A 141,941-nucleotide genomic window follows, 5' to 3' on the forward strand; every position below is an offset into this window, starting at 1 on the left:
CCCCCAATGCAGGGACCTGAGAGGATGCATGGGCTGTCCACTGACACTGCCCTGTCCTCAGGAGCGTGACAGTTTGGGGTGGCGCTGTTGGGGACAGTGTGTGCAAAGGGCCTGCAAATGCAAATAGCTTGTGGTCAGAGCAGGGTACATGCGGAGGGAGGGAGATGGGGCCACCAGGAAACAGGAGCCGAGCTGCTGGGCCCTGCAGGCCATTCCCAGGAGCAGGCTTCACTCTAAGAGGCAGGAAAGCCCTGGTGCCTCTGAGCTGTGTCCAGCCAACCTGTCCACAGCCACAGCCAAGGCCAGCCCTCTGCATGTGCATTAGCTGAACCAGGTCCCTGCAGAGTCTCCACCCGCGCTCTCCCTCCTGAAGCCCTGGGGCCCTCGGATTCCTCCTCCCCCAGGCCAGACCCCCTGCAGCCCCACAGTAGTGTGTGTCTCCTCCTGGCTCTTGTCACATCCCCCACACAGGCAGCATGGGCTCAGGACTTATCTGTCTCTCGTCACCTCGGGATCCTGCCCCTGGAGGAGCCTGGCCATGGTGGTTGAACAGAACTGACCTGATGAGTGAGTGGACATGTGAGGGAGCCCACAGCACTGAAGACAGTGAGAATGCCACCCCCAGTGCCCGCTGAGCTGTGGGCACATGGGCACTGCCCTTCCCCGTCCTGCAGTGGGCACCGCCTCTGCTTCCTACAGTGAGTGACCCTCCTAGCATGACATGGTACTGGGAGGCTGACCAGGCTCAGTTTCCAGATCACGCCCACGCACTGCTCTGTGAACGTGCCTCTGGGGCCAGTGGGGGCTGCCACCAGGCCTGGCTGCTGTGAGCAGAGCTGTGACACTCGCAGCAGAGCAGGCACCCGCGACACCCAGGTCTCACATCCTGTGGATGCAAAGCTGGTGGGGAGTTGCTGGGTCACACAGAACTTCTGCTTCTGATGATTTGCGGACCCTCCTGGTGGTCAGTTGACAATATTATCCTGCACATTTGCTAGAGGGTGGCTCCCAGGGTTCTCACAGGAGAGAGGGAGGAGGGGAGGAGAAAGGAAGAGAGGGAGAGAAACATGTCACCATGCCAGGTGGCAGGTATGTGGAGCACCTGACTGTGATTGTCTTAGCCTGCATATGGACCTCCCTAGGGCACCTACATATTCAGCGCCACAGCTTAGCTGTGTCAGGAGGAAGTATAGCCCAGGAAGGAGGACCACAGGCCCGTGTGCCCACACACCCAGGATGGCCGTGGAGCTCTGCCCGCTCTCCAGGGCCATGGCCCCGGGGGGGCTCCTCCTTCTTTCTGGTTATTGATAATCAACATTTTCCACAGTAGTTGTGTCTTTTATAATAAAAGGAATAATCTTCCCAGTGCAGCTCTTGTCACTTAGGTCCTTGGGAGTGGACGGAAGGTAATGCCACTAGAGGAACCAAACCCAGGGAAGGTTCCAGAACCCACGGGAGCGACCTGGAAATTGAGAGTTGGAAATGACCATAAATAAATTGGTATCCTTGGAGTCCAACAATCGCTGGATTTTTTTTTCTCTTTTATGGTTCTGGGGATATAAAAAAAGGTAAGTGCTTGACTAGTATTTTCCTTAAGAAACCACTCTTCAAATGGTTAATAAATGCACACTTAAAGAGACAGGCTCCTGGGACACTCCTAAAATTTGACTCCCCGTCTAAAACCAAGCTGGAATGACAGTGGAGACATTTCACCCAGGAAGCAGAAGGCCTGGGGAGGGGGGTCTTCCTAGACCAGGTGGGAGATCCGAGGTTCTCCATGTGATCAGGTGATGCCCAGCTGGCTGCTTGCAGAGCTGCCTAGGATGAATGCGCAGCTCCTTGGACTCCAAAGAGATGCCAGGGCAACAGAGGAGTGGGTCCTCCAGCCTGGACCTGCCAAGTCTGCAGGACAGACATGGGGGTGGCGGTGGGGGAACCCTGTGCTTCCGCTCCAACCCTTTGTCATGCAGGGAGCTGAGTGTCTGCAGGTGAGACCAGGGTTGCTGTTGGCAGCCCCACTTCCCACCCAGCTTCTGGAGGCAGAGGGAAGTCGTCCCAAAACCCAGCATGGCGGGTTCACAGAGAGACAAGTTTGAATAGAAACTATGAACCGGTCCCCGGTGTCCTTCCAGGACATCATCGCAACCACCCAAATTCCCTGCTATGGAGGGACACTCCCCGGGCAGCCAGGAGAGGCCAGGGGATGTATTAGTGTCTCTCCAGGCTGAAGAGCACTGGAGTGCCCTCCAGGGTGCCCCATCCAACAGAGCCCAGGCTCCCCCAGGCCTCCACTTAAAATCTCGTTGCCCACAGCAATCCTCAGAGGCTGGACACGTGTCCTGGGTGGCAGGTGGGAGTCCAGCAGGCAGGTGAGTGCTCAGCCTGCTCCTCCAGGCATGCCCGGGGACCTGGCAGACATGCAGGAGCCCAGGCCCAGCCCCGCACAGGAATCAGCAACTGCCATTGCACCAGGGCCACCAGGGGACTTTTGGGCACACTGTGTGCTGAGGAACACAGGACTGAGCTCCAGATAGAGGGGACCTCCTGCAGCCACCTCCAAGCCCGGGGACCAGCGTCCCACGCCACACAGCAGCCTGCAGCCTGGGACGAGCATGGGAAGGACAGGGCCTCCTGGAAGGCCAGGCGAGAGGGAGGGCTCTGCAGGCCCCTGCCTCCCACACACATATAAGGAAATCCTGGCCAGTGTCCATCTCTAGCCCTCGCCAGACAGCGAGGGACAGACTCCACTTCATGCAGCTACGGGAACCAGTGGAGAGCGGTGACAGGCGTTGGCAGTGCAGCTGACGAGCACAGCCTGTTAACCTGAGGGAGCAGAGGCGTCTCCAGCAGCCCCAGTTACAGGAACAGCCTGCCCCATGCAGGGGGCAGCCATTAGCTCATCCCCAGACAGACGCCATCAGGCCATTGCTCTCCCTGATTAGATCTAGTACTTGTGTCCCAGGGGAGTGACAGGGCAATCACACAATTATCCATGGAGACATGAGAGCAGCAGGTGGTAGCCCTTCAGGCCCCCCCTCAGCTCCAAGCTGCAGGTCTCCAGCACACAGGGTGGGGTCCTTCCCACCACAGGTGGTGCCCACCCAAGACCCAGGGAGCCCTGCTGTGGCACAGGAGAGCTGTCAGGCCACCGCTGACCACTGGGGATGGCACCAGAGTGGAGAGCCAGGGCCCTGCCTGGGCACAGGGCTGTCCACAGCCTGGCCCTGGAGCCACCCTGGGGCCACGCTTCTCCCTTCCCTCACATATCTCACCTCTCGGTTAACTGTGACTAGAGGCTCTGTTTCCTTGTCTCCATCAACCTCACCCTTCTAGAAAGTGAGCTTTACCACAGGTACACACAGGTGGGACCAAGTGGCATCTGAGTAGGGCCCATACGGTCACGGATTCAGGCGTCCCCTGGAGGCCTTGGAAGCATGGCCTGGAGACCAGGTGACCACTGAGTACTGTGGACAAGTGCAAGGAAGGACAGGGACAGAAGGGCCGAGAGGGAGGAGCTGGGGTTGTCCCCGGGACCTCGGTGCCAGCGCCATGCTCTTCATGGAGATGGATCTGAGCAGAGTGGGTGTTGCAAACTCAACATGATCACTAAAATCAAAACCAGAGTCTGAATCCATCAATACTTGAAGACCCAGTTGTGCCCGTCTCCACTGCCAAGGGCCCGGGCTGGGGCTGGAGGCTCCTGAGCAGAGGGGAGGGTGGTAAAGACCAGGAGCCAGAATCCCAGCTCTGAAGACCCAGGATCGATAGACGCAATGCCACTAAGACACAAGTGCCGTGACAAGGGGGCCCTTCATCTCACTTCTCCCTCCCAGGGCTTCTGACCATCAACCCGAGGACAACACTGACACCCCTGCTGGACGAGCCACTTGGCCGTCCCCGTGCTCATCCAGAGCAGGAGGAAAATGATTCCACTTGTATATTTATCCTACACCAACTCAAGTCATAATGGTGATGGGAGGAACAGCAGCAGAGCAGATGGGGGGGGAGCCAAAGGGGAGGGTGATGAGACCCACCAGATCATGGCACATGCCTAAAAGCATGGTGTCACGAGTGCCACTGTCATGCACAGTCATAATGCACCAAGAACTAAACAAAAACACAAGGAGTGTCAGGACCTGTCCTGGCCCAGAGGGACGTAAGACATGACCACGTGCCATAGGGCTGCCACAAAGGGACAACTTCCACGTGCCACAGGGGCGCTACAAGGGGACAACTTCAAAGAGAAACAAGAAAACAGTGGTAACCAAAGTCCTGTCTGAATCGCCAAATGGAAAGAAAGCTGCCATCAGCCAGAGGTGGGAGATTACCCCAGGTGGCCCAGGCTACGGTGCAAATGAGGCACTTGTGGGGGGGCTCTGGTGGCTCCAGGGACCCCGTAACACACAGTGACCCAGACCTCACAGGAGAGCGCAGAAGACAAAGCCACATGCTGCAGGTCCCTCGCAAAGACCCCACGTCCCAATGAGAAGCAGAGCCTCAGGTGGCATCTGAATGTGACCTGAGGATACGTGTTTTAGAAGGGAAACTGGCACAGACTGGCATGGAGGCTACACAGAGGGTGGGTGGGAAGGAGCCAAAGGCCCATCACCAGAGGCGGGGAGCAGCCAGAGACCGGCAGACTTCCTCCCCTCCTCTGCCCACACCAGCTTCCTGGGAGCATCGTCACGCCTGGGGAGCTCAAAGACCAAGGCCTCAGCGGGCTGCTCTGGGACCCAGGATTGCAGGACAGGAGTGGGACACTGCGTGGAGGTGAATGGGAACCCGGCCCATTCTGGGGGGGTCAGCCCGGGGTCCCCTTCACCTCTGTTCCACCCACGCATGCCTAGAGGCCATGAAGGAGGGTCCCAGGCTGGGGCCTGGGGGATGTAGGACAGGAGGAGGGCGTGCCCTGGACAGGGCAAGAGCGGAAGTCCAGGCACACTGCCCTGGTCACTCAGGCCACTCTCCTCTAGCCTTGCAGGTGACAGTGGATAGCAGCAGTGTTCAAGGGACTGGCTGCAGGTCAGGGTGTCACCCACCCCAGCATACCACCCGTGTGGGACCTGAGCTCACTGCTCACTGACCTGAGGGGAAGGTGACCCAGGCAGCCTCAGCACAGAGTAAGAGAGCTCCCTGGGTAAATGGGAGCCCCCAATACCTTTAGAATCATCACCCACTCAGAGAACACAGGGACATGGGACACCATCAACCTCTGCTGTAGTCAGAGGCTTGCAGATCAGGAACCGCTCACACATGTCACACTGGTTACCAAAAATACTGGTGATGCTCTTTGCTGGTAACCAAAGAGACACTGAGAGTGTCTCCTTGACAGTGAGAACATACCCCGGAGCCACTTGGTCAACAACATGAAAGCAGCTTCAAGACTCACGGAAGGATTGATCTTTCTGATGCCAGAACTCACTTTTTATATTTTGACTTGGAAAAGAATTGATACACAAAAAAGTAAGAAAAAAAGCCACAAGCACAGAGACATTGAAAACATGGATATCTGTCCATCTATTATCTGTCAAATATTATAGAAAGGTATAAAATATATTAAAGTACATATGTAGTATATAAATATGTCTCAAAATACATGTACATATAAATAAAGTATCTGCACACGTGCCTAAGTGTGTAACACTGATGCACAAAGGAGCCCAGACCACCTGGTGCAAATGGTAAGGTGAGCTGTAAGTGCACCCCACGGCGTGGAGTGTAGACAGGTAGAAATGGCCGTGAGCACTGGGCCTAGGGGCAGTGATAGCACTATGGGTGATATAGGGCAGTGGCCGTGGCCCTGCAGCACTTGGCCTGGGTGAGTGCAACCTGGAGCCTCTGCTGCCGTGTCCCTCCCTCGTCCACTCCCAGCACTGGGATGGAGGCTGCGAGTGCACTGGGTACCCAGGAGATGCTGAGTGTGTGTGTGAGCCCCAGCCTCGCCCTTCACCCTGTGCTTCCTTAGTAGAGACCCCACTACTCACAGATCTCCAAGGCCACACTCCACTCAAGGACACTGCGGTTTTATTGCATGAAAATCACAACATATTTCAGTACTCAGAGGCCACCATCGTCTCTCCTGCGAGAACTGCTTTAAACACACAGTTCTTGCTGATTTTTTAAGAGGACCACACCGAGTACAGATGGTAAGGTGGGCGGAGGCCAAGGCGCCCAGCCCATAAGCAAAGCCCAGACTCTGCCTGGACACAAAGTCTCACAGGCCCAGGGAGCCGCCAAGAGCTGAGGAGCGAGGAGCAAGGACCCCTGTGGAAACCACAGCTCCTAGCACTGAATCTGATCCAGTGTCTGCCGAGGGACCTGGTGTCTAACTTGTGGGTGCTGGCGGCAGGCCAGGGGCTGGCCAGGCCTTACTACTGGTCTGGTTTCAGAAATCACAAGAGACCTGAGCGGTGGCCCCACACACTGGGTCTCACAGTGACCTCAGCCTGTGTCACCTGGGTTCACGCTATGGCCCGGCCAGAGGGTGTGGTCACAGTGGGCTCAGCTGGCTGGTGCACTGGGGACTAGCCTGGACATAACAGAGGCTGGTCCTATGGACACACGACTTTGCCTGATGGGGACAGGTGCCCTCCCCATGAGCAGGCCAGCTGTGGAGAGGCCAGCTGTGGAGAGGCGCCAGCAGCTGGGTTGCAGCTCAGGAGAGCACTTGGGGTACTTCCCAGGGTGCGCAGGGCCCAGGGTCAGATCCCAGCACAACAACAACAAAAAAAGTAATTTGTTGTTAAAAAAAAAAAAGGCTCTAGATGACGGTGGAAAAGTCCACAGAAGCACATCAAGTCCAGCGCTGGGCAGGGCAGGAGCGGTGAGGGCCATGACATAGGGTCACAGTGTAAAGTGGAGGCTTCCAGTATCAAAACCAGGTGGACCTGGCTGTGCACTTCACGCCATGCTCAGGCCTGGGTCACAGTGCGGCTGCTCGTGGCCCATGTCAGATGTCCATGGTGTCCCCTCTGCGATCCAGGGCCGAGCACTCAGGAGTGGTCACAGTGGTCCCCCCTCCCCAGGGACCGAGCTGAGTCCACCTACAGGTGCCAGGCAAAGGACTGCCAGGCCCTGCTGGTTCCCCCCTTAGGAGCAGGCAGCCTCCATGCAACGTGGCCACCTTGGTAGGACAGGGGTCACTGTGCTGCCAGTGTCAGCCTGCTTCCTAGACACGAAGGAGAAATTGTGGGTCCCTCCCTGGGGACAGAGACATGAGGACACAGGAAATACAGCAGGAGGCGGTCGGCTCTGTCGGGGCCAATGGGCAGGAAAGAAGGCTTCCGCCAGGAAAGGGCATCTTCAGGCTGACCTGAGTCCAGAGAGGTAGCACTCTCGGGCGTGGGCAATGTCTCTGACAGCCCAAATCCCAGGCAGCTGGGCTGTGCCTTTTCCAAGGGTGGAGGACCAGTGTGGGCACACCTGCCAGGGCGGCATGACTCCAGCCCAAGTCCCCAGAATGGGTGGAGACCCCAGAGCTGACCACTTGGCAAGGGCTGGCCTCAGTGCTGTGACCCTGAAGGAGACCGTGCACCCTAGCTGGGGCTGGCTCTGGGAGCTGTGTGGGTGGAGTTAGCAGACCAGGGACACCCCACCCTGTTCCCCACGCTCCTCGGACATTCTGGCTGATCCTCCAGGGGTGCACAGGGACCTAAACTACCCCCGCAGGACTCCTCTGGGCCCCTATCAAGGCAGAGGCAACCCCCTCCTGAGCGACAGCCTGTGCCCCACGTGCCACGGCTTTACTGGGTGCATGTGGTGAGGAGGGAGGCTCATGATGGGTGTCACAGTGGGCCACCATGCACTCCAGTGTCCTCAGGGGGCAGCCAGCCCTCGGGTGCATGGGGCAGGATCCAGTGTCCTCAGGGGCAGCCAGCCCTCGGGTGCATGGGGCAGGATCCAGTGTCCTCAGGGGCAGCCAGCCCTCGGGTGCGCCAGGCAGGAGGGCCCCGGGGTCTCTAGCCACGCAGCCCTGGGTGTCAGGCTGCAGGAGCTGGTGGGTGCTCTTCCGTAGGGTCACAGGTGGAGGCTGCGACCTCATGTCCAGGCAGCAGGGAGAGGGTCCCACGTGGGTAGGGTACTCGTTCTGCTCTGCTCTGGGAGGTAGTCATCACCAGCTCCTGCTCACACGGTGGACAGGTCCACACGGGGGGCAGAGTGGCTGCTCTTATCCCAGGGGCTGAGCTTGGTGGAGCCTGTGCCAGGCCTGGTCCCATTCATCTGCAGGCCACAAGCAAGTGAGGAGTGGGAGCTGGGCCCTAGAGGAAGCCCAGACCCCATGCGGGCATGGACGCCCAGAGGCAGGAAGCCGCAGGGGTCCACTGCGGGGGCAGAGGCACAGGGCCCCCCTGCTCCCCTGAGAAACAAGGGCCTGAACAAGAGAACCCAGACCAGAGCAGCCGCACAGTCCCCTCCCAAGTCCAGGTGTGTCCACCCTCTGCTCTTGTGTCTGTACAGCTATGCTCTCGTTTTCCCTTTCTTCACGGAGCCCCAGGGCCAGGTCCTGTATGGGCTGTGGGGTCAGAGGGGCCAACAGAGGTAGCCAGCTCCTTGCTCCCATAGCGTAGTGTTCCAAAGGGGCCAGACAACGGGCAGAATGGCCAGCAATCGCGCACAAGGGCGGAAGCATGGGGATGGGTGGGGCACCCTCACGTGAAGTCCAGGAAGGAGTCACCTCGGCAAGGACCCATAGGGTAGGTGGGAGGAGCCCAGCCCAGCATCTGCTCCAGCTGCCCAGTGGGGCAGAGCTCAGGGAAGGAGAGCCGTCTCCGGTGGGCAAGGTAACCACAGAGCAAGGGCCCATTCCAGCAGGCTCAGCAGGGAGAGGGGACCCAAAATGGGGACCACACAGCACTTACGAGGTCTGAACTAAGGGGCTTCGTGTTGGCACTGCGGGCGGAGCTGCTCACCAGGGACCAGACCTTGGTTTTGTGCTTGAAGGCGGCTCTCACCTTGGAGGAGATGGACAGGAGAGGCCAGTTAGGACACTTCAGAGGCTGGAGAAGCAAAGCCAGAGGTGCCATCAACAGTGCCCAGGTGGCTCCCGCAACACCCAAGGCAAGTAAGGACCCAGATAGGCAGGATTGGTTGTTATCAGTGTCGACACCTGCGAGCTGGTCATCAACTGGCTGGCTAAGGGTGGCATGGCCAGGCTCCAGTCGGCAGGGCAAGGCTGTCCCGCACGCTAGGCCCCTTTAGAAAGGAGAGCTCCCGCATGGTGGGGAGGTGGGGCGGTGGGAGGTGGTGGGGTGTTGGGGTGGGAGGGTGGGGGGGTGTTGGGGTGGGAGGGTGGGGCAGTACAGCAGTAGGGAGGTGGGGGGATGGGGATGTGGGGAGGTGGGGGGATGGGGAGGTGGGGAAGTGGGGAGGTGGGGAAATGGGGAGTGAGGAGGTGGGGGTGAGGAGGTTGGAGGGTGGGGGATGGGGAGGTGGGGCAGACATACCTCTGAGTTCAGCAGGCAGTGGAAGAGGAAGATGAAGAGGCCCTGGAGGAGGGAGGAGCAGAGTTAGAGTCACCTGCATTTGTCACCCACAAGGAGCTCCAAGGACTCTTCCCTCACATAGCCCTGGGGTGGCACTGACACCTCACCTGGGGACTTGCTGCCACACTGTTCCACATGGGGAGGGGCTCCTAGACCCCTCCTGTAACCCTGCCTAGAGCCCAGAAGCTGCTGTGACAGAATCCAGAGGGGGCTGTCCTGCTTGCCAAAGGTGCAGAGACAGGTGGATGCCCAGAAAGGCTTGACTCGGGGAGGGGTGACAATCCTGGGCTGGACATTGGCCTGACACCCAGAAACCACAGACTCCCACCCCAATGGAACCTCGGGTGCTCGCCTGCAGACCAGGGAGGATGATGACAGTGAAAGTAAAGGACATCACCAAGCACCCAGTCCTGCCAGCCAGCACCAGCAGACCCTCACGGAGAGGTCCCGCTTGGTGCAGGAGCACCTTAGGGCATCCTGCTGTGGCCTTGCTCCTTGGGAAGGACACTGGAGAAGACGGCAGAGGGTGAAGGAGGTCCTGGAGGGCACGTGGGCTGGAGGGGCTGCCTGCCACCCTGCCCTGTAAGCCACGTGAGGAAAACTGAATGCTCACGGCAACAAGGAGTTGGACACCAGCTGCCTCTGGCCATGGGGCACCCCCACACTATGTGCACCTGCTCAGGGGCATTGTGGGAACTGGGCCGTGCTGGTGAAGGGAACCTGCACCTGCCCTCCCTGGGGATGAGTGGGTCTGAGGGCTTAGACTCTAGGTGTCCCACGTCTGTTTCTGAGGATGGGCCCCCTGCCTCCCCTTCCCACAGATGACATAACCCCATCGCCTCCTCTCCCTGCCTGCCTCCCTCCCCAGAGCTGCTGGCAGACTGACCCTCTTCCCTTTCGGGCCAGATGTGCCGCCATAGATGCTGCCCGAGCACAGGCGCCCCACACTGAATGGGGTCCCAGCCCTGGGGCTCTGCCTTCGCAGAGCCCTGTCTGCTGTCCTCAGGCCTGGGGGAGACCCACACTGTGGGCTCAGGGTGGGTGGAGGCTACAGAGGCCATGCCCCCCACACACCGGCTTGTCAGGGCCATAGCCCACTGGCCTGCCTGGTGGTCCTTGCGGGATTTTACCTGCAGGGAGTTGAGTATGGCAAACAGGTACTGGAAGACCAGGGCCCTGTCGTTGACGGCAAGCACACCAAACACCCATGAGGTGCCCAGGATGGGCAGCAGCACGGCCACGGCTTTGGCAGTCAACCTGGAAGAGAGCGGTGAGGGAGCTGGGGGCAGGTAGGGTGGCCCTGAGGACCGGCCTTGAGACTGAAGGGACCAGAGGACCTAGTGAAGCCTGGGCCTGGGCTGAACTGTGTTCACCTGCTCAGGAGGGACGTGACCCTGACTGTACCCTGAGAGCTCAAGCATTACCTGGGGTGGCCCAGGACACAGGCAGTGACCCATCCAAGCCTTGAGGAGTGTGCGAAGGCCAGAGAGAAACCAGGCCCGACTTCTGGGGGCCCAGAGAGGTCGGCAGCAAGCGCAAGTTCCCACCTCTTGGCAATCCAAGAGCACCCGACACTGTGATGAGAAGCCACGGCACTGGCCTCTCTCCAGGCCCCATGGCTTCAGCCACTGGCACTTCTGTAGCACAGACCTCGAGCTCGCAGGGGACAGGCAGCCTGGCCACCTCCACTGCTCGCAGACATGGCTGGAGGAGGCACCAGACGAGAGCTTGCTGAACCGCACTGCTGATGCCCCATCCCCTCCCACACAGGGACTATGGCGGGCATTGCTGTCTCCTTGGCCCACAGGTCCCTTGTACAGGTGGGGCAGGGGACACTCTGACCCCAGAGGCCCCACAACCCCCAGTGACGGCCAAGACGGCACAGGTTTCATCAGTGGCAGAACCAGAGGGCATACAGATGTCCCCCCTTCCTGGCCAGTGCTGACCCCCACCCTGCCCACAACCCAGGACACCTCCGGGCAGCTTTCTACAACTCAGATTTGCCCTCCCTGAGCAGCAGAGCCCCAGAGCCTCTCCTGCAGGGCATCACCCCTCCTGGGCTTAACTCTGCCCTTTCCTCATTGGCTGAAGTCTCACCAAGACAGCCAATCGTGTTGCCCACTGTCCTCTATAGAAAGGAGCATGTGACTCAGGCCAGCCAACCAAAGCAAGTCTCTGGGTGAAGACCACAGGAATCTTGCACAGGCCGGCACCTGACCCTGTCGCAGCTGCTTCCTCTCAGCCCTTGACACTTGTCACTGTCTGTGGCCTTTCTGCAACTGGTCTCTTAGCCTCTTCTGTGAGCCACTGGCTATCTCTCAATACAGGATTTTCTGTGGCAGCCTAGAGCAGTCCTGCAAAGGAGCCCCTCCCCATGAAGTAAAGCGGGGAGAGACAGCAGAGGTCAAGGCACAGACCACCTGGGCACAGAGGGCCCTGAGGGCCAGCTCTGCTCTGGCTCACAGCACTGTGCCCTAGTAGCTGGCCTTGGATGCAAGGAGCCAGGGGCAACCTGGGCATGCTCAGGCAGACCATCCTACCCAGCCAATGTTGGGGCAGAAGTGTCAGTCCCGGCTGCCACAGTGGGAGACACACCGGCCTCGGAACGTCAGGAAGAGCAGCCTCACCAGGGCACCCTCAGAATGAGAGCCTCAGGAGACTGGGTCTCGGTCCCCACTGTGTCTACAGAGCCTGGGACAGAGGTGGCATGGAGTCAGCTCTCAGCACACTCCAGGGGCTGCGTGAGTCAGGGGACTGGCTGTCTGGCTCAGGGCCACTTCTGACATGCGCTGAGCTCATGGTACACAAATGCCATCTGTCCCGACTTCCAGGACAGCTGGGCGCTCCACAGCGGGGGCCTTCTGCCTTCACACATGGGGGAAAACCCAGAGAATAATGGGGCCCTGCTGCCCAGCGCAGCCACTGCCACATGCCTCAGTTTACCCCTCGTAGCTCAGCACAGGGACTGACTTGGTCTCCCTCTCCACTCTGTGATGTCCGAGACCAACTTTGTCTTTTCAACTCTGCAGCCTGAAAGTGCAGCACTGAGCCAGGACGCAGACCTCAGGAATCGAGCCGTAAGCCAAGAAAGGAAGAACAAATGGACGAGTGTGCAGAAGAGCACAACGGGGTGCAGCGTCCCTCCCGAGGGGCAGCAAGGCACGGCCATGACGAGCCCTGTCATTAGCCCAGGACCCCCACACCGACAGCTCCTGGCAATGGACCCCGTAAACCAAGGGATGTTCCAACACGTCCGCTCTCAGGGAGGCTGTGGCCCTGCTTTGATGATGTGGGTACAATAAAAATAAACCCCGGTTCCTGGAAACAAGCGCCCTGCACGCTCCAGCCATGTCTTCGTCCTGGGAAGCTGGGGGACAGGAGCAGCCTGAGGAGCAGGCATCAGATGGGCTGCTGCTCCAGGGACAGTGCTTTTGCTCCTGAGGCTACAACAGCAGCAGAAGGAGCTGGGGGACGTGCACCTGCTGGGAGCTCTCTGGGGTCTGCTAGCATGGCCAGGCTGCCAGCGCCACCTCGTCAGTTGGCAGGGGAGGGGCCGTGGCCAGTGGAGGCAGCTGGGTGGCGCTCTCCTCCCGATGCCTCACAGCCTGCCCAGGGCAGTGGGCCTGGCATGGGGGCTCAGGCCCTGGTGAGTCCCCCTCCCAAGGCCCCTGCCATGGTGCACCCGTGGGCCCACCCCTCACCCCACCTCCAGGGCCTGGGTCTCATCGCAAACCTGACCACGCTCTGCTGCTTTCCCGTGGGTTTGGAACTGCAGCCAGTTAACAGATCTGTGAAGAGCGGAAGCCAGCCCTGTGAAGGCCCCCAAGGAAGCCTCTCGTCCTGTTACCCACTGGACACGCAGCTGGGACAAAGACAGCCACCAGGCTGCACCTTGATAGACGTAGAAGGGGCCGAAGGAGCTTCCAAGGTGGCTGCAGTTGCTACTTCCCTCTGCCTCAGAGCCCTGGGGGAGGGGCAGCTGGTGTGCCTCGGAAGCTGACCAGGCCACAAGGAAAGTCAGGACAGCCCCAGTCAGACCTGGCCACTTAGAGAAGGGCAGCTGGTGTCAGCGGGCTGTGCTGGCTGTGCCCCAGAGACAGCCACCTGCCTGGACAGTCTCCTGGAAGGCCACGTCCCTGGCTGCCATGTGCAGCCTCAAGGGCACCAGGGCAATGCCACCCTGTGGCTCTGCAGACAATGACCAGCTGGCCCAGGCACTTCCTTAGGGGAGCAGAGACAGCTGCCAGTCCCTGGGGATCCCGTGGAGAGAGATGAGCACGGGGCAGGCTGCCTCCCAGTGGGCTCTCAGGAGGGCAAGGAGGGAGAAGCGAGTCAGGGGTCGAGGGCACAGGAGTGTCCTGGGGACAGGGAGGGCCTGGTCCTGCAGGGCAGCTCTCCCTCTGCCTCTCGGTACAGGAGGAAAGGAAGAGCTCCTGACCCCAGGAGCACTTTCCCTCCTGGCACAGGCTGGACGCTCGCAGGGGCTGGAGAGCTCCAAAGGGCTGCAGCCCCTGGAGGGTTAATTTACAGAGTTTAGATTTGTTACAGAATAATTATCTCATGGATTTGCTGCTGGCTTGTTTATGGCTTTTGCTCTCAGATCAGAAAAGATACACTAGAGCTAGTCATTTACAGTCAGTCAGTAGCCTCCAAACTCCTGTAAGAGCTGCCTTCCTACCTTCAGCCCTGGACCTGGGGGGCTGGCACAGCCCAGCATCAGGGTGGCCCAGGAGACCCAGGCCTACCAGTCTTGTGGGGGCATCCCACCCTGCCAGGATGGATTCGAGGAGGGCATGAGGCCCAGCAGGTCCTGTCCTCCCGCTCAGGCACAGGGTGCATCAGAACAGGAGGGAGGGGATCTTTCCCTGGATTGAACTGTTGCAGCCATTCTGCCACCAGGAGGCCACAGTCACTCAGGGAGGGACACCAAAGTGGAGGAGGAAAGCTGCGGGGGAGGAGCTGATCTGGAGACTGTGCGGCCACCCAGCTGTGGCAAAGGAGGGTGCTGAACTCTGCACCTTACCATCTCCTTGTGCACCAGTCCTAGGCCAGCTTGTGTGGGGCATCAGCAGTGCCCTAGAGGATACGGCCAGAAGGCCAGAGGCAGCAGGTTGCGTGGGCAGGACCATCCCAGAGAGCCCGCTCCTTCTCCAGACGGCCAGCCCAGCACAGGGGGAAGCTCTGCTATCAAGAGTCTTCTTCCACACAGTGGACCACGAGGGGGTCCTGTGGTCATCCACACTCCACAGTGAGGAAAGCCAGGCCCAGAGGCTAATGGACTTCAGAGTCAGCAAATGGTGGGCTCCCTGAGGGGGAACTCCCCTCCCCCCTCAGCCACCTCTCACCCTGGTGGGGCATTCCCAGGGGGACATTCACTCAATCCCTCTCTGTTCACGTGGGGACTGCCAACCTGGGTTAGGACCTTGCCACGGGTCCCTGGCAGAGAACAGGGACCTTTGTGAGGACAAGGGCCAGGGATGCCTGGTGAGGTCCTGAGGACCCTGAGCAAGATGAAGACTTGGGTGACAGCCATGGCAGCAGCATGGCCATCCCCTGTGACCTGTGAGCAGCCTGGGGGGCAGCTTGGCAGGACTGTAGAAGCCGTGGTCAACTTACTTGGAGGCACTGGGGTCCCCGTGTATCTTATAGCTGTCGGCACTGATCTGGGAGATGACCCTGGTCACAGCCACGAGGATGCCGATGTTGACCTGCAAGGGAGGACCACCAGGAGGGACAGTGAGCAGGCCACAGCATGCACAGGGCCTCAGCGTCCACCCCGCAACCAGCTCTCCTAGGCCAGCCGGCGTTGACACTGGGACAAACGTGTTCCAGGTCTCTGGGTGTCCCCAGCAGATGACATGCAGGCCCGCCCAGGTGAGCTCAGGGGTGCCAGGAGAAGAGCAGAGATAAGCTCTAGAGTCTAGAATGACCTCCGGTACCTGACCTGAGCTCCCGCTCACCTCCCACCTGCCCAGGCCCCCAGACCTGGTCCTCAGAGACTCACTCCCCACATGGTGAGAGAATAAGACGCTGCGATGCAAACTGACCTTCAAGGGTGAGAAGCCCCGCCTAGCAAGCCACCCAGGCCTAGCCATCACTTCCTGCCTCTCATGGTGCTTGGACACTGTGGTGGTGGGGTCCATCTGCCCAGCACCTCCAGACCTGCCGGGAAGCTCCCTCAAGACACTGGAAGAGGTCCCAGCACATCTGTCCCCTCACCTAGGCAGTTCTCGGGGTCCCGATCAGGAGGGGCCAGGCGGGGACAGCAAGGGGAAGAGGCCCTCAATTTATGTCTGAGGTAGGATGCACAGCTGGGCTGTGGGTTGCATGGTGGTTGGGCTCTACCCCTTGACTCTGAAAGTGTCTGAGATCCTAGACACAGTGAGAGGTCAGCTCCAGGCCCAGATCCTCCATGGGAACATGCTGCTGCCTGTGGCAATGACACCTGGCAGTGTCCCCCTCAGGCCCACGGGTAGGCTGCTGGCCTGTGCCTGTTTTGGTACACAGACACAGCAGGAGTCCCTGGGGGTGTGGTCAGGTCACCCGCGACCTAGCTGTACCATGCCATATATCGCCAACAGTGGCCACATTCTGGGCCTTTCTGAGCCCCTCTGCTGGGCTTATCCTGGGGCCTGGGGACACTTTCCCTCTAACTCCACGTCCACTACCTTTGCACTCCCAGGGCCCCCACTTCCTCCCAGTTCCCAGGACCCTTTGCTGAGGGCTCTCTTCACAGCAAGAGACTCTGTCTGTGCAGCGTCCCTGGGCAAAATGGGACCCTGTCCCTGACCTGCCGAGCCTCTCGCTGCCCCCACAGCAGGAAGTGAGCAAGGCTTAACCATGTCTCTCTGCCGGGCACCCCGTCTTCCCAGGCCACCTCCATGCGGTGGCTCAGCCCCCCACTATCCTCTCCTCTGTGGAAGAACAGAAGTTTCCCAAGGGTAGGGAGAGGGAAGGACTCAGCAGGCACCACCCAGCCCAGCACTGCACAGAGAGGAGAGATGTGGCAACACGGCTGCCCAGCCAAGAGCTCACCCTGCCCATGCCTCTGCCCTGAGCTCCAGCGGGAAGCACCAGGACCTGGGTGGGCCTGAGGGGGAGCCCAGGGCCTTCCCGGGACTGCAGCTGAGCCCCAGGGAGAGCAGGAGACAGCGATGCTGTGCCCTTGGGTGTGTCCTCAGGGAGCCCATCCACAGCCCTGCTCCGAACCCTTGTGTGGGCACCTACCACAATGACCAGCAGGGCAGGGGCCACGAAGGCCCAGATGGCGCCACTCCCCAGGGAGAGCCAGCAGCTGTGGAGGGAAGCAGAGTGTCACCTCAGCACCTGGCCCGTGGCCCCATCTTCTCCTCCATCCCCACTGCTCTCAGTCACAGTCCTGGGCCCCAGTCCCAGTGCTGATCCCACAATTACTTTTCAATCCCTGATTATCTCATCTCTCATTCTTGGAGAGGATCTTCCAGTCTACAGACTGGGTCAGCAACCTCTGAAGAGCCCAGCCAAAGCCCAGAGTGGGTTTCCACATAAACTCTGCCGGGACTGGCCTCCTCCAGAGCACTTCAGACTGTGGCCTGGCCATGCCCTCCCCGAGGCCTGGTAGAATGGTGGCCACCATGGGAGGCACCCTGCCCTGCCCACTTACCAGGGGCTGCCAGTCAGCTACACCTCTAGGTCACTGTTCTAATGTCCTAGGAGGCAGGGTCCAGTTTGAGGATGTGAAATTCCTCCCTGCTCCAAGACGTGACCCCAGAGCTCAGGCAAGAAGGCCAGGTCCCTTAGAATCCCATACCTTCGCAGAGCCTGTGGAACTACCCAGAGCCTCAGGCTCCCAGGAGATGTCACCCTTCTGGCCCCCAGAAGCTAGTGTTCCCAGGACACTGAGCACATTGACGGGGCCTGGCCAGGCGTGAGGCACAGTCTGGCACATGGTGTGATGTCTCGGGGCTACCTTTAGTTCACAGCAGGTCTGGCCCACTCATGATAAAGCCCAGACTGATTCAGGTCCCATTCAAGCCTACAGCATCCCTTGGCAAGGCTGTGGTCACTCCTATCCCACAGATGGGGAAACTGAGGCCCAGAAAGCCCAGGTGACCCTCAACATGCAGGGGTGCCCTGTCCCTAGCCACCCACCCCCCAGGACCTCCTAGACCATGGGACATCAAATGCCCTAAACAGCTGAGAGTTCTGTGTGAGGCCATGTGTGTCTGGACACAGCCCGGGGAGGACACATCTCGTCTGGACGCGCCAGGCGAGGAAGTGCACTGCCAGGACTCAAAACCAGCTCCCCGGGCTCCTGAGGGATGGCAGCACCATCCAGGCAGCCTGCACTTCCTGACTTTCACCCAGAATGGTGTATTTGTAGGACCTCAGGACCCTCCTGACCCTTCCTGCCCTGTAGTCCAGGGACCCCTGAACCTCGCCAGGCTACCCCCCAGCTCAGGGCAAGAGAGGCCAATGTCAGAGCTGGATGAGGAGGTGGCCAGCACCCATGAGCTATAGGGGCTCAGAGCAGGGCAAGTTCCCCGAGGTAGCTGGAGAAGGCCACTCTCTGCCATCAGGGCCTCAGCTTCTAGAGGCAGCGGGATAGAGGCACAGCACCCAGGTGCTTCCTCCTCAGTCCTCTGGCTCCGCCCCTCCTCCAGGCCTCCATGGCCCTCGCTGCCCGGAGCAGAGGCTGCCTCTCCCCACTTGCCAACACACTGCCTCCCGGCCCTGGGGTGTTCCACTGCCTTCTCTCCTCCATTCAGCTGCCTCCAGCTGCCAGGCCCCTGGCCCCTCAGTCTGGCAGGACAGGCTCAGCCTCCTGGGACCCCCAAGCAGCAGCCCTCCTCTGAGGACAAGTTGTGGAAGGTGAGCCCCTCCCGGCTGGCTCCCCCTCCCCTCCTGGCTCAGTTGGCACAGCAGTGGCCTGGCCCAGAGTCCCCCTCCTGCCCAGCAGGGCATGCTCAGGTCTCCTGGGGCACATCAGCAGGCACTGGCTGTGCATGCGTTTCTTCACTGCACTATGACTTATTGGGCACTCACTGTATACTGTGCACTTGCTAACCACCTTTTCTCAGGGCTCCTGGGGCATAAACTTGGGCTCCATGGGGGACCACAGGGTGAAAAATTCCATCAGAAACTCCCACCAGCCATCGTCCTACCTCTGAAGGATACTGTGACACTCCCCCATCCTGCCCCCTGGGGGCGCTGTGACACCCCATCCTACCCCAGGGGTGCTGTGACATCCCCACCCCTCCCCCTGGATGCTGTGTCACCCCCATCCCACCCTCCAGGGGGCTGTGTCACCTCCATCCCTCCCCTAGGGCACTGTGACACCCCATTCCCACCCCTGGGGCACTGTGACATCCCCATCCCTCCCCTGGGGGCTGTGAGACCTCCATCCCACCCCAGGATGTGCTGTGACATACCCACCCCTCCCTTGGGGTGCTGTGTTACCCCCATCCCTCTCCTAGGACACTGTGATACTCCCATCCCTCCCCTAGGGCACTGTGACACCCCTATCCCTCCCCGGGGGCACTGTATTATGTGTGCCCAGGACTGTCGCACTGCCAGGGCCTGGGGCAAGGGACCAGTGAGCCCTGCAGCTAGAACAACAGAGGGCCAAGGCCAGCAGGCCTACTGGTGCCCTTCCCCATGGAGGACCCTCCAAACACAAGACACTGCCAGGACACCTCACTCACTTGTCACTGGTCCCGTAACTATCCAAGGCAGATGCTATGGTGATGATGCAGATGAGTAGCGGAGACCCTGTGGAGAGGAGAGAGAGCTTGTCAGCCCGCCCACTTCCTCTGTTACACCAACTTCAGCCGATGCTGGCCACAGAGCCCCTGCCCTCAAGGAAGCATGGGCAATGGAGGCCAGGCGTGGGCACTCACACCCACTCACCCTCCCAGGCTCTAGCCAAGAAGCCCAGGAGTCTATCCCAGGGACAGGCCAGCTGCACTGACAGGTAAGGAAGCCCCACTCAGCTTGTGTGACCTGAGGCTCTCACCAGGTGGAGCTGGCCCAGAGGGACTGTGACAAGAGCTAAAGGCATTTCTGTTATAATGGTGAGCCCCTAGGCATCAGGTAGGAGGCCAGAGGTTCTGCTGACCCCATAGTACACTGCACCCCAAGGAGAATCATAGGGAGAGCCATCCACAGTGCACTGAAGCCCCAGAAGGATCATGGGACAGACCTCCACACAGAGCACTGTAGCCCAAGGAAGATCATAAGACACACCTCCTCATAGTGCACTGCATCCCCAGGAGGATCATAGGAAAGACCTCCTCAAGTGCACTGCACCCCAAGGAGAATCATAGGGAGAGCCTTCCACAGTGCACTGAAGCCCCAGGAGGATCATGGAACAGACCTCTTCACAGTGCACTTCATCCCCAGAGGATCATGAAACAGACATCCTCACAGCGCACTGCAGCCCCAGGAGGATCATGGGCAGACCTCCTCATAGTGCACTGCATCCCCAGGAAGATCACGGGACAAATCTCCTCAAAGTGCACTGCAGCCCCAGGAGGATCATGGGACAGACCTCCTCACAGTGCACTGCAGCCCTAGGGGGAATCATTGGCAGAGCCCCCACAGTGCAGAGGATCATGGGACAGAATCAGTGGTGTCAGTTGAGACCCCCTGAAGATCCACAGGGAGGCGGGGAGGGAGCTAGCTCAATTGGCCCTGGAGTCCTGGGCGACCAGCTGCACTGTCGCGGACACAGTGCCCAAGCAGCCAATGTTTGAGACAGTGCTGCTCAGGGAGCCACACCACCTCACCATCCATGTGACTCAGGGACCTCCTGTCCCTGGCTCTAGAGGCAGGTGACCCACAGGGGCTGCTGGGACATCCAGTGCTTGGCCACAGTGACTGGTCAGGGCATTTAGCCCTGATGGACCAATGAGACCCTGTTAAGGGACTTCTTTGACACGGCTGTGCGAGAAGCTCCCACTGGTTCCTGGGAGGGCGAGGACCAGGGGGACCCTTATCCACCCAGCTGCCTTGGCATCCAGGGCAGAGATGCAGCACCAACTTAGAGAATGTTAAGGAAAGCAAAATTTTTAAAAAATTTTTTTGTACTGGGGATCTAACCCAGGGGCACTCTACCTCTCAGCTATATTCCCAGCCCCCTTATTTTTGAGACAGGACCTCACTAAGTTGCTGAGACTGGCCTGGAACTTTGTGATCATCCCATCTCAGACTCCCCAGTCACTGGGGTGACAGGCGTGTGCCACCATGCCTGGCAAGGAGGGCAGATGGTGACTGTGGATCAAGCTGAAGTCCACCACCCTGGACCTTTTTCATTAGGTAAGCCATTAGACTCCCTGCTTGCCTAAGCCAGTTTGAGCTGGACTAAGTGTGACTAATTAAGTGCTTTCAATGATTTACAAAGCCATCAGACTGTGCGGAAGAGGTGGAGGTCAAGGGAAATCTAAGAAAAAACACCTGGACTGGCAATTCCCAGAGATTTCAGTGTCTCAGCAAAGAAGGGATTCAAGGGTTGGATTGGTTTTAGAGGCTCTGCCCTGACCCCAGGTGAGCTGGCCTCCAATCTCCCCCTGCAGCTGGGAAGGGTCAGAGGTGAATGTGCCTGTGACTGAAGGGGAGACACATCGCAGCATGGCCCAGGCTGAGCCACCACGGCACCCGCTCCGGCAGCCAGTCCTGCACACACACCTATGCTCTGAGGCAGAGCCCTCGTGAACCTGTTTCTGCAAACAACTCACCCAGGGGCTCAGAGAGCAGAGCACCCTGCAGGAAGCTAGATCTGGCGCAGTGGCCCCATGGGGTGTCCCTGCTCTCCACCCTCTGCAGAAGGACAGCCAGGGCCAGCTCCCTGTTCCACCTGGGCCTTCCCCAGAGGGTGATCAAGGCTCCTCGGGAGGAAGCCGTATTTCTCAGATTCCTGAACTAAAGATGGGGTGGGAACACGGGGTGGCTCTTGGTTCCCTCCTGGCAGGTTCTGCACTGGAGGAGAAGACGGGCAGGCTGTCCTCCCAGCACCTCCAGGCCACAGCTGCCCAGCACCCTGGGGGGAGGGTCCCGCCGCCCCCTTCTTGAATACCAGGGTTTCGGATTTTGTTTTTAAATTAAACACCTTGGAAAGAATCTTGCCCCTGAAACACTTTGCTTCAAATGTGGAATAAATGAATTACTGAATGTCCCAGTCTCATGAGAGAGACTGGATTGCAATAAAGGGAAATAAAACAGGCCACTTTCCTCCCCTGCTGAGCTTGTGATCAGATTCCTCTCTTGCAGGGAGGTACAGACTCTGCTTCTCACCCTCCCATCCTCTCCTGGGTGCCCCCACACTCCTGGGGGCGGTGCCACTCCACTCACCTCATGCCCCTCACAGTCCCTGCAGAGCACCTGGCCCCCAGCAAGCCTCAAGGACAGTGGCTGACTTGACCACCCTGTGTCCCCACCTCAGCTCTGAACAGCCTCGGGGCTTCCAGAGCATGGTACTGCCCGCAGGTTGGTGCATGGCCAGGTGAGGAACAAGCGTCCGTCTCCAGGGCTCCAAGGGCTCCGCCTGCAGTGTGGCCTCTCCTGCTCTGGGTCAGCCTCCAGCTCCTTCTTAATTAATGGCAGAGGCCGGGAGAGCCCGCTGCCTGGAGACTGTCTTTACTTAGGCCCAAAGCCAAGGAGCTGGGTTGGGATGACGGACGCAGCTCACGGGCTCCTGATGAAATTAATTAAGGGGAAGCTGACAGGGAGATAGATGGAGGGCTGAGGACCGCCTGGCTCTGTTTGTACGCAGCTTGCTTCGGGGCCACAGACTCAAACCCTGCAGGGACCGCAGGCGTCTGTATCAGAAGCCGCACAGTTGCAGCCTGTGCTGCCTAGCAGGAATACAAACTCGGTGTGCGTGGACCTCCTCGTTCTTCAAAAGAACTTGGTAATTTTATGCAAAGTCCCTCAATTTTCAAGTATTGGCAAATAACCCACTTTTCTCCAACATGGCTCCTGCAGGCTGCATTGACTCGATTATCACACACACTCCCACCCGACCTCGGCGGCTCCTCTCACTGGGCTCCTCTCTCCCCCTCAGGACGGATTCGTCAACCCTTTCAGTACATTCCTCTGTCTTTGCTGGGGCTTATTATTCACATGCTGCGTGCGCACGCCTGCGCCTCTAAATGGCGTGATTCTTCTTTCCTTGGAGAAACTGGAAAACTGCAGGTGGCCGGCAATCACCTTCTAAACCCTTGCTAATGGAGTCAGACTCACAGGAAGAAGCAGCTCTCCCCTGGGGAGTCAGGAAGGACTGCGGGAGCTGGTCACACTGGAATTGGGCTCGCTGGGAGTGGACAGGGGTAGACATTTGGACTTGGGGCCAGTGTGTGCAAACGGTGACCCTGCAGCAGGGGCAGCAAGGCGGGCCCGGGACTCTGAGCAGACCTCAGGGATTCCCTGCAGGGCCAGCTGCAGTGGGGAGGAGGGGCCCAGGTCCCCTGCTCACTGCTCCCTGCTCCCCTGGGAGGCCATGAGGGATGCATAATTTAACTCCACTTCATCCTCAAATAAATTACATTTGCCAATTCAAAGCACAAAGTAAACAAGCTTAATCTCCTCCTTGCATGATGAGGGCTGCGAAAATTAAATCTATTTGGAGAAAACTAGAAACAGGCAGCAGGTCCCCAGAGCCGGATCCACACCTCGCAGCAATGGTAAGAACGCCAGGTAACAGCCCAAGCCTTGCAGAAAGGGGGCCCTGTGCTCGCCCGGACGCCCCAGCATGGGTAAGAGTCCAACTCACCGGCTGTCCATGGGAGAGGACGCCCAGGCCCGGGCACAGACACTCTGGCTAAGTGGTTTAAACAAACTTTCAGTCTGTGCATTTTCCTAAGGTGCCCAGCAAACGAAGGCAAGTTCACTCAGGAAAATCCCCTACTCTGGCTGAGAACTCAACTCCGGCTTCCCCACCAGCCCCATGCGTGCAAGGAAGCCACAGCTCCAGCACTGTGGACACCACAGGCCTCATCAACCGCCCCACCCAGGGCAAGACCCCGCCTCCCACTCCCAGAACCCCATGTCTTGGAACCCTGAGCCAGGGGCAGCAGCTGCAGGGGCTTCCTGTCTTCTGGCTCCAGCTGGCAGTGTGCAGGGCCCCATGGTAGGTGGGCTAGGAACATGGGACCTCTCTGTCCCTTCTCAGCTGGCTTTCAGGGCAGAGGCCATGTCCCCCTGCCCCTGGCCTTGGGGAATTTTCCCAGGAGAGAAGCAGGGGGTTAGACCACAACACTCTAAAGTGTTCCGCGTGGGACCCGAGTCCGTTGGAGGAGTGTGGAGAGCTGGAGCCAAGGGCACACCCTGGAAAGGGATGGGGCCTGAGTGTGCACCAGGAAGAGGAAGGTCCCAGAGCACCCCACCGGGGAGAAGAGGCAGGGAGAGCCTGGCAAGGGACCCCACTAGGCCTGCACCTCAAAGACTGGCCTCAAAGCCCCCTGCAAAGGGCCATGGAGTGGGGTGTGCCCTAGGCCCTTGCTGGGAACAACAGCAACCCACTGGCACTTGGAGGAGCCTGTGGTGGCCCACATCTCACAGGGAGGGGTTGGGGGGACCCTTCAGGTGAGCCTCCAGCGTGCCAGGGGCCGTGCTCTTGCCAAGGCTGTGCTCCTGACCCAGAGCAGAGCCCCAACACTGGAAGCAGAACCCACAGAACTGAAGGGAGAAGTCACAACACAGCAGGTGGTGACTTCAGGACCCGCTCTCCAGGGACAAACAACTAGAGGAAAATCAAAGAGGAAACAGAGACAGGCCTGAGCGGTGCGCAGAGCACCTGTCCAAGCCACAGCGGCCATCTGCTCACTTCCCAGCACAGCAATTTACCAACTGTACAACAAACCCCACAAGCTCACGAGTCAGACTAGCCATTCCAGGGGAAGGGGCAGAAATCCTAGGAAGAGGCAGGAGAGGCACAAGTCTGTGGAGGTCAAACAGCAAGGGGTCAGAGAAGGATGTTTGAGAACCAGAAAGACTCTGAGGTGCACGGAAACACACACACATGGAGCACGGGGCAGCCAAAGTAGCGCCAAGAAGGAAATGCACGCCTGGTACCCCACAGTGGGCACTGAGCCCATACTGTCCCCACACACAGGAGGAGAGAACAGGGCCTGAGCAGGAGGCAGGAAGGGTGAGATGAAAGCAGGAATTCATGAGACAGTCAACAGAAAGGCAAGACGCCCAACATGGGTTCTCTGTAAGACCAAGCCCCGAGCCACGTCAGGACGTTGGAGTGTTCGGGAGACGTGGGAGCTTTGCCCTGGACCAGCAGGGCTCCTTCCTCCCGGCCACAGGAGGCACCATCACCCAACCTCCCTCCGCGTCTGCCCTCATACCCCGGCCCACCTACCCCAGCCCAGCCCATAGTAGTAGAGGTGCTTGCTGTCCTCCGAGCCGAAGACCTTGACCACCATGCTGTAGAGGTGCAGCCCTTCCACCAGCATCCAGGCGAAGGCACTCAGGAAGAAGTAGTGCAGGAGCATGGCCAGCACCTGGCAGGGGATCTAGGGGTCAGCGGAGATGGGGAGACTGTGGTGAGGGGTCTGCTGTCGGCCCAGCCTCCGCCTCGGGCAGCTTCTGCTCAGGTGGCCTCATTTTCTTCCTGGGGAGTCCAGGTTGCCCTTTCTGGTCCTGGGGTTTGTCTGTATCCGCTCAGGGCTGGCCAATCATCACCGAGTCCCTCCCAGGCATGGTGTCCTGTCCAGTAGAGGGCCTGGCCTTCCCTCTGCAGAGACCAGCCCTGCCGCAGGGGAGATCTGCATGCGCCCCCCAGTGAGGTCAGGGAGGCAGGATGGCCCCAGCATGAGGGCTGCCCACTCACCGTGCCCGGCTCAGCGTGGAAGCTGATGAGCAGCAGGACCTGGGCCACCAGGACAGCAAAGGACAAGTTGGCATGGATGTGGTAGCGCTGGTTCCTAATGGTGCTGACAGAGCTGAGGACACAGTGGGGCGTGAGTCCCAGTGTCAGCTCAGACTCTGCCACCCCTCCCCAGGCGGGGCACCTGTTGCCCCCACAGTGGTCCCAATGTCCATTCCCCTGAACAGGGTCTTACAAAGCTCAGCCCAGTGTTGCCCCTCCTTGCTTGGATTGTTCTGGCTCCCGATTGCTCTTTGATGGAATCCTTGCCCTTCCACAGCCCCAGTGGCCCTGCAGTCTGAGCCCCCGCCTCCAGCCCCAGGGCATTTGTACCTGCTGTTCCCAAGCAGGGCTCTGCATGGTGGCTCAGATGCCTCCTCTCAGACAGAGCTTCCTGACCTCCTGCTCTGAGCAGCTCACCTCATTCTGTCTTGTAGGCTTTCCTCCTCTCTTAACCTCTGACAATACCCACTCAAGTGTATCCCTGTCTGTCTTGGCACAGCCGGGCCCTCAGAGCTGACCACATGCCCAGTGTGGCCTGCTGAGGAACAGGCCATCAGCACGGATGCCATACCTGCCCTTGCCTGGGTCTGGGCTGGGGGTCTTTGCAGGCCTTCCTGTGTGGATGAAGCCTGGGTCCCCACTCCATAGCCCTTCCCTGCACTGCAGATTTAAGGGCACAGGCGCTGAGTAAGGGTCATCGGCCCAGGGTGAACTGGGCCCAAGCAGGGCTGGGCTGTCCCATAGGACTGCAAACGCCAGGAGGAGATGCAGGAGGGCAGGGACATCGACATGTCTTTGAAGCTGCCCACCTCCCGGAGCCGGGGACAGGGTGACTTACGACAGAGCTGCGAAGGTGACCAGCGTGGCGGCCAGGCAGAGCACGGACAGCGAGCAGCCGACGTAGCTGATGGACGACAGCGCCACCTGGTGGCCGCGTGTAAGCTGCGGGAGCAGAGAGGGGCGTGGGCACAGGCCAGAGGGCCCAGATCCAGGCCACAGCGCCCACTCCCGTGCCTGCAGTTGCCCCCATGGGCAGTCTTAAGTGGTGCCCCTGGCTGCACAGCACCTGGGGTGCTGCAGGCTGCCCTCAGATCCTTCAGGTCTCCTCCCCACACCTCCTGCCTAGGATGGGCTGCCTGCAGAGGGGAAGAGCAGGGTCCAGAGCAGACCGCCAGGGTTCAAGTCCAGCTGGTCTGTGTCCCAGTAGATGCTCTGGGACCAAGCGGGCTGCAGGCCTCTGGCCGTGAAATGAGACTTGGCCGCCTGTGTCAGGGCACCAGGGGCTGAAGGGATTCACCTACAGTGTGGCTTGGAGGGTGCCTGCTGGGTGGCATGCTGTGACCCTGTGGTGGGTTGGTGCCCACTCTGCACCCCCATCCCACCCCACCCCACCAAGAGTGACAGCCCTTGGCATGGCTGCTCTTTCTGCACTAGCACCCACAGGCCCCAGCACCTGCAGCCTACATGGACTTCACATTCGCCTCCGGGGCGTGTGACACCTTTCAGACATCAGGCAGTGTGCAAATGCAGATGCCACAGGCCACCCCACAGTGCAGCCTCAGGACAATGGCTCCAGTCTAGGCCTCAGGGTCGGACACATATCGCCCTGGGCCCCACCTGCTCCCGAGGCTCGAGGCTCGAGGCCAGGCCGGCTGCCTGTTGTCAGAGGCCTGGGTCCTGAATACCTTGTGGATGTCACGTCCAGAGGCCACAGACCACACACCAAGATCCGTCCCTAGGACAGGAGGGGACTCCAGCCCCCACCTGTGGCACTGCTGGAGGGCCTAGAAGCTGCTCCCCAGCACTGCTCATGAGGAGGGGCAAAGGGGCCCTCACAGAGGGAGTGCTGTTGGCCAGGGGAGGAAACGCTGCAGGCCCCAAGGCCCAGCCCAGAGGCAGAGGTCAGGAATGGACACGGGGCACAGGGACTGTGGGAGTCAGTAGGACTGGCCACACACCCTACAGTATGTGATTCACAATGGAGGTGACTTTTCCACGGGGCCAGGAAGCCTGGCCTCCTTCTGGGTCCAGTCCTTGAGTGCTGCAAGATGCATCTGCAGGGCACCTGCGGGCTAAGCAGGGTCCATTGAGAACTCCCAGCTGGGCAGAGCTGCCTGCCATAGGCCTCAGCCCTGAGTGTGGGGCTGTGTGCCCTGCCTTAGGGCCTCAGCCACCAGCCAGGGGTCTCAGCCACCAGCCACCAACCTCAGCCACCCAGCCAGGGGTCTCAGCCACCAGCAAGGGGCCTCAGCCACCCAGTCAGGAGCCTCAGCCACCCAGCCAGGGGCCTCAGCCGCCAGCCACCAACCTCAGCCACCCAGCCAGGGGCCCAGCTGCCAGCCAGGGGCAGGGTCCTCCTCTCCCTGCAGGTACATGGGGGTACTTTGTCCTGAGCACCCAAGTCAGGTCCCAGACCTTGAGTTCTTGGGTCCAAGCTGCCCCTGCCCAGCTCTGCCCACAGGCTGACCACTACTAGCTGGGTGCCAGGTCCCTGCCAGGTGGGACAGGCATTGTGGGGATGAGGTCAATGGCCCTTTTCTCACTGTGCCATGGGCGGCTTCGGGGGCAGTAGTCACATCTCTGTTATGGCTCCTGCTGGACTTCTGCCCTAGCCAGGGCTCTGCCCTGCATCTGAGACAGATGACTCCTCTGTGGCTGGCCCTCGTGCCTCACCACCCCATGGAGCTTCAGGTCTTCCTCCCTTTGAAGCAGCTCCTGAATTACCTCTCCACTCTGAGAGGCCAGTTCCCCAGTTGCCCCCCTCTGAATCGCATATGGCGCTGCTGAGGGGAGCCTAAGAGGTCCAGGTGGGCAGCAGGGGTGAAGTGGTCAGTCCTGGGTCCCTCGGTGACCCTGTAGAGAGGCCACTGCCTCTGAGGTGGGCAAGTGGCCTAGGAGGAGTCCCCTCTGGACACCAGCCTGCCCTGCAGCAAACAGGCTGCAGGTGGCTCATTTCCACCTGTCCTCCGATGCCAGTCCACCTCCATCAGAGGACCCAGCCTGGGAGGCTCTCTGCCTGGAGCCGGCAAATGCTCTTGCCATTAAGACCCAGGATGGTCACCAAGCCAGCACTGCCTGGGTGGGCAGGATCAGCTCACCAAGAACTGGAGGGGAGAGAAGAGGCATTAGAGGGCAGGCAAGGAACGGGGGTAGGCATGTGCCCGCTGGCCTGGACTGCTCTTTGGCCTTTGTCCACTGGTCCTTCCCTCAGCTCTATGCTTAGGGTCCCTGCACAACCAGTGGAAGATGGACCGCGAGGGGTGGGCCCAGCGTCCCTGCCAGCCCGGTGTGTCCCTCTGTGGTCCCAGCTCCTGCTGCACGGCCCCACCAACCCTGCCTCATAAGGAAGGCCCCTATGGAGGCACAGAGGCTGGGGGTCACACAGTGGATCTCATGGGCACCGCCGGACTATGCCATCAGGACACCTAGACCCGTTTCTAGGAAGCGAGCTGTCCTCACACGGCGCCACCCTCTGTCAAAGGACGAAGCAGGGCTCGGGGCTTAGGTCCTCGAGTGGAAAAGCCCGGCTTCTTCAGAGGCTGTTTGGGAGGGAGACAGGCAGGTGGTCACCCGAGGCTGTCCTCAGGCTCGGATCTGCCTGTTGCCCAACTGCCTCCCACCCCTATCCTTACAGAACACAACAGGCTCCCCTCTCCTGATGCCCTGGTTTCCCCTGCACCCCAGGGCAAGCCCCAGGCCCCTGCAGGCCCTCACTCCTGACAGGGTGGGGGCTGGCGGCCGCCCAGGGGTGGCCCCACGGCTGCTGTCTGGCTTCCAAGACGAGGTAGGTTCCTGATGCCCACAAAGCACAGGGGTCACCCGTGCCACCACAGCCCCTCCAGCCCTCAGGCCTCCAGCTCTGAGCTGCCCACCCTGTGGACACCTAGCCCTTGGCCTGCTGTGGGCCCTCCTGGCCACCAAGCCCCTTAGGGTGAGATCCTGATTCTGAGGGCAGCCCCTTCCCAAGATGGGATCCCCAAGATGAGGTCACCCCTGGAGGCTTCCTTCTGCAGAAGCTCAAGCCCCCCCACAGCTCCAGGGCAGACTCTTGTTCCTGAAGGTTCTAGAATAAACCAAGCCATGGCTGCCTTTCCCCCAATAGTAGCAGCCTAGGCCTGGCAGGAGGGCTAGTTTGGAGCCATCCAGGTTGGGAGATGGGTGCTTGGGGCTGGGCACTCAGCCTTGGTGGTGCCCACTTCTCCCACAAAGAGGGTCCTGCCACACTACAGATGGGGAGGCGTGGCTCAGCAGGACCCTGCCAGGGCCACTCAGCACATACTGGGTGGGAGGAGCCCACATCTCTGGCTACCAGTGCAGGGGACTGCTGCTGCCCCAGCCCTAGAAAGAACAGACCTAGCGCAGAGTCACTCATGGGGAGTCCTGACACAGGCCAAGGAGACCCCTGCAGGATAGGAAGCTGTTTCCTCAGAGCCATGGCATACTGCGTCCGCCCTGGAGAATCGTAGCACAACCCTGCCCAGCTCTGCCCCTGGGACATTGTGGCTCACACAGAGGCTCCCCAGCCCCAGTGCCACCTTGCAATGGGGCACACGCCCAGGTCACGGTGCCCACCCTGCCGACTGAGCTCTTGCAGTCAGCACCTACTTGGGTGCCGCTGAGCACAGCTCCGCCAACCCACCCAGGGTATGGATGGGCCCTGACTGGAGGGCTCCTGTGGAGCTGTGCCACCCAGTGCCCCAGCTGCCCTTCCGCTCCCACCCGCGGGCAGATTTAGAAATGCCAAGAAAAGCCTGGAGTTTGCTTGAGGACACAGATCCCTGAGTCAGAGACCACAAACTCAGGCTTCCAGAGAGGCTCTGGATAAAATCCCACTGCAAAAGGAAGCTTTGTCTCCTGCTCAACACCAGCCCCCTGCGTGGGCCAGCACAACCCCCAGAGGGAAGCCAGCGTGTCACTGTCTCCAACAAGTTGGGTGCAATGGGGCCGCTGCATCTAGGGGGCAGAGCCCGGTGCTGGGAGCCCACTGCGGCCTGCGGGGGCTGCGGCTAGGCAGCTCCAGCTGATCCAGTTGGGAGTGGAAGCTCAGTGCAGCCAGGCCTTCTGCCTTTTAAAACCAGGAATCCAGACCTCTAGATAGTATATCTGGGTTTAAACATTTTAAATGGGGGCTAAAGGAAACCTGTCCACTGGCCAAAGTCGGCCTGTGTACCATGGCGAGACTGTCCTGGTGAGGCACGCTTCCCGTGGTTGCCCTTGGGGGGCTTGTTGGAACGGCTTTCCCAGGTGATGCTGTGCTAGCCCAGGGCCCTTGAACATCCACCCCCGGGACACAGAGCAGCCGCCTGTGCCCACATGTTTCCTGAAGAACCTGGGGAGGAACCAAGGATGAGGTACTGGGCATTGGCTTCTGCCAGCTCAGAGGTGGGCCCATACAACCTGGGGAGCACACAGGGTTTATGCAGATGGAGCTGTGGTTCCCTGAGCTGGGTGCAGTGGCTTCAGGGGTCAGCACCAGCCCTGAGCCTCCTGGCCTCCTCTCTCTCCTGCCTACACATTCTTCCTCTAAGTCAGCTGCAGCACCCGCTCTCAACCAAAGCAGTGGGTGGTGCACCCCCAGGCCCTGGTGGGGCCAGCCCACAGCAGCAGCCACAGCATAGGGGGTCAGTCCCTAATGGCCTCTCTCAGGACAGTGCAAACCTAGCTCCACCTGCCTACCTGTGCCCAGCATCTGTGGTGTGTATGGTCAGCTCTGCAGGCCCTGCCAGCCTGTGGGAGAGTTCCAGTCCCTCCTGGTGGTGCTGACTAACACATGCCTGGCTCACACAACAGCTGACACAGGTGCTGCAAGCCAGGCTCTCAGGAAGGAACAGTGGGCTCCACCCATTCTTGAAACCACCACACCTGGAGGCTGACTCTGGGGACACCTTGCAGAGCTGGGGATTTGCTCCTTAGGGGCTTTCATGGGCTCCCCACAGACACACCAGAGCTCAGGTCCCAAGTCTGCCCCTGCACTGCCAGCCCTGTGCCCACAGCCCTTGCCCTGTGCTAACTGCCACATGCGGCCTCATTCAGCAGGATACAATGTCACACATGTGACAACACAGAAACACACCAAACACAGGGAGCTCCCTGGGACAGCAGCCTGGGCACCAGTCCTAGCCCCAGCCCACCTGTCTAAGGTACCACTCAGGTGAGCCGACTGTCTGCCAGGATTGCTCAAAGGGGCTCCACCTGCTCAACAGAAAGAAGCCTCTGACACACCAGATGAGGAAAGGGGCTGCGGGGAGATCGAGGAGGGGCCTGGGAGAGGGAGGCGGTGAGATGGGACATGAGCTCCTGGGGACAGAACCTGGGCCATGAACCCAAAGCCAGCAGGGTGAGCTGGGGCCACAGAGGAAGACGTGGGCTCAGCTCAGAGGAGGTAGGGCCGCTGATGCCGGTGTGTGGTTCTGGGGCGTGCTGCGGGCTTGGGAAGTGATCATGACATCTGCCTTCATTTCTTTAACATGCATGGGAATGTTCATTTTTAGCAGAGATAATTTTAAACCATTTTCAAATCAACCTTTCCTGGCAATGAATAGATGGATTTGCTCCCACGGAGACACCCACAGACTCAATCTGCTGTCACTGATCTTGAGAGGTGGTGGATCCACAACCCCAAGTGCGCTGGGATGCCAGGCTGCCGGCTTGAGCACCGAGCCCCCCCTCCCTCCCACAGCACCACGGGTCAGGCCCTGCTAGACATGCCCTCTCCCGCCCCTGCCACCCAGCTGACCCTCCCAGCTGCAGAGAAGGCACACTCTTCTCAGTCCTCGATGTGGAGGACCTGGAGGAAGCGGCTCTGCCCTCAGGGCTGGGGGACTTGGGAAGTCCCCAGACTCTCCCCCTGTGATGGCCAACATGATGGCTCCTCGCTAGGGGCCACAGGACCAAAGGAAGAACAGGTACTTGATGCAGTGCCCACCACAGGCTGAGCCTCCCATGGCCTGTGTGACACTGGTTTCCCAGCAGATGTTCCACCAGTGCCTCCCAGCAGCCAGTGACCCCGGCACCCTCTAGCAGGACTGACACTCAGAAAGGTTCCCGGAAGGCAACGCCTGCTGGCAGAACACCCACCCGCTGGTTGTCTGTGGCTCCTTGTGAGCTGGGGCTCATGTCCTTGTCCCTGGCACATCTCCCTGGAGGCAGCCCCTAGGCTCCTACTCCAGGCTCCTACTCTATGACCTGTCTCTCCATGTTCCTTCAGTTCCCCTGACCCAGTGGATCCTCAGCCTGAAAATGTGGTAGCAGTAGGTGCGCCGTTTCCCAGGACATGAACCTCATAGGCTGGCCCGTTCGCAGGGGGCCCCCTGCAAGACCTGGGACCCCCAGGAAGGAGGCCCTGTGTTTGCATGATGCCCGGTTCCTGAGCCAGCCCTTACCTCCAGAGGAACCACCTGCATGAGGATGGCGAAGTTGGTGAGGTGCGTGCAGCGGCAAACCGAGTAGCTGAGGTTCCCCTCCGTGCGAGCGCAGCCCTGGCTTGACCAGACACCTCCACCGGAGCTGAGGACACAGCAGCCATGGTCAGTGGAGGCAGCACTGCTCCCAGAGGGCAGCAGCTCTCCGCACACAGGCCTGTGGCCCTGTGGGCTTGCTCTGCCCCCCAGGGATGCAAAACACAAAGCCTGCGGCAGTGGCCTCTCAGGGCCAGGCCACAGGGCTGGGGCGCTGGGCTGCTGAGGCCACAGAGAGCAGGTCACAGGGAGCACGGGCCTCTCTGGGGACAGGAGGGTAGAGCTGTGTCAGCACTGTCCTTCTGCACAGTGCTCGACCACGTCCAGGGCAAAATGAAGTGTTACAGCCCACTGTCCAAACCCGGGAGATGGCTGAACTGTCGACAGAGGGCACACGCCCAGGGGCATCTGCCAGTCAGGACGACACTACCAACACGCACAGGAACTGAAGTGTGGACCTGGGGAAACGGATATCAGTGGGCACCCCTGGGGATGGACTGCCGCGGCAGTGAGAAGAAGCACCCGGCCCGTGGCTCACGGCAGGCACCGCGAGACAGGCGCATGGGCAGCGGAAGCCAACAGTGTCAGATGCTCCACAGACGTGGGTTAGACCCACAGAGAGACGACAGAGGGCACTCAGAACCCCCATGGTGGTCCAGGACGAGAGGTGAGGGCCAAGCAGGACGTTTGTGCCTTTGTGATGCTTTAGCATTGAATACTGTGCTCATATCAGACGATCATAGACAAAAACCACTTCAAGCAAACACGCTCCCTCATCAGCTGGCTCCTTCTCAGGGGACAGCATTGGTGACCTGATTTTCTCATCTGCACTTCTGTTTTCAGATTCCCAATAGGACTCTGAAGTGGTTCTCTTGGTAGATGTGAGCTTGGTAACCAGCAAAGACCAACCTGCAGCCAGAGGCAGAGGTCTTCAGCCTGGCTGTGTCCCACTTAGCTGCAACCACAGTGCCACCGTGGCTGCAGCAGGGTGCGTGGCCAGTGGGAGCCGTCCCCACCTCCCTGCCATGTCCCCACATGAGGCACACACCATTAGCATTGCTATTTCCCAAGGAAGACTGTGGGCACTGAGATTGTGACCCCATGTGGGTGGGACCTGAGAGGGTGGGAAAGGGCATTCGAGGTGGCTCAGGGGTGACACTGAGGCTGGCGAGCGAGAGGCAGGGACAGCAGCTTCTACCACAGCTTTCATGATTAATGAGCTGCCCTCCCGGGGAGGTGGGAGGCACTGAGCCCCCCACCCTGCCAGCAAGAAGAGCCAAACTCCATTGGGAACAAGGGACAGAAGAGGGCCCTGCAGCCCTCCCGTTGCTCCCTGGGCCTGATTTTCCCGGGACCCTTGTGTTCTGCACAGGGCCTCTGTCTACGGAAAATGTGAGGTGGCCCCTCAATCCGACCAGAGCAGGTGGAAAGACGTGGCTGTGAGGTGAACAAGGGCCCTCTGCTCAGGTGAAGGGAAGGAGACCACAAAGCTGCACCCCCCGAATGGAGCCACGAAGGTGTGACCCTGCCCAAGGTCCCGTCTCTGGGGAGTGAGGACCCACTCCAGGGGAGGCGGTGGGGACAGGAAGGCAGCTCCGACTGTATAGAAATAAATCTGCCAGGGAAGCCGGCCAAGCAATATCGGATCACATTAAAAACGTGCCTAGGCCTACAGCCCAGGAAGGTTGCGTCCACGCACAAAAATGCTCACTCAGGTCCATAAATAAGATGTGACACATATAAATACAATAGGAGAAATATGTGCCCATTGGGGCAGGCTGCAAAACCAAGACGAGGTGGAGCGATGTGAGAAATGTCAGGCTAAACAATACCGATGTGTCCTATGAACACAACATAAACCACACATCAGTTACCGAAGGCACACATGAAAACTTCCCCCTGTTGTAACCACTGCAGGGAGAGGAGATCAGGATCAGAGGGGAAGGTCAAAGGGGACTTTGCTTTTTTAAAATAATGCTTCACTTTTTTAAGGAATAATGCATTACTTGTAAATTTCTTAGGGTACATTAAAAAAAGTGGCTCAGAATTCTAAGCCCAGTGAAAAATATCTTTCAAAAATAAAAGAGAATTCTTTCCCAGACAATAATACCCAAATTTACTTCCAGAAGCCTTGCATTACAAGACAGGCTAAGGGAACACGCCAAGAGCCAGAATCCTGGGTCTGCACCAGGAAATACAGCAGCTGGAATAAATGAAGGCCTACGTGCCATTACCATGGTCTTATCTTTAATTGCTCTGCAAAGTTACTGATGGTCTGGGGTGAAAATAACAACAATGGCTGTGTGCATTCATGTCACTTATAAAGATCCAACTGAGGGCAAGGCACAGGGCCCTGCAGGAGGAACTGAGAAGCCATTGCAGTATCTTAGAAGACATCTGAAGGCTACAGAATGGATTGAAGGTAGACACGGGTGCATGAAACCCACAAACTGTAAGCTCAGCCTCTACCAAAGAATTAAAAGGAGGTATAAAACCAAGTACACAGAGGAAGTCAAAAGGCACCCTACAAGAGCCCCAATCCAAATAAAGTCAGAGAGAGAGGAAAGGAGAACAAAGAAGAGAGACAGCACCCAGCAAAGTGGGGATTTTACTTCAACCACATCAATAGTCATATTAAATATAAATTGTGTAAACACTCCAATTAAAACAGCAATGTTAAGATTGGATTAAAAAGCAAGACCCAGTCATATGCAATCTAAATACCCCACTTTAAGTATGAATATATAAATAGGATGAAAGTAAAAGGACAGATATGATAGATACGTGATACAGCACCTATAGAACAGACACATGATTCAGCATCTATAGAAAAGACATGATATAGCACCTATAGAACAGCTACATGGTACAGCACCTATAGAACAGCTACGTGATACAGCACCTGTAGAACAGATAGGTAATACAGCACCTGTAGAACAGACAGGTGATACAGCATCTATAGAACAGCTACGTGATACAGCACCTATAGAACAGACACATGATTCAGCACCTGTAGAACAGACAGGTGATACAGCACCTGTAGAATACTAATCAAAAAAGAGTAGCTGTGTATAGATGGGACTAAGTAGCCCCCAGAGTAGAACATGTCCTAGGAGAAAGGAGGACACTGGGGTTGGGATGGGGCTCGGGGCAGAGCACTTGCCCAGCATGGGAGAGGTCCTGGGTCCATCCCCAGAATAAGAGCATTACATAATGATAGCAGGTCAGTTTTCCATGAAGTAACAATAATAAATGTATGTGTTCCTACCAACAGCACTTCAAAAGATAATAAAGGAAAATTCATACATCAGGGAGAAATGATAGCTTGAGCAGACAGCTGGAGAGTCACACCCCTCTTTCACTCTCCTCCAGTCCCTCCTGGGACAGGAGACCAAAGCCTGGGTGCTCAAGAATCTTGGATAACGCTGTATGGGATCTGCAGGTAACCTGGGCTCATCCTCCTGAACACTTCAACAGTCTCTAGGTTACTCATCAAATCTTACATGTAAATGCTACGTGAATTATTATTACATTGTATATGAATTATTATTACATTGTATTGTTCAGACAATAATAACAAGGAAAAATCTGCACAGGTTTGATACAAATGCAATTTCTTTTTCCAAATATATTTGGTTCATGGTGAGTTGGTTGCGCAGATCCAGACCCCTTGGGCACAGAGGGCCAACTGTAACTGACAGAGCGAGTTGGCAGAAAGGCAATAAGGGTGCAGAAGAACTGGGTGCAACTGTCAATCAACTTTGGTTTAACTAACATTTACAGACTGTTCAACCCAGAAAAATATTTGGTATATTTGGTATATAAAAGTTCATGGTATATTCACCAAGATCCAACAGATTGTGGTCATATAAATCTTTTTATCAAAAAAAAGTTTTTTTTAGTTGTAGGTGGACACAAACCCTTTTTTAAAAATTTTATTTTAATGTGGTGCTGAGGATCAAACCCAGTGCCTCACGCATACTAGGCTAGTGCTCTTCCTCTGAGCCACAACCCCAGCCCCATATAACAGCTTTTAACAAATTTTAAAAGTTGAAGTTACAGAAAATAAATGATTAAAAGTAAATAATCAGTAGCAGAAAGGTAATTGGAAAACGCCCAACTATTTGGAAATCAAGCAACACATTTCAGAATAATACGTAGGTAGAAGAGTAAGTCACAGGAAAATTTCAAAATATTTTAAATTCAATAAAAATAAAAACAACATGTCAAAATCCGTGGGCTGCTGATAAATGAGTGCTTCCGGAAGAATTTACAGCATTCCATGTTTCTACCAGAAAATAATAAAGATCTCGTGTCATTTATCTAAGCCTTCGTGTTTATAAATTTTAAAATGAAAAGCAAAGTACCTAGAGGTAAATTCCTTCTCTGGAAGCAGGTTAAAGAGAATAAATCAATGCAACGGACGGACAACAGAAGCCTAATAGAGAGAAAAAAATCAATAGACTTGATAAGCCTCTGGTAAGAGTGGGTAAGACAAAAAAAGACAGGGGTTGAGAAGTAAGAATGAGGTTGCGGCCTCAGGACCACAGCCAGGCACAGGTCCACCAAGGACGCCACCACCAACGCTGGGCCCCCAATCCAACCGCTCAGATGAAATGGACGAAGCCTTCCAAAGAGCACTAACTGCCAAAACGCATTTAAAAAGAAACAGATGGCCTAAAGAGTTCTGTATCCATAAAATAAATTGAACATATAGTTAAAACCCTGTCAGCAATGAAAACGAGGCCTCCATGACGGCACTGGTGAATTCTACCAAAACATCAATGAAAGAAATGTGAATTCTACACAGTCTTCCAAAGTGTACCTCTTGCAAAGACCTGATTGCTTCTCTACCAAAGCCAAAGGCGTTTTCCAAAAGAAATTGCAGACAAATTTCCTTCACGAACATAGACAGAAAAGTCATCAATTATTCCAGCAAATTAGATTCAGCAACATACAAAAATGACAACACATCACAACCCCATGGTTCCAAGAACGCAACCTGGTGAGACATTCAGCGTCACCCCTAATCCCCCCAACGGGGAGACAACCAGGCGTTACCCAGCTGAGAGCAGACCATGAGGCGCGGGATACCCCTCCTCGGAGTCCAGGCCGAGGCAGGACACGGCCAACACTACAGCAGCTGGACGTCGGCACGCGAGCCACACTGCGTCCACATAGGGAGCCAGCCTCGGAGGCTGCCTGCACTCAGCCCCCCATGTGGCATCTTTCAGAGACACAACCACGGGGACAGAGGACAAGCCGGGGTCACGAGGACTGGAGGAGGACGTGGGGAACCTCTGAGGGGGATGGCCTTGCTCTGTGTCTTGGCTATGGTCCTGGCAGGCTGATCTCCGCGACTGTAGGAATTTACATTCCTGGATACGGTGTGTGCTCTGCCTGGCCACATCCTCCCTGGGGCTATCTTCTGTGCCACCTTTTGTGCCTTGGATAACAGCTGTGTTTGCTGGAGGGCAGCGGCTAGGGCTGGCACCTCCCTGATGGTTAGTGATGGGGAGCACTTTTCATACACCTGTTGGCCGTCTGTATCTCTTCCTTTGACAAATGTCTGTTTAAGTCTGTTGCCCCCCTTTTTTTATTTTTATTTTTTTTTTTAGTCGTAGTTGGACACAATACCTTTATTTTATTAATTTTTATGTGGTGCCGAGGATCAAACCTGGTCCCTCCCACGAGCTGGGCAAGCGCTCTGCCACTGAGCCACAGCCCAGGCCCCTGTTGCCCATTTTTTAATCAAGTTGTTTGTTTGCTTTTTGTTTCAGTTCCTACAGTAAAACCAAAACCCTGGAATTCCAACATCATCCAGTGAAGAGCTGCATCCCCATGCCCCTCTCCTGGGCTTCTCTGTTAACTCTCCCTGAGAGGGGGACAGTGAGGTGTCAGGAGGAATGCTTCCTCCGTCTGACCCCACAGCACCTGATTAACTGGTTTGCTGTGGGTTTTAAGAGACTGTCCTGGTGAATCCACACACAGGAAGACCTGTCCCAGGGGTCCCAGGGGCCACGGTGCCCTTCACCTGTCTGGGTCTTGCTTCCAGTGTGTGCCATCCTACAGCTATGTTGGCTCCCCCTGGAGTGCGGGCCTGCCTGGCACCATGCCCCGACCAGGCTCCCCCCACCCCGCCCTCTCCCTGGCGTCCTCCTCCCCCATCCTCCCCCTGGTGCTCTCTCCCCCTCCCCCTGGCACCCTCCCCTGGCGCCCTCCCCCTCACCCTCCCCCTCCCCTGTGCCCCTGAGACAGTACCTGAAGTTCAGGAAGGCACAGTACAGGAAGACACGGTTGCTGGCATTGGTGGCATCAATGTGCTGCTTATGAGTCTGAAATGAAGGAAAAGGGACATGCATATGACATGGGGGCAGAGGAGATAGCCCCACAGCCAAGCTTCAGGGTGGGGCAGAGCTCAGCCACTGACTCTCCACCTGCTGCCCTGAGGTGGTGAGAGTGGCCAGGTGCCCGTCCCGTCCCATGCCACCCTCTGCCCACACCAGCCCAAGCTGCAGTTCCCCTGGGCAGGCTGGGACCTCCCTGGCCTGCTCTTCCCCGAGTCCGCCTCGCCTCCACACCAGGCCTCAAGCAAGTATTGCCACCCATTTCCTGTGCCCACTCCTCTCATTTCCTCTTCACAGTAGTGGTCCCATGTGGCACGTTACAGTCATCCATTTGGTTGTTGTCCCCCCAGCATGCGCATGGGATGGGAACAGAGTCTGTTCTCACTCTCTGCCCATGAGCTGGAGAGCCTGGCATACAGCAGGCGCCTACTAAACATTTACTGGGTGAATGGACAAAGGAAGAAGTGGCCAGAGGGATGGGACCCCTTGTTCTGGGGTGCGTGTCCTCTCTTGGACACCCCTGGGGACAGCTCAGGGTGCTGTATAGCAGCCTGGCCCTCATAGATGTAAGTTCATTCAGCAGCCATGCCAAGAGTCCAGGAGGCCAGGAGGCCAGGAGGCCAGGAGGCCGGGGAAAGCTTGCTCTGGGAAAGCCAGGCTGCTTGTAGGTGTCTGGCTCCAGGGACACATGGCATCAGGTTGAGTCCCAATCAAGTCGCACCTCTCCTTTGGTTGTGGCAGTCACTCTGCTCTCTGACCCCAAGTGCCGCCAATGGTGAGCCTTCCTGCTTCCCGAGACCCTTCTCTCCTGCAGACTGATCAGCCACTGCATCCCAAGTGAACTGGGCAGAGGGGTATCTTCTCCCTCACAGGTGCATGGTAATCTAACCATCTGGTGGTCAGGAGTGCCCAGCAGGATGGATGGCCCCTCTAGGCAGCACCTTCAAACCTGCTGCGAAGCCAGAGGCTGGTTCACGGTCCCCTTCAGAAGTCTGCCCGGCAGCTCCGGGCAGCACCAGGTGGTGCAGACCCTGCTCCCACTGATGCTCTGGCAAAGGGGAACCCTCACTCCTCTTGCTTCCCCCCTGCATCCTGGGGTTCTTTCAATAGATGACAGAGCCTCTTAAAACTGCCCGTACCTGGGGACTCTGCAGGCCTCAGCCAGAACATTCCTCCCTAGACGGAGGCTTGGCCCACCCAAGTTCTCTTCACCTTCTCAGATGGGCACCTTCCACCCCAGCCCACCCTCCTCCCAGCTCCCTGTGACCTCCCATAGCATCAACCCTGTCCTGGGCCTGTACCTTATCTGTCTCTAGGTCTGTGGTCTGCCACCCTCCACTACAACAAGTGTCCAGGGCAGGGACAGTTTCCAAAAGACCCCACACTAGAGGGACATCCAGAAAAGCATGCCGCATGAATTGCTGTGGAAATCAAGCTCATGGGCAGGGTAACTGACCTCTGAGGGACGTCCATCTGCACCATGCTAACCGTGTGCCTCTCTGCAGAGGACCAAGGGGTCAGAGGCACACAGCTGTGCTTCCTGCTGCTCACCCTTCCCAGAGAAACCAATCCCTGAGTCCTGCGAAATGGCTCTGCTGACCCTCCCACCAAGAAACTGGGCAGCGCAAGCCTGCAGGCTTCACAGGTCAAGGGGAACCTAAAAGGTCAAGCCTTCCTTTACCCTGACCACGTGGCTTTCTGCAAGAGGCACCTGACCCCTCTGAAGGCCACCTAGGAACCACCCAGCTCCTCCTCCTGACTTGGAGGAGGTGGCTTCGGAGCACGGTTCTGACCCTGGCCACCCATTCTGTCCTGGGAACATGGAATTGCATGTGCTAGGAGCTCTGGGCTGGGCCAGCCACCGGGGCTCACGGGCCCTTAGCTGACGCCAAACATTGAAGAGCCAGGGACAGACTGTCCTCTGCCTTCCAGGGCCACACATGGTGAGCTCCACACTCAGGCAGAAGAGCCTGTGTCCAGCAGCACCCCAGCCACAGGGAGATGGGTCCCATCCCACAGAGTGGGAGACATGAGCGAAACCTGGAGAGGCCACAGCCTGGACTCGAGAGCAGCATGAGGCCCCTGCACAGCGGCCCCAGACCCGAATCTCCAAGAACACACGTAACAAGGGAGCTCTCTGTGTGACTTGGGCCATCTAGAAGGGCTTAAAGCAAGCGGGTGGCTGGAGGAAGCCAAACCTGACCTCCCTCTTCTCCTGTGGGGCTCAGCCCTCGGAGCAGCCTGTTCCCATAAACGGGGAGGCCTCTGAAGTCCTGCGCCCCACTCTGGAGTGCGGTCACCCTTCAAAGGAGGGCCACACATGCCAGCCGGCAAGCAGTGCGTGTGGTCTGAGGGGGCAGGCGGCCTTCCCTCGGGTCTGGGCCAAGACCCCAGCATGGAGCAGAATGGCCCTTGCCCTCTGGTCAGCCATTCCATCCCAGGCCCAGGAGCTGGGGAACTGACCACCTCCAATGTGTCCAGCTGAGCAGAGGCTCTCAGATAGTCTCCACAAAAGGAGGCCTGGGGCTCCCAGCAGATTGGGGCAGCACGTTTTGACATAGGGGGACTCAGCTGTGGTGCCAGGGAAGAACAGGGGTGCGCTGGTCTTTACCCACATTTCATTTCACAGAGAAAGGCCAGGGGCACCGACAGCACATCATCTCCGAACGCCTGGGCGAGGGAAAAGACCATTCCCACTGGTCATCCTAGCTGGCTGGGCCACCAGACAGGAAAACTCAGCTCCCAGAACACAGAGTCATGGGGACCCCCACCCCCAATTGCAGGCAGCCACGTGTTTCAGGAGCAGAGAGCAGCAGAAGAGAAGCCCCCTATGTGCTGGACCCACAGGAACAGAAATGCTTGCAGAGGGTAGCTCCTGCCTCAGGGCTGAGGTCAGCAAGGGGAGCAAGGCCCTGATGCCCCCAGGAGCTCCACTTTGCAGTCTGCTGCTGGGCTGCTCCTGGCCCAGTCCTACCAGGGTCAAGGCCATGTTCCCCCTTGTTCTTTTGTCATGAAATCAACCTAAGGGTTTAAATACAAAGACCCAATTGTTCTTTTGCTTATTTGGGGACAACTAATCTCTGAGCATCCCTGGGACAACTCACAGAGCAGGCAGAAGGAGCACTCACACCAGTGTCTTTAAATTTTAAGATAAAGAGTTGCTGAGTCTTCAGGGGTTGCAGACCTGGCAATATTGTGTTAAACTGGGTGCAGAGCCAGATGCCAGGGCCACCAAGTGACCCAACCCTCACTCAGAGAGTCCCAGGACCCCAGTGTCCTGGGGGCCACGCCCCTCCCATCCAAACCTCCCCACAACGCTGTGAGGCGAGAGAGGCCAAACTCCCCTCATCTAATGCATCTTCGGAAGCCCAGACCCTCCGCAGGCCCCGCTGCCCGGCCTCCCCTGGGGTGTGCGGCCTCAGCCCCAGAAAGCAGCTCTCCTGGGGCAGAGCAGACTGCAGCGCATCCCGCGTCTCTGGGCCCCACTGGCACCACCAGCCCCTCCGCCTCCCTGGCTCTGTCTCCATGGGATTCTGCCACCTGCCCGGGCATGAGAGTGGCTGATCTGGTGGCTTTGGGAATGTGGTCATGGTATTTAGGGCCTGGTGGACCTCCCCAAAACTCCCCTAGTTGGATGGTGTGCACAGGGACCTGAAGCAGGACGGAGGCCAGCTTGGGTCTCCACCAGGAGGGCAGTCACTGCTCAGAGGCTGGACTGAGGGACCCAGGGAGGCTCAGCAGGACGGGACCCGCCTCTTGGGGCTCCAGAAGCCCCCATGGTGCCTAACTGACATTTACATCCTGTTCCCACCAACAGAAGCAGCTTTTCTCTGGTGGGTGACGTGCCCAGCTGAGAGAGCCCAGACCCGAATCTTCAGCATACAGCCCTGCCCTGTGTGCTCCACACCCTGCCCTGCTGTTCCCAAGCCTTCTGACCCTGGCACAGGCAACACCATATCCTGGCCTCATGTCCCAAATGGGCTTGCCTACGGTCTTGCCATACAGCCAAAGGTCCTGGTCCTGGCTCCGGGGCCCCAAGTCCATCAGCACACCCAGTAACAGATCCTGACCAAATAGCTTTGAGTGGGGTCTCTTGCTGGGCGCTCTGTCCACCTGGCTCACCCAGCACTGCAACTCCCAGTCTGCTGGACACCCAAGTCAGGCCACTTTGTCCCTCTGCTCAGCCACTCTGGCAGTGTCCACCATACTCAGGGGAGAGCCGAAGCTTTCGGAGCTGCCCCAGGTCTGAGAGGACCTGAGGGCCTCTGTGACCTGCTTCCTGTGCCCTCCAGCCCCCAACCACACCTCATGCACACAGGTTGGTGCTTCTCCCTTCGGCCCCTGTGCTCCACCCTCATCCTCCCGGGTTCCTGCAGGGCCCCCCACGGCATCCTCCTGCTTCCCCACTGTGCCCATCCCCTGGCCTCCCAGGCCCTGTCCCTGTTAAGGGGCAGTGTGGCAGGGATGTGGCTTCTCATGCTCTGTCCTCAGTGACAGGCGTGCAGCAGGAGGTGCATGGCACCAGTCAGAGACCTCGGGAGGAAGGACCAGGAGCCAGGGGTGAGGCCCAGGTGCTGGGAGCCAGCAGGTCTGTCACCCTCACATGCAGCTGTCCTTCACAAAGCCACCCATGTGGTGCAGAGACCAGTCAACCAAAGCCCGGGTGTCACTTAAGAATGGCAAAATCACCCAGAAGATGATTCACGATATCAAGGTGGACAGACGCTAGGTTCTGTGAGAGCCACGGAAGATGTGACCACAAAGGCCTTCTGACTGACCGCACAGGGCAGGGGACAGAGACCCAGAGAGAGATGATGGATGGATGGTAGATCCTATGAGAGGTAGAGAGACAGATGATAGGTGACAGATGGGTGACAGGTGGATTGATAGATGACAAATATATAAATGGACAGCTGACAGATGACGACCCATGACAGGTGTATTGCTAGGTGATGGGGGAGAAGCTTCTGGGTGACCGGTGATGGCTGAGTGTGGATGGTGGTGGACAGCTGTAGATGGGTGACACAGGGACAGAGAGATGACACATGAGGGCTCTGATGGCATCCAGCCCTGGATGTCCTTTCTGTCACTTGTTCTATTTTTGTCATTGCTTATATACAGTTGTCAAAATGACAGAACCACGGTGACAGAGAACAGATGATGGTGGCCAGGAGCAGGGCTGCTGGAAAGAAGGGCAGCATGAGGGACCTCCTTCTGGGTGGCTTCAGGGATATCCCTCAAGTCTGTGTTAAAAGGACAGGGAACTTCACATGTGCGTGCCAGCCTCGGTGTCTGGGATGTGACCCCACACCGCTGTTCTGCCACCTGTCACCGTGGGGGGAACTGGGAGGACACACACAGCCTCTCTTATCACCATCTTTGCCGCTTCCCACAGATTCATCATTTTCCACAGAGAAGTCGTGCGAAGAGTTAAATCAGCCCCGTCCACGGCCACCAGACCAGGTCTCTAGCTGAGGGTTGAGCCCTGGAGGGGACAGAGGCCCAGAGAAAGATGACGGCAATGTGCCAGCCCCGTTTAGACTTGCTGCCTGCTGCGTGGGCATGGGGTCAGCCTTGAGATTAGGGGCGGAGGAAAGACGCACAGCGCTCACGCACAAGGGGAAAAGAACCTGAACCCCAAGCTCTCCCCGCAGGATCCCCCAGGAAACAGGAGGAAGTAAGGCCGTCCTCGAGAGCGGGTGCCAGCAGACCTGTCTGCGGCATCTACGGAACACTCCATCCACAGGAAGGAAATGAGACAAGGAACCGGAGCGCTAGATATGAAGAAAGACGAACATCGAGAGCAAAGCCATGGCCACAGGCCACGGTGAGCAAAGCCACGGCCACAGCCCACAGTGAGCAAGGCCACGGCCGCAGCTATGGTGAGCAAAGCCGCAGTCCCAGCCCATGGTGAGCAAAGCCACGGCCACAGCCATGGTGAGCAAAGCCATGGCTGCACTGCAACTCCCGGTTTGCTGGACACCCAGCTCATGGTGAGCAAAGCCCATGGTGAGCAAAGCCACGGTCCCAGCCCACAGTGAGCAAAGCCACGGCTGCAGCCCATGGTGAGTGGGCTGCCCCTCTGCGGCAGCACCAGCCTCACCTGATGAGATCACAGCCAAGGCTGAGCTGGGACTGCCCTGGGGCTGCCCTGGGCCACTCCCAGGTGCTGCACTGACCCAGAGCTGGCCCCCTCCCTGCAGCAAAAGGGTGTGGGCAGGGACTAGGACCTGAGCGCCACAGAGGGTGGCACGATGTGAGGACTGGGGCTGTGGCCTCGGGATGGCCGATCGTGAGTCCCTGAAAATGCTGTCAGGAATTGAAGAGCCACAGGGTCCTGGGACCTGGGAAGCCGCTGGCAGCTCTCAGCTCTCATTTTCACCAAGTTTGGATGTTACGTTAGCAGAGGCCCAGAGTGTCTGGGCTCAGAGTGGCTGGGCACCAAGAAGGATGAGCAGGTAGAGGACAGCAGGGAGAGGAGCAAGGTCGTCAGCAAGCCCAGCGCTGACAGCGCATCTGGCTTGGGGGGGGGCGACATGAGAGAGAGGAACGTGGGCCGCGTCCTGGTTCACACCAGCCCCACACCAGTCCCACCAGGTCCCACATCTGCCAGACTCTCAGGCTGGTAGAGACTTCACTTCTTCTTCACTTCACCTGGGAGAGTCTTTTCAGATGTGACCAAAGTAAGGCTCCAAGGACAGGGCACGGGATTCAGAGGAGCCTGACACCAACCAGAGCCCTTACGAGAGGTTGGAGGGGCACAGGCAGAGGAGTGCTGTGCAGAGGCAGGGACTGAGACTACTGCCCCCAGCTGCAGGGTGGTCAGCCTCCCTGGACAACACAGGCAGAGACGGAGCCTGCCTTCCCAACTGCAGGATGGCCAGGTCTCCTGGACACTGGTGACAGACCCAGGATGGGGCTCTCTGAGGCTCAGAGAGGACCAGTTCTGCCATACTTTGATATTAGACTCTGGCCTTCAGGCTAAGAAAACAAGTCTCTTGTGTAAAGCCACCAGTTAGTGTCATTTGTCACAGCAGCCCCAGGACATGTCGACGTCTGCAGGGACCTGGCCCTCCTTGCCTTCTGGCCCCATTTCCACCATTTCCCGGCTCTGTGGCTAGTCATCATCCAAGCTGACCCTGGCAACCCCAGTGCCCTAGACACCCGTGCTGTGGCCAGCCCAGCCTCCAGGAAGCTCTGGAGCAGCAGCAGTGCTGGTGGGCAGAGCAGACCTGTCCCCACGCGGAACAATGTGGCCACCCCGACAGCTTCCTCCCTTCCAGACCTCACCCACGACGCTGTGCGCATCTGCCCTCCTTTCCCAGGGCTGCAAACCTCAGTTCCCTGTTCATGGCCGGCATGGGGAGCCTCAGCCTCAACTAGAATCAGGAGCTGCCGGTCACTGGCGCCTCTAGGTCCCCGGGGACGAGGTTTCCTTGCACTCCCCCAGGGCTGTCTGGCCATCTCTGTCTGCATCCCGAGGCACAACCCTGAGCTTTGAAGTCAGGCATCTCCTGTGTGGTCTTGGCCAGGCCCAAGGGAAGGCGCCGTCCCTAGAGCGCCTCCTGCCCCGCCATCCACCCACACCAGGGCTGTGTGCTGAACTCCCTCCCCGACTATTATTCCTCAGATGCCTCCTGCTCACAGAATGCTGGTGCTATAAATAGCACTCCCCTAGACACCTGGCCTGAGCGTTTCAAGAGGCCCCACAAACTTCACTTCTGCATTATCTGGGCTGCTATGTGAGAGGAGAGAAAGACCACGGCCAGGCCCTGCCTCCGCCGGCCCTGTATTCTGAGCCAGGCTCTGCTGCAGCTGGTCCCAGCCAGACTAAGATGCGCTGTCCCAGACACCTTGGCCTGGCTGCTCCCGTTTCCAGAGCCACAGCCCAGGGACTGTTCCTCAAGCCAGAAGACCTTGTCCTGGGCTGAGAACCAAAGCATCACCTAACATCTGCACAGTGCGTGTCTGCTGGTACCACCAGCGCAGAAAGGGCGGCCTGCTGCCTGGGCCACTAGTCCCCAGAACAGAAAAAAAACACTGCTGACAGTCCACAAAAACAGCGCCTGGTGTGCAAGCTTCTCAGGTACCAGGAAGCTCTAGCACAGTGTGCCCAGGGGGTTGCACCAGCTCCTCCAGTGCCAGGCAGCACCACGTGGGTGTGAGGACCACACCACTCGGCTCACCTTGCAGCCTGATCCTGTTGACAGCAATCCCTGTTGTGCCCATCTCTGTGTGCCATGATAGGAATGATGCCACCTCCCCAGAGAGGGCTACCCACTTAGAAAAGGGTGGGATGGCATGCCGGTCTGCATTCTGGAACCACAGGGCAGGCTGCAGGGTCTGCGGCAGGACCCATTCCTGTTCATCCAGTTTCCCATTCCCATCTGCTGAGCCACTTCCCAGCACGGCCCGCACGGCCCCCGGCCCCTAGGCCTGACCACAGGCACACACACCACGCCCCTCCTCTAAGTCAGGGAAGAAGATGCACAGCTGGCCCGGGACTCTCCTGCTTGTTGAAGGATGGCTTTAAAAGGTGAATTGTGACCCAGACGCCTGAGATGCCACTTAACCCACGGATTAGCAGGCAACCAGCAGGTGCCACAGCCCTCCAGGGAAAGGCCCAGGAACACAGACGAGGCATGAGAGCAGGAGGGACTTTGCCTGGCAGACAGAGCTGGTCCACATCCACAGGGAGGGACGGCCACTGACTCTGCCAGGGACATTTCCATATCAGTGGGAAGATGATTGGTATTGCTGAGTCTCAGAGCTGGAGGCAGTACAAAGCCCCAAGAGCCCCCGCGAGCAGCCAACAGCCCCCGAGGCCCAGCTTCCCCTGGAAAGGCTCAGCCACCTTTCAGGGATGGCTCAACGTCCTCCACAGCTTCCCTCCTTAAATTAACTAAAAAAAAACAAAACACTAACTTCCCCCAAAAAAAGACAAGGCCAGGTTAAAAAATAAATCACACCACCGGGCACAGAAGTGGAGAAGAAACGCCAGGTGGAGCGGGCCCCGAGACGGCGTCCTAGGTGGAGGGACAGTGGGTGTCCTGCAGAACCAGCAGCACGAGGCCAGGTGTGACGAGAGCCCAGGAGCACCACCAGGCCAGGGCAGGGAGCAGGCCCAGGCCCCAGACTTCAGAGAGGGTCTGTGGTCGGTGGTGAGGGAGGAGGAGCCCAGGCGGAGCCCCACAGTGTTGGTGCCCAGAACTGGGGGAGAGGACCAGAGAGGGCCGGCCAGACAGGGAGCCCTGAAGCCCAGCAGAGGACGCCATTGGTGACCAGAGTACCAATGGGAAGGACCACCAAATGGACCTCAGGGGTGGTGCCCAGGACACACAGGCACTACAGGGCTCATAACGGGCCCAGGCGGCTGCGGGGTGAAGCCATCTTCACGGTCCCCTGCAGAGTACTGTTGTGCCAACTGTGCCTCCACAGACCTGCCTGCAGGCTTCTGTTTGCTGTGAGAGGTGCTCTGAGCCCAAGGGCGTCCTAGTGAGGAGCAAAGGGACCCAAGGGGACAGGGCCGATGGCAATGAACCTATAAGCCCGCAGGCTCCTGAGTAGCGGGGAAGGTGACTCCCCAATAAGGCACACGGTGAGCAGGTCTCCTCAGAGCTGCCCGGCAGACCTCCTGCCCAGTGACCCTGGCCCTCAGCCCCCAAACCAGACAAATAAATAATCACGAGAAGGCCTGTGACCAGACACCTCCACAGCACCTGGCTGAGCTGGCCAAGCGCTACCCTCCCTGTGCTTTGCCAGGGAAGCCCAGCCACCCTGTGGAGGGAAGCACCTGGTTCCTGTCCTCTAGGAAGCCGTGGACATCGTCCTCTAACTCCCTGATGGCTGAGCAGCATGACCTGTCCCCAGGGGACAGCGGGCCTGTCCTGCTGAGCTATTCCTCACACAAGAGCAGGCTCAGAGATGGAGCAGACAAGAAGACGAGCGTGAAATGACCACATGGTCAACGGCACCAGACCCCACCTGGAATACCAGGACAGTGGCAGTGTCACCACACTGGCCTCAGGATACGGCTGACTGATACTGAACTCAGGGGCAGGGGTCTCAGGCCCCTCAGGCTCCTGCAGCCTGACCCATACCTTGGACATTGGAGCCCACCCCATTTAAACACAGAGCCAGAAAGGAGGCTGATGGCCCAGGGGCCACACCCAGGCCCCACGTTCACAGTAGAGCCCTGCTGTGTGGTGCGGGTGACCGCTCCCCTGTCCCTCTGAGCACCTGGTTCAGAGATTCTCTTGCCGTCTCTTCCCCGCCCTCCCTCCAGCCAGAGACCTGGCTCCACGTGGCTGTGGGTCTCCCCACTGACCCCAGGAAGCAGCATGTCCAGTTCTGCTGGTGGCCTGGTCCCATCTTCCTCCCATCCAACTAAAGCCACCTGAGAGGCTGGCCTATTCCTGCAGCTTCCTGGGCCCCTGTCACAGCCAGGCCAGCAGCGCAATGTCAGGGTGCTGGGTGTGATCTGGACTGCATGGGAAGGGGCAGCCAGAGAGGCCACCAGTCGGGCTGACAAGTGCATGTGACCACTTAGGACCTACGGGATCTCTTGGTGTAGTCCATGGGTCAACACTTCATCAGTGACACGCAGGTTTCCGTCCCTACCAGAAAAGGACACAGGCAGCACTTCACCACCAGCAGTCCCACCTACGCCCGCTCCTGGCCAGAGATAGCAGGCTCGCAGGTCACACATAGGGGCAGTGGCGCGGGCATGAAGGTGCGCACTGAGGACGGGTGCTAGGCTGCATCAGCTGTGCCAGGCCCAGGGTCTGCTCCCGCAGGACAGCTGGCGACACGGCCTGTGTCCTGCTGCAGGCGCTTCACTGGCCCTCATGAAGCACCACGGCCCCTCCCAACACAGTGGGAACTGGGGCCAGAGGCCAGGGGCTGGGACTTGGGCACAGGGTGACCATGTGGAGCAGGGAAGGCAGAAGGTGCTGATGCTTGGGCCCACTCCCGCCCCTAAGGCCCGTCCCCTGGACCCCACCCTCTCTTCTTCTGAGTTCCCCTCCTCCTCTCACCTGAGCGGCAGGAGAGGCTGCAGCCTGCGTGCAGACTGACCCTAAAGCTGCTGAGCAGTGACCAACACCAGAGGAGAGGCCCATCCCTCACTGTCCAGAGAGGGGAGAGGGAAGGGTCTGCCCAGCCCTGCAGGCCCACCCTGGTTCCAGATGCAAGGCCCCTTGAGCAGAGGCTTATCCTTGGGTGCACAGGGTCCCTGCCAGCGTCTAAAAATGATCCAGCCTGCTCACAAATAAGGGCTGGTTTCTCAGAAGACAAGTCTTTTATGTGAGCTATAAAAAGCTACTGGATCCACAACCCATGATCATCTGAAAGTCAGCAGGGTGGTGCTGGCCAGGCCCCCACCCTGCACACCCAAGGACTTCCAGATCACCAGGACCCCCTTGATGGCCATGACCTGAATGTGCATGCCCAGTTCACTCCTCCTGGGGGCTGTGGGGTCAAATTCAGGGACCTGGGCAAGCCCCTCCTCACAGCTGGGAAGCACCCCAGCTGCAGCTGCTGAGGGCACTGGGAGGCCAGGAGGCCCAGCCAGGGCTTCCGGCTCCACCACCCAGCTGTGCACTCCCAGCCAGCTTCAGGGTGGGCTGGAAGGAACTGTGCTCCCCAAGGAGGAGAAACACCCAGAGGTGACCCTAGGCATGACCCCACTGCCCCGGTGTCCACCACCTCACTCACAGCTTTAGGAAGACCACTGGCCCAGCCTGGGCTTCACCCTTGGCACCTGCTCAGAGAACAGGGGGCACCAGCCCTGTGTGCGGGGTGACACTGGGCATTTGTTTCCACATTCCAGGGCAAAAGAGCCCCTGATGGCCACCTACAATGACCCCTCGCAGCTGGCCCTTGTTGTGACCAGACTGCCTGGCGGGTGGTCAGGGGCCCCGTCTCATTCAGAGGAGCTGCCTGGGCTCGCTCCTCTCTGCCATGTCCCTCCCAAGACACAGGACATGCAGGTCTGGTGGACCTGGGGCCTGGGACTGAAGGCTGAAGGGGCCGGGTCCCGGGCTCATCCTGCCGGCCCAGAGCCTTCTCCTCCGTGATCCTGCTTGAGAGAAACAGGCCTCTATTGTGCTGCTGTTCTTGGGGTGGACCTTGGCAATGACGCCCCACTAGTGGCCATCTGCAGACGCTGCCCCCAGGGGAGGCCTCACCAGGATAGGTGCAAGGGGTGTACAGAGAGTGTGGCACCAGGTGTCTGCTCCTGAGCGTTCCCGCCCACCAGCCGAGCGTGTCTCCTGGGGAACCATCCTGGCCACATGTGAGGCGGGGCCCAGGTCTCCTCGGGAGTGTCATCAAATGCATCCCCCTCTGCAGGTAACCCCAAGTTTGCTTATTCAGTTCTTCACCTCTGAACACCTGTGTCCCTGCTCCCTCTCCCTGCTGAGGTCACAAGTGTCCCTGTAGTCTCACCCTCCTTCCTGGTCAGGAGGGCAGGTGGTCTCTGTCTGGACAAGGGAGGCACTAGGTGGCTGCCATCTGTTCTCAGGAGCTCTCTGGCCAGGCAGACCCTTCCCAGACTGGGAGTGACAATTTGCTTCCGGGCGGCCCTCTGTCCCCCACAGTGTTTCTTGGGGTGGTGGCTTCCTGCTGTCCTGGCACCCTGCAGCCCTCCTCTGCCTCAGTCCTGCTACACTGGAATGTCAGCCCTGGAGGGTCTCAGAATCAGCCAGGGCCAGCTCCTCACTTGGTCTCTGGCCCTTCCCGCCTGCATCCCCAGTGCTTGGTGAGGGCTCTGCCCCTTCCGGGAGCACAGTAGGACATCTGCCCAGGTGAGGGCATCCGAGAAACAGCCACACTCCCGCCATAGCTCAGAGCTCAGATGGCCCTGGGACCCACTGGGTGAGGACAAGTCCCCAGGGCAGCCACCACTCTGCCCCTCCTCAAAGCAAGTAGGGGTCAGACAGGCACAGCCAGAAACAGGTTTCAGGGCAGAAACGAGGAATTCAGACATGAAGGTAAGAGTCCTTCTGATTTTGAAACTGTCGACTGTTTCAATACTAAAGTGCTGTCCAGGTCACCGGCAGGCCACACATGATGCTGGGGCCATCACACAGCAGGCTCTGACCAGCAGGCAAGCTCTAAGTTCACCGAGGACTTTCCCGCCAACAGCCCATGAGGCTGGAACACTACCTTCACCGAGAACTCGTGTTCCCAGGGGTTTGCCTGGGCCACTGCACAGCACTGACCCAAGAGCAGGCCACCCACCGCGGCAACCACAGGATGATCTCAGGTCCCCAGGAGCAGTTTCTGATCCACAGTGAGGCATCTATGCTAATGCACATTTGAAAGACAGGGCCAAGCACATGGTTTCAAGGATACTATTGCTTCAGACTTTGTCCTGATGTTAAAGAACACGCTGATTTAGGGGTATAACCTAAAACTCAACCACATAGCACAGCCATGATTCATGATCCTTATTCCTTTTGTGGGTGTCGGTCTGCTCCCTTCAAGTAAGGAAGAGGAGGATGAAAAGAAAAAGGAGTAGGGAAGGCAATGGAAAGGGGGAGGGGAAGGAAGAAGATGCCAGGAAGGAGGGGGAGGGGCCAGAGGGAGAGGCCGGGGGGAGGGCAGCCATAGCCTTCCCTAGGAGAAGGCTCCAGGCGCCCCTCTCCAGGCTGCTGGGGGAGCAGTGCAAACGGCACTAAGGCCCCACCCCTCTGCCCAGGGAGGGGCTCCACTCAGGCTCCTAGTGACTGAGGTGACTCAGTGGTCCCCAGCTGTGCTGGGCTCTAGAAGGAAGCAGTCATGTCCCCTGGGAGGCCAGAAACTCCTGATGGAATGTGGCAGCCTACATGTGAATGTGCCCCTCCCCAGGTCCTCGGTGTCCCAGGGAAGACAGGATCCAGACTGATGTGAAATCTCCCAACTTAAAATGCCTGAGGGTATTTCGGTCCTTAAAGTACCTGGAAAGCCCCCCAGGCCTCCCCGGCCCCCAGCTGCCTTAGGAAGTCAAGCAGCCTCCCTGCATGGCCATGAGAGGAGAGTCCGGCCAGCAGCCGCCCCACAGACACCCCTCCCTCCAAGCTGCTGGCCCGCTGGTTGGCCGAGGCTGGTGCGCTCTGGGTCAGGGACGGCAAGGCTCTTGGAGAGAGAAGCCCCAAGAAGATGCCCTCGTTAGGAACAGTCGCCCCCAGGGCCCGGATGGACCGAGCCGTCCTGTCCTGGCCTCTGCCGGGAAAAGACTGACTTGTGCTCATTGTTTTCCCCACCATCCGGGCTGCTAGCATAACCTCGAGTTGGCTTCTTACAGGCAGGGTCACAGGGCCAGAGCCAGAAGTGCCTCTTCAAAAGCACACTCCATCTACCAGGAGGGAGGGGCTGAAGGTGCAGCAGCTGCAGGAGGCCATTAGGGGGTCTGGGCAGCAGGTGAGGGGCAGGGCTGTGCTCAGCTAGGCCCAGGCCTGGGGACCAGGGTGGGCTGCAGGGGCACTTTGGAAGCGGCAGGGCCACCGTGGTGAAAGATGAACCTTCAACAGCCAGTGTCCTCTGAGCTGGGGGCAGGCTGAGCCGCCTGGGCCAGCTGCCGCCTGTGGTGTCCTGAGTGCCCTGTTAATTTTCGATCCTGTCACTGCCAGGTGTTTCAGGAGACCCCGCCCAGGCTGGCTCTGCTCCAGGCTGAGAATGTGCCATCAAGTAAGAAGGTCCTTGTCCTCTCTCCCCTGTCCCTGTCCTACCAGCCCTGATGCGCAGTGGAGGAAACATCACCCTGGGCCTCATCCCCCAGGGGAAGGATGAAGCACCACAGATGTGCATCTGTCCTGCTCATGTAGCTCCAGAGTAGAAAGTGCAGCTGCAGAAAGCCCCAGGACCAGAGGGGGTGATGGCAGAAGGAGCCTGCCCACCTGCAATGGCATCACCTGCTCTGAGCAGCACAGTGACTGAAGTCTGGAAGTGACTTTTATGGACTCCTCAATTGCCTTCTGTGAAGACAAAACACTATGCTCTGCCTCCTGCCAAAGACGTCCACACCCGATCCCCAGAACCTGTAAATGTCCCTTTACCTACAAAGCATGGTGGGGGTGGGGTGGTTCCAGTGCAGTTAAACTAAGGATCCTGAGACAGCAGGCAGGAGGGCAGGGCCAGAGGACCAGGGGTCAGCAAAGCAGAGGTTGGGGGAGGGAGAGAGAGAGAGAGGCTGATGGGTGGAGGGAGATAGGTAGAGGGATGAATGGAGATGGGGGGTTGGATGACAGGGTGGAAAGATGATTGGGTGGGCAGATGGATGGGTGGGTGGATGGATGGGAGGATGGATGGATGGGAGAATGGATGGATGGGAGGATGGATGGATGGGAGGATGGGAGGATGGATGGATGGGAGGATAGATGGACGGGAGGATGGGAGGATGGATGGATGGAAGGATGGGAGGATGAATGGATGGGAGGATGAATGGATGGGAGGATGGGAGGATGGGAGGATGGATGGATGGAAGGATGAATGGATGGGAGGATGGATGGATGGATGGGAGGATGGAGGATGGGAGGATGGATGGGAGGATGGAAGGATAGGTGGATGGGAGGATAGGTGGATGGGATGGGTGAGTAGATCGATGGGCTGTGGATTTTTGATAGACTGATTTGAAGACATGAGAGGACAGGAACACCTTCAGAAGCCAGAAGGCAAGGAAACAGATTCTCTTCTGAGCCTCCAAAGGGAACGCAGCCCTGAGTCATCTGGGTTTTAGCCCAGTAAGATTGACTCTGTGCACCTGGCCTCTAGGATGACAAACACATGCTGGTTTAGCACTTCGTGTTTGGGATCGGTTACTGCAGTCATAAGAAACCAGTGCAGTTTTTCTTGAGAGAACAGTCGATGCATTTGACAATATAAAAATTTTCAATTGCACGAAGCGAAAGTAGTCAAAATAAAAAATCAGGGGGGTGGATTGCATCCAGCACAGAGCTGACATCTGCAATGTGCGAAGAGTCCTTGGAGACAATAACCTCCATCCGGAAAATCAACAGAAGTGCGTGACATAAAAGAAAAACGCAGATGGCCGAGGACCTAGGAGAAGCTGTCCAGCCGAGGCGCCAGTGGAGGGGTGAGAAAGACACCCCAACAGGTCTGCAGGGATGGGAACTGGCGCTAACGAGCCCACCGGGGGTGCACCCACTGTCTCGTCTCCCTGGGCAGCAGTCTTGAAGGGTCCCCTGAACTTTGAGATGTGGACCCCCGAATAGCCAAGGCCTCCTGGGAGAGGGAGGCTGGAGGGTCTGCATGGCAGCTCTCAGGCCTTGGCACAAGCCCCAGCAGCTCTGTGGCACAAATGGCATCTGGGGGAAGAACAGGACCCAGAAACAGAAAGGGCACTTGGTTTACAGTGGCAGTGGTGCTCCGTGAGAGGGAGGGCATCGTGCCAACGAGGGGTGAGGCAGGCTGACATCCACACGGGAGAAGACAGATCCTGCCCCCTCATCCACGGCACGCAGGACACAACCAGACAGGGCCGTAGATCTCGGTAGGAAAGAGAACGATGAATGTTTCAGGCACCACCACGGGAGGCTGTTTGTGACCTTGGGCTAGGTGAGAGTCCCCAACCAGGACACAGAAAAGCGCTACACAGAAGGGCTTGGTAGACTGGGCTGCATTAAAATTTAAACCTGCTGCTCGTTAGTAAACACCATAAGAGCAAAAGGCCAGACCCAGTCCCAGAAGAAATCTACCCTACGTATACCTGACAAATGACTCGTCCAAAATGCCCACAGAACTCTGAAAACAAGGAAGGAACCACAGCAGACAACACGGCAGAAAAAGGGGGTAGGACAGGTTTTTTGTTTTTTTTTTTAGAAGAGTATTAGCATGTACAATAACACAAAGAGAGGTCATCGTGACATGAAAAAAGAAAATGGCCATCAGAAAGAGGTGACAGTAGCTTCCAGAATGAGCACTCTGGAAAAGACCAGCAATTCTAACCTGGCAACCAGGAAGCTCACATGCCAAGAGGGGAGTTCCCATGTTGGAAAATTTGCTTGTCGGCATCTGTTTCTGGGGAAAGTATGCACACCCAGGACCTAGCCACTCTGATCCCGGGCTGACCCCAAACAGATGCACACCCATGGTCACCAGAAAGACCTCAGAAAGTCGGCTGCTCTTGTAACAGCCAGAGAAAAAAGTGTAGGCATTTAACCAGACAGTTCTGTTCCTCAGAAATTATGCTAAATAGGGTCAAGCGTTGTGGCACATGCCTCTAATCCCGGTGACCAGAGGCTGAGGCAGGAGGATCACAAGTTCAAGGCCAGACTAGGCCATTTAGGGAGACCCTGTCTCAAAATGAAGAATAAGAAAAAAGGGCTGGGGATGATGAGCAAGAATGCAGGGGGTTCATTAGTGTGCTATGTGTAATTAGCAAGAATACGAAAAAAGCCAGTTCTCAGCCATGGAATGCTGATAGAGGTGGACTACTATGCAGAAATGAAAATGGGTACAGAGTTTCCAGCTACTGGTCTGGAAATAATAAACCAAAAAGCCAGAGCTGACTTGTGAGAAACAGAAAGTCTCAGAGGACAGGAGCCAGCTGTACATGCATGACTGGGGTATAAGGCAGGCCGCTGGAGTGGGGAGCAGGATGGAAAGTTCCCAGCAGGTGATGTGGAGTGTGGAATTCCCAACCCCTTGACAGATGGCAGGGGAGAAGGAAGGCCCACCTGGCCAGCAGAGGGAGACTGCATGGTGCCCCCAGGCACCCAACCAGGGAACTCTCCTACCATAAGAGAACAGAGGGAGATGGGAGATGGGCACCTGAAGGTGTGTTTCTTTACACAGCCCAGTGGGAGCCTGGGCACCTTCAGGAAGACTGCACACCCCACAGCACTCAGCCAGCGGGGAACGGGGAGGGGCCTTGTGCTCTGGGGATAGCATACTGGTTGTGGCTGCTCCCGGTCTGCCCGCTCCCCAGGCACCCAGTCCTGCAAGACCTCGCTAAAGCAAAACCTGGCTTTTTGCCATCCCTTGTCCATCTCTTGGGCTTAGACAGGTGAGCATGCTTCTCGCAATGGCTATGAAAGGTTGGTAAAGGTGGACTGTGACCCAGGCATGGAGATGAGCGGTCCACGGCTGTCAGTCAGGAAACGTTAAGCCAAGAGCCCAATGCAGAACAGCACGGCTGGCAAAGCCCACGTACACAGCACCGCATGCACTTCTCAGGCAAGTGCCTGAAGGAGGCTCATCCAAACAAAATCAGCATGCCGTAGGGACACAGCCACACGGATGTTTATAGCAGCACAATTCATGATGGCCACATTATGGAACCAGCCCAGGTGCCCATCAACTGATGGTTGGATAAAGAAAACATGTTCTGTACACAATGGAGTTTTACTCAGCCATTAAAAAAACAAAGAAGAATAAAATTAAGGCTTTTGCAGGTAAACGGATGGAAACGGAGAACATCACGTGGCGTGAAATAAGCCAGACTCAGAAAGTCACGGGTCAGATGTCTCCTCTCATATGCAGAAGCTGGAGCAGAATAAGGGGGGCAGGGAATCCATGGAAATAGAAGATCAGTGCAGCAGAGAAAGAGGACTGAGGGGGGAGGGACGGGAAGAGGAGGACGGGTGTGGTCAAACTGACCACAGCATGCCATGCACACGTACGAGGACACCACAGGGATCCCACCTCGTGCACACCCCTGGGCACTAATTTAAAACTGTAAATAAATTGAATGTCACCATCCATTCTTTCTGGATGGTGGGTTCCAGATGACGTTTAGTTGCATATGCCATGAGTGTGCGTGCCCAGCTGGGTGCCCTGGGCCCTGGCGCACCAAAGAAGGACCGCAGTCAGAGAAGAAAGTTTCCATCAAAGCATCTCTTCCCATCTGCCACAGATCCTAGAAGAACAGCTCTCGCCACAGGAGAACAACCCACCTGCTCCCGTCCCCCTCAGCTCTGGCTGGGAATACTGCTATTCAGGAAGCAAAGGAAAGTGCTGGCGTTAATAGTCCAGGACTTTAACAACCAAATTATAAGTCAATGGGCAGATGTGGGAGTTCAGATGGTGGGTGTGGTGTATGAGAGGCGCCATCTCGCGCTTACCATGGCAGTGATAGGCCAGGGCTCCCCTGGGAATCTCGAGGGTGTGTTGGGCTGTCACAGCTGGGGGCCAGGGATACTGCTCAGCAGCCTGCTGTGCTCTGGCCAGCCCCACAATAGAGCCCTGGGGTCCGTCAGTCTTACCAGAAAAACATGGAGCACGAGAGGGCAGAGCCATTCCAGCAAGCAGTGGACAGCAGACCTACCTCAGAGGCCGCGTCTGGATCCTGCCGCGCACCTGGGCATGACAGGTACGTTGTCTGCTCCTGGCGTACCAGGCATGGGGCTCTCGGTACCACTAGAAGCCTCTGCACCCCTCTTCCCCTAGACTTACCCTCTCCGTGTCCTGGGAGAATGCATGCAGTTTGCTCACTTCAGTGACAAAGGACGCATAGGCACCAAAATAGGCCCTACAAGGAGGCCTGTCTGCCTGTGTAAGGAAGTGTCCTGCCCTGGGGGCACAGGAGGGGGAGCAGTGACCCAGCCACAGGACAAACCACATCCAGAACACAGGCCAGCTCAAAAACTTCTTGTCCCATTTGTCCTCAGAAGCCTGAAGGTGCAGGCGGTGGACAGGGCCCAGCACACTCAGTAGAGCAATATGGTCCCACATCCAGGGCCTCAGTGGGTCTGCCAGCAAGCCTGGGTCTGCAACGTGTCCACCTTCATCCCCAGGTCAGCCAGAGGCTCCATCTGGGTTGGGCTGGAGCTCTGTCCCTCGACAGCTGGGGTTGCACCCCTCTGTGCAGGACAAGCAGGCCCCACAGCCCTGGTCTGAGACCTTGGGCTATGCGCAGAGTGGGAGAGAGTTCCGCCCCTTTGCCCCCTCCTCCCCTCAGAAGAACAGGGGAAAGGGGGACGCCCAGCCACCCCAGCACCCTCCATCCCCACAGGCCATCGACCCCAGCGGCTCAAAGATACATTTCCAGAGGCCCTCAGAAGTGTGACCACAGCCTTTGGAGGAAAACCCTAGGCCTGGAGGACACTGGGCTAAGCTTCAATCACTGTCCTCTGCTGGGATGACAGAGACCCATCTGCCTCTCTTCAAGACAATATTCCTTATTCAATACTTTCTTTGTGAAAAACATCTAGAGTAACCTAGAGTGACCGGTCATCAAGGCAGGGACTGTACTTCAGTCAACTCACCCTTTCTTCTCTGGTTTTCAAATTGGCACCTTCTCACTTCACAAGGACAAAAATGTCCAAGGCCACCAGCAATAGCCTTGAGGCCCCAGAGCCTGTCACTCCACCACAGCGGGCAGAAGACCACGGACCCCGAGGCACCTTTTGCTAGGGAGCCTGAGGACCAGGTAAAGAAGATGCCCATGCCTTGCCAGAGCCTGGCCAGGCAGCAGTGCCTCTGGACACCCCCAGCTCCTGTGTCTGGAGGGTTCCATAGCATCCCTGAGAGGAGAGCATGTGTGTTCCCAAGGTGCAGCTCTGCTCCGCAGTCTGTAGGTTCTTCTCCAGCCACATGGGAACCAGGCTCTAAGTCCCACAGAAGCCATCACTGGCTTCCCTTCCACCAGGACACAGCAGGCTAGCAGGTTGAGCAGGCCAGAGCCTCTCTGCTGGCCTCTCTGCCACAGAGAGTTCACAGAGCACCTGCAGCCTGCACCTGACCCCACACCCACACTCCTGCCCCTCTGCTTCCTAGCTGTGCTGTGCTGGGATAGGATGTACACCTGGGCTTCCTGGATGTGCTGTACTAGGGCAGGATGCACACCTAGGCTTCCTGGACGCACTGTGCTATGACAGGATGCACACCTGGGCTTCCTGGACTTGCTGTACTAAGGTAGGATGCACACCTGGACTCCTGGACGTGCTGTTCTATGACAGGATGCATACCTGGACTCCTGGACGTGCTGTTCTATGACAGGATGCATACCTGGGCTTCCTGGATGTGCTCTGCTGGGGCAGGATGCACACCTGGGCTTCCTGGACGTGCTGTGCTATTACAGGATGCGCACCTGGGCTTTCTGGATGTGCTGTGCTGTGGCAGGATGCACACTTGGGGTTCCTGGACATGCTGTGCTGGGTCAGGATACACATTTGGGGCTGCTAAATCCAGGCTTTGCTGTGCCCAGAGTCGCTGCTCGATCACTCAGAAGAGCACCCAGCAAGGCACCCTCAGGACCCAGCTTGTGTCAGTCTGCCCTGGCAGTGTACACCTTCAGAAGTGAGTTTCATGTGTGCATGGTCCCAGGAGAGGTGCAGCAGTGTGCCTGGCTGCCAGTATTAATTTTCACTACCCCACCATGTAGCTGGAGGGTCTCCACCTCTCTGCTCTTTGTCACTTGGCTATAACAAAACCAGAGTTCAAAATAAGGGGAGCAGAAAGGGGGATTGGGTCCACCTGTGAACAAACACCAACCTTCCAGAGCACTAGCATGCAGCCACCAAGAGGCCAGTGGTCATTCACTGAGACCAGCAGCTTAGCATTCCAAACACTGGGGACGATGGCAGTGCCAAAAACATGGGAGGGCCATAAACCTCATGTTCCACCCGACTAGGCTGCAGGACACCTGGGCTGGTTTGGAGTCATTCCCAGGTACAGAGTGAGTGCCAGGTGTCTTTAGTACCCCACCCTGCCCAGAAGCCGCTGAGGGAACCACCAGAGAACACAGGGTAGGAAAGGTGGGCTGTGGCCTCACGAGCTCACCACCACTTCAGGCTCCACAGCTCACCAGCCCAAAACTTCAGGAGGAGTGCGTATGAGTGTGTGCTGGATGTGTGCCTGTGGGTGTTCACGTGTGTGTTGGGTGTGTGAATTGGGATGTCCTTGACACTTGGCTATGGCATAGACCTGGCTCTGTGCCAGGCAGTCCATCTCTGATCCCTGGGGCTCCTCCACCTGCCTGTTCTCTCTCCTGCCCTCCTCCAGACTCTTCACTGGCCCTTCTGGGCAGGACTTGGACATCTACTGTCCTGCACTGGTCCCCTTCACAAGGACAGCTCCACCTGGAACCTTCAGTGTCCCTGTGTCCTTCAGGGCAGCACAGATGGACACACCTGGTGTGGCTGGTCCTCACAGCTCCATGCTGGTTGCACAGTGGCACTTCCTTGGGAGCAGTGTTAGTTCCACATTTCAAACACAGGGCCACACAGGACATCACAGGCATCTCAAGGGACAGAGGCCCTGGTACCTCCCACACCTGTGCCCTTCTCACCCAGTGACGGAGGAAGCATGGAGGGAACTGAGATTACAAGGCAGGGCAAACTCATCTTGCAAACCTGAGGCTGGAGACGCTTGTGCTGAACTCGAGGAGAACCCAGATGAGCTCTGCGACTCGATCCCATCCACTAAACACTGTACTGAGAGATACACCTGTCCCTGTTCTCCCAACAGGACACTAGTCCTGACCATTGGCACGTGTGTGATCCCCATACACATCTCTGCGCTCAGAGGCCCTCCAGCCCTCCCTGAGCCTCCTGCTGCAGTTCAGTCACAGGAGCAGGGACTCTGTGCCAGCACCACAGTGTCCTCATACAGTCACCCTGATGGCAAAGCTTCTCAGCACGAACCAGAGGGAGGACAGGATGAGGGGCAGTTGGCAACTCACCAGCCTGTGCCTGAGGTGAACCGTGATGAGAGGAGACCCTGAGAGATTCTGGGAGACCATGGGTGGTGGGGACACCTCCAGGGAAATCAGGTAGCTGGCAGCGGACAGCAAGCAGGTCCTGCAGTTGGCCGCCTCGGCAATCCTTGGAGACAAATGGGAAATGTTAGGGACGGCAACAGAAGGCGGCCCGCAGTCAGAGCTGGGCACCAGGCCTGCAGCCTCGGAGACACAGACCCTGCTGGGCAGAATGCCACTGCCACCACTCAGGGCTGCCGCACTAGGGGGGGCCTGCCACCCACCCTCTAAGCATGTGCGTGGACTCTGATCCTTCAGCACTGCTCTCTCTCTGGGGCAAGGCCAGAGCCAGGAAGGGCCTGCCTCAAAACACCCGGGGAGTGCACGAGAACAGAAAGACCCAGACCACAGGATCCCAAGGCTGCATGGCCCTGGGCAGGTCACCCACCCTGCCTGGAATCCCCCTTCCCTGACTCTGAAGCAGCATGCATGTGACCTGGCCAAGCTCTACTGCTCTGCCCCGGCACCCATGTTCCTCTTCCAGGAAAGGCTCCTCAGCTTCCCTCCCGGTGGCCCCTAACCTAAGAAGAGCCTGGAGATAGAATCTAGTGACACCAAATGGCTGCTGGATCAAGCTGCCCCTGAAGCCAAATGTCTGTGGAGCTTTCAGCTCACAAGGCTCAACAAATTCCCCTTTTGCTTAAAACATTTAATCTGGATTCACCATCACTTACAACCCAATCTACAGAAGCTTGAGTGGCACTAACGGTACTGGTCTCACGGGATACCAAGTCTGAAATGATATTCAGGGCCAGGACCAGGCGAGGACGGCCAGTGCCTGGTGTGTAAGATTAAGGAGGTGCTTACATCCAGGTGTGGGGAGTAGGCAGTGCAGTGACCCCCCGGGTGCACCTCTTTAAGCTGCATGTCTGAGCTTCCTTGCCCCAGCTCCGGCCCCACAGCAGGAGCTCCACAAGGATCTGCTGCAGGAATCTGAACTTGAGACAGCTGAACTAGAAGGGAAGATGGTCACCTGACTACCTTTGGACTCCGTGAGTGTCCTGCATCAGCTCCCCAGGCACTGGCTGAGGATTCTGCAGGTCCCAAGGGCATTCACCAACACAACTGCATGCAGAGCAGGGGACGGGGCCTGGGAGCTCTGGGCCCCCTCTTCCCTCCCTCGTCTGGCTTTCCTAGTACCTAGATGAAAGCACTGTGTTTGGTGACCCTGCTGGACATGGGGGGTGAAGCCACACATGCACCCTTGCCTGGCCCCAGGTCCTGCAAAAGTGTCCCCACGTGGGTCCCTGGGGAAGTAGCCTCCAGGAAGCACAAGGGGTGATTCCCGGAACTGTGGACATGGAGCCCACGGCCTCTGTGTCCTGAGGAGGTGGCTCCAGGGACCTTCCCGAGACAGAGTCTGTAGCCAGGAGAGGCATCAATTTCCTGTGCCAGCAAATGACGACAGGGTCCTCCGACAATTCCACATGAAGACGTCACTGACCCCAGCCAACCCTCCACATGACCGCAGAATAAAACACACAGCAAAAGGAACACAGGAAATGTTGGGCCACCAATTCCACCCCTCACCTTCCACGACAGCCCCAGGAGCCCTCACGGCTCGATGTTCCCCATCGGCGACCACAGACCAGGCCCTGCCCCATGCCTTGCACGATGCTGGACACTGTGATTCCCAGACTCATGGCCCTCAGAATGGCCTTTGCCCTTGAGGGTTTTCACCCTTGGGAATGCACAGGGTGTGGCCCCACAGAGAGGAGCATCAGCGGATGTCAGAGGTGAATCAGGGCCAGGATAGAGCCTGATGGCTCAGAGCTGAGACAGTGCCCGCCTGTCCTGCGAGGCCAGGCCCCACCTGTGGGGCCCTGGGCACCATGCAGCTCCTTCCTGAAGAACTGCACCAGCTCCTCACAAACACCCAGGGGCAGCTCCTCCGGCCAGACGGGGCTCCCACGTGAGCAGCCACAGAGACCACAAGATGAGCCCAGCCCCTGAGCTCAGGGCCTCCCACCAGCGTGGCCTCATGCTCCTCTCCCGTGGCTCGTCACTGGTTGCCACCACCCTGCGTCTGAGCCCCATCAGGGCTCCGTTCCTATCCGATTTGCTCCCCCAGCCCCTCAGCACACAGTGGGAGCTCAGCACATAGTGGGTGCTCAGCACACATCAGTGAATGAGTTAATGCAACCTCCCAAGGCAGACAAGGACATGAGCAGGTCTGCTGCCCTGTTCTGCAGACATGCGAACAGGCTCAGAGGGCCTGAGTCACTTGTCCAAGGCCACAGAGCCAGGCCCAGGTGGGGCTGACCGTTCTCCCTCCTGTGCTCCTGAGCACCTCACTGTCAGCCTGACCCACAGGACTGCCAGGCCCCAGGCAGCAGCCACCAGGCACTGGTACCCAGGGCACTCTGGCAAGATGGCGCTCCTCGTGCAACAGCACAGGTTGCTCAGATTGGCCACCCAGTAACAAGGACAGCCCTCTGCTGTGGACCCGAGACTCACTCTGTACTGGCCGGATGGATGTTGTTCAGGTAGCAGTGCATGGAGTGGTAGAGAAGGCCCACGATAGTGGTCCAGGCTGGGGACAAGGCAGAGTCAGGGACGTGTCAGCATTCCAGGGCAAGCAGACAAGCACAAAGCCCACCCACCATGCACACAGCCCCTCAGGCCCAGGGACCAGGGCAGCTCCTGGGGACAACAGAGGCAGGGTCTGCAAAGGCCATCACACTGTGGCCATGCAACTGAGTGCTGGACCATGACAGTGACTCCCTGCAGACGTGTGCTGAGCTCCCAGGGTAGCCAGGCTACCAGGGATGCTGGAGGCCCTTCATGGGCAGAGGGGTGGGTCCCTGGCCAGGCCCGGGTTGGGTGGCCCTCGCCATTGACATTTGGCTAACCAGGACTGAGCAGATTTGGGACATGAGAATCCCACGGGGATGGCCGGACTCACTGAGTGCAGATTCCCAGCTCCCCACTCCCAAAATTCCAGTTCAGTCGGTGGCTGGCGTGGAGTTAGTGTTTGAGGGACACCTTGGAGCTTGTGCTGAGGGTGCTGGAGCACACCCTTTGGGCACACCTCTTGGGTACACCCCTTGGGCACATGCTCTGAGCACACCCAGCCCCTCCCACAGGGCACTCAGGAGCTCTGGGCCAATCAGCAGCCCCCGGGGACTCTGGACCACCCTGAGGACCCTGGACCACACTGGGGGCTGCCCAGAGGGCCCAGACACTGCACTCACCTGGGCTGCAGAGGGCCTCTCGAGGAATCTGGATATAGCTCTGCCCATGGGCAGGGAAGCGGTAGTGAGGAGCACCCAGCATCCTGGGGAGGACCTTTGCCACGGAGAAGTCTGCAAGGGAGGGAAGAGGAGGCAAGAGCTGGGCACAGGCTCATGGCAGCAGGAAGGGCACTGGCCACCTGCCTTTTCCTTGGGAGTGTCACTGCCCTTAGAACGGATGGCCTAAAAAACACAGGGCCCGAGGTTGTTGCTGCCCAGACTGAGGCTCCAGCCCAAGCAGGAGGGATCTTGTCCTGGGGTGACCTCACCCCCTGCAGCCCTTCCTCTGGGGCCTCAGTGAACCAGCAAGATGCAAGGCCCTGCTGCTAGGTGGCTGCCCTCTGCCAGCCCGGGGGTCCCACGGTTGAACCTGGCTGGACCTGGCTGGCACGGCACGTGCAGTGAGCGAGGGCATGTGCGCCCTGTGAGGGCCACCCCCACCTTGACTCTAACCTTGCACCTTCCTTCAAGACACAGCAAAGGTGGGTTCACTTCAGCTCCTGGTGGGTGTGAGACTGAGCAGCAGAGCCCAAGGGAGCACCAGCCCTGGCCCCCCACCTCCACCTGCACACCCACCTCGCCCCACTGGCCCCCAGTACCTGCCATGGAGGAAGAGCCCACGAGGGAGACCTGGGGCTCACTGGGGTGCAGGTTGGAAGACACATGGCCCATGACTGTGTCGATGGTGTCGATCAGGCCCAGTGCCAGGACGCTGTCCTGCAAATAACATAGACTGAGGAAGCCCGAGAACCCCCAGGCTGCACGGGACGGGCAGGTTGAGGGCAGACACGTCCAGCCTAGTCGGCCCAGAGACCACACCTGTCACCCCCAATAATGGAGGCCGAGGGGGGAGGACGGCACATTCCAGGCAGCCTCACCACCTCAGCAAGACCCCGTCTGAGAAACACCAACCACACTGCCTCACCTCAGCCGTGCAGAGGGAGAAGCCATGTGACTACCCCTGTCAGGCTGGACGGTGGCCATGGGCCCTCCTGTGCTCACAGAGAGGGACTCAGCATAGAGCTGATCCCGTGCTGAGCATAGGCTCCTGGGTGCTGGGAGGCTGAGTGGCTCAGACCCATGGTCCTGGCTCCACTCTGCACCCTCCAGGGGACACAGAAAATCCCAGTCCTGCCCCTTCCACTCCTTCCACTCTAGGGGCAGGGGCTGACAGCCCAAGTCCTCTCTGGCATGAGGGCACCAGCAGTTATGGCCCACTGTTCATGGAGGCAGGTGGTCAGCACCCCAAATCATGTCTGGCCCCCTGAACTTGCCCTCCAAGAGCCTCGGTGCCCACTGAGTCCACAGGGCAGGGGAAACTTGTGGCTACTATCCCCAGGGAAGCGAGGCCCTCCTGGTCACACGCTTCTGCTGTCAGCTCAGGCATGTGTCCACTTGGTACGGCTGCCTATGCTCAGGCACAGGGCAAGGAGGGGGGTCTCATTGCTCTGCCCTGCCCTCCCCGCCCTACCCGGCAGCCCTCTGCCCTCCCCTCCTCTGGGCTTTCTGAGCAGCATCTGTCTGCGCTAAGCTCGGCTTCTCACAAACACACGCTCCAGGAGACCCTAATGAGCTGGAAATGGAAGGCTGAGGCCAATTTTAGACGTTTTCTCTCGGGCTCTTGGCCCGATTTCAATCAGCCGAGCACAGTTAGGCACGTGAGCATCCGTGTCCCTGGCTCACACTCTCACGGGGAGCGGCAGATTCCTGATTCCTTCGCTCTCTCTCCAGTGCACGTTACAGCCTGCCTGAGTGCAGGACATTGCTGCCTATTCATAGGCTGCAGCAGATCCGCATATCTGGCAGTGTATTTTGCATTCCAAAAGAGTTAATTTAAATTGATACAGAAACTCCGTCTGTCTGAGCCCTCCAGCTCCTTTCTGGATTCCCAGGGTGTGGTCTTATACACAAAGTCCCCTTGAAATCGCCAACCCTGCAGGGCAGATTCTTTTAAAAAGAATCTGCATCTAGGTAGGATTGCTTCAGTCTTACATTCTTGACCTTTTCCCTCCCTTTGCCAATGTTAAACACAATCTCCATCCATTGGAAATTGTTCAAATAAAAAGCCCATGAAATTCAAGTCCTGGTGCAATCTCATTAATAAGGAGAGAATGAGATGTCACTCTGCCCCTCCGGAAAACACTTCCAAACGTTTTTAATGACAAGGGTTCAGGAGAGGAGCACTTCACCCTGCTGGTGTGGCTGGGGCCTGGGCCTTCTGCCTTCTCCACCCACCGGCAGCCATGAAAGCCGTGTGTTTCACAGGCAGCAGCAGATGGGCAGAGGCAGGGTCCCAGAGCCACCCTGGACTAAATGTGCCCAAGGAGTAAATGTCAGCTGTGCTGAGCCTCTGAGAGGCAGGGCTGATTGTTACTGCAGCGTGGCTTATCCTGTCCTGACTAGCACTACACTGCAGAAGAAGGCTCAGTACCTTGGAACACGTTCTTGACAGGATTGAGGAAAAGCAGGCGAAACCAGATACACACACTGTTTGTAGACTCTGTGTGCACACGTGTGTGTAGAAACTCAGGCTGCCGGGGCATCTGCAGACCGACCACCATGTCCTCTGCAATCTCATCACCTGCATTTTCCAACTTCTCCACCACTATTTGTTGACTTATTCTTAAATAAATGAAGTCCGTAGGTCTTTTGGAAGTAAAATAAAAATGACTCCCCTCCTTTGATGGGTGCAGAGAACGAGAGCTTTTCGTTTTGACACTTTTACCCTGAGGTGTGAGCTGTCTGTGTTGGCTGCTCCCCCCAGTCCAGAGGTCTTTAAGCGCCAAACACAATTCGTATTACTATTCCAGAAGGGTGCCATGGGAAAAAGCACACCAGGTAAGTGACCAGCAAGGGTCCACCCTCGTGGGGAAATCAGCCCCTTCCTTCCTCAGAATGGAGGGCCGTGCACACGGCAGCCCTGGTGCCTCTGAGACTTGGCTCTGCCTCAGCAAGGTGTCCAGGCAAGGTGAGCCCGAGTGGCCTAGATGTGCATAGCTGCACTGTCCCCCTGACGGACGTGAACTGGCCGTACTAGGAAGATCAAATGTTCTTGGCTCTTACCTCCGACACGTCGGTCCAACTGGGTAGTAGGAGCAGCTCGCCCACGGTATTCAAGAAAGTCTACAGGGGAACAAGAGGAGCACAGCTCAGCATAGACCCGCAGCCCCAGGTCAAGACCTGGGCTCCCCCATGTCCCCAGGGCGTCTCCATCAACAACTGGCGGGGTTTGCACACAGCCAGAGCTCATGTCACTGGAGAAGCATCAGGCCCCCGGACCTGCTCAGGATCACGGCCCTGTAAAGTCAGCGGCCAGCATATGGATGTCAGATTGGACACTGCTCAGTGTGGCAAGAGCCCCTATGCCCTAGGCAGATGCCAATTAAATTAATGAATTGATTAAAAATCAGGACCTGGGTTACGCTTTTCTTAAGGTGGGAAGCACAGCAGATGTTAAGCCGCTTGTGTTGACTGGAAATGACCTCTTCATGAAGCAGGGGGTACCCGGGGCTCCCTGGACATACCGCCTTAAAGACACATTTGGTCTGGCTCACCAGCGTTCCTAATTGATGAAATTGGTTTCTAACGTTTCCAAATTGAGAGACTTAAGTGAAAATACACGGCTTTCCTACCTCCTTTGAAAAAAGCAGAAGTTTGGACCCCCTCAGCCAAGTCCCCTCTGAACCACAATCCACCAAAGCTGAGCAGAACGGCCACTTAGATGGGCATGTGCCCCCCCCCCAGGTCTCCCAGTCCCTGCCTCCCCCACCGTCTGGCACCTGTGTCACCTGCCTCCCAGGATTAAACTTGGAGTCTGATCTAAGTGTCCCTGCTTTCCTCCAAACTATCATCTCCAAAAGAGCCACACCCTCCTCCTACTTAGGGGACACAGCATCAAAACCTCCAGTCTTTTATCCTCTCTATCAGATAAATATTCATTAAGACCCTGAGGTGCAAGCCTCCAGGGCTAGTGAGACACGGTGTGGCCTGTCCTCGAAGGCTGGGCCGGGGCTCAGGCAGCCTGTCTCGGGGTCCGTGTAGGAAAGAGCTCAGGTTTCACAGGCCTCACAGCTCTGCTGGCCTTGGAGTGCAGGGACAGTGGTATAAGTGTGTGCCAATAAAACTTTACTCAGATGTGGCCTGGGAAGCGCAGTGGGCTGACCCCTGACTAGAGCCGCTCCCTCTAATAGAAATACATGAACCACATTTGTCTTTTTAAAGTTTCTAGCAGCCACATTTTTAAAAGAAGAGCACAGGAATTCCCAGTTTGCCTTACGTAGCTCCGACTACACACAACACCATTGTCTCCACACTCAGTGCCCCTAGGACTGCTCACCACATGCTGCCCGTGCTCTGTGGGAGGCCTGAGGTTGCTGTGTGGCCTGCAGTTGCTGCGCTCCTGGGCTTACAGGAACCACGGCTCAAATGCTCAACAGCACATGGCCCCGCTCCACACAGCACAGGAAGTGACCCCTTGCCATCCTGCGTAATTGACAGGCAAGAAGCCAGGACCCTGCAAGACAGTGTGGTCACCAAGCACTTTTACCTGTCACCCAATCAGAGACTAGTGGCATTTGGGGTAAATCTGTGTGCTCTGTCTCCAGGGCATTGGAGTTGGACACCTTGGCCCTGGTCCACATAGAGGTCTCCACCAGGCCCCCGGGCTGCACCCAGCTCTGAGATGGGTTTATTGGGTCTGCACATAATTTTTTTTTAATGTTTCAGTTAGCTGCACACTTGTTTAAATTGTGAGATTTCTCATTTTAAAATTCCAGGCAGGGGCTTGCTTCCCTTGCAAAACCTGAAGAGGGTTAGTGTCACACTACAGGTTGAAATCAGGTGGCTGCAGATGAGCTGGGTGAGACCAGCCGCCCGCCCACTTCAATCGTCTGGTCCTTGAAGCCACTTGAGCTTCTCTGGCTTGTGAGGTTTAGCGGGGGCGAGGAAAGAAGCAGGCAGACAGGAAGTCTCCAAGCTTGAAATGGAAGTGCTTCTTAAGAGGACCTGCGCTGAATTCCCTACTCTAAACGCACACCTGTTAAAGGCCATGGAGCCACGTGTCCATCGACGTCCTGCAGCCCCACACTGGGCTCAGCACAGAGTGCTCACCTGCCTGGCCTGGCCCTCGTCCATCGTCACTTCTGCCAGCCACCCAGCAGCTCCCCCCACCACTCTGAAGCCCTGCAGCAGCTCCCTGGCCCATGCGGCTCATAGAAGTAACAGCTTGCACCTGCCACAGTCACCCATTTGCCTGCTGCCACCGCAGTGCCTTGCAATTATCCACCAGCAGGTAGCAGGGCCAGGCCAGAAGGTTCGGGTTGGGGGGGACCCTCAAACCAGCATCCCACAGACAGTTCTTGGGACTGGCCGCGTCCTGGGCTGCAAGCCCCATGGAGGCAGGGCAAAGCCAGGCTCAGCCCTCAAGAATCCCAGGCCGGGCAGATGGAGCTGTCCACAGGTGCTTGCTAACTGGCCAGCCTGCTCGAGGGTAGGCAGTGGTGGCTCATTCAGAGTCCATTTCATGATTAGTGAACTCAACCAGCACAGCAGGCATTTAGCACATAAATGTCTAAGTGATGAATCCACTGCTGAGTTCCCCCTGCCCTAGACATCCCGAAACAAGCAGACCCCAGCTAAGTGCCTGCTGCACACCTCTGAGGACCCTTCATGGGAAACACTGCCACATGAGGGCAGGGCAGGCTCATCAAGATGTTCATTAGGCACCAGCTGCATATAAGGCACCAGCTGTCAGAGTGACCTCTTGTAGCCCAGCTCAATCCATACAGGAGAAAGATTAGTACTTATGCAGTGCTTACTGTATACCAAGGTACAAAGAGTAAGGATCTTGGTTTTCAGGCTGTAAATGTTGCATTCACTGAGACTTTGTGTAACTTTGGGAATTCCCAATGTGCAGACTGTGGCCTGTGACCTATGGCCCCCGGCTGAATCCCCAAAGACCCAGCTCCAACTTTCACCTGTTGCCAAGGAGGTGGCAGAGTTTAGACCAGGTGTTCAGACCCAAATGTCTCCGAAGGCCAGGCGGGCTCAGGACGGAGCAGGACGACCCACTGGGGAATGAAACACAGGCCCCTGGAACTGTGTACGGGCAGCCAGAGTGGCACCCCATCTGCTCGCACATGGGAAGCCGGAAGTCCAGGCCTCATGTGAAAGCTCCTGGCCTCACTTTGCAGGCTGTGGTGTGGCTGCGCTCCAGCCCTGGGCCGCCCACATGAGCATCAGAGCACTCACCTCCGTGAGGTTCAGTGCTGTGTCCTCCGAGAGGGACTTGCTGGGCAAGCTGCGGGACACGTTGTGCAGGTAACTCAGCACGACTCCAGGTCTTTGGAAGTGTTTCCTCTCCTCTGTCAGGTTGGTTATGATGGGATGGTAGGCATCAGTGGGCGTCTGAAAGAAATTGGCAACATGAGCTCCTGCCGAGAATGGAGGCCTCGTTGTTCGGGGCAAGGTCCCACATGGCACCTCCCACATGCCAGGCCCTTTCGTGAACTGTGGCACGTGTGGGCATGTCCCCCTCACAGCTTCCTCCTGAATCAGGAGCCACTCGACAGACAGAGCTAAGCCCCGAGAGGCGAAGCTCCCGAGACCTGAACCCCAGGTGGGTGCTCAGAGTCGGCATGCTGTCAGGAACATGGAAGCTCAGGGAGTCGGTTAGTGACAGGTGGTGGCTCTAGAGGGACCATCATTACTGGCTGAGCTTCCCTCAGACAGCAAAGAAAAGTCATAGAGGGAAGCTGAGCTCCACAGGGGCGGTGGCTTCCACTGCCCAGTAGGGGACCTCGGGGCCATTTGCTCTGAGAGAGACTAATTGAGAATCTCATTTAGTCACTCCTTTTAGGCACCTGCAGTGACTGGCAGCAGAAACCAGGGGTTGTCTTCCCCTCTGTCACCATGAGCACCAAGAAAGAGCCCCAAAGTTGGCTTCCCTGTGTCAATGATCTCTTCCCAGACACTACACTGCCACCAAGGAAGAGCCCACGTCATCTGATGAAACTCATCCCTCCTGGCACCTGGCCCACACAGAAACACCCCCCAAGGAGCAAAGAAAGTGCACCTACTCACCATGGTGCCTGCTGTGGGTGTCATGGAGAAGCCTGGGGCCAAGGTTGACAAGACATGCTTTCCTAGAAAAAGTAAGTGACGCTTAATAAGGACAAAGACTGCGCCCCTTTTCCCACCCTAGGGAAGGTCTGTCTATATCCCCGAGTTTAGCAGCTTGAGATGCATCTGAGAGAGGCTGGGGGTGTTTCCAGTGGGAATGTGGCTGGGAAGGCAAAGGGCCAATGAGCTGCTGATCAGGTGGGGATCTGGGTCTCCCAGCCCACGCTGCCTCTGTTGGATTCTAAATTGCTTTTGATCACCCTTCATGCCCGTCATCACAGGAAGAGATGATCTTAGGCAAGGCGTCACTGACTTCAAAGAAATAAAGAATGAAAAATAGGCTTCAACTGCGCCAGACGAGTTAGCAATAGACATGACTGAGTCTCAGGGCTGGGACAGAGTGCTTCATCCAAGGGACAAGTGAGCCAGGACCTCTGGAGGGGAAGACGGCTCCCAGGCCCTGTGCTCAAGGCCTTGCCATATGGAGGACCTTCCAGACTTGAGGGGCCAGGCTTTGTGGTCCTCCACCCCCAGCGCCTCCTGCTGGGGACAGAGCACTACACATTCAACTTCACTGCTGGAGCAGACCTCAAGGTGGCTTCGGTGACCTGAGTAAGCGGAGTCGTCACCCTTGCTGGCTGGCACGACCCCTTGTATTTGGGTGGTAAACGCAGGTGTGATGCCCGTGGGAGACCCGGGCCCCAGAACCATACTGTTCTCCAAAGTGACGCTCATTGCTCAGCTGCCAGGGAGCCACAGAGTGACCATGTCAAAGTCCCATGGATGGATGGAAAGTCTGGCGTGAGGAAGTAACTGCTCAAGCTAAAGCCGACTCATCAAGTGCCACTTTAAAGGGCAATTCAAATCAGTCTGGCAGAGCTGGGTGCAGAGGGAGGCAACACCTGCCACCCCGACTGCTCAGGTTCCAGGCAGGAGGATGGCCAGGGACACTGAGCTGCGCCCAGCCTAGCCCCAGCCCCATCCCCAGTCCTGAAAAGGGAAAACGAGAGTCTGCAGACTTGCCCACACCCACAAGAGGTAAGCACCCGAGGCAGAGGGGAAAGGGGCTCAGCCGTGTCCTCAGCCCAGCTCAGCCCCAGTGACCCGCATCCGAGAGCACCTGGCGCGCCCTGGGATCCCACTGGAGGTAGACAGGAGCCTTCAGCTCACACGGCTCTGAACACAGCCTTCCGCTTCCTCTGCCCATCTCTAGAGGAGCTGTCACCCACTCTGGTGGCCGGGGTGGGGACCTTCCAGGGTGACAACACTTTGCCTTTGTACGAATGAGAAAAGATTACCCCATCTGGACCAGTCAGTCAGAAAACAGCACCTGCCCCAGCTAATGGGCTTGGAAGAAGCCATCTCATCTGGACAGGCACTTGAAGAAAGATCCTCTCCAGGCACTTGGAGAAAGGTCCTCTCCAGGACCTGTGGCCTGGCAGAGCCGCGGGAACACCCAGATTCTCATGCACAGAGTGCTGTCCCCAGCTCCTGTGGCCTCAGTGCCCTCAGGCTGGGTTTCAGCTCAGCCCCAGTCTGGACTCATCTCCCCTGACCAAACTGAACTGGATGGCAACGGCATGTCAGTCCCCACAGAGGGCCTCCAGGGGCAGCCGGTGTCCTTCTTCCCACTCACACTCTACAGGACCAGATGGCCAGGTGGAACGGTACCCAGGGGGCTCCGGCCTGGCTCAGGTGGGCACAGGGTCTGTGTTCTAGGAGGCCAGCTAACCCAGCAACTCTTCTGCACCCGCCGAGGATGGGACATCCTCTATTCCAAGTGCAGAGGACCAGAGGGGCCCAGCCCAGACACGACCGGTACCTAGGGCTGCTGCCACAGCTAGGGGAACCAGGGACAGCAGAGGCTCTTCTTGAGGCCACCAACCAGAAAACGGTCAGGAAGGCAAATGGCTTGAGGTCTTCCATGACACAGTGTTCTCACAGTGACAGCTGTCTGCATCCTGGGCAATGGGCAGAGACCAGTGATGTTTTCCTCTGCTGGACACTCCACTGGGCCTCTGTATGCAAGTGAGCGAATGCCCCTTTCCTCTGAGGACACTCGAAGGCAGGACTGGGAGGCTGCCCTGGACACCCATCGGTGCTGCATGGCGTCCAATCCCTCTTGTGACCAGCACCCTGACTGTCCCTTGGGGGTCCCTTTTCCACGTGTGTTTTGGACAAGCCTGGCCGTGCTGCCATATCAAGAGTGGACAGTGTCCCAGTCAGCATTTCCTGCAGCCCCACCACAGTCCTGCTGACAGAAGGCATACACATCAACTCAGCCACTGAGAGTCAGGCCAGCCTGGCTGCAGGAGGGACAGGAGCAGACACCCCCTCTTCTGATGAGGTTGCTGGAGGGAGACGTGCCCATGTGGTGACCGCTGCCTCTTGGCAGGTCATTCTGAGTGGAAATAAGCAGCATGTTGCTTGTAGGCACCACGAGGTGAAATCGTGACCAACAGGGAGAGACAATTCTAGCACGAGCTGAGTGCTAACATCAAGGCCCTGCCACATGGGCATCCAGCTAGTGGCTTTGCACACCCTGCCCTGCTACATCATGTGGCACTGGGGGGGTGGCATTCTCCTCCCCCACTGTGCAGGTAGGAAGCTGTGACCTGCATGATTAAGACTGTTGGCTGAGGCTGGCAGCGGGCAGGGGAGACTCTGCTAAGGGCCAGGAGCTCCCTTTAGGGGGGACACAGATATCTGGACACTCCACAGAGATGGTGGCTGCACACATCACACTCTTACCAAATGCCACTAAATTGTCCACATTTACATGGTTAACTGACACTATGTAAATGTCACCTCAATTTTTAAAAAGCGACTTTCCAATGTCCCATGGCTCACCAAGGCAGAGGGGAGAGTTGAGCCCAGGTATACAGGCCACTGTGCTGAATGACCACTGTGTGCCAAGCAGGAAGAGGGCATTTGGGGGGCTCCAGGGCCCATCAGGGAATGTGGCACGTGGGAGGTGGTTCTTGGGCAAATACACTGATGGGCCTGGAATATTTGCTCTCCAAAGCCTCTCACAGCCATCCTCTCACGCACCCTGTGACCCAGGAGAACACCGCCTCAGTGTGCCTCTGGTAAATTGTTAACCACTTTATCTTAGGGAACAGGTGCTTCAGAAAGCACTGGGTTGGAACAGTTCACTGGGACGCACCTCACACCTGCGGAGGAGATTGGGAGGGAGGAGGGCTGGGGAGGGGAGGAGGGCTGAGGAGGGAGGAGGGCTGGGGAGGGGAGGATGGCTGGGGAGGGAGGAGATGAGGAGGGGAGGAGGGCTGGGGAGGGAGGAGATGAGGAGGGGAGGAGGGCTGGGGAGGGAGGACAGCTGAGGAAGAAGGAAGGCTGGGGAGGGAGGAGGGCCAGGGATGCCTGGAGCACGCACCAGGCCTGCCCACACCATCGCGCTCACTGACCTATGGCAGCTGTGAAGTACATTGCCACCTCATCTGGGGTCAGGGCGCGTTCCCAGATGATGAACTCGTCGAAGGCCCCATTCTCGTAGCGCTTGGTCTGGTCCTGCTCAGACCCAATCACCAGGTTGGCGCTGGGCTCTCCATAGGCGTGAGACACCTTCCCACTTGGGTCAGAGGTGTTCAGTGTCCCGTTGATGTAGACCTTGAGGCCCTCCTTGGATTTCCACGTGAAGAGGACGTGAGTCCAGTAGGGACCTGGAGAAGAGCCAAGACAGCATCCTGAGCACCGTCGGCATGAGCGCCCCACGCACGCGTCTTCTCCGTTGCCACACACACCCTCTTCCTGATGACTGTCACTGCTGGTCCTGGCCAGTCCTAAAAAGGCCACCTCATGGACCCAACTTCCATCAGCCCTCTGGAGCACAGGGAAGAAATTGCCCTTCTGCCTCCCTCCCCAAATCCCCAAAGCAGGTCCAGAGATTCACCGTTTTAACACAGGAGTCACTGACCCAAGTGACCACAAGCAAAAGGGAAAAAATAGTTTTAAAATGCAGAACACGAGCACCTGTCAATCAGACCCGGAACCCAGTTGAAAACACAGCCTGTCAGGAGCAAGGGTTGTCCTGCTCACAGGGCCTCCAGCACCCTGGGTGGCACTGACAATGTCACAGACAAGAGAGAAAAGATACGCGCTTGCATGTTGAGAAGGGTGACAGAATCATCTTTGCAGATGGCGTGGCTGTCTACAAAGAAAAACCCTGAAGAATAAGAACAAATACAAAACGAACCTCCTGGAAATGGTTCCTGATTACAGCAAGATCACAGAGTACAGGTGAACAAGCGGATCAGCCACCTTTTTGTCCGCAAGAAAAGGACAAGTGGAATTAAAAAAAAAAAAAAAGTATCATTAACATTGGCCCTGAAAAAAAGGAAGAGAAGAAGAAATACTTTGGTATAAGTCTGACAAGCAATGCCTAAGATCCGAGGAAAACTACAAAAGACCAACGAAAGAGACTAAACAAGAACTAAACTAATAGAAAGACCTCCCACGTCCGTGGACAGGTGGGCTCAATACTGGCAAGAGGTCAGTTCTCCCCGCCGGGTTGCTCTGTAGATTCCAGGAAAACCCCAGCAAATGATTTCTTGGATAGCAACAAATTGGTCTGAGAGTCCATAAAGAGGAAATGCCAAGAAGAGCCCCACAGAGTCAGGAGAAAAAAAGGCTGGGGGACTGACCCCCCTGCCTTGAAGACTCCCTAAAGAGCCGCAGTACTCAGGCAGGGAGGTGCGGCGTGGGCAGGGAAGGCAAGCAGGGGACAGGGTGGACAGCCCTGGGCAGGACCAGCAGTGGCCATCCACTGACACTCAGCAAAAGGGCAAAAGTAATACCCTCGAGCAAAGCTGGCCTTTCCACCCAGTAACACCAGACCGCTGGGCACTCAGTGCAAAGGTAAAAATGAATAAACCCAGACCCTCTCACCATGGCAAAGATTAATCCAAGACATATGGCAGGCCTGAAAGCAAAATGCAAAACCGTGATGCTCCTGGAAATGACAGGAGAAACAGGGGATGAGCCTGGGTCTGGTGACGGCTGTTTGCTGTGGAACCATGGACAAAATCCACGGCAGCTGGACGTCACCAAGACTTTAAAGACCTCTGCTCTGCAAGACAGCGTCATGAGGAGGGCTTGCAAAAGACACGACAGACACTGTTACCCACAATGCACGGCTGTGACTCAGCCATGAGAAGACACACAGCCCACCCAGGACAGGCTCAAGGTCTGGACAGATGCCTCACCAGCCCCAAGGGTGTCCAACACCAGGAGTGGACCCCCAGGTGGACTGCAGGCTGGGGCTACCATGACATGGCACCGTGGGCTCATGGTCACAGTGAGGCCCCTCTGCAGAGCAGGTGACAGTGGGGTGCCTGGGGACAGGAGGTACGTGGCTCTCGCCACACCTGGCTGTGCTGGGGTCTGAAAGGGTGGGAAACACAGGAGTCCACTAAAACCAGCACAGCAGAGTTGCAGAGAGGCTGGGAGAAGGTCAGGGGGACCCTGCTTTCCCTGAGGACTCAGTTCTGGGCCGGCCGCAGGGCACAGAAGGGCGAAGGGTGACTTCTGCAGCTAGGAGGCAGCCCCCACATACCTCACCTGCCATCAGCACAAAAAGCCCCCCATGGCCCCTCTTTATTCCCAAGAGAGGTTGGGAAGTCTTAGTTCTAAAATTAAATCACAACTCATGGTCAGACCCGGAACTGTTCAGAACATTTTCTAGAGACATGGCCTAAGCAGCCCAGCATGGGACCACAGAAGCATTGAAGTCCCCGTTCAGCCCCCACCCTGGGCAGCCCCCTCATCTCTGACGCAGCGTGTGTGACAGCAGCCAATGTGGCCGTGACGTAGCCGTGACGTGGCAGGAAGACCAGCCTCCTGGCTACCTGGGCAGCTCCACAGTAAGCCTTCAGGCGCCCTTTACCCTGGCATGCGCACCGTGCTCAGCCATAGGAAGCTGCGTCCAACATGGATGGTCATCCAACATGTCATGAGCCTCTGGTTGGCTGTCCTCTGGACACACGTCCTCCTGCCCGCTGGTTGCACATCACCCAGCCGTACATCAGGGCCTCTCGCTCAGGACTGTGCAACCTTCTGATAATCTTGAGCCTCTGGACACTTGGATCTCAAACAGGCCCAAGGTTTCATTGCCCTTGGGTTCCACAGTGAGAAGGACAAATCCCAGCGATGACCCAGTGAAGAGCACGCTGCCCTGCAGGGACGTTTACAGTCCTGTTTCCCCGTGGGAACAGCTGAGTTCATCTTAATACACATTCAAGTTCAAGTTCAAAGAACCTGCTAGGTGTCTGGTTCTGTCTGTCCCGCCAGACCAAGGGCACAGAGATGAGGTGCTGAGATTTGAAGCCCAGACAGCGGCAGTGGGAGCTCTCGACAAGGTTTGGGCGGTGCTGTGTGGAGCGGGGCTGGCAATCTCCTGCCCAGGGGGTCTGGGAGCTAATTCAGAGCGTATGCTCCCCACGTTCCCAAGCACAGGCGGACACGTCCAGACCCCGCGCCCCTTGGCTCTGGGCCTGTGGGCCTATGGACTCCCTGGAGGCTCTGTCTCCCTGGGCTCAGGCTCCCTGTGAAGCAATCCTGTCACTCACATTGCAATGAGGAAACTGAGGGAGCAGGTGGGGTAGGAAGGTGTCTAGGTTCACGTGGCTACAAGCACAGGGCCCAGACCTGGCCCAGGCTGCCTGGCTCCAGAGTCTGGTGGGCCACGTGCCCTCCCTCCATTAAGCCAGACAGGGCTCCCCTTGAGTGCTGCAAACCTGTCACTTCCTGGGCAGAGCACCAGCCTAGGCCTTTCTGGGTCACCATCCCAACCTCTGCCCTGCCCTCTGGGGCCTTCACATGGGCCCTCCCTGAACACTACCCTGAAGTCCTCCAGAAGCCCAGGTCACCTCTCCCCTTCTCTCAGTGTCCACTGCAGGCCTTTCCCAGCCTCCCCACACTACCCCCGCCCATACCTGTGACTTCACCCTGCAGGTGAACTCCATAACAGAGAAACTGAGAACCCCCCCAGCAGAAACTCTGCGGCTTCTCCCCCAGCCATGAGCTCAGCCCCTCTGCTGACTTGCACCCTCCCTCCTTCACCAACACCACTCGCCACCCAGTGCCCCACATCCGCCCCCCACCACCTGGTAAACCTGGAAGTGGGGGCAGGAGGGGGATTGACCCCCGCCCTCAGCTCACCACTTTCCATCCGGACCCCTGCCACAGCTGAGCACCTGCAGGGTCACTCAGTCCCCTGATGCTGACATGGAAACCCAGGCTCCCGCAGCTACCTGCATGAGGCCGGAGCTCCTGCTCAGGGCTGCAGGCCCAGGTCTGACCTGGCAAGAATCTGCTTGCCAGAGGCACAGCCCGCCTTCCTGGTCACCTGCCCAGGGAGCCTCTTGAAGAAGGAGCCCCTGACTGCAAATTGGTGCAACCACTCTGGAAAGCAGTGTGGAGATTCCTCTGAAAACTTGGAATGGAAGCACTATTCGACCCAGCTATCCCACTCCTTGATCTATACCCAAAGGACTTAAGATCAGCTTACTATAGTAAGGCAGCCACATCAATGTTCATTGCAGCTCAATTCACAATAGCTAAACTGTGGAAGCAACCTAGATGCCCTTCAACAGATGAATGGATAAAGAAAATGTGGTGTAGATACACAGTGGAAATTACTCAGCATTAAAAGAGAATAAAATCATGGCATCTGCAGGTAAATGGATGGAATTGGAGAATATCATGCTAAGCAAAGTAAGCCAATCCCCAAAAACCAAAGGCTGAATGCTCTCTCTGATAAGTGGATGCTGATCCACAATGAGGTGAGGCATGGGGAAAATGGAGGAACTGTGATTGGGCCAAGAGGAGGGAGGGGCATGGGGGCAGGAAAGATGGTAGAACGAGATGGACATCATTACCTAGATATGTGTATGACTGCACATGTGGTGTGACACTACACCATGTACAAACAGAGAAATGGAAAGCTGTGCTGCAATTGTGAACAATGAATCAAAATGCATTCTGCTGTCATATATGCCTAATGAAGATAAATAAATTCATTAATAAAAAAATAACAAAAAGTTTTAAGGTTAGATGGTGGTGACAGTCACACAGCATTGTGAATGTATTTCATGCATTTAATGTCATTGAATTGTATGCTTACAACAGATGAAAATGAAAATGTTATGTTTTATATATTCAGTTTTTAAAAATTTTTTAGTTGTAGATGGACACAATATCTTTATTTTTATTTATTTATTATTATTATTATTATTTTTATGTGGTGCTGAGGATTGAACCCAGGGCCTCACGCATGGGAGGCAAGCGCTCTACCACTGAGCTACAACCCCGCCCTATATATTCATTTAACATTAATTAATAAATTAATTGGAAGCCCCCCCCCAAAAAAAAAGTAAGTGTGGTGGAGATGCACAATGGGTCTTCTTCAGCCGTGAAGAATGAAATCATGCTATTTGCAAGAAAATGGGTAGAACCCAGAGCATTATGTCAAGCAAAATAAACAAGGCTCAGGAGGTCACAGGTCGCATGTTTTCCCCCATATGAGGAAGCTGGAGAGGAAACAGGAGGGGAAAAGTGGGGAGGGGTCTCACAGAACTCAAGGGAGGCCAGTAGAGTATAGCGGACAGAGACGGAGGGGGAGGGAGGGAGGTGCTGGGGAGCCGAGCTGCCACATTGCACTGCTGTATCTGCGTGTGCAAACATGCAGCAGCAACCATCACCATGCATCACACCGGGGACCCAGGGCAGGAGTGTGGGGAACAGCGCCATTCGGGTGGTCCTGCATGGCTGTCACTGGGACTGTGCCAACACTCACCCGGTGGGCTGAAGGTGGCCTCCCAGGTCATGGAATTCTCACGCGTGTACAGTTCCACAGAGCCTTTGCCGCCTGTGGAGCAGACCTTGAACCCGTTGGAGATGACCTGTCCCCCATATGCAGAAGGGATGGGTCTGGACTGTTCTTCCTGCGTCTTCCAGAAGAAGGAGAATGTGACCCCTGAGGAGAGAGAAGGATGGGTCAGTGGAAGGATGAGGGAAGAGCTGCTCAGAGCCCAGAAAGCACCTGGTGCTCTCAGCCGCCATCTGTTAGGGCTCACAGGATGCCAGGCACTTTTCTAAAAGTTTCATATAAATTACCTCCTTTTCTGTTTTTTGATGGAACCCAAGGGTGCTCAACCACTGGGCTACACCCCAGCCCTTTTAATTTCTTTATTTTCAGGTAGAATCTCACTAAGTTATTGAGGATGGCCTCAAACTCACAATTCTCCTGCCTCAGCCTCCCAAATCACTGAAATCACAGATGTGCATCTGAATTAACGCAGCTGAATTGCCTCTTTTTAGAGTGCAGCAACCCTGCTGCCACCCCCATGACACAGCGGAGGCCATTGAGGCCAGTTTGCCCAAGGTCACCAACCCAGTGGCCAATAGAGATCAAAAGCTGCCTAACCTGTGGCACAGACAGAAATACACACCAGCCTGGGCTCCTCCCCTTCACCAGACCCATGGCACGGAGTTCCCCGAAAATCTCCACCAGAAACATTATTTGCAGAGAAAGGATCCGTTCCATGCACACACTCATAAACCTTGTTCTTGGAGGAGCTGACCACCTGTGAGCGTCCTCCCGTCCGTAAACACTCTTCCACCCGTCATTTTTATGTCTGAGCTGTGCTACATCCTAACCAGGACTCACAGCTTTTTTAAACAGCCGCATGTTGAGTCTTAGGGTTTTCTTCACATTTTAGAAGGAATAGTCCAAATAGAAGTGGAAACTAGTCCCCCCACCACCCCATACCTCAAATTCTATGCCTTTAGGGTAAATCCCATCGGGAACTTTCTTTCAGCTGCCTAGAAGCAGCTTCTAGGGTTTCCTTGTCTGTGCAGCTCAAGTCCCAGAGTTGAACCCGCGAGACTGGTAGAGACACGGCAGCAAGTCCAGACCCGACGCTCTGCTGGACTGGGTAGTCCCTGTCCCCAGCACTGGTGTGCAGGAGCTCGGACAGGGCGGACGTGTCCCTCCCTCCCCAGATGCAGACTGAACCTGAAGACCAGCGGCTCTTGACAGGGAAGGTCTGGGTGGCCCTGGCTCAGGGCCATGGTGGCTCCAGCCAGTGGAGGTGGACCATTGGACTGAGGCCTCCCAGAGCTGCGCTGTGGAGCTGGCGGCCTCTCCCCCTCTGCTGCTCCTCTGCCTGCAGGTATCTCTGCCCGCCTGCCTTCCCTGGTGTGCGAGAACAGAAGTAGGTGGCATGTGCATGTCTGCTAAGCTGGCCACCTGCTGGACTCGATGTAAGGTGGACTGAGCCGCCTGCCTGGTCCCTCTTTGCTGGACAGCACTGTGGTGACAGCGTGCCTGTGACCTGCCCAGGGTTGATGGAAACAGGCCAGGCTAGGCAGGGGGCTGCACTTGTCCTGGGTCTATGTCTATTTATATAAATGGCAACAAAGTCACTTTAGGTCTAGCTTCAGATGAGGTTGAGGACACAGTTCTGAGAGCCCCTGATCACCTGTATGACCTGCGTCCTCTACTGCCACACTTGGGCAATGCCTTGTGGATCAGCACATGGAGGCGACTCCTCCAAAGGCCTGCGAGGGCGACCTGCTCTGTAGAAGGTGGGTTTAGGCCGATGCCATCGATAGGAACATGGGAAATAGCACAATTTTTATCACCCCGGCTTGGAATTTCTCCTTTGTACTTTTTCACAGAAGAGGAAACCTTGTGATTTGGAGCGTCCCCAACCAGAGAAATGACAAGCCTGTGGGGTGACAGAGGTACCTGTTGCCCTGATCTGCTCAGTGCCTGCCATATACATGCCTAGAAGATCTCACTGTGCCCCGTAAATAGGCACAACTGCTGTGTGATGACCAAAAGTGTGTTTTTTAAAAAGAAGAATCTCAAAAGCCGGAGGGGACCCAGACCTTCCTGGACCTCTGGGAAGGGCCAGCGTGGAGCCTGAGCCACGGAGGGTCCTGCAGAGCAGAGCCCTGGGGACGCCCGTGACCTGTCCCCATCACGGAGGTGCCACTTCAGGAGCATGCAGTGACATCAGGCCTGGCCCGCATCCACACTCACCCCTGCACATTGGGGCATGGCTGAGGAAGGCTCCGGGGCCAGACCAGCTGTTCCCCACCGCAGCCTGCGTTGCACTGTGGTGGCTCCGAGGCCAGCGCCAACCTCAGCCTGCCTGTGTCTCTGCACTTAGGAACAGCCAATTTCACAGGGAAGTGAGCACAGCACATTGTGAAATTCCTGTTATGAAACGTATTCCCAGTGGAATTCACAGAAGTCAATCTTTTTACAAAAACTTGCTGCATTTAAAAATTCCTTTCACTCAATTAAAAATAATCCTGTCTTGGCCTAATGTCTCTCTGGCCAGAAGAAAAATAAAAATAAAAAATTCAACACAATGTCAGGTAAGGGTCAGGTAATAAAAATTAAGATGGAAACGTGGGTTGGCGCTGAACCCGGGGACACAGAGTGGGCAGAAGGCCCGTAGTGGAGGCCAGCCTTTCGTGTCAGCTGGCTCGGCCTGGCTTCCGGCCCGGTAGGGCCTGCCTGCTCCAACCTCTGACTGCATCTCCAGGGGTCTGAAAAGATGCACAGGGACCTTGACAGTGCCACGTGGGGGACCGTGTCATGAACTTGGTTCAGAGGAGGGAAAACAGACGGCACCAGAGAGGAGCAGGGTACTGACAGGGGGAGTCCACACTGCTGAGCCCTGGGTGCCTCTGTCCAGACACCAAGGAAAGGCCTTCAACAAGACGGATGGTGAACAAAACCCAGGAATCAGATGTGGCAGGTGGCAGAAATATCTGCCACGTGTACCCCACATAGCCGATGGTGCAGGGACAGGTCTACGTGGCTTCTAGCAGACGAGAAGGCCGCTCCCTCCTCGTGTGCACAGCGCTGTATGTTCAAGGTGTGATTTCCAGAATCTGGGGACCACTTCCTAGCAGCTGGCTGGCTCCCCCATGACCTCCACAAGTGTCAACTCTTCATCCTCCCAACAAAACAGCCAGTCCCAGCTTGAGGGCATGAGCACCTGGGCCTCTTGGAGGGCTGCCTGTCAGCCTGCCACAGTGTCCAGGCAGAGAAGGGCTCTCCACTGCTGTAGACATGGAGGCTCAGCCACTCACCTCTTAGGGAGCCTGTGGAGTGCTCCTTGCCCCGGCCTGTGGGATGTGAGTGACCAGTCCAAACCTAGCATGAAGGGGCAGAGGCCACCAGTGGCCAAATGTCACAGGACCCCTAGCTGCCAGCCTGGCCTCCCAGCAGAAGCCATAGGACCCAGGCAGAGGGCTAGTGCCCGGAGAGCTCCGTGCACTACAGAGAGACGGTCAGGAATGGACAAGAGGGTTGGCCAGAAATGCACAGACCAAAGTCCACTTGGTACCCACAGAGTTTTGAGACTCATGACAAAATAGCCAAAAGAGACACTGTTGAGTCAGGCTGGGTGGAAGGGCCACGTGATCCCAGCTGCTCAGGAGGCTGAGGCAGAAGGATGGCAAGTCCAAAGCCGACGTCAGCAACTTAGCAAGGCCCTGAGCAACTTAGTTCTCACTAAGTTGTCTCAAAATAAAAAATAAAAAGGGCTGGGAATGTGGCTTAGTGGGTGAGCACCCAGAGGTTAGTCCCCAGAACAGAGAGAGAGAGTGCGAACATGCATGAGCGCTCAGAAGCCGGAAACCTTGGACAAAGAAGCAATAGCAAATTCTGAAATTTTTAAGAAACCCAAATCATTCCGAGTCTGCCACTTCCAAAGACCTGTAGACCCTCAAAGGGGCAGGTGAAGCTCGTATGTTCTGAATGAGGTCAGTGGGCTGTTAGTTTTGTCCTGTGGTTATACAAGATGCTGGCGTCCAGGGACATGGGTGAAGGACGCATGAGATCTCATTATTTTTTGCAACCATTTATTGATTTACAATTATCTCAGAAAACAATTTTTTTAACACCTTAAGAAACAAAAGATGGTTCTGGGCCAGAAAGGCCTAGGGTCTGGCCCGGTCGCCCAGGGTTACGGTGCCTCTCGGGAAGTTGGACTGGCTTAGTCGACCAAGCTCCCTAGAATCAAATCCGAGTTTCTCTCTTTGTTAAGTGCATAGGTGACGCAAAGGGAACCTCCGGACTCTGGGGTTCCATCCAGTGTGGGCTCCATGCAGAACAGAGAGGCAGATGAGCAGCGCCCCAGGGCTGAGTCTCTCCGCCATGGAGTGACCAGCTGCCAGCTCCTCCCAGCCAGCCTGTGTGGGCAGCAGAGACTGCAGGGTCGGGAGCCTCCTGGCCAACCCAGGAGCACCAGAGACATCGAGGCTAGAGGCTACCAAGGCCCTGCCGTGGGCCCAATTACCCCATCTCTAAGGCGGGCACAGTGGATGAAAGCTTCTCTGAGGACCACTTCCTTCACTATGGTCCCCTGAACCAGAGACCCAAGAAGGACAGCAGCTGAGTCCACGCGGGGCTGGTAATCCCCAGTCCATTCTCAGTCTCCACCCTGCAACAAGGGCAGCATTTTGCTGACAGCTTTTTAAATGACCTCACGCAAAGGGAAGAGAGTCATTGAGGCCCAAGAGAGGGAAGTGCGCAGGAAGGTCCTCTAGCCACCGCTCCGTGCTGTCAGAGCCGGGGAAGGTCTGGGCATCTTCAGGGGACAGAGCAGGACACCTTCACGGAGGGAGGAAGGGAAAGCTGAGGGGTCCCACAGGTACACGCCTTCCTGGAGGCAGCAGAAGCCCTCAAAGCTGAACCGATCAAAGGCCACGTGGAAGTCACTCAAGATAGCATGTGGCACAGTGTCCGGAACGGCTTTCCAACGTCAGAGGGGTCCAAGGTGGGTCCTCCTCCTCTTCCTCTTGGTCCTCCTCCTCCTCTTCCTCTGGCCTTCACCCAGGTTGTGGTTTATTCCATGTCAAACAGCATCACCATCACCAACAGCAGTCGATCCCCCAGAGACGGGAACAAGCAAGTGAAGCAGCTCTATGGTGGACCCTTCCGTGCTGGGAGGTGCCTGTCTTCACTGTCACTTGACCTTTCACTGTGGCGGGGATGCCTGGCATGAGCAGTAGGGCCACCCCCTTCTCGTCAATAGACACCCCAGGTTGCTGCCTGTGGAAGGGACCCTGTGGCAGCCACGGCCCATAGCGGCACACCTGACTGGAGGCCTCTGAAGAGACCTAGGCACCAGCAGGGTGGTCGGCCTGGACGCACCTGTCCAGTAGATGTGCAGAGTTCAGGCACTCGGAGGAGTGGTGGCCGAGACACCGTCCTCACAGAGCCAAAGGCCATGTAAGGGAGACCTGAGCAACCAGGCCTGTGGACTGCAAGTCCTGGGGAGGACACGCCCAGGGACTGCAGGCACCCAGGACAGGAGCACCTGCCAGGAGCAGGTCCCTGCCTGGGAGCCAGGAGCTGGCGGGCCTGCTGAGGGTGACGGGTCTGCCAGGACCACCCAGGGAGGGGCCTTCCAGCCCCTGTTCACACCGGGAAGCAGGTGGAAGGAGACCCTGGTGTGAAGGCACATAGACTATCCCTGGGGTCGGCAGTGTCCCATGGCCTTTCTCTCCAAGGCCCCCACGGCTCCTCTACTTAGCAGCTGGTGGCCATGAAGCCTCCCCCGGAGGACCCCGTTTGCCAAAAGGCAAACCCCCCACAGCTCACAGGATGCAGGAAGCAGATGCTGGAGGAGCTGCGTGGGTGGGAGCAGAGGGAAGGAAGTCCTCTCGCTGAGAACGCAGGGAACAGCCAGGCTCCTCAGATGGCCGCTCTCTGGAGAGCTTTGCCTCACCCCCTCCCAACACATTCTTTTTAAAAATCAGCTGAAAATACAAGCGGAAAGGACACCCGGCTCTGGAATGAGAAAGGCAAAGTGGCCTGGGGTGGGGTCCTCGCTCCTTAAACGTTGGTCTTATTATAAGAATAATGGGCTGTCACTCCATGTCCCCCACCAAGTGTGGAGGGGGTGGCTGGACAGATCCCCAAGGGCCCGTCCACGTCTTCCGAGTCCTAACTGTGCGACCTCCGCCATGTCCAGACACTGCCCGTATTATTATGAAATACGATCGAGTCAACCTGCTCTGGACGTTTGCCCTCCTGATGATCTCACCCTGAGTGACGCGTGGAAACACATCTCCATGAGACATCGTGTTAAAATAGAGCACAGCCCTCGGTTGTCACGTTCCAGTGTCCCCTGACACAACCTCGCACCCCTCCCACTGTGAGACTTTGATTTGGACAATGCTGGGCAGATGACCTTGTTTGGGTCCTGGGACCCAGGAAAAGCCCCTGACCAAAAGCAGTGAGTGGGAAATGCATGCATCACCCCGTGTGGGTGCAGCAACCTGTGTGGGCCCAGCACCCGGTGCTCTGCAAGGCCGAAATCCAGACACAGGGAGAAAAGTCCAGCTCTCCAGGGCCAGCGTCCATCTCGCCAGTATCGTGTCCCAGACACAGTTGCCTCAGGCTTCCTGGCTTCCTCCTGGGTCTGGCCATGATGTCAAGTGCACATGTGAGGGACACCCCCCAGGGCTCCAGGTGGTCCCAGGGCAGGAGGCTGTCCCCAGGGCAGGACGCGAGGCAAGCCCCAGCTCTTCCTCACTCCAGCTCTGGACATCTCACTTCTTCAGGGCTGAGCAAGCGAGAGCCGAGTGTGGGTGACCAGGATGGTGCATCCTGAGGCTCCAGGTGGGCCAGGGCCAGGGGAGTCCAACCACGGCCGCCCGAGGCAGAGGGACCCCAAGGCAGGAAGACGGCCATCCTGTTGGGGAGAGACCCTGCTGCAGAAAGAAGCTGGAGCCACCACCAGAGGGCTGCAGACCCCAGCAGCCCCTCCACGGCTGGCCTCCGGTGCCACGGTCTGTCCCTTGGTCTTCACACACCATGGGAGGCACATGGGAGGCACACGGGGTGAAGCTCATTGACCTGTTTACTGATAAAGAGGTCCACTCAAAGCTGTGTGGCTGCCCAGGCCACCATAGAAAGGATCAGCCCTGGACAGGAGCCCTGGACATACCAACCTGCCAACCCGGCTGAGGTCACACGCAGGAAGCTGAGGACGGTGGCCTGGAGGGGGCCATGGTGGTCTAGAGACAGAGGCACAACATAAAGCAATTTCTCAAGAAAGTCAGAAATCCTTGACATTTTCTATTTGTTCTGGGGTTGTTTTGTTTCATCGTTGTTTTGGTTGTTTATTTTTTAGAGTCTTGGCAAGTTGCTGAGGCTGGCCTCAAACTTTTGATCTCCTGCCTCAGCCTCCCAAGTAGCTGGGATTGCAGGCGTGCCGAGCCTGGTAAAAGTCTCCTTTTTTTCAATGTCGGCAGCTAATTAAAATTTTAACCCTGCATCTGACAAGCTGTGCATGGACCTAGGGCAAAGTTCACTCCAAGGCCTCTAGTTCTTGGCCTTGGAGTTGGGGAACTTGTCAGGACTCTGATTTCCAAAAGCCACCCTTCCCTCGGTGCCACCATCTCCCATCCAGTGGGCACCTGGGATGGTGTCAGTCACAAGACACCTGGGCCCAGCCCTTTCAGCCCCAATCCAGAGCAAGTCCCATGCTGCAGCCCACTCTGCGGAGAGGCTCCTTCCCCATAGAAGCTGCTCCCTGGAAAGCCAGATGCGGCCTCACAGACCTCGCCTCCCAAGCCTGGGGCAGGGACACTCTGTTCTCCTGGCTGCCAGCTGCTGTCACTGGGCCTGGGTTTGTTTGGGGTTTGGAGAGACAAACAGCCTGGTGTGTTTTGAGGTCTGACTTAGGACCAGCTCATACTGTCTGTGCGCCCAGCTGAGTGGCCGACCTCAGAGCTGCTCCATACAATCCCAGGTCCCCAAAGCCCAAAACGCCGCTGCCTCATGTCTGTGGCTCGTACAGCACTTGCTTATTTTTAGGGAATTGCATGGTCTCCCAGAACCAGCACAGCGACCTGTCGCCTGAGGCCGTCTGCCCCCAAGTCTCAGAGCCTCACAGAGGCTGCGTCAACTTTCCCCCCAGAAATGGACGTTTTCCTTTTGCTTCAAGGAAGAAAACCCTGAAGGCCCCCAGCTGGCTGGACGACAGCAGATGGCAGTCCCTGAGGGTTCCCGTGCGGCCCAGTGCGGCCGTGTGGAGTCAGGCTGCACGCGCAGGCTGCAGGTTGAAGCAGGCAGGAAGGGCCCTCGTTTCCCTCTTGCACACGTGGACTTGCTGCGGGCACAGGCCTGCAATCACGGGCTGGGACAGTCCCATCCAGCTTCCCGCCACCCTCCCTGGGCCTGACAGAGGCAAACCTGCGCGAGGGTTAACAGGCACGCCCCGCCCGGCCTGTCACCCACATGACCAGAGCCAGAAATAACGCTGCGGTGGCCACGCCGTCTATTTCCTGCCCACAGACACCACAGCGCGTGACGTCGGGGCCTGTGTCTCAGGGAGGACTCCTTTCCCCTCTACAAGGCTAGGCACTTTGGTCTCGAAGCTCTCTAAGCCCGAACTGGACCCTCCAGCACCAGCCTCCAGTCAGGACGCAAGTTGCCCACGTCCCCCACGCCCCAGCTCACTTTGCAGTTCCACGTATTCTGCAGTTAGTGGGCCTTTGCAGTCCTGGCCAGAGGGGCAGGTGCTGCCCCGTGGAGAAACCGACACCCAGAGGCCTGGCACTCACCCTCAGGGCCGCACTGGGCAGGGCTGCTGATGCAGGAGGTCCGGAGCCTGCCATAGTAGAGCAGCGTCATGCCTCTCTCCTCCTTGAGGTAAATGCCTTTGTTGACCTTCCCCTCCACAATGTCTAAGGAACAAGAGGGACAGCATCACACATGAGCCAGCCTGGAGCCTGGAAGTCTGAGGACGCCCCAGGGGTTGCAGGTAGCACCACACATGCACACCATATCCACCATCACAATACACACACCCAGCATCCCACATTGTTCTAGGGTGCTAATAACATTGTTAATATTTAATTATTAGTAATTAAACGATGAATAATTTATAAGTCTAAATGTTAGGTAATAAGTCACTGCATCCTATGAAATTGTGTTATGTTGGCATCTCCTATTTATTACAGCGTCATGATAATGTACCTATACCATTTGCCAATGTTGGGCCACCAGAGCGAGAGGGTGGTGGTCCCCGTCCCCAAGCACCAATGGCACCCGCATGCTCCGCAGGCCCCCCCAACCCACCTGCACTGACTCCCCAGTGAAGCATGTTCCTAACAGGTCTGTGAAGCTACCACTGAGCCCTAGTCCCACATGTGTGAAGTCACAGCTTGTGGGGCCATGCTCCAGGGGACACCAGGGTGACATCTGCACAGTCCCAGGGGGCACAAATCCCACAGAGGCACTTCTCTACCCAGACACCTGCTTCATGGCTCCCATAATGAAGGTGTCTGATGCCGTAAGTGGCCTACGGAGCCAATGGGTGATGATTATAAACACCCAGGGCCACGGGCACCTGTGGGCAGGGGTCAGTACTCAGGCCCCCCTCCCCATGTAGGAGGCAGGAGAAAGTATGTTTCCGGTGCACCTGGAGCACAGGCCATCCTGATTGACCTGGCCCGGGCCAGCTCTCCAACAGCCACCATCACGAGAACTCCTCTGGCTCAGAGCTGTCTTTTCTGCCTTTAGACTCACTCATTATTTGTCTTCTCCCATTTATTGCCAGGGGAGAGCTGTGTCTTACCCCATGCGCTGGACAACTCGCAGCTGCCCAACCAAGTTGGGCCATATAAAGCCCTGACCAGGCTGTTTGCTTGGCAAAATTAATTTTGGAGGCCAACCACCCCAAATCAGGTGAAGTGTCAAAAGAGATCAAGGCGAGGCCCTCCCTGCCCTCAACCACCAAGCAATGCCACTCTCTGTCCCTCTCACTGTGAGCTGTGTGGGGAAAACACGAACGTGTGGCCCTGGAGGTTGTTAGATGAGACAGGGACTGAATCGTGGCCCTCGGGGTATCTGAGCGGCTCCCCATGACTTCAGGTCACTGAACTTAAGGTTGGTAGGAGATCAAATTTGGGATGAGGAGTTCTCAAACTAGCTTTAATTTTCCATGAAGAGAGCATGATTTTTTCTCCCCCCAAATTACGATCCATTTGAAAACCCTATTTCTGTGTTTAGAAAACATATCATTTGTTTTGTTCTGAGACAAACAGCGAACTGGAGAGCATGGCGCTGTGGTCACCTTCCAGACACCAGGGCTCCTCCCTCAGACCCAACCCCGCTGGTCTTACTGGCCCCTGGCTCACCCCTGGCTCACACCTGGCTCATACCTGGTAATACCTGGCTAACCCCTGACTCATACCTGGCTCACCCCTGGCTTATACCAGGCTCACACCTGGCTCATATCTGGCTCACACCTGGCTCACACCTGGCTATCACCTGGTAACACCTGGCTAACCCCTGGCTCACACCTGGCTAACCCCTGGCTCATACCTGGCTCACACCTGGATAACTCCTGGCTAATACCTGGCTCACACCTGGCTAACCCATGGTAACGCCTGGTTATCACCTGGTAACACCTGGTAACTCCTAGCTCACACCAAGCTAACATCTGGTAACACCTGGCTAACCCCTGGCTCACACCTGGCTCATACCTGGCTCACACCTGGCTCACACCTGTCTCATACCTGGCTCACACCTGGCTAACCCCTGGCTCATACCTGCTAACCCCTAGCTCACACCTGGCTCACTCCTGGCTAACACCTGGTAACACCTGGCTAACCCTGGCTCACACCTGGCAACACCTGGATAACTCCTGGCTCACACCTGGCAACACCTGTAACACCTGGCTATCACCTGGCTCCGTCTCAGTCTGTACTCGGCTAGCTGCTCCTTTGCTGGCCAAGAGCCGAGTCCGGCAGATTGAGGGGATGGGCCTTGAACTCACTGTAGATCAAAGCCTGGGAGGAAGCGGACACTGCTCACCTACGGTCGCAGAGAGATTGGAGTAGGCAGAGTCATTGGCAAACACAAGGGTGGAATTGTGGGGAGGGAGCACAGTGAGGTTGTGGGCTTGCAGCGCTGGGCAGGCGACAAAAGAGAAAGACAACAGATAAGTGAGACAAGGAACAAGGGACCACATATCTCTCAACGCCAGCCACCCTCCCCCAGCCCCTGCCTGGTACCGCAGAGCCCCCAGCCAGGACCCCTGAGGGCCCCAGGGGCTGGTTCCTCGCCCCAAAGGGGACGTGGTTGAGAGATATGAGAGTGAACGTGGCCACTGATGAAGGGAGCACTGACAGTCACAATGGCACAGGACCAGGGGACACGGCATGGACACAGCCACGTGAGACAGTGACAAAGGCACAGACAGGGGTCGGCCACAAACAGCCAAGCGGCTCGTCCCTGAGACGTCACAGTGGGTGGTGTCCCCACAACGAGGTGTCGAGGGTGCCTGTTCCCCCTCCTGTCCCTTGGGGGCCTGGCGACAGCAGGGTCACACAAAGCGGGCCGGCGGGGAGGGGCGGGCGTGCTGTGACCATGCACTCCAGGGCTGGGCAGGTGCTGTCGGAGTGGACACGCCAGGGAGCAGAACCCGGCCCCACATCACTCACATCTGAGTGACGGCCGCTGCCCGAGGAGGGTGTTCACAGGCAAGGTGTGCAAAGCCAGGAACACTGAACCTACAGCAATGAGCTCAGGGACCAGGACAGAGATGTATGCATGGTTATTCAGGCTCTTGTTTGAAATGACTGCTGAAATTTTAGTGGTTGGGTCCTGAACAATGAGCCATTTCCACTCAGTGAGATGACTGCTTTTCGAAAGCTTGAAAAAAAAGGCCCTGGGAAAAGCACATTCTACCGTAACCAGGGAAAGTGGCTGTTTCACTCTGAGGCAACCTGGGCTCACACCTGCACAGGGACACTCTGTCCCTGCCGTGCAGACCATCACAGGAGGCTCAGGCGAGGGGTGGGGGGGTGGTTGGGGGGCAGCCAGGCTGGGGACAGGGCCTGCACAGCCACACGCCCTTCACGGCCCCTCTCCTCGACCTTGCCCGGGGGCAGACACCGGCTCTGCTGCCACTCAACAGGCAGGTTTTGAGGAAGCATTTTAGGACTCTAAGCAGCGACTTCCATAGCACAAGTGTCACAAGGACGAGGAGATCACTGTGTGCTGGTGCAGGAGGCAGCCAGCCAGCCACGTGGGGATTCAGGACTGGCCAGGACATGGCTAGAGCCCGAGCCGGGGCATATAGCCAGCCTTTGCCATGTGCGTCAGCCACGCAGTGGACTCTCCAACAATGAGTAGACCAAGGTGAACTGAACGCTACCTCTGGCTGTTCACACTTGGGCCTTAAGGAGGAATTCTCACTGGAATGGGGAAAGTGCTCAGGGATAGCTCAGTTTCCTCCTGCTAACAGATGTCCGAGCTGTGAACCAGAGACCCTGACACTCTCCACCGTTAGACATGTCCTAGGTGACATTTAATTTCCGTGGGAACTGACTGGGGTATGTGACGACATGGCTGTAGACAGGACAGCTTTGCCTGGTGAAACAGTGCCCCCCAACCTGTGAGCCCATTGTGGGTGGCCCAGACCTTGACGCCTTGATGCCACCTGCACTGCAAACACGTACTGGCCTCACACTCAGGAGGCTCGGCCGAGGAAATCCTGCAATAAGGTCTTGAGTAAATGCACATCTCAGTCATGTTCTGAATCACAGATTCTGTCCTTCCCTCGTAAGAAGATACAGACGTTCTAGGGAAATATTTTGCAATGATCCTCAGGAAAGCTGCACAAATGCTGGTTCACCGGCATCATCTGGCTCCAAGCAGATGCCATCCACCTCCATCCTCCTCTGTCCTCCAGGGGCCCCGCCTCCACCACCCCTCCCTCCTATAGGCGCGCAGGCCAGGTCTACCTCCAGTTGTATCCTGAAGTTCATGAATCCCATCCACAGTTTCCAACGGCCAGTAATGGGAAGCAGAAGCCAGGACTGCAAACCCTGGGGGAAAAGAAATCAAAATCTCAAATCACCATTGAAACAATGAAAGACCTGGAGACGAGGAAGGATCTGGAGACGGAGGACCGTGGCCAGCCCGTGGCTGAAGAGGCGTTTGATACAGTTCAACACAACTACTTGGAGGGACAAGAACTCAACTAGAAACCGATGACTGGCTGCTTAACTGGACAAAGCAGGCCACATGGATGGAGGCCTCTTAACCCATGGGAACAGCAGCCTCGGCTCATGCTTGACAGTGGGAAGCCAGGACCGTGCCCATTGGCGTCAGGAAAAAGGCGAGAATGTCCATCATCCCGTCACCAAACGTGGCTTTAGAGATAGCATCTGATGCGGCTGGACCACAGAAGGAAACAAGCTTAAAACAAGCTTAGAGGACCCTGTGTTTATGAGGACCCCCTCGAGGTGCCTGGCAAACACCTCATCTCATCCTAACAATGACCTGTGGGATGACCGCATTCTGCACCTATTAGGGGAACCTCTTGCTCCAACCTGTGCTGGCCAGCACACAGTGCTCACACACAGGCCTCTCTTCATCTAGGCCTGGTCCTTCCCCTATGGTTGCTTCCTCCAGATGTCCTCTCTGAGACCAGTACTGTGAGCAGCAGGACCTTATGTGGATGTATTATTGTCTATTCTCAGGGCTCTGTGAAGGAATTGGTCATCCTTTTCCACCTGTCCGTTATAACGGAGCGAGGTGACATCCCCTCAAGATGGGCCACCATTCTCCAGCTGAAAAGAAGTCAGGGTCCCATCTTTGCTCCAGTGGGCTCTAGCATGGGCAGCCCTGAGCACATCCTTTTAGTCCTTTGCAATTACTGCCCAGATGACCATCTATAGCAGGCACCCTTGACGTCCACTGACATAGAGTGCCCTTTATATTCTCCATTGCAAAGAAACGTCACCAAGAGGAAAGAATGGTCATCACTGTCACGGGAAGTATGCCTGATAATCAGGGTGGAAAACTACTTCAAATCATTGAGGAATTGAGCAAGGAGTTTCGTTCAAATGTAATGTACAAAGCTGATAGCTTTTTGTATTTCAACAATAGCCAAAAAAAAAAAAAATAGAAGTTCTCATTTCTAAATGCAACCAATAAAAAGAAAACATTTTAGAACAAAAGAACTAAAATCACACAAGATTCTCATGAAGATGCCCTGAGCAAATGAAGGCCTGACTTACTCTGGGGAGAACAGATTGATTAGCATAAAAATATCAGCTGCCCTTTAATTAATCTATAAATACTGGGAAAGTGCTGAGAGCTCTCTTGTGAGGGGAAATTTGATTATGGAACTCATATTTTTTAAAAAATAAATAAGAACAAGGCAAGCACAGTGGCCACGCCTGTGATCCCAGCTACTCCGGAGGCTGAGGCAGGAGGATTACAAGTTCCAGGCCAGCCTCCATGGCTTAGCAAGACCCTGTCTCAAAGCAAAAGTGAAAAAGGGCTGGGGTGCAGCTCAGTGGGGAGCCCTTGCCTGGCATGTGTGGGGCCCTGGGCTCCATCCCAGCACCACACAATAAATAAGCAAATAAGTAAGCAGAATACCCAGGACTGGACAGGGACAGCAGAGGACAGGCGCCACAGCAGAGTGGTGTCTGCCATAGTCTGCCTTTCAGTGGAAGGAGGGGCCACTGAGCTCCCGGCACAGGTGGCACTGATTAGGATAAAGCTGGTGCTTTAAATTGGGAGAAATCTCATTCCACAAAAGGAGTTGGAAGCAGTTAGCCATTTGGAAAGAGTCAATAGCCTCCCCCACTCCGTGCACCCAGGCAACCTAGATGAATCAGACTAAAGTGCAATAAAACCAGATATAGAAAGCTTTCCAGACTTATAAATTTGACTGCATTAATTTTTTAAATTTCTGTGCAGAAAAAAAAAATCGAACTAGATCCAACTGGGGACAAGGTTTATATAATTCATGACAGAAACATGCTGATTTATTTTTATATGTGTTAAACTCATTATGCTAATAAAACTCCTACAAACGAGGGCTGTGGCTCGGGGGTAGAGTGCAGGGCCCTGGGTTCCATCCCGGCACCACAAGCAAATCAGCAAACACTCCTGCTGTTAAGGAAAGCAAATCAACAGAATATCTGGGCATCAAACATAATTAGGCAATTCAAAGAAGAAGATGCGAATAGCTTTAAAAGTGTCAAACCACATCGAGACGTGTGCCAGAACTGGACCCGAGAGAAAAGAGGGGGAGGGGACTGAGCAGCACATCCCCTGTGTCAGGGGTGCAGTCAGAGCTGCCTATCTGGAGGGCCATCTGGCACCGTCCACACAGACCCCAAGCGCACGGTCCCTTAGTGCGCTGATTCATCCTAGAGACGCATGTACTCATGATCCAAGACCCATGTGCAAGGGTGTTCCTTGTGGAATTTCTTACAGGGTCAAAAGCCTGACCACAGCCTCAGCGCTCACCCACAAGCTGGCTAAATAATCGAGGGACATCCATGCAATGATGGATGCCGCTGAGGCTGAGGTGCATGGACCACTCTTGACACTGTAAGTTAAGAAGATACGGCATCATCGTGGGCAGATAGGAGCAGAAGTCCCCGAGTGCCACTGTGCGCCTCGGGGCTCTCGACGGCACCAAGCACCACGTGTCTCAAGGAGCTTCAGAAAGGACCTGAATGCTCTCACCACAGGAAGCGATGAACATTTGGGGAGACCGTTGTCCACTGTGTGCGTGTTGGCACTCAACATCGTACTCCTTCGCTACTACAACTGTCATGTTTTTATGTACCATTCAAATAAATTTAACTTAAAAACTCAAGTGAGGAAAGCTACAGGTAACTGTGATAAGCATGTGTTCAGGACAGGGAGGGAGAGGAAGAGAGAGAGGCACTTGCATGGAAACTGAAACCAGGATTGAGGGGATAAGGAAACTGAGAAACGGGGTGTCACATGCAAGGAGATTCTTATTGCATTGACTATTGTCCTCTGAATTTAGGTCCTGTGTACCTTTAAAACACACTTGATATCCACTGCACTGTTGAAGTGGCCCTGGGCAGCAGCAGGCCACAGTGCAGAGGAAGGTTGGAGCCTCCTCCTAGGACCTGGATCCACCCACAGGGTGACCCACGCCTGCTCGCGTGAGGTCGCTGCCTGCGTTCGTCATTTGCATCTGTCCCTCCAGTGTGCACAAGCCCCACACATAAGACAAGGACGGAGTCGGTTCCCTAGCAGGTGGAGAACAGATGGGCACAGCCCGACCAGGTGCAGGGGAAGCAGTGCTGCCCCCTGCTGCCCACAGGCACATGGAGACCCAGAAAGGCAACACCCAGAAGCATCCGTTCTCGTCCTCCATCGTGAACCCCTAAGACCCAAGATTGTCACTCTGGAGACGGGAAATCCTCATTGGCTAGTTATTCAATCACCTGGGATAAAACCAGAAATAAGGTAACATGTTCTATAAAGACGTGGCCATCAGAATCCACCTGCAGGTCGCTCTTCTGTCCCCATTCACAAAGGGCCACAGTGGCTCTGGGCAGAAAGGTGAGGAGGGAAGTGGTGTCACCTGGACCCAGCAGTGCCCATGATGGCCAGGAGTGAAGGCTACCCACTGTCTCTGCTGACAAGCAGCCCAGAGCCAAGCTCCTGCTGCCACGAGACCCAGAGACTACTGCTGAGTTAGCCCATAGATAGGAAGCAAGTGCTAGGGACAGCCACCTGCTGGCCAGTCCTGAGCAGTACCTTGGGGGACACAGGTGCGATGCTTGCCGATAGCACACATGTCCCTGGTTGAGCTCGGGCAGCAGAGCTGTGGCCAGGCAGTAAGCGTGCCCTGTCCACTGAAGGTGGCCAGCCCAGGCTGGTTGACCTGCTCAGCAGGAAGGTCTGCCCAGAATCTCCAGGACCCTGTGTATCGAGGGCGCTCAGGGATCCAGATCTTTTAAGTTTGGAACCTCCCAGATCTTCAGTGTTGGCAGCTTTTTAAATTGAAGTCATGAGGTGCTAACGGGGTAGACTAGCTCCAGCCCAGAGGGTCCCTGTACACCCTAAAGTCACTTGTAGCCCTAAAAGTTTTGTAAAAACCAGAAAATCCGTTCTTGGTAGAAAAGCCTGTGGCTCTTTTCCAGGATGAGGGTGACGAGAGGACGCAGGGCCGGGCACAGGGCGCTCTGTTCTCACCGGGCGGCGCCTGCTCTCACGGGGACTTCAGACAGTCCCAGCCCTGAAAAATGAAGGGACAGAGAACAAGAAGAAGGGGGGCAGGGGAAGGAGGAGGAAGCAGGGAGGGAGGAGAGGGAGAGGGGAAGAGGGACAGCGGGAAGCAGGGAGGAGGGGACAGGAGAAACGGGGGGGGGGCGGGGGGAGGTCGCACGGGACAGGGATCTTCAGTGCTCATCTCCCAGTGATACCTGGGCCCTTCGGAGTCAGGCCTAGTGGCCCGCTGACCATGGGCGAGCCCCTCACAGAGTCAGGGCCACCCCACCTTCCAGTGCCGCCAGTGCTACCATCAGTCCAGGGAACCCCCGACCCTTGGGCTGCTTCAGGAGACCTGCCCACTTGGGGGAAGCCAGCCCTGTCCCTCACTGCTGGCCCCTGGGCTACATCTTCACTCATTCCCTGCGGGATTCTGCCTGCTGTCCCCTGGCCTGGGGCATCGTCTCCCGCATTCTGCACCAATGCCTCCTTCTAATCCTGGACACAGGATGCTCAGCACACAGGACGCTGCACTTGAATGGCCTCCCTGGCCTCCCGGACACCGCCGTGTGCAGGTCCCTGCTCCTTACTGTTTCCGGAGGTGTTGGGGTTACTGGGAAGTTCTGGTCATGTGTCCACACCTGCCCCTATGCCGGACTCTGCTCTCCTTGGTGGGTGGCAGCCCCTGGTGAAGCAGGGCTTAGGCATGTGTGCTCGTGTGTGTGCATGTGTGTGTGTGCTCGTGTGCATATGTGTGCACGCGCATTTGTGTGCACGTACATGTGTGTGTGCACGTACATGTGTGTGCACGTGTATGTGTGCACATGTGCATGTGTGCTCATGTGCATGTGTGTGCACATGCATGTGTGTGTTCGTGCGTGTGTGTGTGCATGTGTGCATGTGGGTGGGGGCTTCGGGGTTTTGTTTTTGAAATCTCCCACGTTTTTAATGTAGGGATTTAAAAGGTAACTAACAGGTAGAACCAAAGGGCCAGGATGAGCCACACTTGGACAACAGAGCGTTGACATTGCATGATCCTGCTCCCCTGCAAATCTGTCTCTGCCAAATTTCCATTTGTTCAACAGGCCGTAGGCACTAGTTTTAAAGGCTCCATCACGAACACATTTCCCTTTCTCCAGGAAGATGAAGAATGTGGTGCTGCCGTGGCCTAGCAGCTAGGCCGTTCTCTCTGAGCTACATGCTGTGTAAATACACAGAATCATAATGACTGCAATCATCTCGAGTCTCCATCTTCCTGGGAACAGGCTGGACTGTGCCGCTCCTGGGACCCCAGGATCAGCAACGACCGGGTCTTTTCCTCGTACAAATGTGTCTATAAAAGGGCATGTTTATAAACTTTTGCAAAGTGGCTGCTGTCTCTGGCTGAGGCCATTTATGGGTTTGCACTAATCAGCCCTCCTGGCTTCGTAGGTTGGCCTGGGAGCAGGCCGCATGTGGAGCCTGGGTCCCTGGGAGAGGTCTCAGGTGGGCTGAGGGTCCTGGCCCTGACAGCTCCTGCTCCCTTCTGGGTCTCCCTTCTGTTCCTGGTTTCCCTATGAAATGGGGGGTGGGCTGAGCAGACTTGGGTGTCGCTTCCAACCTTGTACAATTCTCTAAGATGACGATCTGGCCGTGAGTGACGGTCACTGCAAAAGCTCACATTGACCTGGTGTTGTCTGTAAAGCTAACTCCCTCTCTGCCCAGCAGGCATCGGGGCACCAGGGCTAGTGTAGACAGCACCAACATCTGCCAATATAGACAGACAAACAGGTACAAGCCCCTGGGGGCTGAAGGCACGCGGGTGGGCTAGCACGTTCACTTGTTCTGCCAGAGCGCAGCCAGTCCTCCAGGGTGGCGCACAGATAGGTGGGAAAATATCCATCAAGCACCTTCTGGGCAGGAGGACTGGTGCTGGGGTAGGACCAGCGAGGGAAAGCTTGGTGGCCTCGGAGGCCTCCCCAAAAAGAGGGCCTGGTGGTGACCAGTGTCCTAGCCGTGCATCAGGCTGCCCTCAACTCCCGGGCCCCTGAACCTGCCTACCTTCCCACGTCTCCCAACTGCCCTCGGCCATCTCTGGCATGGCACCCCCAGCTCCCTCACAGCCCTGAGCCCCTAGTTAGGCCCACAGAGGACCGGCTCTGTGGCTGGAGCGTGTGCTGTCGGCAGGATACACGGCTCCACTGGAGCTCAGGAGTGTGGACGCCCCTGGTTGGCTGCTGTGGGCCTTGCCTGGCTGACTGGCATTGGCGGTGGCCCCTCGCACTGCCTGCTGCTGCCGAGGGTGATGCCCTCCTCACCAACACTGAGAGCAGGTCTCGCTCTTTCTGAGGGACCCCAGGGCAGCTGTCACTCAGTGGGCACCCTGAGGGGACAGCCAGGGTGCAGCACCCCAGGGCTCTGGGGCCACAGGAACACAGTGCCCCGGGGCCACTAAGGGCCTGCCCATGGGAAGGGGTAAGCAGAGCCTGAAATGCAGAAAGGAAGAGAAAGTGCAGGGCTGTGATGAGGAGAGGGACAAGGGAGTGGCCAGAGGAGGAGGAAGGGTAGGCCAAAGCAAGGTGAGACAGCAGGGGCCAGACGGCGGGGGCCAGACGGCAGGACTCTGCGTCTCAGTGGCCCTCGATGGCTGCAGGCACAGCTGCTTTCCTTAGGTGGCCGGCTGGAGAAGAAAGGGCCTCGGCTACACTAAGTCAGGATGGGCAGGAGCGACGTTTCTATATGGAGGGAAAGACTGACGGATTCCAACAGCTCCCTGGAGTTCAGGGTCCAGAAAGCGAGCCGTGAGGACACTCTGTCAGAGGCCACCATCTGGGAAGGGCTGGCCCAGGGCCACCTCCTCAGCGGCACTCCCTGGCCAGGACACCTGTTCAGCTGCCCTCTCTCCATCTCCTATCCCAGCCTCAGTGGGAGCAAGGTCTGGCCCAACAGCCTCCACCAACACAACGCTGACCTGTCCCCTGTGCCCAGGCCACAGGCTCTGCTTCTTGGCTTTAGTGTTTGGCCCAGGGAGGGGCGCAGCTTCAGCACCTTCTTACAGAGGACTCCAGGAGCATGGAGCGGAGAGAGGGCAGTCTCTACCCCAGCGTGGGTGAAGGGAGGTGGTGACAAGGACCGATGGCCTGGCAGCATCACAACCCATGGGGGAAGACAGCCAAGTGGGCCCCACTTCTCAGGGCTTCCTGTGAGGGGCCCTGGGGGACCTGGCTGTGGATCTGGGCGGGCTCCCCAGAATGAGGGCAGGACTGCTCGCCACGGGGCGGCCGGGAACCCCATGCTGTCAGCCTGAGTCAGCATTTCCCGGCAAAGGGTCACTCGCAGGTCCCCGACGCCCCGACTGCCACCCAGAGGCACGGGAGTGCAGGGAATGCCAGGCCCGCTGGCCGAGAGCTGGCCGAGCAGTGCCCATGCTGCTCCTCCGTCCTCCTGGGCAACCTCACCCTCAACCTCCAGACTGGGGAATCACATGGCCAAAGACAGGCCACTCTGGTGAGCAGGTCCCACGTCCAAGACTGGGCACACCAAGGGGCTGGGGGCTCCAGGGCTTGCTGTTCTGGGGGCCTCATGTCACCAGCACCTGATGCGAACTGAGACAGAGCTCAGCCTGAGGTCTCCTGGATCACAAGAGCCCTTCTGACCCAGCCCAGTGGGGACAGAGCCGCTTCCCCACCCACGGCCCAGGACACTGACACAGACGAGGCCGGCGGGGCTGTGGGGTAGGGGCGTCGGGGCAGAGGAGCCCAAGAAGGGCCATCACTGGTGGCCTCGGAGTGAAGCCAGTCATTGGGCAGCACCCAGCTGGGAAGGAGGGAAGGCCCCACTGGAGCAGGGGATGGGTCTCTTACCTGGATGGTCCTGCGACCTGCCGTGGGCTCCTCGCACCTGCACAGGGAAGACCACATCGTGAGATGCGGGGAACCTCACGCAGAACTCCAGCGTCCCTCCCGACCAGGCACATTACCTGAGCACTGCAGCAGGTGAGGAGCAGCCAGAGGGGCCCGCAACAGAGGGGCCGCGGCTGCCTCATGGCTCTCAGAGGCTGCAGGGGATCCGAGCGGAACTCCTGAGGGTGGAAGAGTGTGTCCTCTACCTTCTGGCTCCTTGGGAGAGGGACATCTTTTCAGGTTCGGGGCCAGAAAAATCTGTTTCCTCAAAGTCTGTGACACAGGTTCTGGAAGCACGCGGGGTTTCTCTCCTGTCTCAGAACTGGAGCTCCTTCGGTGATCCAGGAGCCCGGGCGTCCAGAGCCACGTGGAATGCAAGAGGAACCCAGGCCAGGTGGCAGTCCCAAGTCCCCTCTCTGTCCAGCTGGAGCTGCGTGTCCCTCTCCTGCCCAGAATGGCGGAGCAAGGAGGCTTCCCAGCTGCGCGCCCTGGAGCTCCAGCTGCTCCCAGCGTCCCGCCCGCCAGCGGCCTCCCTCTGGTCTGGCTCCACACCTCCGCCAGCCGCTCTTGGGTGGAGAGGGAGTGAGGTCAGCTCTCCTCAAACTGTCCTCCTCTCTCTATTTATATCCCGCCCTGCTACGTCCTTCCTGGGTCCTAACACCAGCCTGTTAGGAGCCTTGGGAGCAGACTCGGGACCCCGGACCCGACGCAGACGGGGTGTGGGTGTGGGGTGGGCATACGGGGGGCTGTGTATAGATATCAGTGTTCGTGGTGTGGGTGTGGGTGTGTCTGCGTGTACACACACACTACGGCGCCCTCACAGCCAAACAGTAGTGAGCTCCAGTTGCACCTGGACCTTCACACCTGCAGGGCCCCCCGTGGAGCCCTGGGAGCTGACGCTAAGAATGGAGGGAGAGCCACCCACCAGGGCCCCTTCCCAAGGAGCAGGCGCCATCCCCCTCCCCCCCCCCCACAGCACCTGTGACAGCTCTCTGCACCTCCCCACTGAGCTCCTGGGCAAATCTCTGTCTCTCTCCCTGAAGTCCCTCATCTGCACAACAGAGGGGACACTGCTGCTCCACGGGCACCCCAGAGAAACAGGGCTGAAGAGCAAGGCTCTGGAAGCAGTGGGTAAGGGCCGAAGCACTCAGTCGATGCCACCATGATTATTGTCAGAAAGTCAGAGATAACAGCCAATAAACACGTTGGATATCATCACAATCTCAGCCATCTTGACTTTAAAAGGGAAATAGGAGTCCTGAGTCCAGCATGCTTCCTAAAGAGGACAAGAACTTCACTTCCAGGCTCCACGGGGCAGGAGCCCAGGGGTATCCAAATGTACGGTGAGTTTAACTTGTGCCAGCACCTGACTCCCCGAGCTCCCCACCTCCTCGATCAGGTTCCAGGTAACTGACCACGCTCCCCTCCTCTTGGCACCAACGGACCCCTGGGCGGCAGCAGACTTATTCTGGTGCAGGCAGGTAGCTTCAGGGACACTTCAGCAGGCATGAAGGCCCCCATGCCCGCTGCCCCATCAGCCCCCAGGCCCTGTAGCCCCTGCCCCGTGGCAGGTTGTGCTCAGCCCTCTGAACACAGGGATCTTTCTCAGACTAAGCAAAGCCAGGGTGTTTCTGTTGTTCACAAAGTTGCCCCCAGAGAGCAGGTAGCCCCAGTTCAATGGCAGCGAATGCAGCAGGACCTGCCCGCTGGGGGGTCGGGACATGGTCTTCCTTTGTCTTTCACATTTTGCAGCCATGGGGATGGAGCCAGGCCTTGCACGTGCTGGGCAGTGCTCCACTGCAGAGCCACACCCCAGTCCTTAATTTACGGGGCCTCAATAAGCTGTGGGTGCTCCTGCCTCAGCCTGAGCAGCTGGCGCACAGGCGTGGCCTCACGCGGGGCCTCCCAACCCTGACGCCAAGCTGCAGGCTCGCGCCCACCTCTGCGCCCGCCTGTCTCTGTTCTCATGCTCAGTTGGGACTGGAGCCCGGCTCTCTCCTCAGCAGCATGGTAATTTTAAAAGGCTCATTACTGTTTCACTGACATAAAAACTGTGCATATCTATGGGTGTGGTTTTTCACTCCTTTCTCACCGACCTACGAGCTTGAACCGGGCCTGTGAGGTGCTGTCAGTTTTGATCTGTCAACATGTGGAAAGATTAAATCAAGCCAATTAACATGTCCATCACCTGTCATTTTTGTGGGAAGAAGGTTAAAGTTCATTCTCTTAGTAATTTTGAAGTATGCGAGACATTGGGAAGGACCATGGTCACACGCAGCCCCAGGGGCGGGGGGGGGGGGGGGCTGGAGCTTGTTCCTCCAGCTGGGACGTGGCACCCTTTGGCCCTCACCCCGTCCCCTCCCATCCCTTCCTCCACCCGCACTCTGCTGAGATGAGCTGGCTTCCTGAGAGTCCCCGTGGAATGAGGCCCACAGGACTCGTCTCTGCGCCTGGCTGCTTCACTTGGCGGATTTTGGAAATGTCACTGGGTAGCACGTGGACTTGGTAATAAACAACAGAATCCTTGCAGAGCCCCACACGGCCCCCTCCGGGTCATCCCAGATGCCCTCCTGTCGGGCTGTCCTCTTGGCATGGCCTTCCTGCCATAGGTCTCTCAAGGCCATCAATCACCGTCTGACGTACCTTCCTGTTCACTCACTTCACCTCTCATCAATCTTGTCCCACCCAGATGGCACCACTCAAGCTGCCTGTCCCCTGAGGGGCACAGCTTGGCACTCGGCGGGTTTCCAGCCTTCGACATTCCGCCCTCACCTGTTGAACGAGGGTGCCTGTGCCTGGCTTCAGGGATGTGGGCAAACCATGGAGTGGGTGCTGGACAGACATGAGAAGGGACCTTGACTTCCGAGTGGCCGCTGACCCATGTGATTTTACAGGGATGCTGCAAAGTGGAAGCCAGCTGGCCATGGGGGCATGGCACAGGGCACAGCCCGCACATGACCAAGGCTGTCCTAGCCTCAGGGCACAGCACACGTGTGAGCACACATGCCTGCCCTGTGTGGAGTATCGCAAGCAGAGCTACGTGCCCCGAGGTGCACACCACACACAGGTCCTGAGGAACAGATGGAGCCAGAAAGTTTAGGGCATGAGGGGGAGCCATCCAAGGAAGCACTCTGAGGAGCTAGGGAATTCTCCTAACGGCCAAGGGAAGAATGTTCCAGAAAGAAGCTGGCAGAATGGGCTAAGCTCCCGGGAGCTCATGGAGCTATGGGGTTCTGCAGCCCAGACCCCCTCTCCTCTGCAGGTTTCCCTTGGACAGCCCCCTCGTCAACATGGGACAGTCCAGCACCTCCAGGCCTCAGCACTGGGACAGGGCCAGGGATGAACCACGACCCACCCAGCATTAATCAGTGCCTTCCCCAGGCTGGCTAGGTCAGCAGTCAGTGACTCCCCGGGGCTGACAGAGTGACAGAGTCCCACCCCCACGGGCATGGCTAACCCAGGGGGTCTTAAGTGAAATCTGATGATGCCCGTGGTTCTCTCTACAAAGAAAAGAAATAATGGGTAGAGAGTCCAGTGGTCAGCACTGGGCGAGGGTGGGAGAGGACTTGGTGGGTCAATTAAGCCCCGGGGCCCTGCAGCACTAAAAGACAGACTTCTCTGATAAGCACCAGAAAACTCACATTTTGGCTGAAGCAAGGTTGAACTTGGTTCTGTCCCTTGCAACTAGAGTCCAGGTCAACAAAGCATGTTTGAGAAATGACGGTGAAGAGTAGGCTCGAGGGGGACACGGCAGCACCATGCCAGCCGTGCTGGACGGAGGCCATAGACCTGCCACACAGGCCTGACCAGAAACGCTGTCCTGCCCTAAGCCCCTTGGCCTTGCCTCCCACCCCAGTTACAGCCAGGACAGTCGGCACCACACCAGCCATGCTCAGAAGGCCAGGGAGCTCTCGCTCGCGGGCTCTCTGCCTCAGGGAGCCTGGTCCAGCTCCAGGGTAGCACCCAGAGACACAAGGATCCACGCCACAGAGGGCAGGAGCTGTGACGAACACCCCCTTCCCTCCACCATCAACCACCCTGATGGCACCTTGGTCACACCTCCTCGCACGGATAGTCAGTCCCCTCTTCTGAGTTTTACTCCTCTGCCCCTCACTCTGTCCCCAGAGCCACACTCCAAAGTCCCAGACACACCTCGGGTTTTGCCTCAGTCTCCGCATTCGGAGAACCAGGAGTAAGGCACAGGTGTGTGTGAGTCCCTTGGATCAAAGACAGTCCTGAAGGGACTTTGGAGAATCGGTAGGTGTCCCAGATCACACGCACCCTCTGTGTACATGTGAATCCTTACAGGAGAGGGTCCATAGCTCTCGCTGATTTTCAAAGAGAAGGGAAGGACAAACCCTTGAGAAGCTATCAACAGGAGCGTCCCAAGCGCAGCTGCTCAGCACATCCTGCTGTCTCCCAGCACGTGCTCCTGAGGGCCTTCAGGGGCTGTGGGCGGCTCCGTTTCACAGGGTCACTCTCTTTCAGCAAGCAGTGACCACGTGGCCTGTGGATGAGGAGATGTAGGGGGAACACTTTCCAAAGGCCCCTTTGATTTCTGCTCTCCCTGGAGCCTCCTGACCTGGGTCTTTTTTCTTGGCTGCAACAGGGAAAGAAAGGGTCAGTCGGGGTGGGCAGCCACCCTGCAGCCACCCTGCAGGCAGGAGAATGAAAACACAGCTTCCTCCTGGGTGTGGAAAGCAGAAAGGGAACCACAAGAGAAGTCCAGCCCTGCTTAAACCCACAAGAGAACTGGGCTGGGGAACACCCAGCCAGAGTCCAGGGAAGCCCGGCAGGCTGGGAGACAGGCAGAGCGCTGGCTCACAGGTGGCAGAGCACCTAGGAAAGGCGGGAAGAACCCAGCAAAGGCTTGTCGTGAACTTGGGAAGCCAGCGGGGCTGGTGCAGGAACAGCAGCCCCACAGCTGTGCACCAGGGCTGGCCCCTCTCCCAGCCTCCTCTCCAGACCCTGAGCAGGAGCTCGTGAGACAGGCTGGACAAGAAAACCCACCAAGACACAGGGTCACGGCCACCTGAGACCTCCCACTGCCCCGCTCCTGGCTGGAGGGAGCCAGCATCTGGGACTAGGAGAGGCAGAGCAGAAGATGGCCAGGCATAAAGGAGGCCCCAACACTGATGTGCACAGAGGACTGCAGAGCCTGGCTGCCGTGGAGGCCACCCTAGGCACAGAACCCCACCCCAGGTAACGCCCAGCTGGAGTGAGTTAACATACTGGTGCCCTCACACACATGCACGCACATGAACACCCACAAACACATGCACATGTTACATGCATGTCATACACACCACACATACACACATAGATACGTACACAGAGACTCGCAAGTGCACATTCATCCCTGGCGTAGCAGAAAAGAGGGGTTGCCGATTTCCTGGCACAAATTCTGCCCAACTCAGTTCCCATTATCTTACACATGTCATCAGCATTCATTTCAAAATTATGACATGCAAAAAAATCAAGAAAAAATGACCCACTGTCATGAAACAAAGCAATCAGAACTATAAGAAAATTTTAAATAAATCTACTTAAGGGCCGACACAGCGGCACAATCCTGTTATCCCAGCAACTCGTGAAATGAAGGCAGGAGGATCGCAAATTCATGGCCAGCCTTGGCAATTTAGCAAGACTCTATCAAAATAAAAAAGGCTAGAGATGTAGCCCCTGGATTCAATCCATTGTATGGCAAAAAAAAAATCATGATTAATATGTGAAATACTTCACTGGAAAATGAACAACACTCATGAAGTGACAAATGACTGCAGAGGTGGAAATCACATGAGGAGTCAAACAGAAATGCTGTCCTAAAAGACAGACAGCAGAAAAGCCCTCCTTCCCTGAGCTCATCCAAAGACCTAGCACAGGCTTACAACAGGTCAGTAGAAATGGTTCAACCGAAACACAAATTGAAAAAGAACATTTTTTAAATGGAGCACAAAAAGCAGTGCCACCATGTCAAATAATCTAACATAGGAGTAAATGGAGTTTCAGAAGTGCAAGTGAGAAAATGAGACCAAAAATGTTTGAAGATATACAGCCTAAGAATAAAAAGAATTAGTAAGTGAAAGACATTCAACCAGATTCAAGATGTCCAGACAATCTCAAGCAAGGTAAATACCAAACATGTGTGTGCGCAAACACACACACACACACACATACACACACACACACCTTGACACACGTTCATCAAAGTGCTAGAAACCAAGTATAAAGGAGGAATCACAAGGATAGCAAGAAGGTGGCCTGGTGACTAGCAGAGTGTTGCATGGGGAGGGTTGTCTTTCAAGAATGAAGGGGCCGTCTTGGAGGAGCGAGAGCAGGTAGTGCTGCTAACGGGTACAGGGTTCTCTCTGAGGTGATGAGAATGTTCCGGAAGTAGATAGCAGTGGGTGACAGCACAACCCTGTGAATGTACTGAAAACTCCTGAATTTTACACCTTGAAAAAGTGAATTTCATTGTATGTGAATTAAGTCTCAACCAAAAGGAAAAAGAATTGAACACTTTTTCAAAGAGAAACTGAAATAATTCATTACCTGCACATGAGAACGAGAGGAAATATAAAATGTCATCTTTAGCGAGAACAACATGACACTAGACCAATCTCGAAGCTACATCAAGAAATAAGCGATGCCCGGAAGGATGCAGCCAGGAAAGTCCTTTTTCTTCTTTTCAATGGTTATAAAAAGAAAATTGTCTAAAGAAAAGAGAGTGGAATGTGCCGTGGGTTGGTAGCATATGTAAAAGCAGAACACAGGACAAAATATGACAAAAAGTAGGAGGGGGACAGGAGGGCCCTGCCAGGAGGAGCCCAGGCCACACACAGGGTGGCTTTGTTTCTGCGAGGTGGTCTGTGATGAATTAAAGAGACACATCCCGTAGTCACTACTGAAAAACCTCAGGACAACCACTGGAAAAAGTCATAAAGGTATAAATAATAAGCCAATATGGGCTGGGGATGTGGCTCGGGCTGGGGATGTGGCTCAAGCAGTAGCACGCTCGCCTGGCATGCGTGCGGCCTGGGTTCGATCCTCAGCACCACATACAAACAAAGATGTTGTGTCCGCCGAGAACTAAAATAAATAAATAAATAAATATTTTTTAAAAAAAATAAGCCAATAATATCGTATCATGAATTCTGAACTAATGCAAAAACAGACCATAAAAAGGACGAGGAAGGGTAAAACAAAGGACAGATGGACAACTGGAAAATAACTGGCCAACAGGCGGACTTGTGTTCCAATCATACCAATGCTTGCATGAGTGAAATTGGGAAACACAGACTGGATAAAATAGGAAGACCCAGCTGCATACTGTTATAAGAAACACATTTTAAATATAAACACACAGCTAGGTGGACAGTCCAAATGGTACAGGACATAACACGCCAACCTGAACAGAAGAAAGCCAGAGTAGCCACCCCACAGACAAAGTGGACCTCAAGATCAGGGTCATTACACAAGGTCAAAGGAACAAATTCACCCGTGGCCCATGACCATCCCAAACAGGCATGCGTCTAGCCACAGATACACACAAAACACATTTCAAAAAACTGCTACAAGTGAAAGGAGAAATGGACAAATGTGGTTGTGTTTGGAGCGTCCTCTCTCAGTGACCAGTAAAGTCAGAAGACACAATCAGTGGGATACAGAAGAGCTGACCAACACCAGTGACCGGCTTGGCTGGTGACCCCCGGGAGCACACGGGCAGCACATACAACCCACACCATGTCCCACACTGTGCTGCAAAACAACCCTCAACAAACACGACGGGCTGGCCTCGTGTGACGAGTGTCCTCTAACCAGGAGATTGAGTGTCTTCTAACTCAAAAGGGAAGAAGAGGTCTGCATTGAGGATGGCGAAATCCTCTAAGGTTAGACCTGGTGATCCTTACATGGCTGGTGACACATTGAGGCACCGTCTGTCACGCTGCAGGTGTGTGGACCTCTTACTAGAACTAATAGCAAGGTCACCAGGTCAGCATGGAAAACAAGCTGTATTTTGATATGCTGGCGATTAAAATGTTGGCAAGCCACTCATAATCACACGCCCAATTGAACTACTTTCCCTTTCAGGAGTGATCTTAGAGTGTTGGCCTTTGGTGTCCTGTTATAGTGGCAGTTATGTCACCCTAGGTGACTCTCAGAACCCAGGGAACTGAACTCCAAGAAGGATGACTTCTCCAGTACAGGAGTTGCACCTGGACAAACCTGTGGGGACACCCCGCCAACTAGGAACAGCAGTGCGGAGGTGGGTGTGGGGTCCTTGGTGGCTCCAGAGTGTGGTCTCTGTTACACACACTTGAAAATAGTCTCTAATGGACGCAGTCTGCAGCTGACTGGGCCTCACGGTGGCTCCGCGTCCCCAAAGCATCTCAGCCCAGTGACTTTCCAACATGGGTTCTGAAGTCCGCCACCTACACAGTCACGGGCCCACCCTCAAGCCTGTTTTCGTCTCCCCTACCTGTGGCTGTGACTAGAGGACAAGGTCCCAACAGACAGGCTCCGACGCATCATTACCCCTGGGTCACCTGAGCAGTGACACCTGCCATCTGGAGTGAAATCAATCAATTAGCTCGTGCCTCATAGGGGAGTCCTGCGGAGCCTCTGGGCACTGCTGCAGTTAGTGGGCACCGCAGAGTCACACTCCATGAAAACCTTCGAGACTGAATGGCTGGGCCAGGGATTTTCTGGGGCGAGCCTAAACCAGGGAGCGTCCTAATGGTGAATTTCAAGAAGCCCCTACAAATGGAATCAAACCAGAAATCCAAACATCTGGTTGGAAATCAATGGAATGTCACCATGACTTTGCAGTGTGTGAGCCACCTTGGCTTACGCCATGACCACAGACACCCTCCTAGACAACGCCCCAGACTCAAGGGGGCCTTGGGCTGCTGAGTTGCCGGGACCCTAGAGGGTAGATTCTACGGAAAGCTCTTTTTTTTGCTTGTAGTCTGGGGAGGGAACACACGGCCCCGAGCCGTGCCAGGCAAGTGCTCTTCCACTGAACTACTGCACTCCCGCCTCTTTGATGGGATTTTAAGAATGGATTTCTATTTTTCCTTTTTTTTCTTCTTCTTCTCTTTTATTTTGGCACTTGGGAAAGCCCAGAAGTGCTATATCACTGAGCTACATCTCCAGTCTTTTTGGTTTTTTTTGAGACAAGGTCTTGCTAACTTGCCTAGGTTGGCCTCACATTTGCAATCCTCCAGCCTCAGCCTCCCAAGTCACTGGGATTACAGGCGTGTGCCACCACATTCGGCTAGGAATAAATTTCTACACTGAAATGTCTCCAAACACATGTAACCGGGGCGTTTCTCTGAGCTACCCTGGAAGGCTCAGCCCTTCTTCTGTGTGGGAAAGCACCACATCGGCCTTGCTTTAGATGGGTGCGCTGGGCCTTTGAAAGTGAACCCCGGCCCCCTCCCCTCAGTGCAGGTTGCGTCCACCCCAGCACCACCTTTGTGGAGGCTGCTCCAGCCACCGGATGCGCTTCCCTGCTCTCCCTCTGACCTTTCATCTGCCTTCCAGACACAGGCCAGAATCATTTTCAAAGTCCAAGTCAGGTCACATCTCTTGCAGCTTACAAAGCCCGTGAATGTTCCTTCAAGGTGGGAACACTCCCCGCCCTGCTGCGGGACCTCCACATCACCTGGCCCTTCCCACAACCCAAGATGCCCTGTCCGCCTTCTCCAGCTCACTGCCTGGCTGGATGTACCGGACACCACCAAGCTCACAGTGAGAGCCCTAATTCCCAGCGTGAGGGCCTTAGTTGGCGGTCCCGGCAGGGATTGGGTTGTGAGGGGTCCTGCGTCCTCACAAAGACAGGCCCAAGGGAGATGATCTCCCTGCAGCGCACAGAGAAGCAAGAAGGCTCCCGTCCATGAGCAGGAGGCCCTCCCCACACCCACCCTCGCAGCCCCTGACCTGGACTCCCAGCCCCAGAACCGTGGGCAGCACACTCATGCTGTTTACTGGCCCATCTGGGTGTTTTGTTACAGCAGCTGACTCAGATGCAGGCCTCGCTCCAAGGTCATGTGGCTGCATGCCCTCCTGGCCTCCTGCCTCCCCAGGACTGCCCTGGCACCTCCGCCTGGAATCGCCAGCCTCAGCCCTCCTGAGCCAGTCTGTGTGAGCGCTCTCCCTGACTGGGCAGCAGACACCTAAGGTAGGCAAGGCCAATGCAGCAGCTTTCCAGCAAGGATTTGGGGAGGTGGACACAGCAATGGCCACCTGAAACAGGCTAGAAGAGCCGGGGGTAGGGTCTCCAGGACCGAGTGCTGTTTCTCCTCTCCCTGTGGCAGGCCATGGACCACACCTACGTCACTGACCCTGTGCTCTCTGTGCCTGGAAAGCAGGAGAGAGAAACACCAGACCCATCGGGAACTCGGGAGCAAGATGCCCGTCACTGGAGTTCTAAACTGCCTGCGGGAATGGAGGAGATAACGGAAGAGACAGGGGTCCGAACAGAGAACAATGACTTAGGAGAGCCCCAGGGGCCTGTGACACTGCCACCCACAGCCCAGCAGGGAGGAGTGTGTGCTAAAGCGGTTTTGAAGAAATAAGGCTGTGACCTTCACAGTGTGACCGAGAGTCAGCGTCTGATGAACGGGTGGCACCATGACTCCTGAACAACCCATCTCTCTGTCCCTGCCTCTGTCCCACGGTCTCAGTCTCTGGCTCCTCTGTCTGTCTCTGGACCTGTCTCCCTCCCTCCCTCCCTCCCTCTGTTCCTCTCTCTCTCTCTTTCTCTTGCACTGGGACCTCCATTCTCCTCCCCTGATCGTCAGAGCTGCAAGTCCACCGGCTTCAGACTTAGACTGGGTTTCACCACCGGTCTTCCTGGGTCTCCGGCCTGCAGACGGCATATGGTAGGACTGTCCAGTTCCATGATCACGTCAGTCCCTTCCCCTGTCTGTCTCTGGAGAGGCGGATCATAGGCCGATAAAGACAGAGGGAAGTCCTGTTGGCCACGTTTCTGGGAGGCATCCTGACTAACACAGCAACAGAACTAGGACTCGCAAAATCAGCAAGGGACTAAGAGATGAGCTGCCTGCTGGGCCATCTGGATCTAATCGACATCCCGGAACACTCCACCCAACAGCATCAGGACACACGTCTCCTCAAGGGCACATGAGCTAGTCACCAGGATAAACCCCATCCTAAGCCGTAAAGTAAATTTTAATCAATATGAAAGAAGCAAAACCATATAAAATGTGCCCTCCGGACATCAGGAAATTGAGCTGTAAATCAGTTATGGAAACAAAACAGCAAGTCTACGTCACTGGGCTCTGAGAAGCACACACCACCCAACCTGGGGGTGACAACGTGCCATCAAGAGAAATTCAAAAAAATCCTAAACAGTGAAAATGAAGACATGACGTACCAAACTTTGCAGGGAACAGATAAAGCAGAGCTTGTAGGGAAATGTAAAGCCTTGAATGACTGTTAGAAAAGAAAAAATATGTCCAGTCAGTGACTTAAGCTTCAGTGATAAGAAACTGGAAAAAAATAGAGTGAAATAAATGTAAACCCAACAGAAAGGAAAAGAACCGCTTTATTCAGTAATTATGTTTTGGGGCAGGGAAATTGTGGCAGAGCCTAAATTATCGCTCTGATGCCAATGCCTGGGAGTCTTCGATGATGTCCACTAGGACAGAGGGTTACTAGTCTGTCCTTGCAAGTACAGCTTCAAGTAGCTTCAGCTGTCATCCTGTCCCTCTTCCCAGCCGACCCCATGCTCCAGGTGCAGCCTATCACTCCGCCCTCCCTGGGGGTCCTGGGTGCACGGGCTCTACTGGGTGTCCTCGCCCAGCTTCCTCTCGTGAAGGCCACCAGCCCCAGGACACACCCCGCTGATTGCTCAGCGTCCAGGTGCTGCCTGACGCGTCTCACCTACTCCACTTCATGGGACATTGCTGACCCTTCTGTGCCGTGGCCACCAATGGCTGCCAGATCAGATCCCACTCTACCTGTCCCACAGCTGAGGCCTCGGGAGCTCCTGAGAACGTGCCTCAGAGGCCACCTGCACAGTTAAATTGCCGTCCACCTTCAGTTTGTCACTCAAGGGGATGGAGATGCCGCTTCTCGGTCACGTCCGGGGTGCCAGCCCTGCTCCCAGGGTCGGCCTCGCCTGCTCGCAGCCTCTGACACCTCCTGAGCACCCTCCCTGGGTGCACCCTGCTTGTTTGTCCTCAGTGTGGTGTTTGTTAGTGTCCCTGGAATGAGTCCCTCTTGCCAACAAGCTGGGACAGTGTGGGACAGGAGGCAGCCCCCAGCAGTGTCAGTTTTCCTTAACAGTCGCTTCACAAAAGCACAGGCGCTCCCTCTGCAGTCCCTCCTTCTCCGTGTTACTGAACTGCCCAGAGCCAAAGACACTGTCCCCCTGAGGCCCCAAGTCACGGTCATTCCTGGGGCCAGTCTGCCTGTTCCCAGTGCTGTCTCTGGGCTTGCATGGAGAAGACCCTGCTTGGCTGGTGGGTAAGAAAAGGGGCGAGAGACGGCCGTCGGAGGCCCTCCCTCTCCAGCAAACAGAACATCACCTGTTCATCTTCTCTGTGCGCGTAGAAGATCAAACACCATTTTCAAAAATAAAGAAAGAAAAGACAATTTTACCGAGAGTCTAGTTGATTACATTGCACAGAAATCCCTGCACATTTCTGGTCCTAAAATCCTTGGTAATCCTGGCGGAAGAGTTCACAAACTTCCCAGCTGTTAGATTTCTTCCCTGGTTGGCCTCATTTCCCATAAAAACGTACAACCCACTAAGAATTCCGGAGGAGACAGGTCATCTCACGTGGTGCTATCTGGAACGAGGCAGATGCTACTGCCGGCTGCGTGGGTCTGTAACGCCATCGCTGGAAGGGAATGGAGGAGACAGGACCTGGGATGCCCCTGCGGCAGGGTCTCATGCTGGGGCGCGGTCCAGAGGACCAGCACCCCCAATGAGCAGGAGCCTGGGGTGGCCAGTGCCCACTCAGCATTGGCAGTGGCCCAGCACCCAAGCCCAGGGCAGGGGGAGGCCACAGGGAGCACAGAAGCCAGTCATGCTGATGGCTTGATCCTTTCTACATTTTCACAGCATTGGAGGATTCCTTTAGATGCCCAATCAGTTAACGTTTTTTAGTCTGTCATTTGGTTCACTTCCCTGGCCCTAAGTTGCGGACATCCGAGAGCCACACCTGAGGAAGTATCTAAGTCAAAATGTGCAGGATTTGCGAAGGGCTGAGCTGCAAGCCCTGAACTCACCTGTCTGCCTCTCACATACAAATTCCAAGGTGCTCCACGTCACTAGCCATGCAGTCACCAAGGGTGATGTTTCCTGAGCCAGGGTCCGAGCATACACTCCTGCATGTTGCTCTAGACCAGCTAATTAGCATTAGCTGTATTAATGAGCCGGCTGTCCGGAGACCTTCTGCCCCTGCTCCTTTCCCGTCCCTTCTCTGGTGCTCCTGGAATGCAGGAATAAGCCTTCATCTATCTCCTTGGTACGTGGACAAAGAGAATGCCAAGTAAAAATTGTAAATGGAGAAAATACTAGTCTGCAATCTATTTAAATTAAGTATATTGAACTACAGATGGCTTTTTTTCCCCCTGAACTGGAGAGGGAACCCAGGCCTGGTGCATACTCAGCAAATGCTGAGCTATAGCTACAGCCCTATTTTGATTTTCTGTTTTTTATTTGAGACCAGTTCTCTCTTAATTGCTTAGGGCCTTGCTAATTTGCTGAGGCTGACCTTGAACTTGCGATCCTCCCATCTCAGCCTTCAGAGTTGTTGGGCTCTCAGGCATGCACGACCGTGCCCAGCACTGAAGAGCATATTCTCCTGACAGCATTTGGTTTAGTTTCCAAACCATATATTGGGTGTGGAGGGGGTAGACTGGCAAAAGTTCCTCAGAGAACTGGGGCTTCCCAGTCTCCCTGACAACTTCAGTGAAAGCTTTCAAAAACCATTTGCAAGAGTAGATGAAATTCCTCTAAGGAGGACAAGCACTGGGAAGGGTGATGTATGAGAGACAAAAGGGGTGAGCCGTAGATGGTGAGCCGGCAAACACATTGTCAGGAGCCTACGGATCCACACACGCCTTCCCCAGACCTACACGAGCAGCTATTAAGTACGGGGAGGAACAACTCTTGCATGTAGCCTGCTCCATAAACACTACTGTGTCCCGACCCATCTGTCTTCCCTCCAGTAGGAAAACAACACTGAAGCCATGTGACTGCCCCGCTGGACGTCCAAGACCCCATGTGCCGCAAGGAGGCAGTGGGATGGTCAAGCCTTAATTCCTTCTAGAAGACAAGAAAATGCAGCCGGAACCGGGACCTTTTGAGGTTGCTAATAACAAGTGTGTCTTTGGTTGCTCCTGAACTTGGGCGGTAGTGTGGGGTGCGGGTAGGAGAGGGCCAGATTGTCCTCCCTTCCGCTTCTCCACCCTCAGCTCCCATCAGATGCAACAGTGTTCTCATCATCGCCATCGCCCTGGCCATCTCCAGCCCTGGAGCAGATGCTCACAGGCGGTAACCCTGCAAGTGGCTCTGGGTGATCTCCAGAGGCACCTCCCTGAGCCCCAGGGCCACCCAGAGAGGTGAGTGCTGCCCCCAGGCTTCCTCCCGGAAGAGGGCTCTGAGGCCCCGCGGGATCTACAGGCAGGGGAGGAAGGTGCAGACCCAGGGAGTCTCACTCCAAGCTCTCAACACCCGGCAGGAAAGGAAAGTTTCCAAAAACTAAATGTGCGTTGATGAGCTCACTGCTAACCCAACGTCAGCCTAACAGTGCATGACAGGGTCCCCCACCCGGGGTCGCCCTGCCCTCTCACTCACAGCTCAGAGAGGCCTGTGGGATCAGGACTGGTTCCAGGTTTTCTCCTCCACTCCACACAGGTGCAGAGACCTTCCTGGTCTCAGAGCTTCGTCCTCACTGGAGAACACGACTTTCTTCCTCTGGACACACCTTCATATTCCACCTCTGCGGAGCCGGGTAACTGACAGCACATCCCCTGGGCCAGGGTGAGCAGCCTGCACGCCCCGTGCACTGTCACCCAGAGAGAAGAACGAGCTGCTCTGTACAAATCTTGCCTTTCAAAGAATTAATTTCCAAGGCGATAGTCCCGTGGAAGGCAGAGGCAGATTCGTTGCAAAGCTGAAGCACCCCTGAGTTCACTGGCTTTCCAATGGGAGGGGAAATGACAAAGTGGGCGATTAGCCGTGCACTTCCGGCAGGACTATGAGGATGACCAACACAGACAAGAAAACACAAGTGTCCCAGGAGGCAGCAAGGCTTCTGGTGTCAATTCTCTGGCCCATTTGATTAAAATGATTGTGAAACGCTCGTCAAACGGGTCCTGCGATAGCTGCACTGAGAAGGGTCATCACCAGGTTGCTTTGGCTGCGTTACCTGAGCCGCTGTGGCCCATAGACAGGTACAGGAACCCCAATGGTGCCGTCAAGCCAGTAGCGTTCACATCGGGTGTGGACTGTGGCCATCTTTTGGTCTTTGGCGAGGCAGGGTCAGTAGTGAAGAGAGACCGAGCATCTGGGGAGAGGGTGCTGCAGCCAAAAGGGCCAGGGAACCCACACGCACCCTGTGGGCTGGTGCCCTGCGGGCCTGAGCCCTGCTTTGCCGGTCCACTTGATGGAAGCAAACGGGAAAAGGCAGCAGAGACAGGCTACGGGATGGGCAGGCCAGGGACATGGGACCCAGCTCTGCCTGGCCCTCTGCCTTACCCCACATTGACAGAGGTGCTGGCAGCTGAGCCTGCCTACCTCTGGCTCATCGTAATGGTGCCAGGAGACCAATTTCTGGTATCCAGAGAAGCTGGCATTCGTCATCAAGGAGCAGGATAGAAGGCGCCCAGTGGTTCAGGCAAGTTAATGTGCAGAAGGGGCCATGGGGGGAGGGGCACTGCCAGTTTTCCCAAGAGGAACCCTGGCTCCCTACAGACGCTGGGGGAGGACCCTCAGGATGATGGGGACCGGGGCAGGCTGAAGAGCTTCAAGACTGCTTCTTCCAGGTGCCAGAGCTAGTCGCCCAGCTGCAACCTCGAAGCTGTGGTGCGGGGCGCTGGCCCACAGGCTGCAATACGCTGGCAGTTAAAGCGGCAAGATGTCCAGGTCCCAGCGAGGGCGGATGGCTCAGACAGGAGAACAGGAAAGCCAGCTAGACCAACGGAAACCATCGCCAGAGGTGATGTCCCTCAGCAACTCACAGGGCTCTGGCCTCCTCTGGTCCACCAGGGCTGGGGACAGTGGCAGCAGACCCAGAAGGGCACACTGCTCTGAGAGTTCTGGAGGGGCAAAGCCAGAGACCCCAGCCCTGGCGTAGTCCCCTGCGTGGCCGAGTCCTGTTCTACAGAGGCCCCTCGTTCTAAGAAGCCGGCTCAGGCACTGTGTGTTACACATTCAGTTCCTCTGTCCCCTCTTGCTTTCCAAGTGCCTGTGATTCACTCATAGAACATTCAAGAACCGAGGGAGGCCGCGTGGGGGACAGCTGCCTCTCAGCCCACCCCACGTGTGAAGCTGGTGCGCCCCTCACTGCTGCTCAGCAGACAGGGCCACTCCCCGCCCGTTTCTAGGAGGTGGAGCAGCCTGAGGGGTGTGCTGTGCCCGGCAGGTTCTGACCCGGCCTGGCCTCTGGGCTGGTGGAACACAGCAGATTCCAGCCGTTGGGGACTCCGTCCTGTGCTGCCCTGAGGGAGTGCCTGCCCTCACTCGGGATGGTGGGATGGCTGAGTGGCTCGAGCTGGAACCGCCATCAGGTGGGCAATAGGCCTCAGGATGGCTGAGGCTCCCTGCTGGGGTGGGAGGGGCGGGGGAGCCACCGAGGCTCCTCACAGTCCTGCTGGGAAGACAAGGGAGCAAGGACACAGGTGACGAGTGGTCCACCCAAGGGCATCGCTGCAAAGCACCCACAGGAGGAAGGGCCGGATAGCAACAGGGGGACAGGGCTGCTCCCAGCTGCCCTGTAGATCAGAGGGTGGCAGAGGATTCCAGCCCAGTCCCCAGGTCTCCCTGCCTGGTGGTTCCCTTGTGCCACAGGATCTTCTCTGGCCCTACCCAGCCCTAGCAGCCCCAAGCCTCTATTCTGCTGACAGAAAGCAAACTGGGCTTAATCTCTGCTGCCGGGTTTTTCCTGGGCCCTGATGGAAAGAGCTCAGGTTTCCTGAGCAAGGTCCAGCAGGTGTCCACTGCCCTCTGGCTCCTGGAGGGCTTCCAGGGAGCTAGGAGGGGCCCTGCAGGAGAGGCGCTGTCCAGGCAAGGCCAGGGTCCTCAAGAGGGGAGCAGGTCTGGTTCCAGCAATGCAGAAGGAAGCTTGGGAAGCTCAGGGGCGAGAGCAATCCTGGAACAGAGACCTCCGGAGGAGGGTGCAGACACCAGATGCTCGACCTCATTAGTCATAGGAAAACGCAGACGAAAGCCACCCTGACTTCCCACTGTGCACGTCACACCCACAGTGCTGACATTAAAAGACTGGGGACCCCACATGTGGTGAGGACCTGGAGGTGCCTCCCTCCCAGACGGCCGGGGTGTGAGCAGGTAGATTTAACTACTTCGGCAGCAGGGTGCTGGCAGGAGAGAGGCCACTGGCCTCTGAGCAGCCCTGAAGCCAGCTGTGCCTGCTCTAGACAACTCTCAGACGCCAGGGGGTCTTGGGACACAGTCCTCCCTACCAGGCAGAGCCAAGGACCCTGTTTCCCAAGATCAGATGGGTTTTATGAGTTCTGTGGAAATGCTGGGAATTCCAAATTATGTGTAAATCCCTTTGACTCTTCAACATTGACAATTCAAATATCCTGAAACTACATACACAGGCCAACTCAGGCCTGAGGCTACCATTTTTCAATCCCTGTAAAGATAGGTATTGATAAATGTTCAAAAAGGATTTGGCAGAATAACACCAATCATGACACTCAGAGAGGGGGTTGGTGCTGACAGGGCTGCAGGCTGGAGGCCCAACGTCTAGGTCCAAGGACCCTCTGTGTCTGCTGAGGGCTTCTTCCTGGGTGGGCAGATGGCACCTTGTCTCTGCTCGCCAGTGGTGGAAGGGGCAGGGGGCCCTCTGGTCTCTCCCAGTCGGGAGGCCTTAATCACTTCCCCCACCTCCTGACCATGGCCTCAGGGTGAAGAACTCAACATGAGTTGGGGGATAGACACAAACACCCAGGCCTCAGCCAAGACCAGCACAGATGTCCTAATACCTAGAGCAGGACCCTGTGTCACCCCTGCTCACTGGTGAGGAAGCCACCCCAGGTGGAGACGGCTGTGCATGGGGTGGCTCAGTGCTGTCCCCGAGAACTACATGCCGCGGGGAGTTTGGGAAATTGATAACCGCTGTCCTGTAATCTTGCTAAGCCCTCCAAAATGGTGTTCTGCAAACCTCAGAACATTTGTTTTTCGACGAGGAAAACAGAATTTTCAACTTGGAAAAAGACAATTTCTGTGTTTCGCTTTCCTGATAATTTTGCATTCCCTGGTGGTGTTAAATGTTGCTTAGATTTATAATAGAAAGCAATTACCAGACAAATCCACCATCTTCAGCTAATACGGTTCCCTTCAAAATGCAATGTTTCTGAAAAAACAGATAAAAAGCCGGGCTTAAATGATCACATTTTGGAAGGCAATTCCTTTTATATCTTTTTAAAAGTGATTACAGACAGATTTGCTTTGCCAAAAAAGCCAACGCCTAGTACACTTGTACTTTATTTTTTTGGCATCCCTCAGTCCCTTAATTTTTTTGCAATTAGGGAAATATTTGATGATGGTAACTTCTCGCCCTTGAGTCAGACTGCACCTCCCCGTCATCCCTCCCAGCTCCTCCAGCTCATCCAGACTCCCCCATGCTGACTCCTCGCGGGGCCCTTCAGACCCAGATCCCTGTCATGTTCCTGCACTGCCTGTGGGTTATCTGGATCTGAATTGCAGAGTTTTACTGCAAGCCTTCTGGAGCAGAATGGAGGGTGCTTCAGTTTGGGGGGAGCCTGACGACCCTTATGTCAGGTGGAAAACAGAAACTGAGCAAGGGGTGGGAACAGATGCGGCCTGTGGACTGGGGCGGAGCTCAGGGGAGCCCTGTCAGTGGGTGAGGCCTCATCCTTTTCTGCCTAAAGCAGAGGGTGCTGAGACTCAGGGGAACTCACTTTGGAAAGGCCGGGGTCGCCGACTTGCTAGCCCCCACCAACTGGGAACACCTGCATTATATGGAAAAGAAAGAAACTATCACATCAGCCCTTAAAGATTTTGGAGGAATTTGCCATTGCACATGGACGGGATAGGAGGTGCCCCGCCGCCATGTGGAGAACCAAAGGGCACCAGTGCCTCTATTTCCCCCTGGGCATGCTGGGGGTGAGCCCGCAACTCAAGTTCTGTGGTGGGCCTCTTCTCTAGGACATGAAGTCTCCCAGAAGCTGTGGACAGTGTGTCCTCACAGCATGGCCTCAGCGGGGACTCCCCTGTCCTGACTGTCCAGCTTTCTTAGCTGGCTCTGTTTTCCGAGCCTGACTTCCAGCCCACAGGATTCTGTGAACTCCGGTCCCTCTGTGCCTAAGAAAGCCAGGGTCAGCCTGCTGCCTGCACCAAGAGCCCTGACCAACACCCTTGATATCAGAGGGGAAGAATGTTTACACAGACTGTGCCGGTTCTGGGCCAAGCTGGCCACGCCCACCTCCCAGCCAGATCTGACGCAGCGCCAGGGCAGCCCCACCCTTGGCAAAGCCCACGTGGACATGTCTTTTGAATTTATGACCATTCAAACAGCCAGTCCTGGTCATCCTTTGGCCATAGAACACTCTGGCAGAGAAGGTCCTGCAGGCCGTGCCAAATTCCAAGAGCAGCCTCCGTTTTCTGAGCATAAGTGATAAAATCCGACTCCACCAGGAACATAGGCAGGTAACACCCAGTCCAGGCACCAGGAAAGGCGCCTCAGAAGACAAGAGCCTGGCGTGACTTCTTGAGGACCTGCTTATTGTGTCCCCTCAGCCTGTTGCAGTCCTGCCAATGCCAGAGTCCCCAGGGTCCTCCCCAAACGGCCATGCCCAGGACACGAGGAAAACCCAACTCTGTGCAGAGGCAAGACCATGTGCTATAACAAACAGCCCCAACACACAGGGCCCACGGGCCATGGAGCTTTGCTCCCTACCCACAGCCCCGACGGTGCTCCCGAGACACACTCCCCAGGAGGTGTCCAGGGACTAGGTCCTTCCAGCTGGGGCTCTACTCCTGGGCACCTTAATCACTGCACCAGGTGTGGAGAAGAAAGAGCAGGGTGGGAGGGAGCGTTTAGAGGTCAGGGCGGGGACCAGGAGGCACCACCTCTGCCACTCAGTAAGGGCAGGACATTAGACCACCCACCAGTCAACCCCGAGCCTGGGACAAAGCAGGAGCTGGGGTCAAAGGCCAACGGCCTTACAGAGACCTGACTGCAGATCGCACAGCAGCAGCCACCCATCGGGGACCTAGAGAAAGAGCTCAGTGACCTCATGGGGCTGGCATATCAGGAGGCACCTGGTCTGCTCCTGGGAGCTGACATTGGTGACAAGACAGAAAAGTGCAGTCCCTGTTGGTCACCCCGATGTCAGCACAAGATCTGTTTCGGGCATCACAGAGACCATGTGGGACCGGCATCCTGAACTATGGGCCACTCTGGAAAGTGGCCAGCCCTCCACGCACCAAGGTCCTGAGGAACCCTGGCCTGTCTCCTCCTCTCTCCACCAAAGAACCAGGAAATCATCCATGCTTGACCCACCCAAATGCTCCCCTCGGGTCCAGAACTGGCCACTGGCCTCACGTTGCCCACCTGAGCCGGGATTCTCCTCCCGCCACAGCTCCCTCCTTCACATGCAGCCGGGCAGAAGGCAGACCCTACCCGCGCCCACCGGGTAGCATGAAGACACTGCACACTCCCTGGACTTGGCCACCTGTCCCCACACTGCCCACCACCCACCTCGAAGCTAATTGGGGCTCTAATCACCATTGCCATCTGGCGAGCCTCGTGAGCATCTGCCAGGCCCTGCCACAGGGCAGGAGGGGAGTTGCCAAGGGACAAGGCAGACATACACAGGCTCCTGATGAAACCTGCCCAGCACAGGAGGAGCCCCTCCTGCCCTCTCCACAGCACTGCCCTAGAAAACTGCCATCCTGAAGGAAGGGACAGGGGACAACTGGAATAAACAGGCCAGTGTGGGCCTCTGCCCAGTTTTTCAGCTCCCCTGGGGAGGTCTGGAAAAGTCCCCGGGACCCTTGGATCTCATTCAGATCTCATTCGAGGGCTCTCAACGCCTCTGCTCTGCTGCCCCCTGGTGGACAATCTGGGCAGCCCTGATTTCCTTGGCTCTGGCTGGCAGCTGGAAGTGATCCAAGCTGACAAGTGTGTTGTAAGTCTGCCAAAGGAGAGCCGCTGCGCTTCCTGCAGGAAGAGGGGGCCAAGACCCGCTCCCCTTTGTGCACAGCACCCTCCACTGCCCCCCAAGGCAAGGTGACCTGGTGCCCAGTGTTGGCAGCATCCTTCCCTAACCCTCCCCAGCCCTCACAGCGTTCCAGCCTCTCGGACCTGCAACTCATCACACAAGCCCAAAAGGGCTCTTCACACACGGTTCTGCACCCCACCTGTGATTCTCTGGGCTGGCTGGCGCCATGCCCCTGCTAGCCTCCGCGCACGCTCCTGTCCTGAATGCTGGAGCTCCCTCCGGCCTCTGCAGAGCTGGGTGCTCTAGGGCATTAAGGCCAGGACTCACCAGTGTATACGAGTCTCCCAGATGAAGGAAAGAGCCACGCTCAGGCCAGCTCAGCTGCACTTACCACTACCTCCAGCCCCAGTGAGCTGGGCCTCCTGACGCACAGCAGGCACTCAGCGTCCTGGGCCAGGGGCGAGATGGACGCTGCAGACGTTGCAAATGGGTGCAAGGTGGCCACTGCCCCTCGTGGGCCTCTCTTGGTGACAGTGGATACTGTGCCTTTATACAGAGGTGTGGCCAAAAAGTGAGCTCCGTCCGAGTCAGCTGGGAGCTGGCTGGAAAAGTACTCTCAGGCTCAGCTGGCACTGTCAGTCATTTCCTCCCTGAACCATGAGAGGATCTCAGGCAACTCATGTGTGCCAAAGTGTGGGCAGCCTTCGGGGTACACCTGGGAAAGTGCATGAACCAGCCAAGCATCGGCAGCCTTTGCCACAGTCCCTGTGCTTTGGCCCTGCCCCTTCCTCGCCCCCAGCAACAAGGCCTAATGTCCTCTTAAATCTTAGAAGCAGGAGCTCTGGACAGGGTGACAAACCCTTCCACCCCCTCGACCCTCAGAAGGTTTTCCAGTCTAAAGTGAGGTATCCGGTGGTGCTTGGTTAACTAAGCCGCTGTAGTGGATGGATATCAGGATCATCACTGCCTCGAGGCCTGCCAGGAAGTCTCGCTAGAGTTCTATTTTATGTTTTCAATGATTGATCCTCCACTGATTCCATTAAAAAAAAAAAAAAAAGGCTTCAGAGGCCTCTTTTGTGAGGACATCGGCTAGACTTGCCCGGGAAGGGCCAGTGCCTTTCAGTGGGGGCTCAGAGGACACCTGGCCTGCTTACCAAGCACTCACAGATCTCATCAGCTGGGAGCAAATACTGTTCTGAAGACCTAGAACTTGCAGCAAAGGAGCCCGTGCCTTGTGGCTGGGCAACCAACTCCCTCTCACCCTGAGGAGGCGAATGGGGGCTTTTCCTTCCCTAATCACATGTAGATCCACGCTGCAGCTGTTCCCAAGGACAGGCTTCTCCACCACCTTTTGAGAAGGAGACTGGAGGGGCCACTGTGGCGGACCCTTGGCACCCATTCCCTTAAAAACGCTGTGGCCAAAGCGTGGAGCGTGAGCGCCCCCACGTGGCTCGCAGGGGAAACGTCCCACCAGCACCCTTCCTGAACAGGGAAGCTGAAATGGGAGGCTGGTTGGTCCCTGCCAGGGAAAGGACTTCCCAGCGAGCAGCGGGCACCTGCAGCCAGTAGAGCCTGTGCCTCACTGGGCCAGTCCCCCAGGACGGGCCTCTGCTCATTCCCCAGTGACTTCTGAGCATCTAGAACAGGCGGTGCCCCGAGAGCACGAATCAGAGAAATAAACAAACGCTATCATAAGACCACAGCAGGCACCAAGTGGTGGCCGAGCTGCGGCAGCGTGGCCCAGAGCCAGGGGTGCGCCTCACTCCTCTGCTCCGTCTTTCCTGTCTGTCTCCCTGTCTCTCTCTTCCTGCCTGTCTGCCGGCCCTCTGTGTCTGTGTCTGTCTCTGCCTTTCCTCTACTTCTGTGTGTGTCTCTCTCTCTCTTTTTTTTTTCTTAGTGGTGGGGGCAGGTACTGGGGATTGAACCCAGGGGCACCCCACCACTGAGCCACACCCCCAGTCCTATTTGTATTTTATTTAGAGACAGGGTCTCACTGACTTGCTTAGCACCTTGCCATTGCTGAGGCTGGTTCTGAACTCAGGATCCTCCTGCCTCAGCCTCCTGAGCTGCTGGGATTACAGTCATGGGTTGCCGCCCCCGACATGACTCTCTCTCTCTCTCTCTCTCTCTCTCTCTCTCTCTCTCTCTCTCTCTCTCTCATGTTTAAACTGAGACTGCACTCCCAGGAAGGAACCCAGCCTGAGATGGGTGTCTGAGCATCCCCAGGCCAGGGCACCCCATCATCAGGACAGGCCTGCACCAGGCAAGCTCCGTGAGGGTTCCAAGCAGTGCAGTTGAGAGGTGGCCTAGCTGTCAGGTCCCCACACACAGCCACACCGTCTGCCTTGAAGGACCAGAGTTAAGGAGCTTGCGTGGAAGGTGACCCTGAGTGACATGGTCTGAGCCACAGGTCCCCCCAGAGGGTGAAGGAGGTGGAGGCTGAGACTGGGGAGGGCAGTGGGGCTAGGGCAGGCTAGGGAGGGACGTGAGAGGACTCTCCCTGCAGCCCAGAGGGCACCTCCCTGGAAGACCTGCAGGCTCTGCACTGTGAGAGGATGAATTTGTTCTGAGCCACTAAAAACAGAAGGGGAAAGGAGAGAGAGCAGGGGGAAGAGGAGGAGGAGGAGGAAGGCTGGTGCTTCCCAGGCCTGGACACAGTGGGGTAGGGCTGAGTCAGGCCAGGGGACGACTACTGGCCACCTGTGGGCTTTGAGGAGGGTTGTCTGAAAAATAACTCAAGCTCATTGACTAAAAAAGTAAGCAAGGGTCACCTGGGAGGCCTTCCGTGTCACAGAGTTCTGCTGCAGGCCCAGGGGCTTCCGGAGCCACCCCTGGCTCTGCAGCGGAGGCCAGGCCCGCGCACCCCACCCAGCAGTGGCCAGTCCTCTGAAGACACAGCAGGCTCCACGCTGCAGATCAGGCGCACCGGATGGCGAGGGTCCTGGAGACTCACGTCCACTGCAGACCCAGTCCCTCCCCCTGAGGATCTTTACCCCCCATTGTGAGGCAGAGCCCGGGTGTCCTCACATCCAGATGATCTGGAATTGGGCCAGTGTGGGGACATGGCCAGGTAAGTCTCCCCGCCATCCTGCTGTGCCACTGCAGAGCCACAGAAGAGACCCCAAAACAAAGGGATGACACATGGGGGAAGTGGACCACTCACACCTTGCTGTGTCTGTGCAGTGGCGCTGCTGGACAGCCTGCTTCCCCAGGGTAGACAGGCCACCCTGGGTCCCCACCTAGGTACACATCCAGCTGAATGGCTCTTCAGGGAGTACTGTGCGCAAACACTCAGCTGCCCAGGAGGAGGGACGAGCCAAGCGTTCACCATGAGCACCTCCACCGGGTGACGTTACTCAGCCCAGGAGGAGCAGGCTCTGGTGGGCCAACTGTGAGCCGGTGACTCTGAGAGCAGGCCAGACACAGGCCAGGCCTGGATGCAGCACCGAGCAGCCAAGCTCACGCCGCCGGGAACAGGGCCCGGGGCGGCTGCCAGGGGGGACAGGTCTCCCTTAGGGGCTGCTGAGGGTTGGGTAGGTGTCCCCTAAGCCCATGTGCTGAAGGCCTGCAGTGCTGTTGGGGGGTGGGGAACCTTCAGGAGGTGGGGCCTGGTGGGAGGAGGAGCCCACTGGGGGAATGGCCTTGGAGGTGGTATAGGGAGCCAGCCCCTTTCCCAGCTACCATGAGGGGAGCAGCTTCTTCCTGCAAGCACTCCACCACGAGGCTCTGCCTCGCCACGGGCTCAAAGCAACAGGGCCAAGCGACCCTGGACCAAAACCTCTGAAACCTTTCCTCCTTGTAAGTTGATCCTCCTGGGTATTTGTCACAGTCACAGAAAGCTCACTAACACGGGGTGTGGAAGTGAGTGTGTCTGCTACACACTAACCCTACCTAATGCCACTGAACTGCATACCTGGAAATGGTGGGAATGCCAATCTCATGTGTCCTTTACTATTAAGTGGAAGGAATGATGACCCCCATGGTATGGGGCTACATGTGTTTGGAAGCCAGCCCGTCCAGCCCAGGATTTCAGATCTTGTGCAAGATCCTGGGATGTGCCCAGCACACACCCACTGTCCCTTGACCATGATCTGCCCCACTGACCGCAGCTTCCCCAGCTGCAGGGTCTGCTGTGGACACGGGCACCAAGCAAATCCAATGCAGGGACACACCGTGGAGACTCTCTGGGGCTGCTGTAGGGCAGGTTCATGCTCCTCTGGCTGGGATCCAGAGGAGGAACTCAGGGTCATCCTGCTGCCCCTTGGCGTTCCTCAGATGAAGCCCAGAGGAGCAAAGAGGGAGCTGAGGGGATCCTGGGCAATGGCGGCCAACAAGCATCTCTTCAGGCGACTCCTCCACCCACGTCTTCTTGGTCAGGTTCCAGGGTTTGGCCCGTTTCTGAAACGTAGCTGCTCCTGTTCTTCCTCCCCCTCGAGTGCCAGGAGTCCCTGATATTCTGGCCACAAGTCCTTTATGAGACAGTGACTCTGGGACCCGCCTCCCCCTGGGGCTCACATGTCTTCACAGTGTCATCTGAAGGGAAGAAGTCCTGGTGTGAGGACATCTGCTGGTCGCTTTGTTGCTCTCAGATCGTGTCTGTGGTGCCGAATCTAAGGATTCTTTGCCTCACCCAAGATCACAAAAGTTTTCTCCTCTAAGTCCGGGGATCCTTTTGGAGCTAATTTCACATAGAATTCAAAGTTCTAACCATGGGTTTTCTGCCTCGGGTACGGGTCTCAGCACTATTTGATGGGAAGATCCCTGGACTGCCTTTGCACTCTGTCGAAGATCAACCGGCTACTCTCCTTTGAATCCACGTGTGAACAGAGGGGCGCCCTGTCCGTCTGTCTTTGTGCGGGGCCACACCACCTCGTGCAGGATGGCTCTGGACTAAGTCCACCACGTTAGGATCTCACACGGAGTCCATTGGCTATTCCAGGTTTTTCATGCTTCAGTAAAAAAATTTAGAATCAACTTATCAATTTCATCAAATTCTGCTGAGATTTTTATTGGAATTGCATTGAATTTGTGGATCAATTTGGGGAGAATTGATGCCGGGAAACCTTGAGGCCTCCAACCCCTGAGGGTCAACGGAGGAGGCTTCCGGCTGTGCACTGAATGTGTGTCCCTAATATTGGTGCTCAACTAATCCCCCACAATAGTACCAGGAGGTGGGGACTTCAGGACATGATCACACTGTGAAGGCAGCCCCCTCCTGAGGTCCGTGCCCTCATCTTGGAGACCTGGGACCTTCCTCACCCTCCCGCCATCTGAGACACAGACAGGAGGGGCCACCAAGCAGTCAGAGATGCTGATGAGACACTGAACTTCCTGCGCCTTGGTTCTCGGACTTCCCAGCTCTAGACCATGGAAGTTGAGTTTCTGCTGCTCCTGAGCCATGCAGTTCATGGCCTCCTGACGGATCAGCACTGAGAGGTGCCGTGTGCGGGTCAGTGCAGTGCGACATTGGGAGTTTCTATGGTTGGATGAAATGCTGTTTTCGACACTTTGCAAGGAGCTAGCTGGCCTCAGCAAGACACCTCGCTCCAGGGCTCTGGAAAACCCCTGGGCAAGGGCTGGCCTTTTCAAGTGTGCCCACCCAACCCGCCCTGCTCCAGAGAAAGGCGGTCCACAGTCGGCCAGGCAGAAGACCTCTCGGGGCACATGTGGTGGCCACAGGAGGCAGCGACAGGGCACGTGGCTGACACTCAGAAGCACCAGCTGTTGAACCCGTGGAGCAGACGCTCTTCTAGTGAGGTGACCGCAGCACACCTGAGGGGGGAGGACAGAACCGGGTGCCAGGAGCAGTGTGTAGTCACAGAAGAGGAAACGGACATGTTGAGGCTCCTTCATATGCTGTCCCAAGTGCCATCAGATGCTCCTGGGACTGACCAGGTGGGGGCATGGCCTGGCTTTTAGAGCTAACACTCTCACTGGGTATGGTGGCCAGGCCTGTAATCCCAGCAACTTGGGAGGCTGAAGCAAGAGGATCATGAAGAATTCAAAGCCAGCCTCAGCAAAAGCAAGGCCCTAAGCAACTCAGTGAGACCCTGTCCCTAAAAAAATACAAAATAGGGCTGGGGATGTGGCTCAGTGGTTGTGTGCCTCTGGGTTCAATCCCTGGTACCAAAAAATATAAAGCCAATGGTCCGGTCTGACCTGGGGGAAGGCAGCCTGGGCCGCGGGGAGCTCCTGCCCACAGTCCCTGCAAGTCTCTTCCTGGGAGCACACACCTGCTCCTGCACTGCATGATAACTCCCTTATTTTGAATCAAGGGAAGGCTGAGACATCTTACCTGGCATGTGTTATTTAAAGGCCTATCAAAAAAGGTCCAGCTTGTTTGCAAAAAAATGAGACACAGAGCATACCCGGCATGTTTGCAAAGACAGTCCAGAGGTGGGTGGGCAGCCCCGCTCCCAAGCAGAGGTTGCCTCAAACCCGTCTGATTTTCTCTGGGGACATAGCACCGTCGTGCTACCCAAGCTAAGGAGACTTGGGGTTCCCCATCTGCCTTGGAAATGTTGACAGCCAGTTGCCGGTGAATTTTCTTCTCTAAAACACTTTCATTTCGGGTCTTTCCTTCCCCCTCGGCCCCATCATGTTACGACCATTGGATGGAGGCAGGCTGTGCCTTGGGTTCAGGGTGACGTCAGTAGGTCAATTCCTGAAATTACAGAAAACACAGAAAGGAGGTGGGTGCAGCTGAGTGGCAGGGCATGCGCCTAGCATGCCCGAGGCCCTGCGTTCCCTCCCCAGCACCAAAAAGGAAATGTAGACAGACCTTCACTTCACGTTAAGACCACTAACTCTAACAGGAGAGAATGCATCACAGTCAACACTCTCTCTTCAACCTGGGAATAAGTCTCACCCCTACTCTACAGACAGACAGACAGCTAAAGGAGGAAAGGCCGTGACCACAGCACATGGCCTGTGAGCCATGGTCAAGGGTCACACCCAGGACAGCGTCCCCAGCTGGCCCCGGTACCCAGGAGGTGAGTCTGCACTGGACACCACCCCTCATCATAACCAACTCAGGAACTCCTGACCCCTCTCCACAGGAATGCCACATAGGAACCAGCAGAGAGTCACCAGGTGTCACCTGAAAGCCTGAGCCCTCGACCCACACTGCAGGGGGTCCAGAGGCTCCTGGCCAAAAAGCATCAATATCCAAAGTGACATCAGAGAAAGGAGGACAACACCAATTATATATGAACAGGAGATAGGGATGCAGGGCGAAGAGAGGCTGGACCTTAAAAGAAACATCCAGAGCCCCCTAGATGGAGAAGGCACAGAGATAAATCTTGAGCAATATGCCCTTGGCCCATGACCTTGTAAAATGAGGGAAAACTGTGAATTTGTGCAGCTCCACCCCAGGTCCACCTCCAGCCCTGCCCCTGATACGCCCTCCTATAAATACTGGACCCCCAGCCCGAGGCGGGGCTGCTCCTCACTCTTGACAGCCCGCACTCTCCCCTGAAGGTCTATCTACCTTCCTAAATCAGCCTGTCTCTGCCTCCTCTGGCTCGCGCTGAGATTCTTTTTTATCACGTATGCCAAGAACCCTGCTAGTCCCGAGTCCAGTTCCCCCTCTCTTCTAGGAACTCCTCAGACCCTTCTCCAGAGACATCTCTTCCTTCAAGACAAACTGATGGTAAAAACTTGGCTGAATCCAGGCACAGCGGTGCACACCTATAACCCCAGCAGCTCGGGAGGCAGGAGGGAGCAGAGTTCAAAGTCAGCCTCAGCAAAAGCGAGGTGCTAAGCAACTCAGTGAGACCCTGTCTCTAAATAAAGTACAAAATGGGGCTGGGGGTGTAGCTCAGTGGTGGAATGCCCCTGAGTTCAATCCCCGGTACCCCCAAACGCAATAACAACAAAAACAACCCTGGTGATAAAATTTAGTGACCATTCTAATAAAATCTCTCTACTTAAATTTCCTAAGTGCTAAAAGTTATTTCCCAAAGACCAAGAATAAAGATCACTTAGAAAGGTCAACACTAACATGTTTCCCATTCAACCAGGAGCAGGGACCAGGTGCTGCGGGGTGTGCAGCACCTGCTTGCATGCTCAGGCCCAGGTCTGGCCCGGCACTGTCCACACCACCAGGAACCAGACACCAGTGCCCGTGGCCATGTCTATCCAGCATGTTCCAAGCCGGGAGGGAAGGGGGGCGTCAACAGGAACACCACAGGTGTAGGGCACAGTTGTGACTGCACACAGGGGCAGCAGGAGACGGGTCAGGTGGATTATGATAGAGCGACCTCTGTGCTGACGGTGGATCAGAGGTAAGCCTCTAAGATGTTTTCTGTGTATTGACAACACCGAATAAAGCTGAAAAGGAAGAAAATAGCCCATTGGTCGAAAGTGATATAAATCCAATAATAATCTTAAAGTAAAATACAAGATGAATTTTAAAATACAATATGTTGTAAAACAAGACCTACAGAAATGGAAAATATACTGTATCTCTGGATGAGAAGAATTAATATAAGAAGACTCTCCTTCATTTATTCTAAGTATCTCTAAAGATGCCAATGGAATCCTTGTTTAAATTGGATACAACGTTTTTAAATACACACAGATTGAGAAATGTTCTTATGTCAGGCCAAAGAAGCCAAACTCGGAAGGTCAAGGGTTGAATGTTTTCTCTCATATGTAGAAGTTAGAGAGGAAAAAGAACAAGAAAGTTGGCGGGGAGTTTCTCATGGAAACTGAAGGGAGTTCAGTAGAGGATGGGGCAGCAAGGGGGAGGTGGGAGGGAGGGGACCATGTCAGCCCTAGTGTACAGTGACGCTGTGCACAGGTATGAATGTGCAACAAAGAATCCCACCATCTGTGCCTGACTATATGCACCAACAAAAAAGACGGGGGAAAAATGAAATGTTCAAGGACAGCCAAGGGGATTCTGGAACACAGAAAGGGGAGCAAGACAGTCCGAAGCCCTGACTAGAGAATGGAGGGACGGGAATAGACACATGGGTAACACAGAACAAGGAGCCCGGAGAGAGCCCCAGCTCTAGAGGATAGAGCATAGGGAGGAGCTGTCAGGAGACAGTGGGCAGGGCTACTGCATGTCCACGCTGGACCCCGCTCCCTGTTCCCTGGTAAAACCTGACTCCAAGCAGGTCAGTACTTTACTAAAAGCAAAATGAGAATGTTAGGATCCCGTATGAGACCACACGTATAACTTAAAGTTGGGGAAAAAGCTCACAACCCACAGAAAAGAGGATGTTATGATCCAGAGAGAAAAAATATTTACTCAGGTTTTATTGCATGGCAAAAAAGGTCCGAAATATAAGTAGGGAAACGAAACATCAAGAAAACATTTGCAGTCCGTGAGGCCAAAATTCTCTCCCAACTCAATACCAAATAAAGACCGAAAGATAAGCAATCTGATTTTTAAAGATCTGAGGACACAAAAAGGAAATGCACTGAAGTAAAACTGAAGGAGCTTGTGCCAATCAAAGGATGCAGGACCATCCTGGAGTCAGAGAAATTCAAATTAAAATGGCAATGAAATGTCGCTTTACATCCAGTCCACTCACAATCAGCCAGAGCCACAGTGGCTGAAAGTGAAGCCAGATTTACAGATAGGTAGTTAGTGTAGTTAGGTAAATCTGGTCTGATATCCAGTAAAATCAAGAATGAAGGCCATATTAAGAATGGAGTCCAGGAAAAGGGGAATTGAAATGTTAATTTCAATTAACATCTCAAGGAAATGTTAATGAAGCAGCTCCCAGCAAACAAGAAGATGCTAATCCAAAAGCCCTTCCTGCCCAGATTCCTCTGCCCACCTGTCCCCCATCCTTTGGGCCGTCACACCTACAGTCCATCACTGCAAGATAATAGAACCAAGGACTGGAAGGCATGCGACAGGAATGTGGGAAAGCTGAAGGAAGACCTTAGCCATAAAAGAGGGAAGACATCACCCTTCCATGGATTCCACCTCTTGGGTCCCCCTTCTTCCTCAGGGAGAAGACTTTTCTGCTGTCCTTTATTAAAGCTCCTACTTTCCACTCTACACTTGCCTTGGCGTGCTTCTCTGGTTTTATACTTCAGAATTGGGGAAGCAAGGACTCGTCACCGGTAAACAGCGGTACACAAGGACATAGAAGGAGGCCTGCTGGACACGCTGAGCTGGCGACCAGTCTGGAGGGAGCCCAGGTGCACTGAGAGCTCAGCTCTGTCACGTCCGGCCCTGGAGGGAGAGCACCCTGCAGGGCTATTGGTCCTCAGAGGGAAACCTGGGAGCAGCCAATGAGCCATGAGCTTCATCGAGGGCTTCCCCTCCACAGGGGAGCATGACGCTCCCCGAAGAGATGGAGCATGTGGAGAGGGAGGCTGGAGAGGCAAGCAGAGGCACAGGGCCAAACCGGCACAGTGAGCCTGGTCCCAGGGGCTCTGGGTGGCGGGACATCAGCACTGGGGGACGCGTGGACTGTAGGTGGCTCGGCTACATGGTGCCGCAGAGAAGAGCTCATCTGGGACGAGTGTGAGATGATCTCATCTTTAAAAAAAAAAAAAAGGGGGAAAAGATCACAGACACAAATTTAATGAGCGTTCATATATTCAGAGACATTTTTAAGGAAAAGATCACAACGCCCCTTTCAAAATCAGAATTAAAACAGCAATTAACCAAAAACCACAGGAACTAGGTGAGGAAAGCTGAAGGCGCTGCTGGGACCATGAAGGGGTGGGGTGAATCGGCCCACAGGGCACCCGAGAGCCTGCACCTAGCCCGGGGCCCAGCCCCCAGCCCCAGCCCCAGCGGTGTGCAGACGGACCTTCTGGTCCCCTCACAGTGCTGTCCTTGCACACACACATTCCCTTTCCTGCGGGGTTCTGGTCTCTCACCCCAAGGGCCTTGTTTGTCTTCACCCGCTCTTCCAAGGCCCTGTCTCCAGATACACAGCACCTTGAGGGCCTGCGGCTTGGGGCTGCCATGTGGGAGTTTCAGGGGACGCAGTCCAGCCCTCAACCAGGACTCAATGTTAAGACACTGTTCTTGTTTTTGTTGTTGGGGTTTTTTTGTTTGTTTCCTTTTTGGGTGCTGGAGATTCAACCCAGGGGTGCTCAATCACTGAACCCCAGCCCTTTCTATGTTTTATTTAGAGACAGGGTCTCACTAAGTTGCTTAGGGCCTCACTAAGTCACTGAGGCTCGTCTTGAACTTGTAATCCTCCTGCCTCGACCTCCTGAGTTGCTGGAATTGCAGGCATGGGCCACCGTGCCTGGCTGTCAGAATATCACCAAGGGGTTCTTTTGTTATATCTTGCTTTGCTTCACGGGAACTAGACACTTGATTCTAAAAATTAGGACAAATAAGAGAAAAACAGGGAAAAATAAGAGAGGTAGCCAGAGACAAATACACTAACATATGTGGGAAGGAGTCCAGACCCACTGAGATAGAGAGAGGCACTTCAAGCTGCTGTCGTTAAAACCTGTGCATTGTCCAACAAGCGACAGTTCCACAACTAGTGCAGGAGTGAGCCTGAATACCTTGATGTGATGGGCGCACCTGTGATTTATCAGAACCATGTGCCCTTCAGAGACTACCTTGAAACTACAGCTACAGATCGCAACACTAGCCCGGCCTCCACCTTACACTGAGAGCAACCCCAGTGACAAAGATGCAAACAGGAATTTAGAAATGAAATTACAGCCAGACACGGTGGTGCATGTCTGTAATCCCAGCAACTCAGGAGGCTGAGGTGGGATGATCACAAGTTCAAGGCCAGCCTCAGCAACTTAGCCAGACCCTGTCTCAAAATAAAAAATAAAATGGGCTGGAGATGTGGCTCAGCGGTAAGTGCCCCTGGCTTCCGTCTCAAGTACCAAAAGATAAAATAATTTACAAAAATGAAATTACAAGCTAGGCATGGTACAAGATCAAAATAAAACAAGCATGGCTAGGGACGGGGCTCAGTGGCACAGTCCTTCCTTAGCCTGTGCGAGGCCCTGCGTTCCATTCTCAGCAGAAAGAAAGAAAGAAGAAATTTGATGGACAAATTTGTTTTATTACTTTAGGAGGGGAAATTGGTCTTTGTGACTCAAAAGCCATAAATCACTTAAGAAATTGATAAATTCAACTCTATTTTAAAATGAAAAACAAAAGCTAGATTTCAAGATGGAAAAGTGTATCTCCAACTCACTGCAAATGGAGTTCTTCATAATGAAGGGCTGCTAGAAACGGCTAGGAAAAGAAAGCCACCCACCCACAAAGAGGTTCAGTCTCACTCAGGTGAGAGAAATGCAAATCAAAACCTCCCACTGCCATCGGGCTGTGGGAGCAGGACTCCTGGCTTTGCCAGGCCCCAGCAGCTGAGAAAGACAAGGAAGGAGGCAGTGGTCAGCAGGGACAACAGCTCGCCTCTGGGACCTCTCTGCAGGGTCCTGCACACACACTACAGAACCCGCGCAGGACACAGGGCAGCAGCATTCACAGTAATACCACCACAGTGTGAGCAGCCCAGAATGAGAACACAGTGGCTGGATCGGTGCCATCACAAAGTGGTCCCCAATATGCCATTGTGTGGAAAAGCCACATATGAGGTCTGCATGAGCCAACCTGGGCTTTTTCAAGGGCTTGTTTCTGCATGAACAAACCACAGTGACTACAGGAGGGACCGACAGTGGCCACCTGCTGGGGAGAGAAGTGGCACCCACGAGACCTGGCCCTGAGTCCCAACTCTGGTGGGGCCAGGTGAGCGTCCAGCGTTCCCTGTGCAGCAGCTGAAGACCTGACCCTGGCAAGACGTGCACGTGAGATTACGCGACCAGCCAGCAGGCCCCACCACTGGCCATGTAGGGGAAGGCTGGGAAAATAAGGCCACTGACCCTTGTCCAGGTGTGTGGAAATGGATGAGGCATGAGAAATTGCAAAGCTCCAGAGCGCTTGTCTCCATGTGTCTGGATGGCTTTAGAATTACCATCCATTCTTGCAGACCCAAAAATGGCAATTTCCATTTTTCTGAAAATTCCCAATAAATCAAATTGACATTTGTTCCTCGGATGAAAAACCAAATGAACAGATTTTACATCATGGCAGAAAACAGCCAGCCCCTCTTTAGGAAAAAAAAATATGAAAATCAGAAACATGCATGTCCTCTTTAAGAAAGAGGTTTTGGAGCTAGTGTTGTGGCTCGGTGATGGAGGGTTTGCCAAGCATGCATGAGGCCCTGGGTTCGATCCCCAGCACCATATGAAAAAAAAAATGAAATAAACAAAATAAAGATATTATGTCCAACTAGAACTAGAAATACTTTAAAAGAGAGAGAGAGAGAGAGAGGTTTTCCTGACATTAAAAGCAGCTTAACACGTGTGAAGCCTGGAGCAGGGGATTCCAAACACCCCTGCATTTTTGTCTTGTCCTTTACTATTTTTTTAAAACTCTCTTAAAAATATCCCGACACTCAAAAGAGAGAAAAGTAGAATCTTTCTGTGCCTTGGGTACAGTTTCCAAGCTTGCAAATGTTATTTAGATAATTACCTGGTCCTAATGCACCACCCCTGTGAAAATAAGCGGTTTACAAATGTATTTGTCAAGTGCAGACCCCAGACGAGGCTACATGAGGGACACTGTTTTCTCAATTCTTCCCCGTGTTTAAAATTTTGTAATAAGAAGATTAAAATCCTACAGTAGGAAATGGTAGCTGATGTCAGAGTGAAGGCCACTGAGCTGTTTCTGAGGCATATAAAACTCAGGGCAGAGTGGGCGGTTCCTTTAGTACCACGGCCAAAACCAAACGGGCCATCGGCAGTTCTCCCAAAGGTGAGCCGCTGCTTTCCTACCTGGCTCAGGACACCCCACGTGTGAGCAAATGAAGGCCTTCAGTGTGGCCTTGTCCTGCTGATCACCGCACTGCCACCCCTAGGATGCCCAGGACCACTGAAGGGAGAAGCCAGGCCCCGCCGTGGGACTGGGACTGGGTAGCTGCAGGCAGTGCTGCACCCTTGCCATACCTAGAGGATGGCCTTGATCCCCTGTCACCAACTCCCTCCGTGCACCACATCACAGTGACCTTGGAATAAGGAAAGGACAGGAATGTGGTGGCAACGGTGGTGGAGTGCGGGTGGCCTGGTGTAGGATACACAGGCAGGTGGCCTGAGGCAATCCTGGCTCTGCCACTCGGTGGCCCTCTGCTCAATGTCTAAGTCTCTAAAGTGGGAAAATAAGCTGGGCTTGGTGGCCACACCCGAGATCCCATCAGCTCTGGAAGCAGAGACAGGAGGTAGGCACGTTCTGGACGGCCTGGACAACTTAGCAAGCCCTGGTCTCAAAATTAGAACTATTAATGCATTGGCACATTACCCATCTGATGTGAAGAAAAGGGAAAAAATTAAAAATAAAAAGGACTAGGGCTGTCGCTCAGGGGTAGAGCACCCCTGGGTTCAATCCCCAGTACCAAAAATACTCCCCCACCCACTCTCGCTATCCAGCTGGCTTCCTGCCCCAGCTCCCGCATCAGCCTGGGGCCCCACCTAACTCTGATCAAAATGTAACTGCCAAGTCATGAAAGTATTTGAATTGAAATAGTAGTAGTGGTGGTGGTGGTGGTGGTGGGTATGTTAGTCTTGCTCAGGTTCAGTGGGTGTTGGTGAGGCACATAACATCACGGCTGAGGCACACATGCCGTCAACACTGGCTGCTTTATTCCAGGATCAGCTCTTAGGAGCAGCTCACTAACACACCAAGAAGCCAGGCCTTCCACCAAGAAGTGGAGGTAAGCCTACCTCAGCTCAAAACCAGCCCACCCCAGGTGGGACCCTCGGGAGGCAGCAGGGATGCTCCTCAATGCAGCCTGCAGGCCTACTCCACCCGGCACCCTGGAAGCCATTGCTCTGGTCCTCTCTGACTCTGCCCGGCACTCTGGAGGGCATCACTCTGGTCCTCTCTGAGGTGCTCTGGACTTGCACCAGCATGGCCACACACACCAAAACCAGCCCTCTGAGCAGGGCGGGGGTTCCCACCAGCACCCTCTGCAGGACAGGATAGCCCTTCTAACCCCAAGAAGCAGAGGAAGCTTCCATCACCACTCTGTTCTCTCTAAGGTGCTGGGACTGGAACACAGGGCCTCTTAACCACTGAGCCACATCCCCAGCCCTTTTCATTTTTAACCTGGAGACAGGGTCTCGCCAAGATGCCCAGGCTGGCCAGAGCAGGCGACCCTCCTCCTCAGCCTCCTGGTAGAAGGATGACAGGTCCTGGATCCAGCATGGAGGAGAGCTCTTGAAATGAGAGCCTCGCGGGAGGCTTCTGCCATGTGCGTGGGAAGGATATAACCAGGTGCTTTACCAGCGTCACAGCACCCAGTACAGCGCAGAGCTCACAGAGCAGAGTATGGCCACCAAGTCCTGGCTGGGAGGCCCCAGGGGGTAGCAGGTAGTCATCAGAGGCAGGAGCACCCACTGTATTCCTCACTGAGGTTGCAATGGGAGGCCACAGTCACCAGAACACACTGTCAGTCACAAGTGACCATCCATGAAACAGCTGGGATGAAACGACTCCCAGCCGTCACCCCTGCTGAGCATACTTGTCTCTGTGAATCAGTGAATCCAGCGTGGTGGTTTTGCTCCTCCTGGCCTCTCTGATGGGCAGAACTGTAAAGATCAGTTGGAAGAGATGCTGTGGATCCGGCAGAAGCAGCAACGTTGGTGAACTGGATGAAAAGTCACGCCGGGGACCGTCCAGCCCCCACGTACAGTGTCAGGGAACAGAGTCTGGCAGAACGAGGCCACTGAGACCAAAGAAGAGCCCTCCGGGCCAAGGCACAGGACAGGGCCATCTGAGTGCATGGCCAGGCCAGGCTCTGTGGGAAACTGACACACCTGCGAGTGTTTCTGCTCAAACCTCCTGCTGTGATCACGCTGTGAAAATCAAGTGCTCGCTGAAGAATAAGCCATAATTCTACCCCACAAATCATGTCCCTCCCAAATCAATGCAATTCACTTTTAGTCCCTTCCAAGAATTTGCATATTATTCAATTATAAGCTCAAGTGGCATAAATACAAAACCTGTCGCAGCTTCACTCTGAAAAGTTGGCCTGGTGTGAGGAGATTCTTTTCAAGTGATGGCTCTTAATACAATCATCCTAGAATAACAAGGCCTCTGGAGCAAACACCAAAGAGCTCTGGCCCTCAGGAGCATTGCTGGGTTTGGATATCACTCAATATTGACTGACTTACTAATTTACATACGTATATATTTTTGGTTTTGGGATTGACCACTGAGCTGTAGCCCCAGCCCTTTTACTTTGAGACAGAGTCTTGCTAAGTTGACCAGATGGGCCTCCAAATTGCGGTGCTCCTGCCTCAGCCTCCCGTGTGGCTGGGATGACAGGCGTGGTCAGCGCCCCTGCGGAGGTTGCTTGTAAACAATCACCAGCCTTCAACAAGTGCATCTCTCTGAACTGCTCAGCAGGGACGCGTTCCCCAGTGAGCACGTCCCAGCCCACCCTCTGCAGGCCACGAGGCTGCACTGACATGAAAGTGTGCACCCTAGCCCAGCCTTAAGGACAGACCCAGCTCCCTGCCTGTGCAGACACCTTCCCTCCCGCTGAAGACGGTGGGCCTGGGCTCCTCCCACTGCACCCACCCCACGCGATCTCCATAGTGGAGACCACAACCCTAACAACAGTCGGCTTCTACATTACGCAAGCGTTATGCACTGTGCCGAGCTCCTCCACACCCACACTTCACATTCACACACACCTGCTCACACTCACATGCTTGCACACGCATGTTATCACAAGTCACACTCACATGCAGTCACACGCACACTCTCACAAAGGTGCTCTGTCTCATTCCCAGGTAATGAAAACCCACACCTATGAAGATTCACAGGCCCCAGGGCCGTGGAACCGAGGCCTGCGCAGATACACAGAGCAGTGCATGTGTGTCCCAGAGGTACAGGGGGCCACCAGCATCCCCTTCTGCCCACACCCAATGGGCTGCTGCCACATCTTCTCATTCCTCAAGAGAGAATGGAAATCCAGACTTTTATGTAAAAATGTTAAAGTCGGGCTGGGGTTTGGCTCAGGGGTAGAGCACTTGCCTAGCATGAGCGAGGCCGTGAGTTCGATCCCCAGCACTGCATAAAAACAAATAAATAGATAAATAAAAGTATTGTGTCCGATTACAGCTGAAAAATTAATATAAAAAAAAGAAAATGTTAAAGTCATACAGATTTCTAAAAACTCTCACAGCCTGAGCAGATCACATTGCCAGAGAACGGCAAGTGACAGCAACCATGAAGGTCGGAATTTGGGCCAGTCACTGAGGACATGCCTGTCATCCCAGCTGTTCGGGAGGCCGAGGCAGAAGGATCGCAAGTTCAAGGCCAGCCTCAGCATCTAAGCAAGGACCTGTATCAAAAAAAAAAAAAAAGATTTAAAGGGGCTGGGAATATAGCTGAGTGATAGAGCACTCCTGGGTTTAATCCCCAGAATCCCCACACAGGAAAAAATTAAGCCAGGAACTTGGCGACACTTAACAAAGCTGACTATGCTGGTACACTTTTGAGACAGGGATTCAGGGTCCAGCGAGAGACCCCAGCCCCAGAGGAAATGCCTGGAGCCCTGGGGAGCAGAAAGCAGGGCGGTGCAGCTTGAAGGACAGGCCCAGTGGGGGAGCTACGCAGCCCAGGGAGAGAGGGGTGGGGTTGTAGGGCTCCCCCTGCCTCGCCTCCAGCACGGCCCCTGCCTGCAACCCCTCTAACACAGCGGACCCCAAGCTGGGGTGTCCCACTCTCCTGATCCTGCATCTGCTTCCTAGGGGATCCTCCATCTGAGCCTTTGTCCAGCACCCTCTGAAGTGCTTTTCCCTCATGTGTGCCCAGAGTCCTCCAGTCCTGACGCGACTCCCCTGCCCTCTGGGGGCTGCTCGGCCTTCCCCAGAGACGCCTCTCCTCCCATGGGATGTGAGCCCCCCCCCACCCCACTTCCATTCTTCTACTACTGAGGAAATGAGCCCTGTACAGAACCTTCCTCCCCAGAGACTAGTAAGAGAGGAGTTCCTTTGCCCAGACGGCCCAGGAGAGGCACCTGTGAAACCTGGGAGCTGGCAGGTCCAGGACCCAGAGACCAAGGAGGAGCTCAGGAGGGTCTGCATGGGACCATGCCTCTGTGTCACAGAGGGGCTGTGCAAATACAGGTCGTGCACGCACACACACACCACACACACACACATACACACACACACCAAGGCACATGACATTTCAAAATATATTAGAAATCTCCATTTTGACCTTGAAAAGGAGACAGTGGAAGGGTAAACCAAAACCTAAGCAAGTTAGTAACCTGTGGGGAGGGGGAAGCCAGGACAGAGGAGGTGCAGGAACAGGTGGGCTCTCCAAGGTCACCTGCTCTCCTGCGTGGGGCGTGGAGCTAGAAAT

The 141,941-nt window shown here is 56.2% G+C and overlaps 1 protein-coding gene across 1 annotated transcript; it reads right to left on the reverse strand.

Annotated features, from left to right (window-relative positions):
• Positions 1-6,007: 6,007 nt before the first annotated feature.
• Positions 6,008-117,635, reverse strand: Adgrd1 (adhesion G protein-coupled receptor D1). Its single transcript, XM_027952019.2, has 27 exons — positions 117,547-117,635; positions 102,214-102,352; positions 102,098-102,134; positions 94,001-94,084; positions 92,067-92,162; positions 89,810-89,932; positions 81,003-81,182; positions 75,616-75,870; positions 72,152-72,213; positions 71,321-71,476; positions 68,135-68,194; positions 65,671-65,788; positions 65,033-65,143; positions 64,296-64,371; positions 61,764-61,905; positions 39,054-39,127; positions 32,718-32,841; positions 26,174-26,277; positions 25,297-25,408; positions 24,826-24,979; positions 19,166-19,232; positions 16,710-16,776; positions 15,099-15,190; positions 10,613-10,739; positions 9,444-9,485; positions 8,859-8,951; positions 6,008-8,220 (listed from the first exon to the last, which is right to left on the reverse strand). Exons 1-27 carry the CDS (start codon positions 117,633-117,635, stop codon positions 8,125-8,127), a joined length of 2,880 nt encoding a protein of 959 aa, XP_027807820.2. The 3' UTR covers positions 6,008-8,124.
• Between the last annotated feature and the right edge of the window lie 24,306 nt (positions 117,636-141,941).

This window comes from Marmota flaviventris, chromosome 1, assembly GCF_047511675.1.
Source record: "Marmota flaviventris isolate mMarFla1 chromosome 1, mMarFla1.hap1, whole genome shotgun sequence".
NCBI classification, from domain to species: Eukaryota; Metazoa; Chordata; class Mammalia; order Rodentia; family Sciuridae; genus Marmota; species Marmota flaviventris.

What these genes read in the sequence shown, in the direction of transcription:
- Adgrd1 (XM_027952019.2), bottom strand. Translation starts at nt 117,635, where the DNA reads ATGGCCACAGTCCACACCCGATGTGAACGCTACTGGCTTGACGGCACC. An exon ending in TTCACCTCAGGCACAGGCTG is followed by an intron (nt 39,128 to 61,763) that starts GTGAGTTGCCAA and finishes CCTTCATTTCAG; the next exon opens with ACTCATAAGCAGCACATTGA. An exon ending in ACTGCCTGCTGAACTCAGAG is followed by an intron (nt 8,952 to 9,443) that starts GTATGTCTGCCC and finishes ATCTCCTCCAAG; the next exon opens with GTGAGAGCCGCCTTCAAGCA.